The sequence below is a fragment of the Toxotes jaculatrix genome, chromosome 18 (assembly GCF_017976425.1).
Source record: "Toxotes jaculatrix isolate fToxJac2 chromosome 18, fToxJac2.pri, whole genome shotgun sequence".
Taxonomy (NCBI): domain Eukaryota; kingdom Metazoa; phylum Chordata; class Actinopteri; family Toxotidae; genus Toxotes; species Toxotes jaculatrix.
Window position 1 is genome coordinate 5158806 of NC_054411.1, and position 106238 is coordinate 5265043.

The 106238-nt window shown below is 42.5% G+C and overlaps 5 protein-coding genes across 7 annotated transcripts; all 5 read right to left on the bottom strand.

Moving 5' to 3' along the window:
* Positions 1-308: 308 nt before the first annotated feature.
* On the bottom strand, positions 309-6689 carry kat2a (K(lysine) acetyltransferase 2A). Its single transcript, XM_041062199.1, has 18 exons — positions 6465-6689; positions 6016-6139; positions 5715-5860; positions 5435-5524; positions 5048-5229; positions 4734-4925; positions 4212-4318; positions 3950-4054; positions 3529-3665; positions 3203-3411; positions 2998-3124; positions 2584-2694; positions 2355-2498; positions 2144-2258; positions 2025-2061; positions 1739-1802; positions 1561-1645; positions 309-1416 (listed from the first exon to the last, which is right to left on the bottom strand). The coding sequence occupies exons 1-18, from the start codon at positions 6687-6689 to the stop codon at positions 1223-1225; spliced, it is 2394 nt and encodes a 797-aa protein (XP_040918133.1). The 3' UTR covers positions 309-1222.
* A 2125-nt stretch (positions 6690-8814) lies between these two features.
* rab5c (RAB5C, member RAS oncogene family) lies at positions 8815-18373 on the bottom strand. The gene is made up of 6 exons (XM_041062278.1): positions 18261-18373; positions 12398-12743; positions 10112-10263; positions 9780-9902; positions 9581-9674; positions 8815-9395 (listed from the first exon to the last, which is right to left on the bottom strand). The coding sequence occupies exons 2-6, from the start codon at positions 12561-12563 to the stop codon at positions 9268-9270; spliced, it is 663 nt and encodes a 220-aa protein (XP_040918212.1). The 5' UTR covers positions 12564-12743; positions 18261-18373; the 3' UTR covers positions 8815-9267.
* Positions 18374-19618: 1245 nt separating this feature from the next.
* On the bottom strand, positions 19619-33799 carry kcnh4a (potassium voltage-gated channel, subfamily H (eag-related), member 4a). 2 transcript variants are annotated; one of them, XM_041063484.1, is made up of 16 exons: positions 33378-33799; positions 27937-28170; positions 27563-27694; positions 27281-27414; positions 26319-26571; positions 25331-25488; positions 24596-24803; positions 23991-24185; positions 23703-23902; positions 22732-22981; positions 22410-22624; positions 22180-22218; positions 21545-21912; positions 21380-21459; positions 21024-21079; positions 19619-20739 (listed from the first exon to the last, which is right to left on the bottom strand). In XM_041063484.1, the coding sequence occupies exons 1-16, from the start codon at positions 33451-33453 to the stop codon at positions 19738-19740; spliced, it is 3600 nt and encodes a 1199-aa protein (XP_040919418.1). In that variant the 5' UTR covers positions 33454-33799; the 3' UTR covers positions 19619-19737. The 2 variants fall into 2 exon arrangements, with proteins under 2 accessions (XP_040919418.1, XP_040919417.1); XM_041063483.1 differs by having other exon boundaries at positions 21003-21079.
* A 2887-nt stretch (positions 33800-36686) lies between these two features.
* hcrt (hypocretin (orexin) neuropeptide precursor) lies at positions 36687-37813 on the bottom strand. The gene is made up of 2 exons (XM_041063081.1): positions 37691-37813; positions 36687-37052 (listed from the first exon to the last, which is right to left on the bottom strand). Exons 1-2 carry the CDS (start codon positions 37772-37774, stop codon positions 36687-36689), a joined length of 450 nt encoding a protein of 149 aa, XP_040919015.1. The 5' UTR covers positions 37775-37813.
* A 1155-nt stretch (positions 37814-38968) lies between these two features.
* Positions 38969-100247, bottom strand: si:ch211-210g13.5 (inactive phospholipase C-like protein 2). 2 transcript variants are annotated; one of them, XR_005896328.1, is made up of 7 exons: positions 99453-100247; positions 60849-63335; positions 55331-55534; positions 51483-51558; positions 44676-44785; positions 40289-40897; positions 38969-39129 (listed from the first exon to the last, which is right to left on the bottom strand). XR_005896328.1 is itself a non-coding variant. In XM_041062131.1 (6 exons), exons 1-6 carry the CDS (start codon positions 99753-99755, stop codon positions 40442-40444), a joined length of 3636 nt encoding a protein of 1211 aa, XP_040918065.1. In that variant the 5' UTR covers positions 99756-100247; the 3' UTR covers positions 38969-40441. The 2 variants fall into 2 exon arrangements, 1 of the variants encoding a protein (XP_040918065.1); XM_041062131.1 differs by having other exon boundaries at positions 38969-40897.
* Positions 100248-106238: the final 5991 nt, after the last annotated feature.

Here is a 106238-nt window from a genome sequence, read left to right on the forward strand (position 1 = left end):
AAACGGACTACTTAGCATATGTGTGGAAGTGAGTGTACTACAGAACAATTCAGTGCCCACAGCTACAGTATCACCTGCAAGCATGGTGAAAGCTATACTAAAGTATGACCTCATCCTAAATGGTGTGGAATAAAACCCTGCCAGTGGAAAATGGTACATAATCCATATGTATTATATTTACTGTATAAATAAGTATCTGTTACGTTGTCGTCGACATGAAAACAGTGTTTTCCTGAAGGCAACAACTGGGGAAATTATTTTATTTAGCACACAAGTGCTGGCAGACTTACCAGTCTAACTATTCTCTAATTATTTTTATAATTTGTTAATCTGTGACAATATTTTCATTATCATTCATGTTTAGAGTATTGAGATTAATGTTGCTAGAGCCCAAATGACGAATAACTGCCTTTTTTTTTTTTTCTGACTATCAATCAAAACTGAAATCCAGATAATCAATGTACACTGGAATAAAAAGAGAAAAAACAATAAATCCTCACTTCTGAGGTGCTATAACAAGCAAATGTACGGTATTTACCTTTCATAAACAACTTCAACAACTGTAATTGATTCATTTCTCGCCAATCGACTATTTAAATCGTTCCTGCACTAAACAGTACTGCCCGTCTTTCATAATCAAGTGTTTCAAGGACTTCACCTCTGAGAGAACATTTGTCTTGAAACCCATGAAAATGGCTGGGATGTTCAAGTGTCTGTCAGTAACGGAAGGCAACGTGGCTTTAGGTCCCGAGGTCCAGTTTTCTGTGAAAGGACTCTACACTACATATACACCTGCTCAGATGACGAGTTTTAAGCAAACTGGAATGAACAAATGTCATTAAATGCGACAAAACCAGGTGAATCGTACTATAAATAATAGCAGAAAGAGTGGCATTATCATAACTTGGACCTATAACTTTGGTACACTTAATGAAGAATGTTTATTAAGATTATTAACCCACTGTGAGTACTGGAAAAGAACAAACTGAAAAAATAATGTTAAGGGGAAAGGTAATGCTCTACTGGCGCTGATATTTCCAAACAACCCTCATGTTTGTTCGAGTCCAATGATTCCCATGTAAAATTTGTCAGTCGTGTACATACCCTTTTATTAACTTAGATATGACAATAGCTAGCGATAGCTTCCTTGTGATCTGCTTCATCTCCGTATGTGGAAGCCGTGACGATCGCTCCTCGTCTGGAAATAATTCTGTGGCCGAGTTCATTTCTCGATCAGGCCGCCGTCTTTTAATTTGAAGTAGAAGAACTTCTCCAACGTGTTGGCACACTTGCAGTACTCGCTGTCGGGAAGGTTGTACTCGCGACAGTTGGTGATGATTCGCTGCAAGTCGGCAATAAAAAGCTTCTTGGTCACATAGTATCTGTTCTTCAGTCTCTCTGTCATGGTCTTCAGGTCTGTGGGGACAAAAAAAGAGAAAACAGTTAAGGTAAATTACTCATAATTTAACTAATGAATAACTTGTGTGACGTAAACAGGCAGTTCCAGTAACCAGGAGGAGGAGGAGGAGGAGTTGTATAATCAAAGAGATGCTCGCTCACCGATGGGAAAGCGGATGATTTCGTAGTAATCAGGAGCCTCTGACTTCTTCACTGGCTCCATGAAGGGCCAGGCATCAGGGTGAGTCTGTTGTGATACCAAAGCCCTGGTTAGCATCTGTTCCTGCTGCTCCTGTGGTGTGTGTCTGTGTTCCGTCTGGTGTCAGCAGGTGACTCTTACCTTTATTTGGGCCAGGAGGTTCTTCAGCATGTTGTATAACACGTCAGGGTCCTTCACCTCTTTCCTAAAAAAACAAAAAACACATAAATACATATCAGGTGTTGTTGTGTGTTGTTTTTATGACTATTATGAATTTTTCCATTTTTTTTGTGTAATTTCATATTTTCCAATCATGGTGCTTCTCGGTGAGACCCTATTATTGCACTGGCAAATACACAAGCATGTAAACACTACAACATTGATTAGAAAAAAAAAAAATATATATATATGTATGCAAAGAGTTTACCCTTTATCCTTGTTACTGGGTTTCCAGCCTGTCTCTCCTGGAAGAAAAACACTTTTAAGTAATGTGATAATGCTAGTTCTTCATATTTTTTCTAAGCTGTACACAAACCAAACACTTACTTATGCCTGGAATGCTTTCCACTGGAATCTGCCGTACTCCCTCTTTGAAGCAGGTGAGACCTGGGTAAACCTTTCTGATCTGGCTCTGTTTCCTCTCAATCAGCTTCTTAATGATCTGATATAACAGTTTCATTGGGTGACATTAAATCCACAGATTAGCAACAGGAAACAGGCCTTTGTGTTAATGAGAACATCTCACAGCCTCACATACCTCTTTCTGTCTTTTAATGATATGAGAGAGCTCGGTGTAGGGGATTCTCGGGTTCAGCTCACACTCCATGAGGGTCGCTCCCTCGTAGTCTTTGATGTATCCCAGGTATCGACTCTTCGGCACTTTGATGTCTTTGGAAAAGCCCTGCGAGGAAAAAAGAAATTACTGAATAGACAAGACAGAGAGAGAGGATGTGACAGAGCTGATGTACAGGTCATGCCTGCTCTACCTGCTTCTTGAAGTAGCCAATGGCGTACTCATCAGCGTAAGTGAGGAAATAGAGGATGTTGTGTTTGATGTGGTACTCCTTCAAGTGGTTCATCAGGTGGGTACCATAGCCCTGATATTCAAAAGACCAGAGAGGAGACAATTTGCATCTCAATATCACTGTAATCTTTCCAAATGCCAGTGCTTTTTATGTTACAAAGGTAAAGTGGAGCAGCTCAAAGACGAGTGGGAAAAAGACTGACCTGGAAAAAATGTTTCTTACAGAACTCATACTGAAAATACTTCAAGTACCAAATGAGAAGCTAGTAGCCTCTTTTTAAGAATGTTTTTACAACTACTTCAAATGAACACGTGTGGACAAGCACCTTATCAGCCTATTTGGACCACCACATGGATCGAGTAAATAGTTACGTACCTTGACTTGTTCATTGGATGTGACAGCACAGAAGACTATCTCTGTGAAGCCCTGAGTGGGAAACATCCTAAAACAGATGCCTCCGATGACGCGGCCATCTTTGATAAGGGCTAGGGTCTTGTGCTTCCTGTGAAAGTGCGAGATGTCAGGTCGGTGCAGAGGTATCCGGTGATGTCCGCCGAGCGGTATAATAATATCTACTTACGGGTCAAACACGAGTCGTGTGATGTACTCTTTGGGCATGCGAGGTAACTGATGAGAGAAGACGTTCTGCAGGCCGACCAGCCACATCAGGATCTTTTTGTTGGACTTCTGGGAAAGTGAGTTTCCAATGACGTGGAACTCTATAATGCCCCGCCTCTCCTCCAGCCTTGCAGTCTCATCACGGGCAGCGTTTGGCGTCAGCAGATTAGTCTAGCAACATAAACACAATCATGACATATACACTGTGAGTACAACAGTCTAAATTTAAACATGAACTGGTATATGTTGCTTTCACCTTAACAAATCACCTGAGCTGAACTGACTTACCTCTGGTCCAAGCATAGCAGCAGGGTCAGTGATTGTCATCATAACTTCATTGACCAGCTCCATAGGAATGTCTCCCATCACACGTATTCGCTTAGCATCCTCCAGGGTCAAGGCTTCGGGAAGTTTTCGTTTCTCTCCTGAACAGACAGCGACATTTCTGAATCTGACAAAACACCTTTGGGATGTGGTAGAGTGGGATTGAATGTGCAGCTGGCAGATCTGCAGATATTATGTGATGCAATCATGCCAACGTGGAGCTGGAATCCATTCCACAAAAAAGTGAGGCTGTTTTGAGAGCGGCTCTACCCTGTATTAGTGTGGTGCTCTTTCAACTGCATAAGCCATTTGTGAGTCCCACCGTAGCTATTGAGAATCTGGCAGAAAGGTAATCAAAAATCAGAGCAGAGCAGTGCTCACAGACCTGTGATGGGCTCTGCACCTCCGGTGTCCATGCTGCCCAGAGACGAGATGCTGCTCAGACCTTTAGACAGAGCAGGGGAGCCAGACACTGCAGCAGGACTGATCACTGCAACAGAGACACACCAAGATACAGGTAATTAATTACAAACTGTAAACTGTGACTGTAGCTGTGACAATAGCTAAAACCATTTATTTATACATGTATTGCATTTACTATTATACCCAGATATTAATATTTTATTTATGTTATATATGCTCCTCACCTGTCTGATGTCCCAGCTGTGTGCCATCAGAGGCGGGCATGGTGAAGTCAGCCTCCCAGATGGGTGAATTGTCGCCATAGATTTCCTCCTCCAGCATGGACAGAAACCTGATGACACACATGTACAAATGTAATAAACACGGACGAGTCTCCAACAGATCAATTTAAAGATTTTACACTGCTTAACCACTGCCCGTTATGCTCATGCACAAAGAAAGTCTACAATAATCTTGGATGAGCTTTTTAAAGCTGATACATATACCTGACCTTTTCCAGCACCAATCTGTCAAAGCAGATAAAGATTCTGATTTTGCACCAGCATTTCTACAAACGCAGGTGAAAGACCAGTGAAAACCGTAACACTTTCTGATACCATTTTCCTTCTTTTAAAGTACCACAGGCACCAAAGATTGGGATAAAAGATGAAAGGACATGATCCCTGGATCTAAATATTTTCAGCTGTTCTTTGCAGTAAAGGGTCAGAGTGAGACACAAATACACAATTTCAAGAGTTTTCCCTTACTTGGGGAAGTGTGTGAGGATGAGTGTGCGTTTCTCTGGCAGCAGTTTATCCTTCTCCACTCTGAACTTCTCAAGGAGCTGGCGTCGGGTGACGGTGAAGATGGACTTGAGCAGGCTGCGGCCGAACACCTGAGTGGTTTCATAGCGTGGCAAGCTGTCGTTACTCTGGGGGACATGGCAGTAGCACAGCCACCTGGGAATCATAAACAAAAACAATGTTATTCCGGAAACTGATAACTAACATAGAAATCAAACAAACAGAAGCATGTTTATCAGCCATCTACTGCTTTCTTAAATAACAACACACGCACACACCTGGTGTAGTCTACTTTGTATGCCGTCCCGTCATCTTTCTGTGTGCGCTGGCGATACTGTGTTGGTGTCTCCAGCTTCCAGTAATTTAGGCACAATAGGAACATCTTTGACAGTTCAAACATGGTCTGCCTTTCCTTTGGTGCTAGGTGGCTGAACTTATACTGAACGAAATTCAAAACCCCCTTTAAAATATAAGGAAACACAAGATAAAAAAAAAAAGATTAAGAGACAGACAAATGTGATGTGTGATTATGCTGCATCCTAGCAAACAATATTAAGAAACACAGCACAACCATTTTCAAAGAAGAACAGTATAATCCTGTTACTCTTTCAGATGCTGTTAAGTATCTAGACATGAACTAAAAATGCTTTTAGCTCCATGTTCACCTGCTCAATGTTGGGCTTTTCAAACGGTGGACTTCCAAGGGATCCCTCTACAACTGGTTGACTCATCTGCAGGATGCATTTCCTTAGCAACTAAGGGAAGGAGTAAAGAAATGAAGATCAATGTTGATTGCAGAACAATGACACTGACCTATGTTTTCATGGCTTAAAAAAACTGCACAGGTGGGCAGGTGTAAGTTCAGTATCTTGCAAATCTTGGACTGAATGTTACTGGTTGATCTGTTTTAATCGTTACACAGGTGAGAAACAAATGTTTGCTTACCTTGAAAAGGTAAAAGTAGACCTGTTTGGTATCTGCGTCCTCCTCTTTATGTACAGACATAAAAAGGTTCTCCACATCCACCACCATCCCCAACAGCCTGTTAATCTCATCCTCAGACACATTCTCCAAGTGGGACACATGATCAGCTGTAGACAAGACATAAAATAAAACACAAAAATGTGGCTAAATCAAAATGTAAACATGAAGTGCTAAACAAATAAACAGTCGCTGGTACATAGCATTGCTTGTTACTGGGAGAAAGGCAGGGGAGTGCTGGGGTGTGTGTGCAAGTTGTTTGTACCCAGAGCATGTCCACAGCTGCGGCACGGCTCGCTCAGGCTGGCTGCTTGCTGTTGCAGGTCCATACGTGTGGCTGATGGTGGATTTGGGTTTTTCCATCCATTGCACTTGCATGTGTCACTAGCCTGAGAAAAGGCAAAATATGCTGAACAACAAATAAAGCGACAGTAACTCACCTGCTGGTTTATAACGTCAATGAATGGCTACACAAGGGAACTAGCTAATAGTAAATGAATCTTCAGAGATTTAACGTGAATAATACAGGTATGAGGAGACTGTGGCTAGCTAGCTACAAAAGTTAACAATTACGTTAGCTCATTAAGCCATTTGTTTATGTTTTTCTTAGCTGTGTCTTGACTGTGCTGCCATTTACTACCCCACATTCACAAATGCTAATAGTACCCGGTGATTGCTTTGTTGTGGTGAACTTTGGCTAGCTAAGCTAGCTACCTTGCATGCGGAGAATACGCCAAGTTTCTCAAGCTTTTTCGCCCGTGGGAAAGCTCGGACTTGGGCTTTCTTCTGGCTAGCACGCTGTTGCTGGCTAAGTCCCGGTCTGGCTGGATCACTATTCCCCGGCCCGGAGCCTGTCGCTGCAGTACTGGACCCAGCGGACCCAGCAGACTGGGCTTGGAGAAGCCGGGGTTGAAGGGCCTGCGCCGCCGGATCCGACATATCCACGCTGCTAGACTAGTCCTCTTCTCCGGTTTAGCTCGTACGCTGCCTTCACGGGCTGTCGGAAAATAGGACATGAGAAGACCACAGCAGTGCTTTGGAAGTGGAAATGGCTCTTCTAGATTTTTCCATTATCACACAGAGAGTTCGTACTAGTGATTTTAGGCTTGAAGCAGATTGTCTGAAACAATAGAAACCTGTCAAACCAGAACCATAACGCCCAAATATATCGATTGCTTTCAGTACACCAAAATTATGTGCCGCCCTGAAAGCAGCCTCGTGCCATCTGCTTCGTGCGCTGTCACCTATAGAAAATGTGCCAAATGTCACGGTTTTATTTCGGATGGGTTTATTTTTCACGGTTTAATTTTTACCGGAAGTGCTAATTATGTCTGTCTTGATGCTTGATACCGGTGTAGATGATGATGATGATGATGACGGTTATCAGTGTTCAGTGTCGTCCAGTGGCCGTAGCGCATAACTACACGGCTAGTTATACTGGCTGTTTTGAAATTGCTCTGATTCATAAATAACAGGCAAGAGCAGGGCTGGCTGTCGCCATGACAGCGTTTATTGTCGTAAGTATACACTGTTCCTGACGGTGTTTATTTTTTTTTTTATGTTTTAAGCGAATTTATAACTTTTGTGCTTTTATGTCTGCCCTGATGTCTGTGGAGTTTAGTTGTAGTTACTCATTGTGACCACCAGAGTGCAGGAAGTCTTCTTGGGTAGACCCACTTGTAACATAGCCTAACCTGCAAAAAAGGTGTTGTACTTCCACCATACTGGGGACACTAACATACCAAGTGCACTTGAAAGCAACACGCCTTGCCTGTGGTGATAATCATGGGTAATGTAGTTACTGGACACAAGTGTGTAATCAGAAATGTTAGTTTTTCAAGATCAAACTGGTAATAAATATATTTAGAGTATTTGAGAAATCACCACATGACCTTCCAGTAAACTGAATCTAGATGATGTAGTTAATTTTAGCCAAGAAAATGCAGCCAGTTAGGTTTAAAGTCTCATTTTGAAGGACTCCTGGCAAACTTTTGTAAAATCTGCTGTAAATACTGAAGGATAATCGCTGGTGGTTGTCCCTAAATAGCTGAACCCGAGTGATTGTAAACATTTAGATGAAATAATTAAAACAGGCATACAAAAAAAGATACCTTCCCCTTGTTTATTCATAAAATTACACTTTTTTTTCCTTCTTTCTCTACCCATAACCCCACCCCTCCACCCCCCTCCCCCAACAGCACTGGCTGCTGTGCAGGTATTGTTGTGCTAGTTGCTGATGCCACAACAGGATGACAACACTGTTGAAAGCAATCCCTCCCTGATATGAAGAGTAAAAACAAAGAGAGAAAAGAAATAGGAAAGAGGATAACATCTCAATTCACAAAGATGATGAGACAGAACCAGTGCATTTAATACCATAGATCTTCCAAAAAAAAAAAAAAAAAAAATTTAAGACATAAAAAAAAAAAAAAAATCCACAAAATAATTAAGGTTGACGGAACACCATGTAGCAATTGGGAAGATATTGTTTTGACAATAACTACTGATTGATTATAAACTTGAAAAGTCTGATACAAATACAGCAGTATGTTCTCAATGTTTTCAACACAGTTGTGATTTTGGTCAAGAAAACAAATCTTGCTTTATGTATTTGCCTTTGTACACTGATGATTCAAAAACATTACATTAATGCTAAAATTACGTGTGGGTGACAATGTTAATAAAGTACTACTTACTGTATATGGTTTGATAACATAGATGGATGATTGTAAAACCCTCAAAGTCTAGGTTTTAAAATCATTCTGAACAGTCAAAAGAGGCTGAAGTAATAATAATAGTGATAACAATAACAACGTAATAATTCAATCTACACAGCTCTATCAAGAAGGAATTATCTGTCCATTCCCCGTCCCGAACCTTCTCTCTTCCTCTATTCCAGGAAGCTGACCAGGGACAAGACAGAAAAGTGAAGGACTGCGGCATGCACCTGGATTTGAGTTTTAGCAGTGTCATGAGACCATGATGGAAATACTTCAGAAATGTATGGTGCACGGGAAAAGCAGGGGGTAGAAGAGAAGGGACAGGGCCAATGAGCCTGTTTATATTCCTTCCTGTTGCGTTATTTTTTTTTCCTCTACACAAATACAGAAACAAAGGTGAGCAAGATGGCCCTATTAAGTGCAATTGGTAATGACTGACATTTTTTTTTTTCCTTCTTCCAAGGGTGGGATGTTTCTTTCCCCTAATGTGACGTCGAGTGTCCATCATCAATACAGAGGTCATGGATTGGCAAATCCTGGGGTTAAAACATGATTCTGTAAATAAGCCTGTGGGTCGATTTCTTGGTCTGTTGGTCGGTTCATCGGTCAGAAACCATCAGTGGGGTCTGGCATTTACTGGCCAGTGGATTCATTTGCCAAACAGTTGATTGGTGCTGATAGGGTAGTTGGTCGGACCATGGTTTGGTTTGACCAATGGGACATTGTTTGACAGCTGGCTAATATCTGGTCTGGTTGATCAAAGCTGTAGATTGGTTGGACCAGCTGACTCGTGTTGGTTAGTTCCCACCCCCACAGCACTGGCCACTTCTGCCATGTGGTGCAGCTTCCTGCAGGTCCACGCCGCCTCTGGCTCGTCCACTAGTGCCTGCTCCACCCTGAGGCTCATTCTTAGGCAGCTTCTTGGCTGTTGTGGGGCAGGAGTATATTGCATTATTTTCTGCACTATGGTCACGCGACAGCAGGGCTGCAACTAACAACTATTTCATTATCGACTCTGCCAATTATATTCTATTAACTGTTTTCTCAATCAATTGTTACAGCTGTACATGACAGTCAAATGTGTCTGTGGCTTTGCTGGAGATTACTTACCTATAGCCATAAAGATCTCATTGACATTCATCGCAGTCTTGGCTGAAGTCTCCATGAAGAGCAAACTGTTGTCATCTGCATATGCTTGTGCTTCCTAAAGAAATAAATATAACACAGATATATCCATTGGGAATTTGGGAGCTTATATTCATTAATTCGACAATTTAATTAACTACAAATTCCAAAAGTTCTTCTATACCTGGAAATCTACAGCTCTCTTGTTGGCCAGGTCTGCTTTGTTCCCTGCCAGTGCAATAACAATATTGGGGCTGGCTTGTCGCTGGAGCTCCTTCACCCAGTTCTTTGCACGTGTGAATGTATCCTTAAAAAAAAAAAAAAGAAAAAAGTACAACGTGTTTTAAACTTTAAATCACTGATGCACGATTCGAATGTTACTGACTCTAAGAGTTAAAAGGGCAAAGGTTTGCAGCTGTCTGCTGAGTTAAGCGATCATCAACCCAGGCTGGAAGACAAGGGTCAGCAAACAAATGACATAAGGCGTCTTGGTTGACGTCCTGCCAGGTTACTTACTGTGTTGGTGATATCGTAGACCACGATGGCGGCCTGGGCTCCCCTGTAGTACATAGGTGCCAAGCTGTGATACCGTTCCTGTCCTGCAGTGTCCCAGATCTCAAACTTGACTGTTGTGTCATCCAAACATACCGTCTGTGTGAGGAAGGCAGCTGGAAAAAGGCATCATAAAAAGTCAGCTTTTTTTTGACTGAGAGAAGGAATCAAGACAGCAGAAAATTCACAGGCTTGTTATCTACGGGGCCAAAGTTTAATATTCAAGCTTCAATTAATATTCAATCTTCAAAATGCAAAGGTTAAGGCTACTATGTCTTAATTTTTGTCTTGGAAAAAGAAAAAATTAAAATTAAATTTGGTGAGATGCAGTGCTATATTGACCACATTGAAAGGGGAGCTGGAAACAAGTTAACCCCTTTAGAACTGACAAAAACAGAGCAATGAAGACAACTCGTCAAAAGGAAAACTAATACAGTAAAAATACACACAAAGAAAGCAAAACGCACAGTGAATTCTGTATAATGTTTAATGTAGCTTAGGCACGAGGAGGCACAACTGCATACAACCCGCTTACTCAGCCGACTGTCACATGACAGAGGAAACGGAGCCCTCACAAGCATAGCACGTATTTAAAAGCTTGGTAATCTTTGACCAGGCGTGCAGCTGACCACCGCTTCAGTAGAAATAAGTGCTGACTCGTTTTGAGTCTGAACGGTGCATCCTGTCCCTACATCCTTAAGTCATCTTACTCATAAGCAATGAAATACAGCAAACCTGGGAAAAGAAGCCCATATTAATAATGAATAGTTTATTTAATGTTTCTTAGCGTTGTAGACTACACATTCTTATCAAGTAAAAATAAAAAAGTCGACTCTGGTCTCCTCACAACAGACTTAAGTCATACTGTGCTTTTTTTTTTTTTTTAACATAAAAATATGAGCCTATGTACATGATCAAAGGTGAATTGTGGGTACAACCCATTGGCTGTAAATCCTTCAGTTGGCGGTTGAGTTTATCAGAATGATGATGATGTAATGGAGCAGCTATAAAAGCAGCTGCGTCTACAGTGAACTGGTTAGTTTTTCTCAACTGTATGAAAATTCAACAGAAATATGGCTGAAAAGCACCTGCAAGGATGAAACACACAGAGCCACAAACATGTAGCACCTACTTTTCTTATTTCTGGTTAATACAAGTTTAAATTCATTTCAGTTTTTAACAGCAATTAATGATTTAGTCATCACTGACCAACAAAATCATAAATAGCTACTCGCCATTTGTGTATTTACTAACAAACCCCTGTTAAAACCAGCACGCTGTCAATAGGGGTGACCTGTAACTCGTAAATCCTTTTTCCAGCTGGAATGTGGATTTGCACCTGTAACATCCCTAAAAGTTTTACTTCTCAAGCCCTCATGTAGACAAACCAACACGCTTAAACCCACTGCTTGGCACAATTTCAGTCTCAGATTCATGTCATATTTTCATATTCTTGTCCTTTAAAACTTGAAACTCTTTGATCAGCTTCACTCATCTATAGAAGGTCCAGGAAATCCCCATTGTTGTCTCAATTCCTTCCTGATTCACTTAGCCTCACTCTGGTACTGCCAAAGAACTGGTATTTAAAGAAGACAGCCTAAAGTCATTTTCTTTGCATCTATCACCACAAGTAATTTGTTTCAACAGAATCAATATAAATGTCTGCCAAGTGTGAGGAGCTTGGTGGCTCATGGGAGTCAGACGATCAGCTGCAAAGGACTGTTTCTGCCACTCCTTGTCCTGGGTTCTCACAACAGAGAAGATTAAGCCATGCAGGAAAGCAGCTCCTCTGTACTGAGAAGGACATGTTTTCTTCTGCTCCAGCACTCATGTTTTGCCCAATGACTTGCTGAAATTTCTTTTGTAGATAAAGTACAAAACCACCATGCAGTCATGACAAATACAGTTCCTTAAAAAACAAAACAAAACACAGGATGAAATTTGTAGGGGGTTGTGTAAAAACTGTTTAGGTGTGAAACCTGTAGTCAACTGAAAGGCATAGAAGTTTTAAATGATTTCATTAATCATATCCTTTTAAATACCAGACATGATTTGTAAAGAATTACCCTTACATGATGTACACCTGCACAGTTTGACTGCACACACTGCACAGGTGGAGGGAACCAGACGTTCTTAACCTTGACTGACTGAGGTGACTTTCCTAAAGATATATGCAGCTATGATGCCATTAAACCATGACTCAGAGCAAATGCTATTCTTGGAATTAAAAAAAAAAAAAACAACTCTCACCGCCGATGGTGCTCTCCTGGTACTCATGGAACTGGCCTTTGACAAAGCGCAGTACCAAGCTGGACTTTCCCACTGCTGATTCCCCCAACAGCACTAGCTTAAACTGGCAGATCTTGTTGCTTGCTGCAGTGCCGTTGGTCCGCGCTGGTCCGCCTCGCCCTGCCATAACGCAGTGTTAAAAACCGGGAGAAAGAAGAAGAAGAAAAGCTGGGAGAAGTCTGGTTGACTTTAGGCTTGGGCTTGGTGCAGGGGCTGGTGAGGGCTGGGGGTTGAGGCTGAGCTAGACGGGGGCCAAGTTCAGGTCAGGTAGATGAGCCAGAGGAAGAAGAGACCTCACCAGTGGGAGCTGGAAAAGCAGAAGACACACAGTATGTCAAGCTCTACTTCAAACTGAAATCAGACTTTCCATAAAAACAACGATGTTATTAAATATTATAGTCAGACAAAACCCAGTGGGGTGTTTAATGGAAAAAAAAACAAAAAAAATAAAAACAAAACAGAGATTAATTCCTTGTTCCTGCTGGTAATTGATAATAAGAAGCCCAAATCATTGTCAGACAATTTAAAGCCTGAAACTGTTGGCAAAGAAACCTCTGGGCCCAGCCCCAGAGTGATGCAGAGTTTATAATTTAACCATGTTTAGTATAAACAAGCACTAGACAAAAATAATTAGTGCCAGAAACAGTGTAAACTGTCTTGCTCCCACAGGTTGTCCGTGTGTGATTTCAAGCTTTTTTCCCCCCACAAGTACATGGTGCAGAATAAAATTCCAAGTATGGATTTACTTTAGCTGAAATGCTAAAAGGAATACACAGAATAAACAAATAAAATGATGTGGATCTGGAGAATTGGTGGTGCACGTGTACAGAGCTGAATTCAAATTTAACAAATTCAGAAATAAAATTGAAGAAGTAACATATATATAAGACAGAAATTTGCATGAATTTCCCCCTTCCCCCCCAACTGAAGACGCAACACATCTGTTCCTGTCACAATTTGAAGTCGTTACCATAAAGCGTTAAGATCTTTGTGGCCGTTTCTAATGTAGCAAAACCAAATTCAGATAACAAACTCCATAATAAACATTAATCAACGGGTCAGAAATAAAACATTTCTAACCCTGCAACTTCCTGTAACAATATTTCGTCTTTCAAGGGCAAACATGTTTTCACTCAGTCTCACAATCAGTACTAAGAGGAACCTGAAACACAGAAGTTGACTCAGAAAATCAAAACTTTTTGAAAATTGTTTCACCCAACACAAACCGGCACAGACAAACTAAACCACTATTGGCTGCTAAACTGATATGAACATGATAAAAACAGACTTTACTTCAGCCCGTTTACCTTGCCTAATCTTTTTTTTTTTTTTTTTTTCTTCAGTTGGGTGACACACATGAGGTCAGCCAGCTTCTGCTTGGTCAAAGGACAGGAAACACAACTCAGCTCAAAGCAGGAAGTGAAGATTGCAGAAGACATTTTACTGCTGAGCACATTAAAACCTGGGATAGCCTCAGCTTTGTCACTGGGACAACTTAATGCAGAAACACAATACATGCTGAAGTCAGGCAGGAGATTAGACAATTCCTTAGAGGGAAGGAAAATGTCGAGAATGAGGAAAACCTAAGTAAAGATGTCACAACTGATATATAGAGTTTGGTTGTGCTGGGCTTTTTCTCAGCTGGTTGCTGAGCTGGGCTTAATCTTCAGCATGTGACAGGAGATCATGGCTCTGTCCATGAAATATTCAGAACTGGCATGTTTCATCTGTCTATGTACCAACCACGCGGCATACATTAATTACACCGACTACTTTCTGCCGTGCAGGTTTACCATTAAGTTTTACAGCATTAGTTTAATTTTAGTATTTACTGTCACAGAGCATCAGAAGCTATAAAAGCGCACCATCCTCTGCTGTTTCCCCCTTTTTACTCCAACTCTAAAAATAAGTTGGCTGTAACATGGGGGCACTGCATGTGTTAGGATTCAAGAAATAGTTTCTAACTTCAGCACACTACTAAATCCGCTTACTTTTGATATATATATATAGATTTTTACAGGTGTATGGACATACACCTGTACCCAGCTACAGCAAACATCCTCACCAGTGAACTAAAAGGTCTCACTGGACTCTTTAACTAGGAGACACAGTCCCACAAGGCCTGAAAGAGCAGAGGGAATCCTTCACAGCAGCAGCAGAGTTGGAGAAGGAATAAAGGAGGCACTCTGTTCACTGGGTCAGTCAGTCTGAACTCATTTGATTGCAAGCAGCGGAGCTGAGCTCTCACCTGTTCACATTCCTCACTAAAGGAAGCAAAGAGAAGAGTTTGTGGAAGAAGGCCCACAAAAGTTTTGCTGGCCCATGGAAATTCCTGACTTGGAAAGTTTGGATGAGACCGATGAGTAACGCAGACATTAGTGTGACAATTGTGCTGCAGCCATTCACACAGGAGGAATACAGTGAAGGAAGGTTTCAGGAAGGTTTCAGGAACATAAGGAGTAGCCTGCGGGAGGCAAAACAGATTGTATGTCCTAGGCTGAAGATTTGTTCTTTACCACCAACAGATACTGCAGAATACAACTATTAACTGGCAAATAATCAATTATTGCACAAAATTTTCCACACAGTCGGCTACTTACTGATTAACACTGATGCTCGTGCACAGCATACAGTGCAAAAGGTAGAAGTGGCCATCTAGCTTGCAATCAGAGGCTCTTTCTTACACTGAGACAGACCTCCACACATCTTAAGCATCCTGTGACGGATGCTTTGATGGCATCCCTAATGGGCTGCGAAGACCTCCACAGGGAATTGGGTCAGAGAGGAAGAGGGAGAGAAAGAGAGAGAGAGAGACAGTGGGACATGGGTCAGAGAAAAAGGGGAGGAGAAAAGGCAGGAAGAAGCAGCAGACCAGAGGGAGAGCCTGTGAAATATTCATTGTGGCCTCCTGTATGCTCTGCTGCCAGCTTGATATCCAAGCACTTAGCAGGCGTTGCAATGCACTGAACACCTAAGTAAGAGCGTGTGCACAAATTAAATACCCGTATAGATACACAGACCGCATTCACTGTAATGTTATTCAAACTATGAATAACCTCTTTTCACTCTATCAAAGCATATGCTTTGCTCTGTTTTTTTTTTTAAGGTAGTACAAGATCATTTCCTGAAGCAGCTATTTCCAACACAAAATAAACATATAAGCACGAACATGTAATGACTGTGCAAAAATCTGAACGCAGCCACACATTTCAGTAGTACTCCAACAACCTTTACGGCTGACTATACCAGTTACAAGACAACAAGCAGGGACATGTGCTGTTCACTTCATTCGAAGGGCGGGGTCCTGGAAGAACTGGTGGTGTCTGATATGAGGGGCTGCATCACCATACCAAATAGTCAGACTCTTGCCTGGAAGTAGCAAATTTCTATATAGATTGAAACCACGAGTTCAAGACCTTGATAATACTGGCAAAGAGCTTTCATAGGTAACAGTCTGCCCTATGACGACAACAAAGATACGAAAGCAGAACAATCCTTGAGATCCCAAATGAAACGGGAAATGCTCTTGATCCAAGGTAAGCCCTTTTACAGTTCAAGTTTCTAATTTAAAAAAAAAATGGCTTTAAAAACAGTGACAGTTTGGGTGGGAAAGTGGTGACATAACTCAGGAAAAGCAAACAGGATACTCATCACTAGCAGTTGGCAAGGCCAATAGGAAATCACAGGCACTTCCTTTTCTTGCAACTTCTGTGAGAAAGCTCAGTGACAAAACCGAAATCCGTGGTTATCCAGAGGCCCAAACAAAATCTGCAACAGTATGTGAATTTTTAATCAAAAATGTAAAACTAACCACTCAGTTTAACAACATTTACCAACAAAAACAGAAGATTAGTTAGATAACTGTTCATTATCTGAGATTAATACTACAGTTTAGGTTGAGTCTTGTGCTGCTTTTCCTATGTCTAAACATGGCATCTGAAATGACAAAATGAAGACTGCTCTTACAAAGTCTTCTTATTCGCATGAAAATCTGAGCACAAACACTGGCTTCAGTGCTAGCTGCATTGAACATAAAATTCTTTCTGCTCTTCACAGCCACATAAAAGACCCTTTGTCATTTTGCTAGCAGTTTTTGGTAAATGATCAAAACAAAATCGTCAAAATCTGCTCCCTTCAGCAGAGATAAGAAAGAAGATCATTTAAAATGTAAGCTATTGTGTAGCTGATTGGAAGTAAGCATCAGGAAAATAAAAGAACCTAATATGCTCAGTAGTCAGTTCAACAGGACTGACCTTCAAAGTGCTCAAACAGCCCAGGAAAGAAAAGTGAGGGGTGTCCTAAATGAACCCAAACACAAATAGTATGTAATCTATGTGGGGAATAAATTCCCAGGTCTTCTTTCATAGCTGGTTTGTCAAGATGTGTCACCACCTCAGGAGGACAAGGTCCAAACACCATAAACATAAGTTCAAGCATGTAACTTTAAGTTCCCAGTCTGTCTCAAAGGTCTATACTCTGCTGCACTTAAAAAGCCATAAACAGGAGCTATAAAGACACTTGCCTATTTGCTGTCAAAAGCAAAGAGAGACACATGCAGACGCACAAGAATCTCAAAATGCAAACTGGCAAAATTACAACACAAATGCTGTCAGCAGCAATGGCCTCCATTATGACACTTAAAAGCACAAGCATGTGGCATTTACTGGACTGTGAAGCTGTGAAACATATTAACTACCACAGATGAGTGCATGTGTCAAAGCGTTAAGGCAAACTTGCAAGTTGATGTAAGCTGGAAATGCACCTGACATCTGACAAAAGAGAAATAAAAGCTGTCAAACGACCCACATGGTATTTTAAAGTTTCAAAAGTATATCTGCTTACGGGAATCAAGTGGCTTAATTTATCTGTGACTTGACTGCAGACTTCAAGGTCTAAAATTTTAAACCGATCATTACCTGACCGGCGGCATAAACTGGAAACTGTAATATCCTCACAACGTAACGTCAGCGCATGCTACAAATATTATCAATTACAGTTAACTGTAAATTCCCTAATTAGAAAAGAAAAGTTCACCTCTGTCTGGCTCCAACGAGCTTTCAGGGCGATAAGCTAACTTGTAAACGAAACACAGTGGCTGCTTCATAATATGACAAAGATTGACCAAGCGCCGTAGCTAACCACAATGCAGCTGACTATATTAGCTAGTTATGGTAAGGTATAGTTAGCCACGATAGCCGGCCAAAATAAAACAACCGCCATGGTTAACTTAGATAGCACGCAACTGACTTGCAGTTGTACCCAGCAGTTGGCTAAGAAAATGAACCTCGACTACTCGGCATCAGCAGTAACTGACCTTATCGTTTACCTAGCACTAGCGCTAGCTTGCTAGCGTAAATTCACAACAAAAACGAATGCCAATCTCTGTAAAGGAAAACTTGAATTGCGATGACGTTAGCTGGGCTAGCAGCTACAGCCAAGTGTCGAAAACGTCATTAGACAACTTTCCTTTTCTCGGCCCCCACGTCGTCAGCTGTTTGACATTTGACAAACTATGGGGCACAGACTTGTTGTGGTGTCCGCTGCTGGCATAAAACGACGCCACACGATCTCCCAGCGATATTCGTCCCGAGGCTTTTGGGGACGTTTTCTGCGGAAATGTCCATCAGAGCTTCTAGCTCTGTGCCTCTCTCTCGATCCAGTCTGATGGACGTTTCGGTTGAACACGGACTTGGCAGATCAGTTGAGCAAAATTTGACACAGGGGATCTGAATACGGTTAACAGCTCGTCGACAAAAAAGACCAACATCCGTTCAGTGTTCCTCCTTACCCCCCGTCTTTCATAATTTCAACTTGTCTGACTTACAATACTTTTTCTTCTTTTGCTGGTCTCATCAGCGGCAGCTGTCTTCTTCTTCTTCTTCTTCTTCTTCTTGAGCTCTGGCCTTCCCTTCCGGTTAGCAATTTTTTCCGGGAACCTCCCACTTTTTGTCAGCAGCTGTCTGACCAATGACAGAGCTGTAGCCTGCATCAAACACCACTTTCTGCAGTTTAAGAGCTGTTTGCATGGTCTCACAGTTAATGTCTTACATTTAGATTTGCCACTGGTGGAAAAAAAAAATGTCCTCATGTCAGTGACAGGTTATTTTATGGGACATATTAAATCGCTGATATTGATGCATTAATTAAAAATGCAGCGTTTTTCTGTTGTAGCTGCTCGAGGTGGAGCTGGTTTTAACAATGTCCAGTGGTGTCCGACCTTGGGATTAGACCCTTTCAAAGGGTCACATGATAAATCCGAGGGGCCCTGATATGTTTAAGGAGGGCTGGAATGTCTTTTTTTCATTTTGTCTTTCTTTTTGTTTTAACGTTAACTTTTTTTGGTCATTATACCTAAGTGTATGCACTTGTGTTTGCACTCTTTTTGTTTGCTGCTGCTGCATGGCCTTGCTTGGGTTCTTTGTTGATATACTTGCTTTAAAAAACAAACACCCAGACAGCCATCCTAACCATCAGAATCAGAGTAACTTTATTGATCCCCGTAGGGAAATTCTTCTGTACATGCTTTGAGTCTGAAAATAGACACAATGAAGAATTCAGGCTCAAATAATTTAAATAACAGAGTAAACAGAGTCAGACTTTGTGTTTAAACCCTGAAGGTTTTCTGATTGTGTGGATGTCTTCAAATTATGTAAAAAAAAAGTTTGCTAAAAATGTTTTGCATACTGGCAAAAATAAATAGAGTAAAAAAAAGGATCAGTCACGTTACTTCCCTTTGAATTATGAGATCAACGTTAAAGAATACTGCGCTCAGTCCTTTGAATATATCATCCTTGCATTTTGCTGCCACCTGTCACCGTTGGGTGGCGCTGCATACCCATAGCTTGTAGCTTGCATGTCGAGCTCAGACACACACACCACTGGTATAATTATTGCGATCACAGAGGGGAAAATTTCAGCTGTGCAGCATCACTGTGCTAATGTCTTGCAGTGTACATGATAACAAAAAAAAAAAAAAAATAATAATAATAATACACAAATGCAACTGAATGCTAGAGAGAGGGAGTGTTGTTTGCATGCCCGAGGATAACCTCTGAGCTCATTGTTCCTATTATGATCCCTGCAGGCCAGTGAGTAATCTCAACCAAAATGGCAACTCATGTTATTATCATATAAAACCATGACTACAGTCTTTTACAAAAATGTTTAATTCAGTTAGGACAGTAGGGTTTCAACAGCTGTTCATGCATTTAGGAACAGATGATTTTATTAAATGGAAACTTTCCTTTAAATAGTACAATATGGTACAATACCATTATCATCACAATAAGATACTGATGTCATCAGAGGGGGTTTTGAATTCCCTCCATGTCCAAGAGAGTTGGTTGAATTTCTGTGGTTGGAATACTGCAGCTCGTGTCCTGTGATTCACTAATGTCTGTCCTCTCTTGATACAGTGAAGCTCTACAGTCTCTGTCTGTCACCTGGCCCAACAGAGAACATGCAGCTTCCTGCGTGTGGTGGTTAGAGCTGGATCCTACTGGGTCATTTTGTCTGGGACTATTGATAGAGCTCTGCTGGCTCGGGATGTGCCCTGTGCATATTGATGTGTGGACTCCTGAGGGGGAGAGAGAGCTGAAGGCAGTGTGATACTGTGGCTGGCCAGTGGGAGTGATGGAGGAATGGATGGGTGTTTGGGACCTGGCCTGATTATGTGTGGGATCGGAGGTGATTTGAACACTCAGAGAGGGATGGGTGTAGCCAGAATTTACTGGGGAACATAGGGAGTGAGAGTTGCTCATTGTGGGAATGGAGGCATTGTAGGCCCCCTGTGGAGCCTGACAAATCACAGGGAAGCTACTGAAGGCAGAACTGATGCTCAAGAGGGATGGACCTGCTTGGCCATGAGAGTGGGTCATATAAGGAGAGTTTGGCGTTGTTCTGGAGGTTTGGAAGGGGCCACACTGGCTCTGTAGTCTGTGAACTGCAGCCCCTTCTCTGTCAGAGCAGCACAAGTGTAAACAGGATGACATAGGGCTAGAAGAGTGCAGCAAGGTGGGACTTCTGCCTTGGGAGGGCATCCCAGTGCAGCCCCACACATTTCTGGCAGGGTGGCTAATTGCTTCATGGTGGAGGTGCAGCCCAGTGGCTATATTTAAAGGTACATGGGACTGGTTCCAGTCGCTGGAAGCAGTCACATTAGGATTGGGAACCATCTGCATGCCATAGGAATATGAGGAAACTGGAGAGGGATAATGGATCATGGCCATGTGAGACTGTAGGTAATGCATCATGTCATGGAGCTCCTTAGCGAGGTTGGATACTTCTTGGTTCAAGTTGTTCACCTGAAAAGAAAAAGAGAGAGTAGTTTTTAAAGTTGAGTTATTTAAAAGATACAGTTAAAATTGGAGCATGTTCACACACTTAATACTGTATGTGCAGCTGTTAAGGAGCAGCCAAGATACTGACATTGTGAGAGATCAATAAAAACTTGTATTGCTTTACCAAAATATATATAAACTTTGTCATCCATAAATGAATGTATTAGTGTATGTATAACAAGGTAATTTAAGTTTTCATGTCACTGTTTGTCTAGTGTTGACCATACCTCTTTGTTCAATTTGCTTACGTTTTGTCTCACTTCCTCCGTTTCCAAAAGCAGGTTGGCACTCAGTTGTAACCGATCTGAAAAAAGAATGAACAATAGAGAAATGCAGCTTATCTGAGATCAAACTCTTCACTACAGAATATTTACTATATAAGGTATCTAATCCCAAATTAATAGGATCATGGGTAATGTTGAACACAGAGAAACAAAACAAGTCACATAGTGCTCAAATCTGACGTTTGTCTAATTTTTATTCTACCTTGAATAACTCAGAGCAAAGCACTTGCTCCTAAAAAGTGTTTTTAATCAAGAGTGTTGCTGCCCCAAATCCAATCTAGTTCAGTTTTCATGCACTGTGCAGCCTTCAGAGACTTTACCTGTTGCATTAGTCTTTTCTTCACTCTGCTCTACATTAAACTGAAATGTGTGTCCATTGTCCTCAATTCCATCCACGACCCTAGCAGAGACACAAATCAGTGTTACGTATTTTTAAATAGATGCAAACTAATTCATATTTGGATAAAGCAGGATGAATAGGTTACCTGGGGCTAAGATTCAGTGGACTAACACAAGGCAAGGATGGCATGAGCAGCTTGGCAGGCCGATGATTCAAGCCCATGTCACTGCTAAGACTGGGTAAAGGAGACGGAGAGATCTCCTCATTGGTGAATGCCTGAGGAGAGAGGCTGCGGCCTCTACCACCTTGAACAGGCGACCGACAGAGGCGGAGCGCGTTGATGTGGCGGAGCTCCTCCCCTAACAGGGTGCTGAGGCAGGGCTGACGAACGGGGCTGCCCATTCTCTGCAGCAGAGGCACTCTCCTCTGCTGAGAGTGTCTCATGTCTTCTTCATTTTCTGCATCATCTGCCTCAATGATATAGGGTAGTTTATGGTCCATAGAAACTTGACCCTGAGGAGGAGATGGATGAAATGTCAGGCTTATTTCTTTGATTTGTGAAAATGATATTGAGTCGGCGTGTCAGTTTGTCCCTTAATTAGCATGTGTGCATACTTTATTCCAAATTTTAACCTCTTTCCTGTATAGTCCAAATTATGCTGTTTCCTTCACCACCCCTTTCTCTTTTGCTTAGCTGCATCTCATCCATATTTATCTCACCTATGTGTATGAATTCAGGCAGTTATTGTGCCATAGCCAAGGCTGAAATAATTACCCTACCTGAGACAACCTGGGAGTCCATGGGAACCTTGTTACTCCCTAGAGATATTGAAGGCAAGATTAACAAGGCACACATTCTATATTTGGTGGGAAAGTATAGGTATGTTTCAGTTAATGAGCTGGGGGAAAAATATAAATTAAATACTGGTACACTGAAATTTCTGTCTCTCTCCACCTTGTTTTCCACTGCCTATAAAGTAACAATAATAATAAAATAGAAAATGTCTTACGTCAGCTTCACTGCCCTCTCTCAAGTTGTAGGTGAGGTTGTGGTGGATGTCAGAGCTGAACCGACTGCCGTACTCTGGGTACAGCCCAAGGACATCCCTCAAAGCCCTAACACTGATGTACTGCAAATCACAGTAGGTCAGAGCCTTCACGTCTGCGTTGGTCTTGATCACCTGATCATGTTCCGGGAGATCAGCCCCAATGAGGTCTCCTTTGCCTGTAGGGATTGTGGGTTAAACAAAAAGGTTATAACAAGGCGCAAAATGGATAAAAGAAGCAAAAATGAGTAAGAGGGGAAATGTTTTACAGCCAGTGCACACTGACCTAGGATGGCTAGGACCATGCCATCTTTCAAAACTTCCAGGGAACCTGAACAGACAAAATAGTTGGCTTGTAGGGCATCTCCATGCCGGATAAGGTATTCTCCTGGCGCACAGAAGGAGGTCTTGATGTGCAGGGAGAGGGAGCGCAGACACCCTCTGCTTGCCCGTTCGAACACAGGAAGCTGTAGGATGTCTTTGTTCAGATGCATGGCAATGTCAGCTCGAAGTTCATCTGGGAAGTCGTGCAGCAACTAAAATAGAAGACAGGAGAGATTAAGTCTTTGTTGACCACTGCGATGCATTTGATTGTCCAACAGGTCTGCCGAATGCCTGATTACTTCCTCCACCACTGCTGAACACAAGAAAAAAAAGCACAGATTGTAGTTTTAAAGGTTGATGCTTTTCATATGATGTGTCAAGCTGCTAAGTAAAAACATACATGAGGTGTTAAAGCCAGCGTGTTCTGTGAAACCAGTGGCTGTTACCTTCAACAGTGAATTAATTATCTACAGATGGCGATGGTGAGGGTGTTAATGAGTATTCTCTCTATTTCAACTCCTACCCTTGTAATTACAGGGAACTTCTCCCAGATCGGCTCTGGCATTGTTACTGACGTTCTATTTGCAACAAAGTGCCATCTACTTAAGGAAATGGAATAAGACTCGAGAGAATTTGAGGTGACCCACATTTTAAGGTTGGCATTTCTGAATCTAGAAACTAGCACCCACACAAAATGTACTTCTTCTTCATGAAGAAAGAAAGACTTTACTGCAGCCTGCACAGGCAACTGTACATACACCGATCAGCCACAACGTTAAAACCACTGACAGGTGAGGTACCGATTCAAAAGTGACAAGCTTTACCTGAAAAACTTCCTGTTAGGGCCAAAAATATTTGAAGACAGGTAAGGCAAATGGTTACTTTAGCCAAATGAACCACATGAACACTGCCAATTTGTGATTGTTCACCCACCTCATTGGCGTTGATACCATTGTTGACTGACCAGGTGGCCTGAAAGTACTCCAGCATCCTCTGCTTCAGCTGTTGAGGTAGCCGATGCACACGGATGAAGTCCTTCAGATCCTTCATTCGGGTGTGATAGAGTGAGCGCCGTGAGTACATGCGCTGAATGATGGCTGTTACGTTGCCGAAGACCACTGCATGCATCAGGGCTGAAGGTGGGAGAAAGAGTAACATTACAGTATTCTCAGAACATTTGAGATAATTCTGTGAATTTTCTGTGATCCACAGTAAACTCACCACCCACGAGCATTATGCAGATGGAGAAGATTTTCTCGGCGTCTGTATTGGCACACACATTGCCAAAACCAACACTGGTAAGGCTACTGAGGGTGAAGTAGAGAGAGGCGATATAGGCGCTAGGCATGGTGGGACCACCCATGGTGCTGTTGATGTATGGCATCTCCAGACGCTTTCCCAACTCCTGAAGCCAGCCTGGAGGACAAGGTCAGAAGATGGGTGGATAAACCTCACGTGTTGACTAAACTAACTACTGCATGAAATGGGGGTCTTTTTTCATAGTCTACTTCAATAGATGGCCCTCTCTCCTTTGGTAGGTGATGTCATGGGTGGTAGGTGATAAAATGATATAATGCATTCCGGTGATATAATGGAATTACTCTGTGACCCACACTTCCTCTGGACTGAGAAGACAAGCAAGAAATTGAAATGATGCTGAGGCATTCATGCATTCAAGCATGACTGGAGATGTGCAGAGCTGACCCACTGGGGTAGCCAGGAGAGACACTAAAGTGGTTGAGCAAAGCTTAATAAGTAAGGAAAAACATTATAGTCTTGATTCAGTGCTGTGGGAGCTGTCACACACACGCATACAATGTGCTCACCTATGTCCCAGGTAACGGGGTCACTGCTCTCTATCTCCTTGCGTCCGATGACGTACCAGACACAAGCCATCCAGTGAGCCAGCAGAGCGAACACAGACATGAGCAGGGTCAGGACAACGGCGCTATACTGGGAGTAGCGGTCCAGTTTCTGTAACAGGCGCAGCAGACGCAGCAGACGAACTGTCTTCAACAAATGTACGAGGGAGGTCTAGACAAAGAGAAGGAGAGCAGAACAGACGAGTTGGATCATTTTTGTATCACTTCTTCGATAGCTATTTCTACACATATAGTTTTGTTCCACTCATGTTGTGTTAGATAGATTTATTGGTATAACCCGTGACCCATTCTCCTTTGTTATCTAACCTTGATTCGGTGTCTTTTAATAGTCTTTATTGTGAACCACTTACTTTGAATTTAATGTTACTGTACGGCAGGAAAGTTTTTTAACCAGAGTCAAAGAGATGTCTCTGTGTGTCTGAGGCCTGTGGTAAAGTAAGACTAATCCAAAAGAAGTACTAGTGTTTATCTTGAGTGTAATACTAAAGCGAGCAGACAAAGGAGAATGCTCAGTGAAGTGGGTGAATGTAAGAAGTATAATCATCTCCAGTCCAACGCTCTGAGGGAATGACTCTACTAAAACATTAGTGGCTAGTCCGAAAGTTTGTGCACTTGAAGAGACAGGAAAGTATAAAACCTGGGGGCATGCTGCTCTTCCAGATAAAATGATAATCTCACCACTGTGATGTTGAAAGCATAGAGAAGGTCGAAGGGCAAAGCTGCGATCAGATCCACAAAGAACCAGGTGGTGCAGTAATGGAGGTAGATGGATCGGGCGTCGTACACTACCTGACCCGACTGACTCACATAGGTGGTGCGGAAATTCAGAATAATATCTGAAAAGGAGCAGTGAAGACAAAAACACAAAATCACAACAGTACTTAGATTGTATAAGATGTATGGAACAGAATTTAAGTGATCCTAAAACAATAGTTGTGTAAATGGTAGTAGGGCGTAGTCAGAAAATTAAAACAGGGCTGAACGGAAGGAATTTAAAGATATTGGTTCAGAGACAAGCATTTGACTTTCAGTAGTACCCCTCACTAAACGTCTTAAACGAGAAAGGAAGAAGGAGGAAGACTGAGTGCCAGCATGCGATACCAGGTGAGCTAATTCTGAGCACAAATATCACTGTCTGTCCTGAGACAAACGTGTTGAGAGAGAGGAAGTCAGAGAGCGTCATGACAGATGTGCTATCACACTTCTTTTGGAGGAAAAGTGGGACGAAGTGAGAGAAATCTAATTATGATTCGTAACCTGGGGCAACAGAGGCACCCTGAGTGGGTGAGGAAAGGTAGGAGGTTTAGTCGTGTTAGTTATCGCCAGGGAAACCACTGCAGCTGCACCGGGAAATATAGTTGTTCTTAATTTAAACTGAACATTGTTGTCTATTCATAATGCTGCTCAAGATGCTTCAAGATAAAGGTCAGATGGTGCACAGCATGCAATCACTGTAGAAGATGTTACTGTAAAATTATAGTGGTTGAAGCTACCAATTATCTTACTGAAAGAAGTTAGACGTTCTGTCGCCTGTTATCAGGAGAAAGATGTTTGTTAGCTGAAGTTGCTCAGAAGAACTTTTTTTTTTTTTTTTTTTAAGGAAAAGGTCCTTAAATTACACCTACACAGCCATGATCACAATGGTTTAAACATTAATGCATCATACCAAGTATGAAGAGCATCTCCACTGCTATGTCACTGCCAATCGTGCTGTGACTGACGGGTGAGTGATGGTCACTGCCCTCGTCATGACTGACAAAGCAGACGTCATAAGGCACAGTGACAGCAACGTAGAAGGTCGCCAGCAGGATTAACCAGTCCCATAAGGCCTTGGAGATGCTGTAGTGCAGCAGGATGAAACGTGACTTCTTCACTGCTGCAACCTTGTACTCGGGTAGAGACGGTTTCTGGAACACACTCTGAAAGCATCACAAGAAAATGAACTCTGTGAAAGATGGAAGTCATGAGTTTTAAATCCACAGCCCTCTTATTGACGTGCTGGTGTTGTGGGAGAGGAGTTGACACAGCTGGAGACAGGAAGCTTGTTTGATGAACTTACTCAGGCTTAAGAAACTGAAGTGCTTGGATTGTATTTATGGCCAACCTAAACCCTGAGGAAAAGATGAATCCTTTTTGATAAATGAAGCCAAATTTGAAAATGACAAAAGACGGATAATTTTCATTTTCTTCGCTGCCTACTGAGAGGGCTTTTGCATACTGTAATGAGCTCAGCATGAAACACTGAAGGTAGCTAGTAAACCTGCCACTGATCATCCATCTTCATCATCATCATAATCATGATAACATTATGAATACATTTGGAATAGACTTGAGTAAACAATTTATCCCCACAGGCTTGTTGATTGGACAATAGTGTTCTGAAGATGTAGGCAAGGAGAAAGGTGTATTTTCTAATTCTTGGTGTCAATGAGAGGTTTTTGACTTTTTGAGCAAGCTCTGATTAAAATGCCATCAGTATTTACATGCTACATGACATGAAAGTTCAGCTATTCAGTGAGCAAATGCTTTTATTTAAAGAAAAGCAGCCATAAAAATTAATAACGAAATATTGAGAGTCTTATGTACACTGGAGGTTTAGTGATCTTTAAACCATGGGCTTGCACTCACATTGGTCAGTTTCCTCTTGCCCCTCTTGGTGAACAGGTTGGTCAGGTGGTGCAGAATAGTCCTCCCCCTCTCTCGAGCTTGGGAAAAGTGTGAGTGGTTGCTTTTCCTGCTCTGGTGAGCAGCGTCTGACATACCTGTGGGCAAAATCATGATACCCACTGAATGAATGTAAATGGTGCCATATTCCATTTAGCTTTTGAAATATATAAACAAATGATGCAACATGATATTCCTAAACTGAAAACTGCTAACAGCTAGGAAATGCATGTAGCCAGGCCTCACCATCTCCTTGGGCGTAGTGATGGCTTTTCCCATAGGATTCACTGATGTCTTTGAAGGATAACAGGAACAGCACCACCTCACCTTTCTCATTTTTAATTGGCACGATATCCAGGAGGCACCAAAATGCATTTCCTGAGGATATTAAAAAAGCTATTACACTGAAATTACCCAACAATACTGCTAGATGGTTTCTACCCCAAAATGATGATTGGATTTCTATTAACGCCAAGAAAGACCAGGAAAATGGTTTAAACTGAAAACATCATAACCAATTCTTACTTTTTAGGTTAGGTATGAGACATAGATTTAAATGCAGCTTTAAAAAGACTGTATTACAGAGTGCATGGCCAACTCAACATCACAGAAATCCTCACCAGTTTTCTTATAGAAGCAAACTTCTCCCTGGTACTCCTGCTGTCCCTCCAGAGCTTTGTCTACCTGTTGGATCACACTTTCATTGGTTTCGGCCCCGTGGAGAAAGCTGCAGGTGCACATTTTCTGCATCACCTCAGTCCGAACAAAGCCGGTCAGCTCGCAAAAGCCATCAGAGCAGTACACGATGGGGTAGCCATAGCGACCCTGAGCGTTTCCCAGTAGGAAGTTACTGTCTGTGAGGAAAATAAAAGAGGACCAAGATTGGAGGTAAAGCTACTGTGTGACTTTGAAGAATAGAAAAGACTGAACACCAGGCAATATTTTCTGAATTTACAGCTATGATGCACACTGAGACAGTTGCAGCTCTGAAATGATCTCGTTCATGACATGGCAACCAGCGTATTTGCCTCTTTTCTTTCCCCATCCAGAACTGCACTTCAGACTTGATTTGTTTGTTTATGCACCAACAAAAAACAACTTTTCTTTATTCGAGTTATTCTGTCTGTCTTCAGCTCAGATCTCTGTGATGGTCGAGTGTACATCAGAAGGGTCTTTGAAGTAGCTGGTGGTGTGTATGAGGTCCAAGATATATGCAGGGCCCCAGCTGCCTCCACGGGGGACCAGTGCCTCAGTGAGGCTTTAGCCCATAATTAGCATGAGGAGTATGTTTTCATCCTGCCACCAGTTGCGCAATGGATTTCACTATTTACACAACTAGAAGCAGGCACACACACAATTTATTTCTTGTTGCATTAAATGGAGGTGGTGAATGTCTTTTAAATATGTTGTTTTGTGAACCAATCTCTGAAATTATTTTAGCCAAACTGTGACCAGAAAACTGAATTAATGTTTTGTAATTAAAACTAATGCAGTCAAAATCCTACCTCCATGAAGGTTATTATGTTCAGTTTTTGAGAGGTGTCGCTTCAACTTTCTGATCGTTTGTGCCGTTGAATTATGTAACAAATTTATTTAGTTGTGCTACCTTCGTTTTGGAATTTGTTTTGTACAGTTTTGATTTGGGAATTTAAAAGGCTTTTACTTAGACAGAAGATTGATTGATTTCACAACACCTACACAGTACCAGAAAACATTTTTTTCTTTGTAACAAAGTTTACAAGCATATTTTAACTAAAACTTTAATACTTTCTAATTATATAACAGTACATGCTCGCAAGATGGAAAATACATCTGTGACTAAAGAATGCTTTTATGCCTGAGAAAAAATAGTGAAGATGTATTTCTTTGTGAAATCATTTCAGACAGATGCTTGAAAATAAAAACCTCTTTTGGAGAAAAAAAAAAGAACAACATTGAGCACTGTTGCTAACTGCTGGAATAATGAAGAGTCGTTTTAGGGCAAGAAGTGTAGGTGGTGAAGCAGAAGGAAATAATCATAAAACACAGCATTCACACAAAGCACTAAATTAAATCTGTGATGTATGTTTCTCACTCAGTAAAACACTGAGTAGTCAAATAGCAAATACTTTCTTCACTTTAGGAGGGCTCTGACAGACTGCCATGTGGACAGGGGGTCAAACATGACACCATAGTACCGTAGTATGAGAACTATGAATATACAACGGATTCATGCACGTTTTCTGTACATAGAAACTATAGAAACTGTCTTTTGTTTATCTTAAGCCATGAATGTGAGCAGATTATATTTCATAGCTGAGAGGACAATGTTGAACACCTGTGCTGCGCCGAGTTTTCATGAGTGATGTTTTGTTTTCTCTCCAATGCTAGGAAAGCAAACACAGACTGATAATGCCACAGTTTGTTACGATGCATGCAGCCATACATTCACCTGATGTATTCAATCAAAAAAATAAAAATGAAAAAAAAAAAACATTTTTTTTTTTTCATTTTTTGCACACACACACATATATATATGTATATGTATATGCTGCACATAGGTAGTGTTAACAAAGTGTTTGTTCCAGAGGTAAGGAGATGCAACTTGCGATGTGTGGATATATTCTTCTTCCTGAGATGTGTGCACTTAATCTCACAAGAAACTAAATAACTAAAGATCTTTCCATGCTCCTGTTGCCATAGAGATTTGTGCAGAAGAAACTAAAACATATGGAAATGCTGCGGTTTGCATCTCCGAGGTTACCGAGACACTGTGCCCCCTGAAACACAGATGCAGCCAATAAAGGACTGTCGATATTAACCTCAGTGTTATTCATTCTTAGCTAATTTAACAGATTTAACAAACTTGCTAACGTACCCACAACATGAATGAGTGAGGGTTTAGTGAAGATGAAATGACTCTGATTTCTTGATTTTTTTAATTGGCTGGATCACCTGTAATTTTCAGGAGTAAAGTTAAATCTTGGTTGAATCCCTTGCCACCAGTTGTCAGGTCCTGTCTCTAAAGTCAAAATGTGCGACTCTACTCTTTGTCTTCTCCCTCCCCAAGCCTGTTTCTGTGGCTTCATTTCATTCAAGAGAACAATGTGGTTCACACTGACAGCCATCAAAGTCTGACTGGCTGTGAAACTTTCTCACAGAAATCTCTTGTCAGTAAATACAGTATATTATGAATGATTACAAAAAAAAACTTCTGGTGGGCATTCACCTAATGCATTTGCTGCCTTTCAGTTAAATTGCAATCACTCAAAAGCAATGATTGTTATCGCTAATCATCGATGACAGCACTTGTGAGGAGGAGAAAGATGCAATTCAAACACCTACTCAGGCAATTAGCAGAAGAGACTGTCGACAATGAGGGACAACAAAAAGCTGCAGCTTTCTATGCCTGGTATGATGTAATTATATCAATGAAGCAATTTAGTATCTAGATCTATGACACTTTTGACCCCACAGTCCACAAAGTACAAATATTATATAAGATATAATGTATATATATATATGGTTTCTCTAAACCATCAAATTAATTCTTTGATCTTTAGCTGTCATTAATTACCTATATTTGGAAGCGGTGGTTGATTAGATGAATAATTGAAGTCATTTTCTTAGCTTTCAAAGAGGACGACTGAGCAAGACCTCCAATGACATTTGATTGGCTCTTGCCCTCTGCATAATTTATTTCAATTAATTTTCCTGCTCACATATCAGGGTCATGTGAATACTGCCTCCATTCCCATTCCCCTGAGCCCGGCCTCAGTTCACATTCACAGCGGGGATTTTTCTATTATTTATTATTTCTTCTGCATAGAGACATGAGTTGAAAAAGACTGCGCTGCAGTTATTCCCCTGCCTTCAAAGGGACATCTTCACACAAAAAATCTTTCAATGACACTGACACAGATTCAAGGCTTTGACTGGATTGTCCCCTGGATTGTCTTCGTCAGTTATCCCCTTCACCTCCCGCTCAATTACTTGGCCAATTTTCCCACTTGCACATCCGATACAGAGGTATTGTGGCGGCTATCACTATCTCCTGCACTGATGTGTGTACGTGCAAGCCTAAGTGTGTGTGAACACCAGGGCAGGACGAAGTGAAGAAGGGCTGCAGGATTTGTGTGTTCACGTGTGGGAGATACAGACGGAGACAGTGTTATCACACTGAATTCGTGAATTTGTGAAGTTGTGATGGACAGTCTGACCCATACACACTCTCTCACACTATTTATGACATCCGGGAAAGAGCTATCCAGTGCCTGCTCATGACTCTCTCCTGTGTATGGATTTTGAGGCATGGGGTAGTAGGGCAGCAACAAAGCATAAACCAACAAAACAAGAGCCCATATAGAAGAACAGTGGATGAACAAAATTGACCAGGCATGAAAATAAACACCCACAGTCTAACTGTTGGGACTCTGTTTTAACAATGCAAAAGCAAAGATGAGCAAATTTCATATGCGCAAGGTCTGTGACAGTGTATCCAAGTGTATCTGCTATATTTCATTCAGTCACTCCAGGTGCAGTGTGCTTTGTGCAGAAAGGGTTGTGTCGAGTGTGCATACTGTATAAAACAGCCTTAGCTTGTCACATAACTGGTCTCATTGTTCCAACTACTGCGGCGAAAGATAAAAATAGCTCACAAGGAGATCAGCATCTCCAAACAGGAAAATAATGCTGCTGTCTGGGAGTTTCAGAGTGGTAAACATTACAAATATGCAAATGATGTGGCTTTTTAAAGTTGAATTTTACATTTGTAGAGGTGTTCAAAGTCTCATTTCTGATGCGTAATTTAACATTTCATTTTGAACTCAATAACTGTAAAAATAAAATGAATAAAATTTAGAATAAAAGATTTCAAAAAATGTGATATTCCATCAGTACAGTGATACTTCTTCAGCAGTCTCTACTGATTGCAGTGTTTAATCACAAGCTTTTTTGATAATTGTTAAATTTATGGTAATTAGCACGATTCTGTAGCTGCTGCACATTTCCATAAAGTATTTTTTAAATGAAATTGTTGGTAGATAATTATTTAGTGAAAGACATTGTGTGGAAACAGATCTGGTCCAGGCTGAGACATCTACTTTCAGCAGCATCAAATAGCTTAATTTCACCAAAAATATTAACACCTCTGTTGGCTCATTTGCATGTAACACCCATTTTGTTGCACCTTTCCTGCCACCTGCACTCCATGTGCCCTTTTGTGTGTGGCACAAAAGAACAAAAAGGATGTGCAAAGCAAACATTATGGTTAGGAAAATACCAATATATCTCTGAAAATGAAAATATAGCCCTGAATGTTTCAAAGCCTCATGTTGAAAAGAATATGTGAGAAACTTGCAGATGTGCCGCGGAAAGCGTGTGGTTACAGTATCATCTGTCTGGCAGATTTCCAATTAGAGGAACGACGACGAGCATCGGTTATGCAGCCTTCAGATAACCATCAGATATTACTTTCATTTAGCAGGTTTTTGTTTGTTTATTTTAAAGAAGCACTGACTGAATATTGCATGAATCTCAACAGTGAACTATTCTCACAAGCAACACTACACCTCAACAAGTGGCTCTTCAGTTCCAATATATCATCCTAGACGCAACTGTGCATCTCCATTACTAGTTCTGGTTTACTGACATAACTTGCAGTCTTATAATTGGATCTCACCACTGTTGGACACATTTGTCGACAGCAGTGTTTTTTAGTGCCAGTCACAGTCCTAAACTGGGTTACAAAAATGCCACAGGCTAAAATCCTAAAAGCTAGGCGAAGCTGGTAGAGTTGTATCCTTAGAACTGAGACAAAACCTTTTGCAGGCAACACAAATTTGATTTTATAATGTTTGTCCTTTGAGAAAAGTTTGATACAATCTAATTGCAGCACAACGAAGATACAGTGTGCCACAAGCACCAGCGTTCTTGTAGCAGTAGAAAGTGGATTACAACGGGTTAGGCAATGAACAAAAAGCATTCTTAGAGAGCATATTCAAATCATGTTTTGGATTTTTTTTTTTGTTACAAACATCAACTATAGAATAAAATAGGAATCTGTTCTCCAAAGTTCACTTACGAGTTCCATCAAAGTGGTTTGCAATGGTATCCAGGAAGGTGTTTTGTGGAGCAAGGAGGCCCTTCATCACAGGCATCTTGTACTAAGAGAAGGCTGCAGACTCTCAGACGGCGGCTTCCAGCAGTTCGTCACCATTCCCAGAAGAGGACCTGAAAGAGAACCACGGTGCCTCTCTTTGGGCTCTAGCTTCCATCGGAGTGCATGAGTGCACTGTGTAGTTTCTATTCTGTCTTGTTGAGAGGAAACCACTGACTTGTATCTAACAGAAATCTCTCTCTCTTTTTGTGTTTTTCTTCAGAAGACGGCTCGGAGGTGTTGTAGTTCTCTAAAGCTTCTCTCTCAGTACTGAGTCAGGAGCTTTCAGGTTCAGTTGCGCATCCCTCTGCTCTCAGCACTGCTCCAGCATCACAGCGAAAGGCTCAGCTTCTCTTCAGTCAGTCTAACTCCACTCGTTCCTGCCATCTCTGAGTCCCCTGCCTCTCCCTCTCTCTCCCTCCCTCTGTCTCTCGTACAAAAGCCTGAACCATCCCCCTTTCCACACACTGTCAGTTTATTAGTTATCTCTCTTGCTTTCTCGCTCTTTCTCATCCAAAGCCTGCATCCTCTTACTTCTCTCTCCCAAGAGAAGTTATTAGAAATCACTTTCTCTCTCTATTTGCTCTCTCTTTCTCTACCTCTGCGCCTTTTCTTCTGATTTGCTCAGGTTGCTTGCTTCAAATTATTGATCACCAGTGGTCACACACTGTTGTATAGGAGGATGTACGTATATTCATATCTATAAATACATATACACATACATGTACATGATACTGTGAAATGCAAAAACACAAAAAGAGAACCTCAGCCTCAGCAAAAAGAGCCTCAGCACACGTTGGTTGCTGTGGATACTTGTGGAGGAAACAACAATGGTTAGACTTCTTCGGTGGAGATATTGTTTTTTCCTCAGCCCTTTTATGGACATATGGAGGTCAGAGGTCAGGCTGAATAAAGCACACCAACGCATGAGCTGATGTTGGTCAGCTGCCTGAAGGATCTATGAGCCCAGTGTCTGAATCACCATATCTGTACCACATTTTCTCTGCTACCAATACATGCACATAAACAAACACCCCCACAGACATAGCTGCTGTTGAACGTAAAGAAAAAGCCTACATGGACACTAACACACTGATGGCATTTCTGAATAACAACATGCACTGTTTTTTTTTTGTGTGTGTGTGTGTGTAGCATCCTTCTTGTCACCACTTTTCTTCTAGGTTCCATACAGGAGCGTAAAGCTGATCTGCACAGTCACACATCCACTGAGGCCTGACATTTCATTCACGCATACGTGATTAAAGTCTGCTCTTATCCAGAGAAAGGTCAAATACACAGCCTCTCAAAATTAACATTAGCTTTCACATCAAATGTATTTTTATGTGGTCAGTTTACAAACAGTGTTTTCTGTAATGTATTTATCTATGCAAGCATCAATTATGTCAGATTTAAAACACTACATAAGCAGCAGCCTAATGGGCTGTGGGAGAATGACAGCCTCAGCTTGGGTGAGGTGTATGTACCACGTTGCCGAGCAGCAGTTGCTCTTGAATGTGTCCCTCAATTTTTGTGTGTGTTGTGGCTCTGCAATGTGTCAAATTAGCAGACTAGTTTCAGGTGCCAACTGACTACCCCATCAGACAGCTGTCGAAAACAATCTGCTTTCCCTTAATTGGTATCCACTGCAATTACAAACAGCGCTGTGACAGATAAAGTGCAGAACAAATTTGTGAAGTTGCAGGAAAGGCAAATCAATGAAGTGTCCCAAAAGTACCAAACTAATAAACTGCATCTGTGTGTGTGTGTGTGTACCCTGTAGCTTATATGTGTTAGCTAAGTTTAAGTGGGCCAAGTCATAGTCTGTCTCTGTCTGCACATTGAGCTACTCAGTTCAAGAATATGTCCTCTACAACAGCAACAGCAGTCCCACTTCTCTCAAGAATTTTCTACAGTTCTTCTAAGTCAAAGCGGGTGTAGTTGTTGAATGCTGATAAGAATGATCAGAAAATTTCGTGTTTACCTTAGAATGAGGTCAGAAAACCCAGGTATCATTAGGCATCATGAAGCACCCTCGAAACAAAAGAACACTGTGCACCGGGGGAGGCCAATGGAACAGAAACCGGTGTCAAAGAGGGGGCGGGACTTTGAGCCTATTCAATTGCCCTGCAAATACTGAGTGATAAAATGAAAACATCCGAAAACATCCAACATTTTCATACATAAAAGGCTTAAAATACACTGGAGTGATTTTAGATGTCTTAGAGGAACTTTTTGAACAGTAATGCAACTTTTTTTTTTAATGAATATATAGCTTGAGTAAAAATAAAAAAGAATAAATAAAAAGTTGCAGTGTTGAATTTGGAAGTTCAGTGTATTGAACCGCCTAAATTATCCATTTAATAAAAATCATTCTTTGTTAATTATCTTGGTCAGAAAGTGAAAATACATTAAACTGTGCTGACAGATTTGTGCCACACAGATGCCACACTGTCTGTATTACTTTTTCATTCATGCTGTATCAAAGCCAAACATGCTGTGGCACAAATAATTAAGGCAAAGAGAAATTATGGTAGAAACCATTTTCTATACATTAGTAATCAGGAAATCATCTGGATCACTCCTTCTATCTTCATTCACTTTGCACAACATCAGCACCATCTTGTGGCCTGATGTATTCCCATGCTGTGGTGGTCTCCTGGGTGCATGTCAAAATAGAAGCCATTAACCAAGTCACTGGACGTTTTCTTCAGCATGTTGCTGTTTGAATAAAGAAAATAAAATAGAAGAAAATCTGTATTTTCCTCCCTCATGCAGTAATTCCTAATTTTGTAACTTTTTGTTAGTTTTTCTGTTTTGGTTTGACTCAATCCAATTGAAAATAATGCTCTGAATCACAGCTGTTTTAGATTGTATGTAGGACAGAATCATAAATAAAATTAGAAAAACTAAAATCTCTATACATACATAAGAAATCTTTAGTTCTGGTCCAAGAAACCTGTCCAAGAATGACTGAAGACATGTTGTCAATTGTGAATTTTATGTTTTTTTTTTATTGTACATATCTTTCTAAAATTCTCTCACAGGCAAATTCAAATCACATCACATTAAAAAAGGCACAGTTAAAAGAAAAATTACAAGAATGTTTCCGCATGAGCAAAAAAATATACATTTTACATGATACCACTCACAAAATAAGTGCAATTTTTCTACCTACTTTTTAACAGAGTCCCAGTGTACTCATACCACAAGGTAAAATGAGGTATAAGAAACCCTTCAAACAGGAAGGGATGTTGTGATGGTAGTTCCTGACTGAGCCATCCAGTCCATGTACTGCTCTCCAGCCCTCTCCTCAGTCCTCTTCCCCATTGTCAGGATCCCCGCTGCTTGGTTCCTGGAGCCTTGAAGGAGCTGATGGAGTCGGCTGTGCAAGCGATGCTCCTCCTCTGTCCGTTTGCCCAGAGTGAGGATGCCGGCGGCAGCATCTCCTGTGAGAGGTCCCCCCAAGGCCTTACTGCCAGAGCGGCACAGCAACACATAGAGGCGACAGGAGCGAGATGGTTGTCTGCAGCACTCAGAAATGCTGTGAGCATCACAGGTCAGTTGAGACAGCAGCAGCACCAAGACTAGAACGAGGACTTTCTGCTGGGTGAAAGAAATCAGTTTACACGCATATGAACCAATGCAATGATCAGAATTCAATCTTAGTTTTGGCAGAACAGTGACATTTTTGATTATAACTTTTTCTGTGTGCCTTTGAAATTTATCTTTTATTGAGAAATTTGGTGGAATTTGAAGTGTATAGCTGTCGAGCATCCTAATCTAACAGGTTGCATTTGTAAAGTTCTTATCATTGAAAATGTGCAGCCTTTGGTGATTATGATCAGCCCTCAGGAAGTGTCTCAGCTATTTAAAATGCCCCAGTTATGATCCATATTGATCCCCTGAACAAAGAACGCCATATGTCCAAAACAGGTTTTGATGAAAGGAGCCCTACAGTTCTGCGTAGGTGAAACCCAAGTACCGTGGTTTCACCATTTGAATGAGCAACTTATCTTAGTGACGTGGTGAAACAATGTCAGGTATAAAATGCGCAGTTGTTAATATTCATTAGCCCATAAAGGATATGAAAATGGAAAAAAGAAACCTCACTTATATAGTAGGAAGACATGGCCTTCATAAACTCCCATTACTCCCATCAACATTAACTACCTTGATGACCACGCACACAAATCATTCTTTTTAATGTCAAATAAAAGATCTAATTTCAGCTGCCTTACCCTGTTAGACGTGTCCATCCCAGCAGCTTTCTGGAGGTTGGTGGGGAACCACGTCATCTTCTGGTTTGTGTGAACGGGATTCATCTGATCTTCTCATCTCACCAGGGAAAGAACAGGTGTCTTTTATATTGTTCTGTGTTGTCGCCACACCGTCAACCTCATGTGGACGTCACTCGGGCCAAACACAAACGTGACACCATCTCTCACTCTCTTCTTCATTTCAGGGTTTGCCATCAAGCTCGCTGCCATTAATTAGTCTCCTGTGGCAGATCATCTCCAAGGCACTTCTCTGGACCTTTGATGAACAACAGGCATGTCTTTGTGGCTGCATGCCAAAGGTTTATTAAGACATACCATTTCAATGAGTGATGAGGGACAGAAGTCAATTAGCTAATGTGTCCAGTGTGTTCCAAAATATCACACAAATATAGAAAAAGCCCTGATGCCCTTTCTCAGTTCTAATGACAAGCTCATTCAAAAGTCATGCTAATGAGGTTGTATGGGCTTTTATTCTCTCATACAAAAGGTGCCATACTGACACATCGAGAGCAGTTTTGTGCATTTTCTTGCTCCCACACAGAGTAGTGACTGGTGTTGATGAATATATGAGCCCACAGCTGAAAAGGACCACAAAACTTTAAGTAGTATTATTTCAACTGAAAAGATAGAGGCTCTTATTTGTATTCTATCAGGGGGCAAGTAACTCTCAGCCATACCCCTGCTCCCACATGATCTGCTTTATAAAATAGAAAATAGTGTGACAAAAATAACTTGAAAACAGTTATTGACTTTCAGATTTCTGTATTCATCTTTCCATCCTCACAGCCATTTACTTAATATTTGTTGCCACAACGGGAAGCGCTGCTTTAAATAGACAAACTAATTCATGATAAAGTCCTACATCTTGTTTATTGATACCAAAAAGAATGTTATATCAAGAGAATTAACAGTGAATCACAGTGCATCAAAAGCAATCAATAAAGCTTTCCAAAAGCTTTATTGATTACTTTACATTCACTGTGAAAGCGGCTTTCAAAATGCTCTAAAGAGCTACTGATGTCTGGTTGAACGCAATCAGAAAGGCAGCTTCACTCACAGTAATTCTCGCTGCGCAGCTAAAACATTTTCAGCAAATATCAGAGCATGGAATTGATTGATGCATTTCTCAAATTTAAGTCAAATTGCAGAGAACAGGAACATTTAGCGTCCCCATATAAAACATTTGAATGTATCCCCATTTGAAAGTTAGTGAGGAGCAATGAACTAGAGGAGACAGGATAAACAACAAAGCCAGTTTTAATGGGCCACTTTAAAGGAGCTCTTACAGAATCCACACTCACTTTGCAGTGAAACACATGTCAGGTTATTGTTTGACCCTTGTGTTGTGGCGCTAACCCGTAATCCTTCGTTCCAGTCCCACATGCACTGGTCGTCCTGATCTGCACCACAGAACAACAGGTGTCAAATCACTGTATATGTGGAAGTAATGTTAAAAAAGAATCAAGAATATCAATAGAACTAACAACAGTTATTATAATATCAATCATTAATGTCTGTGTCTGCAAGAATTATTATAGCAATATATTTTCCCTTCATACACTTTACATACAGTTTACATCTATATTTACTTTATTTTGTGTTTTTATTTTCAGCAGTACCATGTTCCTGTTGACCTTTGACCCCTAACAGGCAGGGTCATATATTCCAGTTGTGATTGGCTGGTGAGCTCTGCCACTCAAAGATGTGGGCTAGCTCCACCCTGGGGACCAAAACACCAACTCACATAACGTCACACACACAGCCCCTGGGGAGGAGACAAGGAGACCCTGTGGGGTGAGTCTGGGAATGCTGAAGACCTTAAATCCTAAGGAGTGACACTGCAGATGTGTGGGGCTTCATGGAGGTTGACACCCCAGCAAGGGTCACGCAAGTGGAGCGTCGGTGTGACTGCACACCTCAACAGCTGCATTTTGTTTTTCTATTTTAGCTCTACAGCTCCCTGGTTTGTGCTGAAATGGTCGTGCGTGACTCCTACAGAGCTCAGCTCAGACAAGCCGCTCTACTTTGTGCACTTAAAATGAAAATGGCATCCTCTTCATTGAAAGGAGCGAGAGGTCGCTCTCTGCTTTATGTCTAAAATGGAGGAGTAAGAGTGTGAGCATGAAAAAAAAAGAAAAAAGCTCAAAGACATGCCGAGGAGTCTCTAGAAATGAAAAGGCAAAATTTGTGGCATTAAACGCCAATGTGAGGTAAAGCCTGTACCCACAGAGATAGAGTACATCGTGGAGGGGCATGTAACTAGCACTGCCCAGAGAGAGACAGGGATGTCCAACTTACTCATCCAACTACTGAACGTATTCCTATGCAAAGACACATAATAGAAGCTTCTTCCTAGCTGTTACCCTTTTGCTTTTCACAAGAGAAAAAACAGAAGAGACCAAAACCTTCTGGCTCAGATGGAAGAGAAAAATAAACATTGTCTTTCTAGTTTTCCATCCTGTTCAGAAATGTGTGAGTGAAGTGTGAGGTCTCTCCTTCTTTTCTCCTTAAGCCCTCCTTTCAGACTTGCGTCTCACTTCTAACACGAGTCTTCCTCACCATCATCATATCTTTAACTCTTCCCGTCACTTCTTCCATCACCCTTTCATTACTGGCCTCCTGCTTCTCTTGTACATCCTGCTGCTTCTCCATCTCCACCTCGCTCTCTCTGTCTCTCTTTGGGTAGGATTCTCTGTGGGCACAGGCTGCGGGTCAGCAGGATCCCGCGGGATCATCACTGACCATCTCTTTCTCAGGGATGGCTTCGAGAGGTCCTGCTGCCCTCTGCTGCTGGCTCTGGAACTGAAATTGAACCTGGGGTAGTGGTGGGGGTTGAGGATAAGCTGGCGGTTTAGACACAGTTTGGACAGCTGGTGGCTGGGGATGTAGCTGAGGATGTGGCTGGGGAAGAGGATGGAGATAAGCCTGAGGTGTGATTTGGGATTGCGGCTGAGTTTGGGACTGGTGCAGTGGTGGAGGCTGTGGGTGGGGCTTGGTCTGAGGCTGCTGCTGTATCTGGACCTGCTGTGGTGGGTAGTGAGGATGGTGCTGGAGCTGGGGAGAAGCTGCTCCGTTTTTACTGAGGCCACAGGACTGAGCTGCACAGTGGATCTGACGCAGAGTGTCCAGTGCCTCGCTCTTAGCATGCTTCAGCAGGTCTGCCTGGCCCTGAGATTGAGGAAGAGAGGAAGAGAGACAACACAAAACCATCAGAGTTTAAGGCAACAAAATCAGCCGGAAACGTCTTTGGGCAGTTTGACCTGACAGTTATATAACATCATCTAGTCCTATACTACCTTTTTAGACTTTGGCTTTTTTGAGAAAGCGACTTTACCTGGTTAAATAAAGATTAAATAAAGGACAGTATTCTGGTAAAATTACTGCAGGAGTATTTTTCATTAGTGCAATAACTAATAAGTTGCAGAAGGGGGCAGTATAAAGCCACTGAATGAAGGCCTTTGGTTGTTTGCCAGCCCTTCCAACTGCTCCTCTCAGCTGGCCAATAGTTCTGTCATATGGTGATAATGTTATACTACATTTCTGCTCTTTATTTGGGAGCACTCAGAGATGAATCCCTGCCATATGTGGAGGAAGTGGTCAGGGCAGGCATCCTGCTATACAGCACTGTCAAGTCAGTCTGGGCCACTGCCATGGCTGCCTGCCTCCTTAAACTAGCTGTCTCTGCCATGTGGAAATGTGGCGGAGTCGTCTCCGCAGGCGGTTATTTCTGTGTGTGAGAGGTGCTTATATTATTAGAACTGGCCAAAAGGAAGAAGAGAAATCTGACCACATGCTTTTATAAAGTCTCTCCACTTACACAGTCTTTAAATCCTTGACTCCTTCTTCAGGCCTCTGACACAACACTTGCTTTATGCCACCACTCCTCACCAACACAAGTTCACGAGCAAGCTGACAGCAGCTGCCTTCACATCTGTGAATCTGCATATTTTCCCTCCCTCCCACTGAACTTCACTCTGGACTCCATCTGACCCGCTGTGACAGCTCACTGGGCTAACGTCCACAGATTGACCTGCTCCGCACCAGATTGAAGTGTAAACGGTGCGAGGGTCACAAGGCAGGCACAGCAGTCTGACATACTGCGGGATGAGTGAAGGTGCTGCCCTGCACACAACGCCGGGTGTTCTACTCCCAGGTGACGTTAATGTGCTGCAAGTAGCCTTTTACCTGAGCCACTCCAGTATGCAAACCGCGAGCATGAATAAGTCATATGTTTAAAAAACAGAAATTATGTAAGTCATGACTCACCAAGCATAAAATAAGACAGCGAGAAGATTGCTCTTTGCTGCCAGAGCCAAATCACAACAGCATTTTGTATTAGGATACATTTACCCTCATGGCTGGCCTAAGGCTATTCACAGGGGGCTAAGCCCAACCAAATCCCTCTACACTATCCTCATTAAATTCTTGTCTATAATCTCCTCCTTGTTTATCAGAATCAGGTAAAAATGGAGCGGTGAATAGCCTGTCTTGTGTAGATTATTTTAAGGTTATAGACAGAGACAGAGAGGGGCATGTGACAGTGGCCCATGATCAAATGGGCAATCATTTATGGATTCAGGTGGTGCCTATTTGATCCATCAACTGTACAACACAAAAAAGCTCACTGGGAGCTCTCTGCATCACACAGCTACAGCGCCTATGACCAAAATCGGAGCTATTTTAGCAAGAGCTTAATTAATTACGTGATAAAATGCCTTAAAGGAAAGTTAATCACAGTAGAAACCACAATGGTGATTGATTTAGGAGAAACCAAGAGCCAAAATGTTTTTGGTGCCTGTTATTGTTCTTAAAGAGGCTACTGCTTTATGCTTCTAAGCCACTCTTTCTGTCTCATTTTCTTTTATCTCTTGAGAGGAAGGTACAATGAGTGACAGGGTGGCATCGACGGAAAAATGGGCAAATACTCTCCTTCACCATGACAGCTCCGATCTGACTGTAACTGTCAGAGTGAGAGCAGAGAGAGAGTTTGGGAGACAGAGAGAAGACAAGATTCCTTCTCTCTCTTCCTCTCAGCTCCCCACTATGTGAATCCCAGCCAGATGAGGATCTGGAGAGGTTAACAGGTGAAATAACTGGGCATGGCTGCAAGCCTTGGCAAACAGGCTCCAAGCTCTCACCAAATGTTCAGTATGAGACACTGAATACAAGCGAAGAATGGGAGGAGGAGGAGGAGGAGGAGGATGTCTTCATGTTGAGAATGTGGCTCGTCAAAAAAATTAGAGGACCAGGAAAGGATGAAAGAGCGAAGTGTGTGTTTGGAGAAACAAGGCAGGGATGGGTGGAGTTGGATGGGTTTAGGAGTGATGGGCATAGAGGGAGTAGGGGGGAGACAGGGATTAGGTTTGGATGTCCACCTGTTAGGCTACTTAGGCACAAGCATTTCCTGATTCTAGACAGAGCAGTGAAGCTTAATTAAGATAAATCTGGCTGTTGGACACAGTGCTGCTCTCACAGTGCAAGAAAAACAAGAAGTCAAGAACTTTTAACACTGATCTACGAAAGTAGTACGAAAGCCAGGGTTTATTAATCAATTAGTTAATTTTTATCTGAAACAGTTTTCCTGATCAATTAAGCATTTTAATTCATTTATAAGCCCATAATACCAGGCATTAGCCATTTCCAGCTTCTCAAAGTTGAGGATTTGCTGGAGGATTTACAAAAGATTTTAGACAGTTAGACCAAAGAAGCAATGCAATGATATCACTCTTATCTCTATTGATCCCCTGTTCTCTGACATTACTGTTAATCAGTTAATCAAAATAAGAGAGAATAGTAACAGAATAATTGTTATTGACAGTAAATGCAAGTTGCACTGTTAATCTTCACTACTTTTACATGTTTCTATCTGATTGGGCAGGCATGAAAAGGCAAAGAAGGATCAAGCAATCAGCAAAAAGCTCAGACAAGGAAGCTTCTTCACTCAATACTAAATGATTCCAGGGGGATGATTTGATTCTATTTGATTTTTTATCAGGATCTCTTTTAGTCCAACTGTGCTATTCTTTCAAGAGTCCTCAAGGATAAAAACAGCACTTTAATAAGTACAAAGAGAAACAAACACTTTAAACCCACAGCCAACCCCACACATGATATAATATGATACATAATATAGTACAACAACTAAAATCCTGCATCCAGCAGAAGACCCACCTTATATACAATGAAATATATCATCATTAACCACATACTTCTATTGTTTCACATGCATTAACTTAAGATGATTAGATAACTATACCTAGCCATTTCCCTAGTGGTATCGGGTAATTTATTCCACCTTTTAAAAAGCCTGAAAAGAGAATGTTCTTTTACCACGCTCTAATTTTGGCTTTAGCAAGATATCATTTGTGCCTATAGTTGTTCTCGTATTGTGAGATGAGATAAAAATATCCTGGCTGCTCTGTCCTTACTTAGCCAAACAGACCCACACTGTGCAGTGCACAGCCTGAGCAGCATGTGGTGTTTCATCAGTGCTGGTATTACTACCAGTGCTCATAGAAGCAATGAGACGAGGGCATTAGGCGACCTTATCTCCCGTGTCATGGGGCAGGTGGAGACAAGAATGAATCTTGCTGAGCATCATCTCCAAGGCATGTCCAAAGGGCCCATTATGTCCTTATGAGGAATAATGAAACAGCCTGTGTGCGTCTACAAACAAGTGTGAACAATCCTATCACATCTTGTCAAGATAGTTGCACGAGCACATAAATAACAGAGCACTTGGAATCAACAGTAATTAATTAAGAGATTTAGGGATTAGAGAGCAGGCAAATACAATTAGCTCAGGGAGCTTTCTTAAGACACCATGTAGTTTAATCTCAGCAACCAGGTCTGGGTTTGCTTATTCAGCTGGTTATAGTCTCCCATATAATCTTAAATGTTGACATCAAATTAAATTATTGTGGTTGCGTGGTTCAGTTCATCTCACCTTGAGCACAGTGATGTTCCACGCGTAGCTCTCCATGGCTTTCTGAAGCTTGCGGCCTTTGAGACCCTCCTTTGCTCCAATGCGATGCAGGTCCTCATGAAAGTCCAGACCTGGACAGAGACAGACATGGCATGTAAATTATAAGCAAAATACACAATATTGAGCATATACTACTAAAGCCAAAAACAGAACTGTAATGAATGATAAACAAACGGTCACAATAGCAACTCGCTATTCAATGTGCCTCATTACTAATAGGGGTTAAACTGAGGTAGTGCGATGCAGGCTAACCTCTAATTAGTCTATCAGTAGGTCCGGCTTCATTTATCCGAGGCGGACCATTACTAATCCTCTGGGCTTTAAGAACAAACTCTCTGCCTGCTTGTCAGTCTGTCCCTTGACAACTGACCTCTTGCCACTCCAGCTTTGATTTGCTGCAAAGACACCGATGAAACGTAATACACTATAATTCACAAGAAGCCCATCATTACAAGTCATTCATTCTTTAGCCCTCAGCTCTTTTCTGTAACTAGCAGGCAGATACTCTCAGTTGGCAGTTTATTAGGTACACCTGAAACTAATGCAGTATAATACGTTTCTGTGGCAAAGATAGATTTCACGGGGTGCGGTCGCTAGCATTGCACCAAGCCCGTCTCCTTTCTCACCTGGGATTGGGACCGGCCATGGCGGAGAGTCTAACACAGCAGTCCTGCTTCATGATGGTGCAAATTGTTTTAGAGAGATGCTGATTCAACTTTATGGTCATTTCGGAGGCTACAGTTTGTGCTGCTGTTGAACTGTGTTGCGTTAAATCAATGAGGGTGGGATACACAACAGAAACACTACTCGGTGTAATGAAGTACAGTTCAACAATATCATAAACTGTAGTCTCCAGAATGATCACGCAGTTGAATCAACACCTCTTCAAAATAATTTCAATAAAAGCTGAACATTATAACCTTCATGGAGGTAGCACTTACTGCTGTATTAGACTGCATTAGTTTCGGTTTATGCCTCAGTACACCTCAATCGAGTTTTCTTTAAACCAGAGGAGCTGCTGATGTGTACAAATCTCATTCCAGGAACTTGACTTGACCATAACTGTATGTTTGACATTCACTACATATTTCTGTAGAACACTCAAAACAGATCAATGGGTCAAGCAGTACAGAAAATAGCATCTCTGGCCTTCAGTGCACATCAGTGCCAGGGCCTCTGTTGTTCTGTAATTTCCATATAAATGATGATGTAGGGCCATAGCAGAATATCCGTTTCTGAGCCCGAAAGTTGTGTTAACAGGGTTTAGTGCTGATTTGATCTTGTAATCTGGTGTAGTTAATGGGCTGCTGCTGGTGCAGAGCTGAGCCAAGGCGGTTTGTGATCGCAGGGCTTGGGGAGTAAGACAGGCACAGAGCTGAATAAGAGATGAAATTAGCTGGAGGGGGCTTGTCGCAATCCAGCCTCTTCAAGCATTTAATTTCCCAATTATTAAGCATTTCCTTCCCCCAACAGTCACACGGTTGCTGTTCCTTACTGTCACTTAAACTCTTACTGTCACTTAAACTGTTTGAGCTAATAAACAGAATGTGGCCCCCATAGCGCACTGTGATGAGTCAGGGTCTTATGCTTTGCTCATCTGGTGGAAACAGAAAGAGTAAAGTGAGAGAGAGAGAAGTTAGTGCTTAGACTGACAGGATGACTGAGGGGACAACAACATGTCTCTTCTGAGTAGACACACGTATGCAGACAAAAGTCTCAGTAAAGGCTTACAGTCTCTGCATGGAGTGGAGAGGGCTTTTGCCTTTGTAATGAGTACTGCAGCAGCACCAAATACACATGCACAGAAAAAGACAGTTACAGACCGAGAGAGAGAGAGAGAGAGAGACAGAGAGAGAGAGAGAGAGAGAGAGAGAGAGAGAGAGAGAGAGAGAGAGAGAGAGAGAGAGAGAGAGAGAGAGAGAGAGAGGAAGTAAATAATAAAATCAAACAGAATCTCCAAACAGGAACTGATGAAAAGAAATGATGAAAACAAAGTCGGGAAAAAGGGGGTGCGAGGGATCAGTGTTTCATTAATATATTTCAAGCCATACACACAGCAAAGCCCAAGCACAATATCATCACTGCAAACAAAGAATGGGATTTTCCAGCTGCTGATGAGCTGGGATAAACAATGACTACACAAAACTATGGAAGACAAAGGAAGGGAGATGTCATGGCCGCCCTGGGGGCGGGGGCGGCCGTGGTGCAGCAAGGTAAGAGTGAGGCTTTGCGCCTTACTAGGCAGCCCTCTGTTTCCAGTGCATGTGAATGCTTGTGTGTGTTTCGTTCACTTGGTGTGGGTAAAACGCAGAGAATAAATTTCTCCAGCTCCAGCTTGAGGGATCAATAAAGTAGTAAACTTAACTTATCCCTTGGATTTCCATGGAAATGGAATGGAGTGGCCTCATATCATACCAACACAGTGGTCAGGCAGAAAGTGATAGTCTTTCCATGGAAGGACACATGGAGGCTTGCAGGGAGACAGCAGCTCCTAAACCCATGCAGTGGGCTTGCACCTGTTCCTGGGTCCGTTTTAACATGGCTGGGTGCAGGGCTATTTTCAAACCAGAGACCTGAACGCCTCACAACCTAGATGCTGAACACACAGCGATGGTGGGAGATGCACAGAAGCACAGTTATTGTATAAATGCTGTATAAACGGCTTTATTAAGTAAAACCTCTATTTTACTAGCATCTAAACTCTGTGTTTCTGTGAAGCTTTCTGATGACAGACACCCTTCTTTCTGGGTATTAGAAGCCAGTGCAGCAGAGGCTAGTCAGGAGATGGAGTGGGAGTTGTGCTCTCCATGCACAAACAGATTAGATATGCGTGCAGACACATACAGCAGTGTGCAGTGTGTACACACACACACAAACACACAGTGGTAGCATCTGGAGGTGCCAGAGTGTTCATCCCAGCTGTCTATCTGGTCCCCCATTAGCAATGTGTGTGATGCTGAGCCATCAATAGTGCCCAGGGGGGATCATCTAGCACCTCTCCATCCTCATCAACACGTCAGCTTCACTGCCCAAATTAAACTGATTAGCTGCAATAATGACTGGGCATAAACTGAACACAGGAAGGAAAGAGGAAACAGAGGTGGGGCCGCTGGGAAGTCAGAGCCACAGCAGCCCAAAACTGTCTGTCGCCGTTTCTAGTATCCTACTGTACGAGTGACAAATCTTCCAACGTGCCAGTAATTTCATGTTTCTCAGATTTAAAATGAAAGGCAAGTTGGGATGGAAGAGGTTAGTTCGAATCCGTCGTTTCAGATCGCAGCCTGCGCATCATTGTGATTATGGCTTTGTCACAACAGCATTTAGCTGATGAGCAGAGTGCACTTTTAATGGCTAAGGCAAAAGTATCAGGTTCAATCAAAGGCCTTAAATTAAGCTTAGATTCACTGCACACACACACACATCCCACCACATCCCATATTCTCTCTCCAGTGCTGACAGCCTGTCCTCTAATAGCACCTTTTTCCGCCTCTCACAAAGCCATTACACCAAAATTATAACTTTGGCTTCCAGATCGATCACAGGGACAAAACCTTCAATTCCATGCAAATCCACCATCTCGCTCTTCTTATGCCTCCACACTCTGATTCTCTGTCTGTGCTCAGGCTGTTGCCATTGTCGTCGTCAGTTTGCACATAATCATATGGCGTACGAGACGGCTTCTGAAGGGTGCATTCAGTGCTTGTCAGTCTATCAAAAGAGGTAAATTCATGCCTTCCAAACCAAAAGAAAGCCAGAGAGATGCAACGCTTTGTTAGGGAGCCATGAGTTCAAGCAAATGTCCTCTGTGGGATTTCTCTTCTCTATAGGATAAGAAATGCTCATAATGAACTGAGATTCAGGATAAACAGATGACAGAAAAAGGGAGAAAAGCCTTTTAGAGAGAATGGCTCGTGCTGCAGCATTTGTGCAGGGAGACGGGAGAATCTGTGTATCGTTTTATTAGATCCACTGACTTTGACTGTAAAATTAGATTGAAGTGGCTTTCCTGAACCCTCTGAACTATTTTTTTTTCACATACTCAGTATTAAGAAGGTCAAGTTCAAGCACATTTTAGAGCACTTTCACAATTAACAGTTCCAAGTTCTCCTGCAGCTCTGCAATTTTTAAGATATACACAACAAATATAATGCTATAATTACACTGCTTTTTAGATGTGTTCAATTTTCCATTTGCACTAAACCATATGATTAAAGCTACACTAAAAACTTAATGGAGAAAGAATCCAGCATATATGCAAGCAAAAGCAGCCACAGATATACAGACAACAGGGACCTGGTGAGACACGAAGCAGATGGAGAGGACAAAGAGCATGCTGAGTGGAGGCACAGGACAGAAGTGCCTGCATTAATATTGGAAAATAATTAGTTTAAAGCGGGGGGAGATTATTATTACAGATCTAAAAATGTTGACTTATGGAAGGATGTATCAGACTTCATAATTTCCCATCAATCACTTTTCTTATCTTGAAATTCTATACAGTGTAATTCATGCACTGCAAGCACAGATGCAGATTTGATTCTGCATTCATAAATGGACAATGCAATTGTGCTTGCATGTGCTGATGTGGATCTGGAGCTGTTATATATTAGTAAGGCAATACTGCTGTTAGACTTCACTCTGTTCTGTATTGTGGGCTAATATTAATTCAGCCTTTATATTCCCTGAGGTCTACAAGGTTAAATTTAATTTAAAGTTTAGAATTGTTATTTCCCAATTTTGATTTGAGGCAATAGTTCACATTACATAGCTCTTTTACACATAAAAAGCTTAGAAATTGGAATTTGGTAAACAGCGATGGGGAGTCTGCTTCTCTGGCAGTCTGCTGTAATACCACATTATGTCAGAGGAAAAGCTGCCATTTGTACATCATATTTTTCCTTTCTTTTTTTTCTGCCTCTCTTATCACTTTCAAAATTACAGCGAATGTCTGGGAGCATGAATGAACAGACACGGAAGTTATGTATATTTGAGAATGGCGGCGGTTTGGATTGAGGCGTGTGTGTTAGTGCCAGGGGCGGGGGAGTAGAAGTGGGCGATGGGGAAAGTGCTATGTTTGGCATGCAGCTGAGGCCCCTCAGGGCTGTCGCCCCAGCCCCCTGCCTCATTGTATCGTTCTTACATAATGCTGCTCGTATGTGAAAAACTGGTAACTCCATATTTAGGAATTTCCATGTTTTCACTTCAATAGGATTGGAGGGATTACATTCTGCTTCAGAAAATGCTTCACCCCTTGGGCTTCTTAAGCCCTTACAAAATGAATTTAATTACTTTAAACAAGCAAGAGCCACAAAACAAGGCAGGTTTTCTTAGGGCAGTTCCTAAAATTCTGACATTTTGGAAGTATAAGGTTTTCACCTGACAGCAGCAGTAAGCTAGGCATCAGCTTCCGCTATCCAGCTACTGACACTGCTGTGAGTGTGGCTGTGGCTGTGTGGGGTTTAAGCTCTGCTTAACTCTGCAGTCATCGCCTTTGAAGATGCCTCCAGCTCTGGGCTGGGGAACTTTGGAGCCAGGGGACAGCTCTACGATTGAAGGCCCAGTGTTCAACCTACATCCCTGGGTAAGTGTACAGCCATGAATATCAGCTTGGCTTGTTGTGGTGGGTGGGGGTAGGGGAGTGGAGCATATGCCTGCCTCCATGTGAAACCAGGGAGTAAAGCTGGGCATGGCAGGCTTAAATTGGCTTATCTTCCTCAGGATATGGGGTTGGCATGTGCCAGAGAGCGAGCCTTCTTTGGGCTTTGGGTTCATCACAAACCACACAAACTACAAATGGCTTTCCAGGTTTACAGCAGCTATCATGAGGCTTTGGATCAGGCCTGATTCTGTAGGTTTCACATTTTTTTCAGTTATGCTTCCAGTTGCCTACAACATTAGCGTGAGGCATAAATGTGCCAAATGAAGATGTCAGTATTTGAGGAGCTCTTCAGCAGAGGCACTGCTGCGTGGTAGAGAAGCAAAGCAAATGAACAATTAGTGCTGAATGTAAAAGAGGCTGGAGAAGATTTGAGCCATTTCTCTCCTAATGATCTTATTACGGTCAATTTTGTCTTCTTTCCTAAAAGGCCGGACCTTTTACACCCAACACTCTTTTTTAAAAACCCTGTACTCACAACGTGCTTCTTTATTTCTATCCCTTTCTCTCTGTTTTGCCATCCCTCCCCCTCTCACTCCACACTCGGTCAAACCATTTCATTTCCCTCCTCCTCTCAAAGGATGTTTATGCTCTCTGTCCTCTTTCTCCTGCAGCCCTTTGTCAGTGTGGCTGGCTGATTGTTTTCACCTGCCCACTGACATGATAACTACTCGGTGCTGACTCACTGATGACGGCCTTTTCTATCAACAGCAGCCACTGTTGTTGATGTTGATGGGGATGCTGTAGGAGTAGATGCACTACGCTCATTCTATTGGGCAAGAGCACATGACACATTATGCGTTTACAAGGCTGAAGATGCACGTTCTTATAGCACGATTCTTGTGGGAAGAGCTAAAAATATTCACCTCCCCAACTGAATTTATGTTTCTTTGTATATTACGATCTTATTTTTCTTAAACGAATGAAAGAAATATTCCAGTAAGTGAGGTAATTTCATTTGCGTCTAACACAAATATTGAAACTGAATTGTGAGTCAGCTTCCTCGCAGTAGCAAACAGATCTACCTTATCCTGCCTTGTTATTTTTTGAAATTTCATAAAATGAGTATCAGCTTGGATTACACATCCAGTAGTGAACAACATGTAGCGTACCTGCCCGTTGTGCTTGTGTGAGCTTGGAGTAGACCACGTCAGCCGACTCGATCAGCGTTCTGCTGGTTTGGATCATCTAGAAGACAGAGAGGGTGTGAAATTAGCTCGCATCTCAGCATCGTGCCAGTTTTCAGTCATACCTGAAAAACCAGGGGACCGTCAAGGTACAGTTAAAATAAGAAGCAAGGAAAAATACGAGGAGGGAAACAATTTGTATAAATTAATGAGAGGTGTCTCTCCTGCCGCATTGACTATAACCAGGCAACAGATTTGACCCCCTCAACAGACAGGGCTCATTTTGTAGTATTTGGCTTAGCTCTTAGCTCCTATGTTTACCAGCATAACTAACAATTCACCCTCGACCCAATTAAGGCAATATAGCTGTCATGTAAATGTCTTTATCTGATTACTTTAATTGGGGTAAGATCATAATCAGAGGAAGTGGATTCTTTCCAATTAACTGGGCGTGTAAACAACATAGTTGAGATTTCTTTTGCCTCGTATGTAAACACAAGAGAAATGGAGATCACGCTCATGAGAAAAGCTACATTATAAGCAGCCTATTTAGCACTACAGTGTTTAATTTCTGTGCTTGCAAAGAGGAAATTAGGCCTTAAATTTTGTTTTTGTAATGATCTGGCTTGGGTTGGGACTGTTTTTCCCTCTCTGCTCTGGCCTGTCACCTACTAGACTGTACATAACAATAACATCATACACTCTCAGGATATGCTCAGAAAACCACCTCTGAATTTAGAGTAACTTATTATTCACACAATGTTTATTCCAGCGCCCTCACAATTTGCAGTAACAATCTGACCTGTGTATAGATTGTTTTCCAGCTCTTGCCTGGATAGAAAGGCTGTATGTTTGAGTTTGTTTATATATCTGCGTATCTGCGTCTGTATCCTCCTGCAAATTTGTTAATTGCACACTTGTAGGTACACTGAGAGCTGCTGAGAATAGTGAAATCAACATACTTGGCATTTATATTTCATTCTGGATACCATTCATGTGTATTGGTATCACAAGGGCACAAAAACATGGGAGAGATGCAGCTTTGAATTTTCACCTCTACTTTTGTATCCGACCATCACAGCATGGTGTAGTTTGAGCCCTAAACATCATCCCACAGGCTGAGGAGAAGCAGCTGGACGAGCCCTGCAGCACTGAGGAACAAGCTAATGAAGTTTCACACTCCTGTTAGCAGGGAGACAGGAAGTGGACTCTTATACTGTGTGTATGTGTGTGCTCATGCACATGCATTACCTTTCTTAATTTGCTTTTCTAATGAGAGCTGATTTCAGTGCAGACTGTTTTGTAAAGTGAGCTCATTTTGGACGGTCCCTTCGTCGAGGGGAAGTTTTGAACCCGAAGTAAAATCAAAAACATGCAGATCTTTTCATGTTTAATGAATCAAGTACCTGGTGAACCTACATTTCCAAGAATTTCTCCTCCAACCCCCAGAAAGTGGACGTGAGCACTGTGAGTTGAATGCGTAGGTGAGAGTAAAAGTACGATGAACAGCAAATATTTCCAGCAACTTGTCTTGAAACTGCACTGCACTGCACACTTTCAAAATTCTCGAAAGTAGCATGTCTGCCACTGCTGCAGAGGATTTCTTCCTGTGTGACTGCTGAGAGTTAAAAAGAAAGCCAAGCTTTGAACCTCAATAACCTGACATTAGCTGTTCAATTAGAAAACTATTTCTTTTCTTCCACTGTAAATATAAAGATTTAGCTCAATGCATTCTTCACATTTGTCCAATTATCCGTGAGAAGAATAATAATTCATGGACAAAGTGCACACAGTATTTTAATGTACACAAACAATGGCTGTTTTATGTTCAAGCATTTTGGGTCCATTTTTCTTTAATGGTTATGGAATGACTGTAATCAATAAAAAGCCGTCACAAGTAGAGTATCTACTAAGTAAGTGTCTGCGTGCATTTCTGTATAAATGTACAGGTACACGTGAACATGAGACTGACTGGCCTGATCTTTGGAAACAGAGCAGCACTGTGCTGAAGCTTTGTTCAGCTCAGGGTTACAACACTACAGCCTACATGGGCGGGGGGTGGTGGGGTGGACTGAGGACACACACACATTGATAGTCTACAGTAAATGGCCTGGTGTTGGCAGCCATGCTCCCATGTAGTCACAAGCATTTACACACACGTGGCCATAGACACACACTGGGTCCTCTTCTTGAGTGGAGAGTGTGTAACAAGTCAGTCTTTGGGAAGCAAACACAAACACGGAGCTGACCATGCCCAAGCCTCAGGACAAGACCATCTGTTAATGCACATATCATTTTATTAACTCCATTGACGAAAATATCTACCCATTAAAACTACAAACCTCTGACATAATATAACATACAGGAATATTTGTGTTCCTCTGCGAAATAAACAGGTTGGGGAAAGTGAGCGGACCTGCCATCACATAGTGCTGCAAAATCATTTAGTGAAAAGAATAAATATTTTAGTAGAAATTTACTTGCATGTTTGTGATTTTTGTGATGCCCTTTTTAAATATCTTACCAAAAAACATACAACATTAATTATCCTTATTAATAAAGTAACAATTATCTAATAGGGTAAAATGCATGACAAGTGTGTTTGGGTGTTATATTGGTTGGTATGTAGGTAGGGAATATGAGATTTTTGGCAGCTGCCTTTCAGCTTGTCTCCAGAAAAACTGTTTTGTGGACTGGAGCGTGAGAGTTGCTCTGACAGTGCCAGGAAGCCTCCTGCTTGGTGCGACGCCTCATAAAAGACAAAGCAAACTCTATCTGGACCTGCACACTGCGTCGCTCCTGATGTCAGTGCACTCCTGTAGGTGTCAGCAGAAGGAGCGCCGATGACCGGAGCTGCGTGGACGCAACAACCTTGTTCTGCGTTATGACCCATTTCTCCAGCTCCACGGGGAGGAGGAGGGGAGTAGAAACAGCGGGTGATAACTAATTACAGACAGAGTCCTCCAACCCCCTTTTGGGCCGTTCCAATGTCAAGTGGTGAAAAATGCAGTGCTCTTGTAAGAGAGGAGGCAGGGTGGAGAAGGACATGTGAAATTATACAATGAGTAGCTGCCGCTTGACAGTCTGACTGGTCAAATACGTGGTTTGAGTCATGTGTAAATGCCTTATAAAATACATCCAGCTGTGTGAATGCTTGAACCAAATGCTAAAAAATCTAGCATTAAGGCAGAGAGCAAGCAAACTGTGCCCTTTGTGGGTTTTTTTTCTACATTATTTTTGTAAGCGCAGCACCTATGAATATCTGCACAGAGCAGGAAGTGCTTACCACAGCATCACAAGCTAGTCTCTGATATCATATCTGAATTCCTGCATGCTTTGACATTTTGTCTTTAGCGGAAGTAGATATTTATTATTGTCTCAAAGGAACTGAGTATAACATTCATTTAAAACGTGCGTATGTATGCATCATGATTCCTGTCACAGCTCCATGCACGTTGACCTTGCGTCTCCTGCCATGCTCCCACCAGATGTCCCAGGACTTTCTCCCTGTTCCCAGGTCCACCTGCTCACCTGTTTCTCATTCCCAGTCACTGGGACCTACGAGTCTTCCTCCACACCTGTTTCTCATTTCCCTCATTTGCTCCCATGTATTTATAAAAGCCCTTTTCCCCTGTTAGTTGCCACATTGTTTACTAATGTGTTACCCTTTGTCCTGTTCATACTGTGGAGTCTTAGTCCTTTTACCTTGCTGGCTACTTGTATTTATTTACCTGTTGTCTGTTACCTGTCTGGTTGTTAGCCTGCTCTTTATTTGCTTGAATACATCACATGGTGGTACATCCTGTGTGTTCCTGTGTGTACAGGTTACTTACCATGTCATAGGCGTTGAGCACTTTGCGCAGCAGCTCAGGCACAGGACCCTGAGCCTCCATGGTGGGGTAGGTTTCGCTGAGGTCCACTGTTACCCTCAATGACCGTTCGCTGTTCATCAGCCAGGTAGACACTGTCAAGATACACTGCTTCATGTTGGCCGCGGGGGTCAGGCCGCACAGCTCCTTGAAAGACACCATGGCATTCTGGGGAGAAAACACCCAAAATGAAGGATAGAAATTTGGGTATAAACAAGTAAAAAAAAAAAAAAAAAACGGTCTCTACCCACTACATTATGAGACTGTTTCAGTGAAATCAACCAAAGCAACTATCAACTTCCGACATGACCAACTATGGAAAGTTCCTGTAGATTTATTATACTTGGCAAATGAAGTGATTGTGGTCCTGATGGAATGGCAAATATTGCAACCATTTTTTTTTTTTTTACGGGACCTTGAATAAGGAGATTTAATGAGAGGAATCATGATACTCCCTGCAGACCAGCAACAAGATAAGATAGCAACCGGTGTTTGTCTTGGTGACAGTAGAAGTGGGAAAAAAAACAAAAAAAAAATCAGTTTCCCATAATGTCTGTCTGCTCATTCAACAGCCGAGACGCTCCGGAGCCAAACTTTTGACCACATCCTGGAGGTGCTAAACACATTCAGTCAATACTCTTTCCTACTTTCTCCTTCTCTTTTCTCACCCTTTCTTTAATGCCTTTCCTTCCCAAATCTCTGTGTACCTTTTTTGTGCTTGCGGCAAATACTCACCTTAAAAATGATTGAATAGCAAGTAAATACAAATCATTCTTCTTCTTATGTTCCTGTTTCTATGGCCCACAGAACACTTTAGCTCTGTGCTGCTGGATAAATAAGAAAACCTCAATCTCAAAGGGTCCTGTTTATTTAATCTAGTACTGACGGCAAATCTCATTTCTCATCAGGGGGCAGCTGTAGCTCAGTTGTTATGGCAAGTCGGCCATCAGTCACAGGGTTAGTGATTCAAACCTCAAGCTCCTCCTCTCCACACGTTGAAGTGTCCTTGAGAAAGACAGTGAACCTCAAATCGCTCCTATTGTAGAGCACGTATCACTTTGGACAAAAGCAAAATCAGTGTAACAGCAAAGAAATCTGGCAGAATCGAGATGCCACTTGTATCCAGTCAAATTTGTGAGAAGAATGAGTTTGTAATTTTGTTTGTAACACCTCCTTTGTACTCCACATAAAAATCTAATTTGGCATGTTTTGGCTGGTAAGATTTGGAAAATTTAAACACAGAATGATGCTTTTAATTTGCTGCCCAGTCAGATTTCTGCACCACTGTCATCACTGCCATATAACATGCTGAAATTGTCTTTTTTCCAAATCATTTCTTCTGCATCTACTCCTCACAAATCCTAGATCTACCTGGCATGGCCATTTGAACAACACACCTCAAGTCATGAGTATAGTGCCATTTGTTGGCAGCAGCACGTTCAACAGACGTTTGCCAGCTTAAACTCAATTTAATTTGGAGTATGCTGCCAGACTCGCTTTCCCTCTCTTTCGCTCACTCTTCACCTCTCCTGAGCCAGTCTGCTTTCCAGTCCAAGTTTGTGCACGTCAGGGTTCAAAGTCTCCGCAGCTCCAGAAACTAGGCAACAGGATCTCAGAGCATGTCATTCTTCTGCCAACGTGGGACTTTAAGCAACCAAACCAGGCCCACTGTTTTTCACACAGTACCCCATCAGTTAGCTTGGTTGAGTGACAGCAAGAAAAGCGAGCCTGACAGAGCGAGGTGCAACAAGAGAAAGGGTCAGTGAAAGAGAAGCACTGCAAAAGAGCAATCTGGGCTGAGGCATGAAGAGCCAGAACTGCAAAGACATAGGAAGAGTGGGGGCAATGATGAGAAGCGGCGGAGGAACATAAGTTGGGTAAGAGAGTAGGAAAGAGAATGGGAGGTGAAGGGAAAACTGGGGAAAGAACAGGAGTAGGAAAAAAAGAAAACAATTTAGAGGGAACGAGCCAGAGCTGGTATTTGGGAACCGGTCCAAACGCTCTGTAGTGTGGGAACCAGCTGTCTCCCTGGGCTAGACCTCCAGGTCTGCAAAAAAATCCACCCCACCACCCTCTACCCGAGAGGATGTGCTGTCGCTTTGGGGCCCGACCTTCCCGTAGACCGAGAGGGTGGCCATGGGACACAGTCGGCATCTGTATTCTGAACCTCAGCCACAGTTAACACCTCTTGGGCCATTGAGCTCTGCCACTGAGAAACACAGTGGTGGAAGCAGGAAGCAGCTCTGGGGTTTTGGATTAAAACCCAGTGTGTGAACTACGAGCATGTATGTGTTTACGTCTCGTTGTCTGAGCTGAAGTTATGAGTATTCATTATGCTGTGCTCATGTGTGTATGGGACCACGTGCGTAAAATGTTTTTTGATAATTGCTGTGCAGTAAAAGCCACACTGTTTCCAAGTCGTGGTGTTACAAAAGCCAATGAGAAGCTTGTGTTTTTAATTACTCCCTTCCCCCACTTTACTCCCCTTCCAACATTCCCAAATGAGAGCTCTGTGTCCAGTTACAACACTGCTTTTGTTTCTGTTAGCCCCGCTCGCTCTCTCCCTTTCTGCCTCTATCTGTGTATCTCTCTCTAGCCTACACACACACACACACACACACACACACACACACACACACACACAGACACACACACACACACACACACACACACATTTCAGCAAACAAAAAAGAAACTCCAGGCTGGCAGCTCTCCTCCAGCTCCATCAACACTTTATAAGGTTCATGGGTAGCAGCACTCGGGGAAAAGACTTAATTCGAGTCTCCTGCAGAAATAATTGATTCGCTGCCTAGATTCCACATATGAAACATGGCAACCTATCATGTCTGCCCACTGGTCAATGTTCATGGATTTCCTCAGTCTTTTTAACAGTCAAATGCACTTCTGCTTCTGTTATCATTCAAAGCAGGCCACCTGGAAGCTTTGCTGTTTGAGGATGAAAGGAATCTTGAAAGAGGTTGGTGAGGTGAAATAGCGCTTTTGACAGCGACATCTAAAGTATGTGTGTGTACACTGCTTTTAATGGCTGAGGTCGTGTGACAAGATATCAGGGATTTTAGAGAGTAAGAGTGCGAAAGATGTTTCTCTCTCACATTAACGTCTAATCTTGGCTTCTAGTCAGGGCAGCAAAGCTTCCAGCGCTGGCCTGGTTGCTGCCTTGTGGGTTGTTGGCCACAGGCCATCTGAATCCATGGCACCAGCCTTCACACAACTGGCCTCTACAAAGCTTTCAGTTTTTACATTTAAAAGCCAAAGGGCTTATTCCTCTTTTATTTATCCTTTTTCAAGGCTTCCTCTCAACTTGCCCTCTTCCATTTATTTCATCAACTTTTATCTTTTAATTTCAAAAAGAAAAATTTACATTTCAAACCTGCGGGTGGAGCGGTTTGGTTGTTTGATCAGGTTAAAAACACTGATTCACATTCAATGAAATTTTTTTCATGTAGGCCTATAAATTAGATTCCAAAGCCATTTGTTATGGGAGATGATCCAAAGCCACAGAACATAATTACAGTGTCAGCTGTGACACATGGCATGCCTGTGATTGTTTCCATATCAAGTGAGAGTTAGTTGACTTGAGTTTGACAAAACTTAGGATGTATTTGATTAGTCTGTGTCGTATTTACAGGGCTGACTTCACAGTGAGCCATATTTCATGTCTTACTCATGAAATGTTCCCATGCTGACTCACACCCGAGCAAAGATTAGGACCTAATAGCAAACTTATGGCGTCCATTTGTCACAAATTCAGATTATTCCAACTAGGAACGCTTTGATGATGCCATGAAATATCATATCATAATCTTTTGAGGAAATGCTGTTTTGTCATTTATTCATTAGTTGCTTGTATTCACACTTTTATTTCCAGTGTTTTTTCTTTTCCTGAAATGGCCTTCCTCTTATCCCATTCAGGCTGTGATTTTATAGTGTTACTATCTATAAAATTACAGGATGAATTTCATCTTCAGAGTACAAACATATTTCACTCTGTATTGGGGTCCTGCTCTACTTTCAGTGCAAGTCTATTTCCACAACTGAAAAATGCATGACAACATGCCACAGGATCTCTAATCACATCTCTGCGTATTTAGTTTGGTCTGGTCTTTTGTTTGCTGAGCCATTAGAATGAAGTTACTGCTCACTGAAGACAGACGGGCAGACCTTGGTATTTATGACCTGGATACATAAAAAGGCGAGTGTTACACAATTAAACATAAATTATATTCATTCATTTTATCCTTTTTGGCACTTATCACAATTTTAGTAGCATGATTTTTTAGGTAGACAGAGTATCGTTGATCCTCCATGTTAACAGTTCAAAGTGCACAGCACTATTGTGAAAACTGTCAGAGAAAACTCTAAACTCATAACCAAACAACACAGCACGTGGCTTGTAAATGGCTCGCTGGCGCTGGAGTTGTAATCTGCAGAGTGAGCAAATGAGACAAGCTTTTTATCACACCCTTCAGGCATCACAAACAAAATAATAAACTGCACTGAGAGGCTTCTGCCACTGGTCACCAGCCAAATTAAGACTGAGGTTACTAATCTTCATTTGCTCATCAAGAGGAGTTATAAAGTAGTGCAGTAAGTGCCTAGCAACCCAGTCCTCTCCCCTGAGCAGTAATTCCCTCATTAATGATTACACTATTCATAAACCTTATAATTGTACAGCAATGTCACTTTATTACCATCCTCTTCTACAACATTAATAGAGCACAATTAGCGACGAGCCTCTATTCACAACAGCAAGTGAAATGAATTCAATCAGGAACACTCATGTCAGTTTGGACTTACTGAAGGATTAAAGCATCATGCAGTTTTAGGAACAGGCATGTCTGCTTTTTCACATCTTAACTTAAAACCAAATACACAAAAAGTTTGTGAATACACCCTTGTTCTCCAGGAGATGTCAATTCTCTTTTTATATGATTTGTATCTACTTTAACATTATGTACTATATATAATGTTAAGAAAGCCATGCAAGTTGCTAAGCATATTCATTTTCCATGGAGGATGAAAATTAATATGCTTTTGATGCCTGCTTTCTTTATCCTAGCAATAAATTTACATCATAACCAAACGCACTGTATATTGCATTGAACAATGCAGTGAGTTTCATTCTTATATTAAATTACCAAAGAAAAGCATTTGAATTTGGTGCTTCAATATTCTGTGTTGTACTGTAGCATCAGTTGTTCTTGTTAGTGCCTAGTATACAGTAAGAGTTTTGTTCTGTGTAGGGAATATAATTAGAGTGTAGGGAAAAGGTGTCACTCTATAACGGCTTAACAGAGCAGGCTAGTTATCTCAGCACAAAGCCCAACATCACAAAGCAGTTTAAGGCAATCAAGAGGCAAGACATTCAAACAAAATTCTCTTCTTCTCTACATAATCCATTCTGACACACAAAATATTGGTAATGGTTTGGTGTTTCATAACTAAGTCTGTAGTTCCTTACCTGCACATTTTCTCTCAAGTCTGTGGCCTCCCTGAGGGGCTGGGTGGATGCTCTGAAGAGCTCGTCCACTACTTTGATCCCTGTGGTCTTGGTGGTGGTGTACTCCCGGGCCTTCCTCCCCTTCCTGACAGACAGACCCCTCTTATGTGCCCTTCCTCCACCCCGCCTGTTGGTGATGGCTACATGGACAAACAGGGTGGTATTGGGTAAGAATTCTCCCGTAAGAGACTGCAGAGGGACATGTCTATAGCCTGGTTGTAGGCACTCAAATGGGATGGTGTACTGGCCAATGAACTCGTCTCCAATGTAGTCGTCATCCAGCACCACAAAGCGCAGTACTGCAAGTTCGGGCAAATTGATCTGGAATTCGAAACTCTCATCAAAAATGGGATTGTCACCATTCTGGGACACAGTCTTGGTTCTTTGCTCTGCACAGTCAGCTGGGATGCCATGGATCTCCACATATATGTAGGGCTCAACCACATCGCCCTTAGCAGCAGAGCCGCGTGGCTTGGGCAGATTCTGCCCACTGATGACCTTAATGTGAAGAAGCTGGGCAGACACCCCTGGCAGGGAGTCCCGAGCGTTGGCACTGAAATAGGACACCTCTTCTCTCATGATGGCTGGCCGCAAAACATACCCGCAGTTGCCGTTCTGCCTGAACCAGCCAAGGTTGAGGTCCATCATTAAGCCTGGGGTCTGGTAATTCATGGCCACAATCTGGCAGCCACACTTCCAGAAATCCTGGGGGTTCATGTTGCTGGCATCGATTCTCATAGGTGTGGGATATACCCTGGAGATAAACCGCTTGTTATAACAGACAAATTCCTCTGGGAACTCATTGGCAAACCTGTTAGCATCTACCTCATTGAAGGAGCAAATCTCCCAGTATTTTTGGTCCCTCTTAGAGATCTCAAAGTCCCTGAACTGGACCGACTTGCAGAGAGATACAAGGTCAGAGAGTTCCCTGCACAGTCTGAGTCTCTTGCAGCCTAAGCCATTTAGCTGGTCCTTCTCATCAGCTCCCACTCTTCGGGACATTTCCAGACCCTCCTCCTCGTCCGTCACATCCCCCTCAGCATCAGTGCAGTTGGGTGGCAGTCTCTTACCCTTGAGGAGGATTTTACCTTTGAGTTTCTCAGGGGATGGTAGGTAGTTTTCCTCCTTGTTGGGGGGTTCAGTGTACAGCTTGTCACCAAGAATCTTCTTCATGTGCTGTGCCATGACCCTCTGCTGGGGGATGCAGCAGTGGGTCACCAAGCAGAGAATCAGCGGATACTCAGAGCTCTCAAAAGCATATTGGTTTATAATGTCCAGGACTTTAGAGAAAGCTAGCTGCGAGGCTACCGAACTACCAACATACACCACTGGTTCATTATCAGGGCCATCCCACACAATGACCTCAATGCTGCGACAGCCCATCCTTAGAGCTCGGATGTAGCTGCTGATGTCTGACGAACCCCAGAAATGGTCTTCCAGGAGGGAGGCATTGTGTGAGGAGTTGATGTAGTAGTGGGACAGAGGCTGGGTCATATCCTGGCACACACGTTTGTGCTGGGGGTCGAAGATGTGGCATTCAGAGGAGAGGAGGTAGTGTGTAAAGCCATCAATGGAGAGGTAGCTCCTCTCCCTGCCTTCGGCGGATGGCTCAAATTTCTGAACAATTTCCCTGCACATGTCCTCCGTTACACCTTCCACACCTTGCTCCACCTCTACAAATAGCATCAGATCTTTACTGTCCAGATACTCCTTGTTACTGGAGAACTGCACCAGTAGGAAGAAAATCTCTGGTCGTGTGCAGAGCTCACAGTAGGCCTCCACAAAGGTGTCCATGTTAATTGCCTCTCCGTATTGGTCTTTAGCTTTCTGGAGTTCCTTGAACTTCAGCTCTATCCTAGATTCCTTCATTCCAGGGTTGAGCCCCTTGATTATCTGGGTGGCCCTGAACAGGTCTATGTGACCTTCCTTTTCCATGTCTGCTAGCTCAAAAACAGAGCCAATCCACGATGTTCGCAGACTTGGTTGGCTGGGCTCCACCATGTCCACTGTGTGCCGGCCATAAGACACCAGATACCTGAGGCCCATCACCCAGGTGCTGACAACATCTGCTGTACTGGCTACCAAATCTAAGGACTCATAGTTATCTCCATAGATGATTGAGAAGGCGCATTCATCAGGGAACTGATCTGAGAGACCATTGCTGCGCAGAACAGGAGTTTTCTTTCCCAGACGGACCTCTTTAATGCTCTTAATCTCCAGTTTGGCCTTCTCTGAATCCTTCTTGGAAGGCTCCCAGCGTAGCCAGTGCATGTCTGGATCCAGCAGGAAGTATCGGTTGTACATGCGTGAGTTGGAGCGTACCTTCTTCATCTCACAACCCTCCATCATGAAGGCCATGCAAGCAGCTGTGCTGTTGATCTTGCGGTCACTTGGCATTGAGCTGAAGGATACTGTTTTCTTCCTCACCTGTCTCTGTTTGGAACCATCCTGAAAACAAAATGGGATGGGGGAGGGTTGGAGTGGAGAAAGATTTCTTGGTTAGACTTTGTATCTGAATTCAGGAAACAGCAGAAAATACTACAGTGAGATTATAAAATATAAAAGACGCGATTATAAAGTATAGAAGAGGAAAAAGGTCCTTTCATTACAGAGCAGCTTTACACCAAGGCAGATACGGAAATGCACGTTGAATCCTAAAAGAAAAAAACCTAAAGCTAAATACGAGCTGTTATCATGTTAAAAGATTGCAATTCACTATATTCAGGTTTAACTCAAACCACAGCTGGTACAAACAGCTAGTACAGTTAGTACAAAACACAGCTGCTCTTCAAAGAGACAAGATCATATCGCTCCAGTTTTAGGCTCTCTTCGCTGGTTTCCTGCTAAACCACAAAATGCTTTAGCTCCAAATTATACTGCATTGCTGAATTGCTGCTCCCCTTCGAGCCAAAGAGCAGCCTCAGGTGACTTCAAGACTAAAAGTGAAAGGGCTTTAGCACTCAGGGCCCCTCAGCTCTGGAGCGCTCTGCCTGAGGATGTGAGGGTTGCAGAATCAGTAATCACTTCTTTGTTTTTATTTTTGTTTTGCCTTTGTTAAGCACATGGTTACAATGTTTTGAAAGGTGCAATATGATTAAAGTTTCTTCTTATTATTATTAGTAGTAGTAGTAGTATAAATGATAAAGATGTAGCTGATACACCATTTCTATTGGTAAAGTGTGCTCAGCTGCTGAATGCACAAATAAGACAGGCTACAGTAATTGTTTGCTGAGCCATTAGACTAAGCAGTTGATAACTGGGTTATCAACTGCTTGGTGGGAGTCTTTCTTCTCTTTCTTTTCTCCTGTGCAGTTTTCTTCTCATCTCCCATCTTTATGCAGATAAGACACGGCGGTGGACGGGCACTATGTGGAGACTTCTTTAACACTTGACTATTAAAATGGCAAAAATCTTCTATATATATATATATTTATGACAAGCCAATAGCCTTAGAGATAATTGCATGCTTATTTAAAATGCACATCTCCTTTTCTAATTATTCTGCTCATATTTTCAATTACATAACTTCATGTGAAGGCAGAATAACCTCTGGGGTTTTCTCTTGGGACAAATCAGAGTAGACTGTATGAGGTCTGTTTCTTTTTAAAACACGACTGCTTGCTGTAATGATAGGGTACAAAACTGGAGATACAGTCTCGGCTTGGCTGAAGTCACAATGGTTTCATCTCTCAAACAAAGTTGAGAACTTTAAAATCGGTTTCATGTTACCTTGTAACTGCAAATGAGATTTGCTGGTTAAATATTCATCCTGTGGGCAACCTCACAAGGGAAACATTTTTTTGCCAGCCAATTACAAAGTCATTGCAATGTTTGCTGAAGCTCTGAGAAGACTGTCTTTCTACAACAACCCAGGCAAAAGCCAAACTTGTGAAAGCAGTAAAACAGATGCTCCAAACGCCACCTGCCATGACATGGCTGAACTTTTGCTGCTTTTAGGTCTGCGAGCCTAGCTGGCAGAAAGCAGACAGTGCTGCCCTATTTCCACACAGGACTGTGGTTAGCTAGATAGCATGAATGCAGATGGCCTGGTTTAGGGCTTGGAAAATGGGCTTGTTGAATAATGCATACCACAGAGTGCAGTACATTAAAATCAAACCTAAACCAATCCACAAATTATTGTTACACATAAAAGATTGTAGACACAAAGCCTTTGAGACTTCCAGCGGTGAAACTCGGACAGAAGACAAATTCTTTTTCAAAAGAATTTTGTGAAACCATGTATTACCGCACTGACATGTCAGTAGCAATGCTTGATTACATGCGACATCTTTAATATGAAATAAATGTAGTCCATGCTGCCTAATCTGTTTTCTTTTTTGTTGCAGGTCTCTTGATTTTTTTTTTTTAGTTTGAAGAAAGAAAGCTAGAAAGCGCAGAGGGCCTCAGGGAGGAGCGAGTTTGTCATCCCCCCCAAGACAGTGACTGCCTATACAGGTCTGATGGATCTCCCCAGAGCATGGTTCAACACTAGCCACAGTGAAACACCTCAGGGCCATCCATCTTCCACCTGACGTCAGAGGCAGATGATGCCTGGCACCTCATCACGATTAATGAGCACCACTTGACACAAAGCTGAAGAAATGACATGATCATCGCTCTCTGGTTTTGCCCTTGTTTTACGACCTCTATCTCTTTTCCCTACACGCAAGTACTCAGTATCATAATTTCCACATCTGCAATTCTTCACAGATGGGAAAAAAAAACTTTAAATAGAGATACAGATCATCCCTTAGTGTGGATGAAAATACCTTCTGGAAATTTTAGACAGTGCCCTCACTGATCTTACACCAGATGGTGTACTAAGGCCCAATGACGCTGGGACCACCTAGGTCAAAAGGGTTGCTCTCTATTAGCATTATTCAAGCATTTATTTCTCTCCCCCTTGAGAAATACTTGCATGCAATTGTTGTGAGAGCTAGTGCCAAGAGCCACAGGCACATGGTGATGCATGTAGCCTTGCCAAGACTGTGAGGGAAAGGAGAGTGCTGTTGGTTCAGCTGGGGGGTTATACAAGTCCGAGTCGTTTGCAGAGGTAATCTAAGAGTGAAAAGAACTTGCCAAGCACTGCACCTAAGATGTGGACGGACCACAGCGCTGATATCTTCATCTCTCTTTGTCCTTGTCTCTCATTTACTCCAACAGATCATCTGCCTTCCACACATCACAGTGCTTGCAGTGGAGGATAAATCTGGAGGCCATAAGCGAGAGATTGCATTTCAACCCAAATGTCGTGCCCTTTAATGTCACTAGCGTCATGTAACAGAAATCTACAGCTAACAGCTCTAGCCTATTTTTTAATAACAGGCCGAAAAGACAGTTGGTCTCTCCTCTGATTTACTCCTCTAAAGCTGTTTGCAAAATCATCCAGATGGACATTTACTTTGATTCGGGTATTGGGGACATGTGAAGAAAGCTCAGTGAGATGAAAAAGTAGACTTTTTCAAGCAAGGGGAAAGAGCGGGGGAATCTGTTCAGGTCTGATTGTTTTCAGGCCTCCTTTAGGGAAGTAGAAGCAACAGAGGGTCAAAGGGTGTGAGGGTAATCTTGTGTCTCATTAACATGCTGTTACAATTAGTTGGACAGCCAGGCAGGACAACATGCTGCTACCCTCAGCCTCTCAATCAAAACCAAGGAGGCAAACTGGGGGTTTGCTCGGGCTCATTTCACACACTGTTGTAATTTAAATGCAAAACCATAAGGCTGGTCACCTAGAGGTAAAGGATTAATTACCCGGCTGGTCAGGGATATCTCTCCTGCAGCTTTATGGATAAATAACAACAACAACAAAAAAACCCAGTATCAATCATAATTTCATGAAAATGTCCATTTCCTTTTTTTCAAAAAATTGCCTCTGTATTTTCAGTCATTTTTCCCCTGATCGAACACACTCTCTTACCATCTTTTCACAGCCCCTGAGGTTTTCTTGGTAGAGATGTCAGTATTTCTGTTTGTGTGTGTATGTGTGTGTGTGTGCATGTTTGTGCTTGAGTGCCTCTGGCTTGACTGCCTGTTGCTGCTGTTGCCGCGGTGACGTGAGGGTATTTTGGTAATCCTCCACACCTCCCCCATCCCTTCTCTCGTGTGGTGATGCTGGTCGCTCCGGGCTGGGTCAAACACTCCCTGATGGAAGGGTGAAGCTGCTGGGGGACGGGGCAGGCTGCACCACAAGTCCCCCAACATCCTCTGAAGAGCAGCGCAATGTCGCACACCCTCTCTCTCTCTCTCTCTCTCTCGTCACTGTTGTCACACCCCGATGCTGGGCACCATGAGAGGTGGAGAACTTAACTCGAGGGAGGCAATTAATGCGACATGCAGCTCTCAGGTTGCCTGTTTCACTACAGTGCCCCACTGCGTGGAATAAACCAAAACAATAACGCTTCAAAAATGGTAGGTCACAGAGGACAAGCTACTTTTATGGACTTCCTATCTTTGTATATATCTGTAGTCACTATATTTCCTATTATATGGTTTTATCAGATCTAAAAGATATACACATACACCTGCTTTGTTTTCCTCTGCTTCCCAGGTCTGTTGTGTGTCCTAGAATACATCACTTTCAGAAAGACTAATGCTTGCTTCATCTCTGTAGAGTGTTTGTGTGTGTGGGGTGCAACCCAAGCCCCCCGACCCCCCCCCCCCCCCCCCCCCCCCCCCCCAAGAGCTTCCTCAGCAGCCAGATATCTTATGTCATGAAGCACAAACAAAACAAGTCCTCCGTCTCCCACTCACTGTTGACTTGACTGTTTCAACGCACCCGGACAAATACAACATCATGGCGTAGCTCAGCATTTGAGGGCCGAGTGCCGAGCCCCTCAAGCTGATTTTGAACACATGGAGGATGAATCTCTCCCCTGAAGGTCTTCCTGTGGGACCCTGGACACACTGCCTCTTTCACTACCATGGCCCACTTCCTCCCCATCCCACCAAACCTCCAACCACCTCCTCATCACGGCTGTGTTGGCCGCCTGCCACTCGCTACTCTGTGCTCCCATCATATCTCAACTCTAAAACGGGTCTGCAGAAAGTAGTCAGGCACGGCTCAGTTGCTCTCGCCCACAGAGCTACTGTGCCATTTGTGTGTGTGCAATCGGTGAATAAGGCAACAGGGGAGCGTGGGTAATGGGGAGCGAAGACAGAACAGAGCAGAGCAGAGCCCTCTTGATGACGTGCACTCCAAAATGTGAGTCATAGTGTGTGTGTTGTGTTGTGTTTTGCGTGTGTGCTGGAGCATCATAGGATCAATGTCTACACACATGCAGAACATCCTGACAGAAAGCTAGTCACAGCTAAGCCACATTACACATCAAATGCACATATAGACAGTTCAAATACGGAGAAATCAAACACACAGAGATGCTACAAACACACATCCCTACTGTGTTTTGACTGTAAAGCGCTATCATCAGAGTGCCCAGTGCCTAATTACTTTTTCTATCTCAGTGATAACATTACAGTTAATACAACAATATCTTCCCCTCCAATAATCAGATTAATGATTTTTAACATAGTAGCTGGCATCCTTGTATTAAAAACGCTGCCTGGATGAAAAATGGCGCAAGAATTATCTGTGGCCAGATGAATTATAGCCACTATTTTAATTTATTATTTTAATTTATTATATTATTAATATACATCAGTGTGATTTGTTTTACTTGAATCTTCACAAAGGAAGATGAGCAAGATTTTCTCCAATTTTGCATGAAACAAAAGAATCAAAAATAATAATAATATGCAAGTAGTGGAATCAGTGAATGCAAAAATAAATTGTGGAGATGATATGAAAATTTTATTTTATCTATTTTTGGGAGGAAGCCCAAACACTGTTCCCGGCAGAAGCACTAGACATGAAGAAATCTGGCTTTTGCCTTGAAGCACCTCAGAGCTCAGTGAGCCCCAGTCTGAGGTAGGTGGGAGGTCATCATCAGAACCCCCCCCCCCCCTCCCTTCCTCCTCCTCAAGTCTAGGCTGCCCACCACCACCCCAAGGCACTACAGTGCCTCATCCTTCCCACATCCAGGATGGTTACACAAACTGACATCCGAATCCTGCCACACACAGCTTAAGGCACACATCATTCAGTCTCTAACAGACTCCACTCTGAAAAACTGCATGGCAATAGGTGTCTGTAGAGAAAGAGAGAAAGGGAGAGAGAAAGCAAGAGAGGAAAAGTGGATCTATGTTAAGACTGTGCACATGCTAGACAGAAAGATAGACGGAGCGACTGACAGAAAGGGCAAGTTTAATGAGCTTAATGTTAACCTAATTTATTTAGATGTTTTGGCAACGCTGTGCAACCTCAATGCCAATAAAGCAAATCAAATCAAACTGAAAAACGAAATTCTCTTATGGGAAAGAGAGCACGATGGAGAGATAAATACAATGTCAGTAACATTTCACCTTGGCAACATGGCATTGCTATCTGTCATGCCAGCAAAACATCTTCGAAGTGAATACAGATTTTGGAAATAGGAGCGAGGGAGGGATGGAGAGAATAAAGAGAGACAGACAAGGGAAAGAGAGTCAGAGGGAGAGAGAAGTCGGGCCTGTCATCGTTTGTCACAGTAATCTCTAATGTGGGCGACTGCTTAAATTCTCACAGCAGTAGTCTCAGCCGAATATCATGCAACCCATCGCACCATCTTGGTGCGAGTTTTGCAGAACACGAACATAATGTGTGAACAGGCGAGAAAATCGAAGGTCTGAGAAGGAATGTGAGATGCGTGAACTGCGTGTGTGCAGACACGCTCGTGTTTGTCCCAGCGCGCAAACGGATTTACATTTTCATCCAGGTGGTACACTGTGCACGACGCTCGCTGTGCCTCGAATGTAAAGCCCCAGCTCTGCTGTTAATGCTCTTTTCCGTGCTCAGATAATAAGTGGAAATCCCTCAGAGAACTCCGAACAAGCCAAAGAACACCAAACGGTCTCACTAATTACTGGCCCACAGAGAGAGGGGAGGTCAATGCTATCGAGCTGTGGAACCGCAGGAAAAAGCACCAAGTGCTGCCGTCCGGCTTAGATACTTTAGTCACAAAGTATTTATGCTTAAGAGTCCATTTATTTTCAACAACAGTCATGACACCAATCAACACATTCAGTATGGCATGTCTACATATCACACCCACCTGAGTTCACCGCACATTTGAATGCACACATGCACACCAATGTCAGGCTCTCCTGTGGCTTCTCTATCACACCAGCCTCATTCTCCCCAGCTGCTTTCCTCATGCTTTCCATCTCCCCGAGTCACCAATGGGGCCAATTATTTCTTGCAGAAACCTATTTCATAAACTCTGTACAGGTGAGTTTGTGTGTGTTCATATGTTCATGCGTGCGTGCTTGTTGCTAAGCATGAGAGACAGAGACAGACAGAGAGAGAGAGAGAGAGAGAGAGAGAGAGAGAGAGAGAGAGAGAGAGTCAGAGGGAGTCTCTTTTCCATCCAGATTTCCTCACGGTCAGCTTCCTGTCTTGTCAGTCTGTGGTCGTTCTCTTCCGTAGACAAAGTGTCTGCTGTCAATCTCAGCACCCACTCACTCTGAGTGATTGTGTGGCTGTCAGGTCATGTTGGTAATTCTGTAGAAGCTGCGTTAAATAATAACAAAATAATCCTTGTATATGGTGGTGGTGGTGGTGGTAGGAAAGGATTGTCTGTCCCTGAATTCCCTTAAAATCTCACTTTGATGGTGCTCTCCTCTGTTTCCCCTGGTTTGACGGAGGACGTTTGAAGGTTGTTTTTATCAGCTCATATTCAGGATTTCTATCTCACGCCTCCTCCATTGACTATTCCAACTCTGTACAGGCTCCGTGCCCCCATTCAGCTAATGTGTCTGAGCATCCCAGAGCACAGTATGCAGAGATGGCAGGGTTCATTTCTCACCGGGGCCACCCATACACCTAAAACAGCATGAACCCACGGCACTGTCGGGCACGTTGGATAAGACCGTTCATAAAACATCATATGGGCTACTGCCGTTGAATAAAAGTCTTTATATCCTAAATCATTCCAAGGTTTTTACAACTTAAAGCCGCACTTAAAAGAACTTTTGAAAGAACATGAACTCCCCGAAAACCCCATATTTAACAGATTAGCAGTTCCTTGATCACTTTATGCTGAAGGCACCAAAAGGACAAGAGAGGTCAGGTGATTATTTGCTTAGCTTCTGTGTAGGAAATAGTTTATTTTTTGGGTTTTCAGGCCTGGATTAGTTACTTCCTGTGCATGGAAAAACTATGAGAACAACTTAATTTTGTCAGGGCAAACAAGCTGAGACTTCAGTCAGTGTTGGAGTATCCATGGAGTAGGATGCTCTTAACTCTTGCAGGACTTCTTTGGATAAGTGGGACCAGTGTTATGTTATCTTGAGCACCCTGCATTTTGAACATCATACATGAGGCTTTGGTCATGTTTTTCCCAGAGCCAAAGACTGATTGGATTTCACGGCACATGGGCAGCTTAAAATAAAATCACAGAAGTCAGTGAAATTTGAGTTGCAGGTTTGTTTTTTTTTTCTTTTTTAATCTGACAACAGGCTTGTGATAAGAAACTGATAGCTGTGCACCAAACCCCTCACAGCTATCACTGCTGGCGGCACTCGTTGAGTCCTATCAGATATAACTATGTTTAATACTCCCCCATGGTCTGCATTGCTTTAATTAAACAGTGTTGTCTCATTTCAAAGCATTCCTCTCATTACATTCATTACCACAGTGTTTTCTCATTTCCCCAAATGGTTTTCAGCCACAGGCACCGGATCTTGACTGTGTTTGCAAAAGCTGTTGAGGATGTGTGTGTGTGTGTGGCTGTGACATGAAAGCGTGTTTGCACAGCTCCCAGTGATGACCACTGCAAGGACAATAGTTGACAGTGGTGCATTGACACCTGGGTCTTGTCATCAGTCCCCTCCTCTTTGTCTATTGTTTGTCCTTTCATTCTCTCACTGTTGTTTGTTCTCCCACTTTGTCTTTCTCGCTGTCACTCAAGCTTTGCATCTCTCCGTTCGTGAAATCATTTCTTTCTTTCTTTTTTTTTTCCTGTCTTACTCTCTCTGTCTCTTTCCCTCGACATATACCTTCATACAACACTAATAAAGAGATGAGATTGATACTGGGAAACAATTAAGGCCAGGCTAGCGGCGTGCTGAACGTTTCCACCCTGTGGGAAATGATCTATCACTTCCTCAATAACATCTGACAGAGGCAGCTGTTTTGAACCTGGTCACAATGAATCGTCTGCCCGAGCCTCAGGCACAACAAAAGGGGAAGCCAGAGGAATTCTCTTGGATTCTCTCTCTCTCTCACACACACACACACACACACACGAAGAGTCATACACAGGATACAGGATCTTCTGTTTCTTCTCAGTGTGTCTCTGTGAGACAACAGCTCACTTTTAACAGGAAGTGAGAATGTTGCAGTGGCTCTTGTGCGCGACGCTACCAGATGTGGCCTCTCTCTGATCCACTTCCAATGAAACTTTGCACAGGACCTCTCTGAGGCACTGACCACATACAGCCTGCGACCATCAGTGTAGCAGTGCAGCTCAGACTGACATGTTTATCGCAGCCAGACAGAGGAATCCGAGGATGAGCGGGAGGCTGATTAACAACAAATGTCACCGTGCTAGTCCTGTGTCACACATCTCCACGGCATTTAGCCTTCACCTCAGACACAATGCTTGTATGAAATGAAGGCCTGCCAAAAGATTACAGGTAACTCAGTAACAAAGAGGAAAATAAGACAGATGTTATCTGTGCAGTGTAGGAGACTCACAATGCAGTCTTTTAAGCCCCAGAGACATGAGGTACTATTAAAGGACTTGGTATGGGATTTGCAAGTCTGAGCATGAAGGTTCTTTGGCTATAAATAACATCATTACAGGACAAAGAGGCCATGAGTTTCCCTAAGCTTAATCACTGTCTCTGGGACTGCCAGCACAGGCATCCTCAGTACTCCAGCCTGTCAATGTGGCCACACAGGCATAACCTTGACTGCCGTCTGCAATGCAGCGAATGGCGGGGAGAGAGAAGTGCCCCCGCCTGCCACCAGAGAGCTGTGCTGCTGCTGCTGCTGCTGCTGCTGCAGTACAGGACACCTCTGCTACACTCCTCTCCCCTCCTCCACCCTGCCACCTCGCCTCGCTTTTTTTTTTTTTTTGCCTTTTCTCTACTCCCAAAATGGACCAGGGAGAGGGGGAGATAAAGGGGGAGCAGCATCCTGCACTGTCCTCTGACAGATGTGCCTTCCAGACCCCCACACAAACACAAAAACACACACGCAACCACAGCCTGTCCTTGATAGTGATTCTGTGTTTTTCACTCTCTTCACAGATGCACATTGGGGAGAAACTCACAAGGGGCCAAACCGTGAGGTCTATAATGGATGCCTGCAATTCTTGTGTCACAATTCCATAGAGGTTCTGTTTTCCCTTCTATGCCTCCTCATGCACACCTACACACACGCACACTGCTTCCCTGTAAAACCCACACATTTTTGTGGAGGTACACACCTGCCTCCGTGTGCGGCATACTCACTGTTCAAACACCCACCATGTATGTATTTTAAACGTCCAGAACTGTGAAGCTATTTAGATGCTGGAGTAGAGAAAGAGGAGAAGGAGGCTAAAATTGGCAAGTGTTCAGTGCAGTCCAGTCACCTGTGTAGGTGCAGAGGACTGTGTGTGGGTAGGAGAGCAGGCAAGCTTACTATAGCACAGCACACATGGAGCCTTTGGTAAAGGCTATTGTTTTCTTCCAAACCCCCGTCTCTGCTCAGCGTTTGGCAAAAATAAGACTACGTCTCTGAGCAGGCTTTGATCAATGATGCATTTTCTCCCTGACACATTCCACGCCTGTGTCCGTGAAGCCCACTCAACTCTATAAATAATCCCCGTGAGCATGATCCTTGGCTGGGCTCCTTCTGTCTCGTCAAGCGGCTGGCAGACCGACTCAACGGACTGTTCCAGTGCCAGTGGAAAAAAAGAAAACAAAACTCTGGCGTGGTATCTGCACCCGCTTATCTTTGATCTGCAGGATGATGAGCTTTCTTATACAGCTCCTTCCTTCTCCTTTTCTATTACATAACCATTCACCATTTTACTTAATTGATTACATATATCTAGATCAGGCCTTGAATGTTTTCCATTACCTCTAAAATTTCATTAAATTGCCAGCTAGTGGAGAGTAACCGAGTAGATTTACTCTGGTTCTGCACTCAAGTTCAGCTCTGAGGTGTATGCTACCCAACTGAATTTCAGAGGAAAATATATTTTTTATTGCATAATAATTTTCTATTGCATAATAATGATACGATACAAATTAATATAAAAAAAATAATGAGCCTGTAAAGTCCCCAACACTATATCAAGTAATAAAAATTAGCTCCAACTCCACTGGCTACAAAAAACTGAAATGCTGCTTACTCATTTATGCATCAGTAACAGTAATCCAATTACGTAATATATATTAACACAGTTAACACTGACAAGGGCCATTTTGCACAATGAGTACTTTGAATGCAGGATTTTGATCATGTATTTTGTGATGTGTAATTGCTACACCGGAGGATTTGAATACTTCTTCCAGCACTGGTTAAGGCTGACTAGCGATAACTAGTAGGAGCTGAGAGCAGAGTTTGGGTGAACTGCTGCTGAGATGAATAACAGTTTCATTAGTTTTTTTTTTTTTTCTCCCAGTGGTGGAGACAAATGTAGGACATGGGAGGAAGTGGGTGTGTTTGTGTAAATGCACAGTGAAGGGAGGGTGGAGGACACAGGAGCAGAGTGGTTCAATGTGCCCACTTAGCAGAAGAGCTCTGGGTGAAGGTGACCTTTGTGTTTGCCCGGAAAGCCTGACTGGCAGGACTGCAGTGAGGATAATCGGGTCCATCCTGCACTGGCGTGGTGGACTGATACTAATGATGGATTGGCAGAGGAATAAAATGGGTGAGAAACCAGGGGTCTCCTGCATCAGGAAGAAAGGAGGCAGTTGGCATGCAGGGGAAGAACAGGGAGAACAACGGTTCCTATTTTTAGGTCTGGCCTCACTCCTTTACTGAGAAGAGGGAGAGTCAGGATTCCCTGAGAGAGAACTGAACAGCAGGAGGGGAGGTGAATCTGATGAGGATGCATAAGAAAGTTTGATACAAGCTGACCCAGTTTCACCGAAAAGCCATGGGCACCATCTTCAACATGAATTCATCTCCCCCAGCAAGGATGTGTTCCTGTTGCTAAAGATCATGTGAAGGTGACAAAGAGAAGGAGATCAAGGACCAGTGGAAGGATCAAGTCCTAAATCTCCTATGGTTTTCTTCACAAAGTTAACTGTTCTCCTTTCTTAATCCAAAGAAAGTTCTGTACAGCGTCACCTGTGACCAGCATCATTACTCATGCTTTCCCTCTTCCTCGGGCCAGATTGTTATTCTCAGCACAGTGGGGAAGCAGCAGGCACAAAACAATCAACACATTATATATAATCTTATGCACCGTAATCCTCTGGAGTTTTTTTTTTTTTGGTAGAAAAACTGCTGTTTAAGGGGGATGTGGAATTCAATCTGCTGAGTGTCTCAGCCTCAATCCTCTCTGGACTGGGCTCCATCGGGACCACCATCTTAATGTGTTTTTCAAAGAGTCAGAAAAGTTTTTTTTTAGCTGGCTCAAATAGAGTCAACTTCACACTGGGTTGTAAAACAGTCTTAAAAGCGATCATCTCAACACGACTGCACTACCCTATGTAGATCTAGATCCAACTCCACAGAGCTTCAGTGAGAAACTGAATTCTCTGTCAAAGGGAGGAAGCATCTATAATGAGTTTGATAAGTGAGTGAAGCACCGTTGGGCTATTTTGGTCCTGTGTTGTGTTATCTCTTCATGTGGTTGGCTTTACTGCTCCCTGTGGAGCACAAAAAACCTTGCAAGCCTTCTGGCAGCAGCTACAGAAGCAGTAGTTCCGGCGGCAGAACCACATCAGTGTTTAGGGGAGGACCTGGCAGGGCTGGGCCTTGAACCCCCATCATTACCATTCTCTGAGGGAAGCTACAGTATAAGACCTGTATCCTGAAGACTGCCTGGAGGACAACTTTTTCCCCAACCAGCATCACTGCAGTGAACGCTTCCCAGCGTCCCTGCTCCCTTCTCCCATTCTCAAACAACACACATTTGTGCTGTGTCTCTTCAGAGATGGAATGTGAAATCCAGAGCAGCACATAAACGTAGATGGAAGGCCTTATTTCAAAGGTAGAAACTATGCCCAAAGGCATCGCAACATTACTCGCATCTCTCCAAGGACAACAAAGGCTTTTGTTGGGCATTTGCTTAATTATGGAGAGAGAGAAAAAAAAAGTGCAGAAAATGGTACTCGATGCCCTTCAAAAAGAAAATATAAAAATCCCACTGCGGAACGGCTGCTTTCACATACCAGGCTGGAGTGTGTGGGTGTTACAAGGGCATAGAGGGGAGAACCAGGGTCAGAACAGCTGTTGAGGGCTTGGGGGGGGGGGGGGGGGGGGGGTTCAGCAGCAGTACAGGGAAACACATCACAAAGCTCCATTAATTTAAATAAACAATTTCCCCCTGTAGTGACAAATCCTGCTCAACTATGGCTTAGAATAACATTCTTATATTTAACAGCGGAAGACCTGATAATTATTCTGCCCTTAAAAAAAAAAAAAGATCGGTGTGCTGTATGCTTACACAAGCAGTGAGCAAAACTCCTATGTGAGCTTGAAAAATCAATACTCTTACAGTGCGGAGGGTTCTTGGGGTTGACGGTTGCTTGCGTAAATAAAAAAATTCTCACTGAACCCAGCAGCCTTTGAGGCCAGTCCACTGGACAGTCACATGCAGTAGGGATCCTACAGAGAACTCCTCTCTTCATCCATCTGCTACTCACCCACGACCCCTCCCTCGATCCCTTCCTTCCTTCCAATTGGCAAATGGACTCATCTGAAGGGCGTTCATCCTCACCAGAGCTGAATATGACCATCATCTGTCTTGTGTTTTTGCTATTTCTCTCCGCCCGAGCTGTTTACTAGAAGTTGTTCAATTACCGGGCTGTGCAAGTGGAAGCTCCTTTGTCACTTCCTGTACAAAGGTATTATTGTGATTTAACATACTGCATCTGTGAGCATCCTGGCTGATTTACTACTCTCATTAAGGACTACAGCAACGCCAGCTCTGCACTGCTCCACTGTACAGGCTTTGAGTGCAGGAAGGATTTAACAGTATTGTAACACTGCAGCAAGGTGATAATAACATCACTGAAGTTTTACAACACGGCTGCAGTGAATGTTAGGAAGAGGTATGTAAGGCCTTCTTCCATTGCTTCTGTCTCTGTATTCTCCTCATCCCTCAAGGTTTCTGTTTGCGTTGCGAGGGCACCTGAAGGACAAGAAGTGTCTCACACCTTCACACACACTTTTACACACATGCACACGCAACATAATGCAAATGCTCAGCAGTTTATCTGATCAAACATAAGGAAAATAGAAAAGAAACGTCTACATAATCCTATAAGATTGTCATCTGTGAGCAAACATTAGGTTAAAGCAGAGGTATGGGAACATGAGACAAGGGATTTCTCACTTTCAAGAAAAACAGGAAGCAAAAAACCGCATACATATACATTAATTCTATACAGATCTTCACACCACAGAGAAGCAGAGGGTATCTACTCACAAAACACTTTTCGTTATAGATTTGTGCACTATTGATTTCAGAAACGCCTCCTGAGCAGTGCCCACACCCTAACCAGCTCCATCTGCATCCTGTCCTTCACCCACATTTTTTTTCTCTCTCATGAGTTATGAGTGTGCAATGTTGTCAATCAAAATGCAGTTGACTACGTTTGAACTCAGATTACGATCAACTGCCAAATTCCTGGTGTACGAGTAATTGAAATTCATCAGCGGTGACCTTTCTTCAGGGAAGCAGGGCATAGCTGCATCCAGCATTTTATTTTATTCAAAAACCTGTCTGTGACAGATAACAGGGGAATTATGAGCAGGAAAAGGAAACGAGACCCACCTAATACAGAGAGTTCTCTCTCTTTTTGCATATTGTCAACACATTAATTAAATGATAATGTCACACAACATAGACAGAGATTCTGACATGATTTGCTGGGCTAATGGAGTTCAGAAGAGGCACGGCAGATAGCAGAATTCATCAGGTGATGAATGAAAAAGCTTTGTTGCATATGATAGTGTAGGTATGTGTAATATGAAAGTGAAAATTTTCAGGCAAGAGCATTTTAAAGCACATTTTGCAAAAGAGAAAAACTGGGTCAGCTTTGTCGAATGTGCTGTACACGGGTGTTTCTTCTCTGGCTTTAGCTGCTGCTGTTCCAGTCCTCCACAGACTACAAGGTCATACAAAACTGCAGGGAACCACGATTTGGGGAATCCCTGCATCTTGATTCAAGCCTGTATTCAGACATCACAAGGGCCAATCTAAAAACACAAGCTAACTTGTCATGAACCTTTTGGAAACAGGTGACGAATTAAACAAAGGGGTGAAAAAAAGCACTGACGTGGCCTGATCTGCTTCCCTCTGTCACCAGAAGAGAGAAGCCTTTCCAGATAAAGCTGTTGCTGTTTCCTCCTAGAAGAAGACTGACGTTCAAACAACTATTCATTGTAAGATCTTAAGAGCTGACATGTTCTGTGCACACTAAAAAGACTGCACACCCACGTCCATTCTTCCGAAATAATTTCACCTATATTCTGCTTTTCTTTTCAGAGCCTTTAATAACATACACAACGTGCTACAATGATGGATTGTTAACAAATTAAAATCAGTTTGTCTTTAAAAGAAAAAAATCCATTTCACAGTTTAAGAGTAAGAGCACACACTTAATTATTTTACACAAAAATAAGAAACTGTTCAGTCTGTGTGGTAATACATTGTGGATTAGTTGTTTTCCCATACAGAAAAAAACAACAGAAGCAGTGTTAAGATAAAGTGGCTCAGCACTGGTTCTCTGAGTTTTAGTCAGAAAGGCAAAATAAATTTTACGTGGGAACAGACTTTGCTATAAATTATATTCTACATAACAAGCTAACAGTCCTACATTTGACTATCCCACAATGTTAATCACACAGCACATTGAGATGAGCGATAAGAGTTGAGGCATGAACTTTGACGCCGGCAGAGCCTGCAATTTACATACAGTACAGCTGATGCACAATTTCATAGGCCATATCTCAAGTTGTGGGAGCAGCTAATTCGATTAATACTCGAGGACTGTGGGGGTGCTAACACCTGAAAGTATTGGTTTCTGCAGCAGTCACAACATTTACATTAACTGCAGCACATGGCAAACGCAGAGCTACAGTAGGTGGTATCTGAACAAGACATGAAAAGAGCAACTTATCTGAAAACACTGTTGTCACAGATGAGCCGAAGGTTTTAATTAAATACGCTTGTTGTCCAAACTGATTGCTTTTGTGCTGAGGGAAAAATAAAAATTGATTGAGCAGCGCTGTAGAGGCTGTCCACTAAATCTGAGCACACGGGAAGTGGCCTCTCCCCGAGACACAATTAAAAACGGATCTAATAAAAATAATCATATCACACGGTTAGTGAGAGGAACCCATTATTGTCACTTTCCAGCCAAACCAGTGTTTTCTGAGAGACTGATAATCCTTTGTATGAAATTAATCATATTTGGTTTAAACTTTAACAAACTGAGGACATCAGCCTACAACTTTACAAGTTTTTTATTTATTATTTTACATATATCCTGTACATACACTATACATGGACTCAGTCTCGACCTCTTTAAATGCATGCATTTAACCCGTGTTTTAATGTTCAGTTAAGATGGTGCACCGATTTTTCTGTTCGTCATTTAACTTGAGTGTCTGAATTCTGAGGCTGTATCTGAAATCGCCCCTTTGTTCACTTGTTCACTGCCTCCCTCACTAATTCACACAATCACACACTCAAACATTTTACAGATGAGAAAATGACTGTTGAGCGACTGCAGCTGCCAGTGATGACGCGAAATGACAATGTTTAGCAAGCGTCTGAAATTGTAATTTACCTCTCACTATTGAGCAAACCATTGATTGTCTATTATATGGGGCGTAGTGAACGAGGGAGTGATGAGTCGAACGAACATCCTGTTTCAAACTGACACAGGTCCGTTAACTGACACTGTTCCATGTTTTGTCAGATCTGTGAGCAAGAAAAATATTGACAAGCATCTTTTATGTACTGTGCACTTACAAGCAATAGTGAATTCAGTTATATTGCATGACAATGAGAGATGTTTCTATTATTTAGTCCACCCTCATTCATATAAATGAAGGTACACTACATATCGTCTTTTAGCTACATAACAAATTGGCTCCAGAATGTAAACATCAGCACTCTATTCATAGGTTACTAAATCGAGCACTATACTATTGCATATACAGAAGTATGTTTATGAGCTCATCCAGCATTCCTACTGTAATTCATTAATTTGGGCTGCAGAGAGAAATGTACGAAGAGGTTAATAGAGTGGCCTGGCTGCCTAGCAACTCAGAGATGCCTTTCATTTGTTAATTTACACTTAAAGAAGGTCAGCGACTCAAGGGCCAACAGAAGAAGGAGCGACTCCGATCTGACACAAAAAGGACGAAGACAGGCTCGAAATCTGGAGTTAGCAAGAAAGATAATTCTTGGAATTACTCACCACCTCAACCTGCTGTGAACTCCTTATATTTTAGCTTAATAATGTCACCACTGTATATTTAGAGTATATTTGGTATTTAACCTTTATTTAATTAGGTTAAAGTCTCACTGAGGTTAAAATCTCATTACAATATATAACAGACCATAAACAGATCATTCATTCTGTTATTTACAACACAAGAGTCTATAAACGGTATTTACAGTTTTGAAATGTCATATTTATAAGACAAATTAACAGCCTTCAACCTTTTATTAGGTTGTTAAGTAACATTTTGGCACATTCAGCATTTAATATTTGCCCCACACTCTGTATGAGCATTATTGAATTTATCACCTGAAGTAAGGGAAGTAAATTTGATTCTGTGGGTGATGAGCACCAGCAAGGAAAAAGATGTAGGTGAGACAGAAGCCCGGCTCACTAATAGTGAGGAAGACAGCTGAACACCGCTGTGCACTGAATCTAGTACATCCAGTTCCTGAGCTGTGCAGAGGTGGTCTGAAGGACACCAATCTCAGTGTATGCCAGCGATGCGTGAGGAAAACAATGGACACGGCGAAATGAGTCATCCTGCTTTAACTCTGCCCAAACAGTGTGAAAATGCAGAGAGGAATCAATACACAGGTTGATGGGAGTGTGAGAGAAGGTAGGTGAAGCTGTGGGTGTTTGCCTGTGCGTTTTTAGCACAGCGGCTAATTCAGACAGTGTGAAAGGGCAGATAATGAAAGTGCATGGAGCTCCTCCTCCTCCTTGGAGGCAGAGTTACGAAAAAATAAAATAAAAATTAACAAAAAAATAAAAAAATTTCCTCACTCACTTGATGTTCCTGTCAGTCTGTCAAGATGAATTTCAGTTTGCACACGTACATTTCTATCACATCATGTTACATCAGTGAGGATGTAGGGAGGAAGGAGCTGCCATTAGTGCACTTACAGACTCTGTCTCTGTTTCTCTCCCTCTCTCTGTCTCTGAGTGCTGAGTCAGCATGATGCGAGCATGCAAAGTAAAAATATTCACCAAAGTCTGCACAATATCACGTCATCTGTTCAAAAGACATCCACCACCAGTCCCTGTTTAGCCCCAGAGCATGCACATTTTTCACCTTCCTTTCCTTTGGGTCACTGTTTGTCCTTTCAACCCAGGTCCACATGTGTGTTAGTTTCCCCCTCTCCCACCAGCGTCCCCCTCATCCCTCCTGAACAAACCCAGATGCACGGAGGAAACCTTATGGGGCATCACCCCTCTCTCTCTCTCTGTCTCAGAGTAAAAAGGCACACACAAATACGGCTGACTCGCCACTTTTTCCGGCTGATTGTTCAGCTTTCAGCTTCTGCTTTTTAAAGTGAAGAGAAAATAATTTCCAGCTGCACATCCTCTTTCACTTTCTGTCATGCTCCTACACCAGACAAAGCCATGATTCTGTAACTACATGACTAACCAGCCCATAATACGTCTGATAGGAAAAGACAGAGCTCACATGATGATTCCACTGTCATCACAGTTTTGTGATTGTTTACTTTTAAAGCTGACCCCAGGTTCTCAGGTGATTTTCACACTTTTAAAAACATATCACATATATTACAATACATTACACTCTTAGTTTCAATAGTGCCTTAAACTGCAGTGCTATTTTTAATTCAATGCCCTGCTCCCTGTTATAAAGAGCATGTAGGAGTCATTCTGCCCATATAACAGGCTGAGGCTTGACAAAGCTTATGCATATCTTTATGGTTTAATTTTTCACCACAGATATGGTTGATGATACAATAGCACACACTACAGCCTGCCTGATGCAGATGAGCTTTAATCAGCAGAAGAATGAATTTTGATGGATGACTAAAGTGGAAAATCACTGGGTGAGCCAGTCAGGTGCTGCTGCCAGTCTCACTTCAAGGAATGAATCAAACTTTCGGGGGGAACTAATGAGACTACTGACACACAGTAGATGTTTGACTAGAGGCATGAAATTATGTGTCTCCTCTATCAAACATCTTGCAAACGTGAGGAAATTAAGGAGAGATACTTCTCATTGATATGCAAGCAGCGCTGCTGCCAGGGAGCAGACGCAGGAGCTGTGATGTGAATGGTTTTGGAAATTTACCTGTGGTTGTCACTTAGACTTGCACGTACAGTACGTCCAGCTGCTTTCACATCACTATTATACAGTATCAGGTACTTTTTCAGGATATGCCCTTTAAGACAAGTCAGTTGTAAACATTAACAGGCAAGGCCAGATTAATAAGAAAGCAACTAAAATCTGCCACCAACAGTTGTCATTTCAGCCGGCGAGCAGTTGTCGCAGAAATGAGAAGTATGCTTTTGCCTGCCACTTTCTGAAATCAAGGACCCGCTGCTTCAAGAATTTCTAAGGCTTTTGTGGTAAATCTGCCACTGTTCTCACTGTAGACTGCATTATGTGCCGTGTAAGAACAGAGAGCTTGACAGGTGTGGCATCGGCAAGGGGAGCAGGTCTTAGAGAACGGTAAATTTCAAGCTGACGGAGAGCCATGTGGAGACCCACTCTCTCCTGCAGGAGCTCAGAACATGTGACTGAAATTGTTTTGGAGGTTTCCTGGTCGCAATAAAACTACGATGCACCGACAACTTTCCTGATCCAAAATGATATTATCTTCAGCTGTCAGTGGGCTATTAAGCTAATAGTCACCTGCTATCTGTGATGGGCTGCAATTTCCACAGCTGTCAGGACCTGCCATTCCACACACTGATGTTATTTTAGGAGATCTGGCAGTAAATTCTGCTGTTTCCTGTTTATTCCATCAGTTCTGGGCAGTACTCTAGTATTTTCTTTTCATCTTGCTTGTCTCTGTACTGGTATCTTTTGCTCACATACACTACATTATAAATTTGGACAGAAAGACTAAGGTGCACAACAAAGATTTTAAACTTAATATAATGTATATATTCGGCATATATTTGCACCTTAAAATACATTAAATATCATGAAGTGTACCCTTCTTAACTTTAATATTATTCCGACAGGGCCTATGGTCCTTTTATTTTGCATTGCTGAGAGCTGGGTCCCCGTGGGCGTGCATGGCCCCTCCACCTTGCGGGGGCTGCAGGGATGTACTTAACTTTACGGCTCCAGCTAAGTCAATAACATTTCCACAGTGCAGGCCCCTGTTTCAATTTATTTCCAGTCAAGAGCTCCATCAATAAGGGATGTAGTAATTGACCTGATGGCACAAGCATGCTAATGGCCCTACATACATGACAGCCATAACATACAGAAGGTATAACACAAGGCAGGGTAGGCAAACACACCTCTACATCTCTGCTGGCGATCAGTCAGTCTAAAATCAATACTTGAAGTAGGGGAGGAGATTGTGGAGGTGCTTGGCATGGCCCAGGCTGGAAGATGCTTATGACTGATAGCTGGCTGTCAGGTTCCTTTATCACCTATGCAGCGTTGACTCTGGGAAATGTGATCCTCTTTTCTCTCCTCCTCCTCCTCCTGCTCTGCCTCGTCTGACCATGAGTTGGGATATGGGTGGGAGGGGCCGAGCAGGAGAAGAGGGAGGAGTAGCACATCCTGTTACAAGGACAAACTCCTGTGCAGACAGGAAAGCATTTAACAACATTAGCAAACAGTGCACGTGCAGGTGTGTGTGGCTGAGTATATGCTTGTGCTTGTAGTCTGAAATTGCCCTGGGATGCGCAGGTTTGGCCTCCACCTGTGTTCCACTCCAGTGCTCCCAGCATCACTGTTTGATAAACTATCCTCTAATCGGATTGCTGTGCAGTTATCTGCTAATCTAATGGCACCTGGCCAGCCTCAAGATTTAGCTGACCATCAGATCAATCCTCCTACTCCACCCCACGTCCTTCTCCTCCTCCTTCGCATTTATCTTCCTCCACCATCCAAGTGTGTAGCTCTCCATCCTGTAAACACCCCTCACTCCCTCCAGCTTTCACCTTGACCTCTCCAGGCTGATGTCAGCTATCTCGATGCCTGCGCTTCTCTATCTCTGCCACTACCTGCACCTGCCCCTTGCCTTCCCTGCATCCATAGCCAGACCCCCTTTTCTCATCTCCACTCTTTTCCTCCCCTCCATCCACTCTGTCTGTGACAGCAGGCGGCTCCATGAAGCAACGCACGCACACATTACGGGTCCATGGGTCTCTGCGAGTCTGGAGTGTAAGTGGCAGGTAGGAGAGAGGCTGCACCACAGGGGCTGGCATTGTCACCAAGAACGCTTCTTCCCACAGTATAAACAATAACAGACACACACACAGACACACACACACGCAGTACCCTCCTCACAGCCACAAGCAATGTAAACAAAGACGGCCAAATGGGGAAATGCGCACCTGTTTCCCACACTCTAACACACACACACACACACACACACACACACATATGCAAGGCCTGAGGGAGTTTTATCAGTCTCAGCATGAGATGTCTGTGAATACAGTGTGAATACTAATTACCCGAGGTGATGGGGATGACTGACATGCATTAGATGTGTCGGCTCTGTTTCTCTCATTTACTAGGTTCAGCAGCACCTTTTCTCTCAATAATAAATTCATAGAAATCGGCTGATTTAGAGGGATGAAGGTGCTGTTTGCCTTCAGTAGGCAGTCATGTCCTACTTTACTAACTCCCTCCAGTTCTCTGCCTGTAATGTTCTCAGTGAGTCAGTCGAGGTTCAAAGATTCAAAGCTTTATTGTGATATGGAGAACAAGTTGCCCATTTAAATTCTTAATTTGCGGTGCCTTTTGTTGCAGTCCATCGGAAAAATACTCAGAATTTTATAAAAGTGGAAGCTATAACATAAAACTGTTTAATGAGATTATGATATAACTACCCCAATCATGAAGACAAACACTTATTCTAGCAGTTATATTTGCATGAGAATTTATAGCGTCTGCTGAGAGAAGGGGACTTCTGCTGATTTGGCTTCTAATTGGTTGTGGATATTCACTCTGCATGTTGGGTAAACAATGAGGGTAAAAACGTGTGACTTGAATGAAACTGAAAATAAAATGAGGAAAAAGAGAGAAGTGAGATTTGGCACCGACGTAGAATTCCTGAAGGCACCATCAGACAGTCAATCTCTACCCGATTTCTTCATCAGCGAGTCCTTCATATACGAAACTAAGAAAAACAAAAAAGAAACAGAAGAGAAACTACTACTGCGCTGCCACTTTGACATCAAATACCTAAGATTTAGTTTCTCGCTTGCTATTTCAAACTTAATAAGAGCTGAAACGTTTCGTCAAATATTTAGCTGCTCCACAGAAAATGAATCAGCAACTATTTAGATAATTAATCGTTTTAAGTCCCAGGGACTCAGAACTGAGAATCACAATCTGACGGACATGCACTTACACGGTTTTGTTTTGTCTAACAAACCAGTCGTTACACTTCATTTCAAGATGGCACACGACAACTGCCAAAAAAAACCACACACATTTGTGAGAGTGTCGCAAGGCAAACGGGATCCGCCCAGTCCTCACACAAGTCGCATTTCTCAGTTTGAAACTTCTGGTGACTAAGCTGCCTTTGTCATTTCAAGCCTCTCATGGACCGAGAGACGAGGCCTACGCCGTACTCAGGTTAAATGAGGACAGGAAGACAGGCACCCTCGTGGCCTCACTGAAGCATGTGCATGCAAAAGATCTGGCTTTGCATCTTCACTCTCTCCCTTCATCTGTGTCTCACTTCCCCATCTCTCTCTGCATCCTCCTGCTTCGTGACTAGGCTGTCGGGAGAAGACTGTTCAGGATTACTGCCAACTGAAGGTGCTAATGGCCTATAGCTGTAGAACAGACAGTGCCCTCTCGGTTCTTCTATTTCTCCATCTTCCTCCCTCTGCCTTTTCATACCTCTCACCATCTCTCTCTGACTCTCTCCTCCTTCTCCTCTTCTCTTGCTTTTCTTATCTTTCCACTGGTGAGCAGCATTCAAGAGAGCAGTCCGGACGTTGATTTGTATGTTATTCTCTCGTTGCTGGTCCAGCAAGGGGAAATTAACATCCAGGCCAGGGCCAATAAGCTGTATTTAGTAAGAAGTATGTCTAAGCACTGAAAGGACCTCACCCTGCATTCCCCACGGGGCCTAAACAATCAACAAGTCACTTCTCTGTCCATTTGGCAGCTATAGATGTGAATTATGATGAAACGTTGACTCACGTGTTAACTGTGCAAAACATAAGTGTTACCTTCGGACACACCCAGGCTAGTTGTTTCCTACTGTTTCCAGTTTATGTGCTAAGCTAACTGGCTGCGGGCTGTAGCTTCATGTTTAGCATACAGACATGAGTGGTATCAATCTTCTCATCTAATTTTCAGCTAGAAAGCGAATTGGAACGCTTCCCAAAAAATATCAAGATGTCCCTTTAAAGGGCCTCAGCTGTGAGGATCTCTGTTACGATCTAAGAATGAGTTTAATTGAGATTCTTAAGTTTATTTGTGGCCCATGCTGGGAGCCACCCACACCTCTCGGCACCTGCCAGCCCACTGACAATCACAGATACACACACTGACCTTAATTCTCCTGATTACCAAACCGACTTCCCTGCTGCATGAGTGTGTGACCTTTTCACACAACCATGCACTCAGAATTACACTCACTCGTGGGCATACATTCACTCCCCCAAGACTGTCATGTGCACACACACATACACACACACACACACACAGACACACACAAAATAAAATTGGATCCCGGATACAGACCAGTGGACAGTCTCTTTCCTCCTCTGCACCTCAGCTTCCATCTAAAAAATGCTCATGACAACGAGTGCTCCTCTCACACACCTTGTCAAGGCTGTTGACAACTGGGTCACCCTGTGCTGAGAATTTGTGCCCACTTACACAGACTGACCTGTTCTGTTCAGGCTAATTGGAGTATGACTTATTCAGTGGCATTAATAGGAACGCCTCGACTCTAGGAACTTATTAAAAATGGCCATACAACTAATTTTGCATGTTTTTTTTTTTGCCCATGAACTACAAATTGCATGTGCTTTATTTTTTTTTAATATATATAAAAGGTACATTATTAGTGGTAGATTAGATACATTCAAGTACCTGAGGAAAAAAATCCTACATTTCAAGACTTGCAAAACCAGCCACAGTTTGTTAGTTCCTGCTTGTCTTGTACACAACACCTGTTTGTTTGTTTGTTGACTTTCTGGGGGTGATGTTCAGACAACATAGCTCATGAATGAATTTTATTTCCAGGAATGTCAGAGGTGCCAGGGTACCAGGGTACCCTTTAACGGACCGCCCTGGAGAGTTTTCAAACATCTCCTCCTCACAACTGTATTACCTCAGAATGACAACTGAACTTTGACAAAACCATGGAGTCAGCATATTCCCGGGCTGTCCGGAGGGTAGGACATCCATCTTACTGTACGCTATCAAAACTGGTTGGGGGTAAACTTTAGTTAGGGCTAAAATATAGAAAACTGATGGTTGTTTATTTTTTTCGGTGGAAATGGTGGGGTGAAAAACACGGATTCTGCAGTTCTGAAAGGATGTAGGTTTTTCACCACTTGTTTCGTCACTGCTCTGTGACTTTTATAGACCCTTTCCTGATTCATTTTTCCTCTTGCTGCGAGAGGGAAACGGGTGTTTGCTCCTCGCTGAGAGGCTCAGCTGGAGCTGCAGCAGCCGCAGAGGCAGAAATAAACATGAGGTGGTGGAAATAATACTCACTTTAGTCCAGCATTTTGCCGGCATCAACTGTCACTCCGGGTTACACGTATACAAAGATGTGGTTGACTGGTTGTCCTAATTTTAATTTTTTTTTTTCATTTATGTATTTATGTTGACTTGATGTGCAGTTTTCTGTATTGAAGAGTACCCACATTTTGAGATGTGGGTACTCACTAAGAGCAGATGCAGTGATATGGAGGGCAATATTTTCTATCTTGTTTTTATTTCTATCTTGGTATTTTATTCCAAATTTGCAGTTTAGCTAAATCCTGAATCCCTTTTAATGTTGCTCTTTATAAAGATAAGGTGGAAATCTGATGAAGGATTAACTTGGATTAACCCGGATGTTTTCAAACTTGGAATGGATCTAAAATGTTAATTTGAACCTTCTTTTAACTATACTTCATTCATTTTTATCAAGAAAACCAACATCAATGAACTCCCTCTCTGTCATCATGGCCTCTTAACTTTCTCCCTCTTTTATTTTCCTAGCTCCGGGGCAGCGCTGACAGCACAGTATCACATTCCACAGTGTAAAGTCTGGATCTGTCTCTCTCAAGACCCCTACACATGCACTGCAAAGAGCACACATAAAATCCCTCATTTCAAAGTCACAGCAAAGCCCAGCCTGCTCCCCCATCACACACAAGCTGTATATATCCAGAGAAAACATAAATATACAAACTGATACACAGTACATTCACAAGCCGAGGTCTGGCAGGCCAGAGGCCCAGTGCAGATAGAAAGCTGGGATCGCATGAGCCCCCGGAACATAATCCTCCAATCCCCAAACTCACATCTTATATATGCTCAAAGCTGAGTGAAGTCTTTCTCTGTCAGTAACTACACACATGCATCACTGTACAGCAAACATACATAGACCATCCAGACACATGTGCTGTACACAACAGAAGAACACACACACAGACATAGAGCTTTCCCTCTCTAAGCTGAAAACACACTTGTAGAATGTAAAGGAGTGATTTGTGAAGCCCTGAAGATGAAAATGTCAATAATGTATTCTGTTTAAGCTGCAGACACAAATTGAAGCTGCATAGGAGTGTGTGCGTGTGCGTGTGTGCGTGCGTGTGTGTTCAGAGCATCAGTGGAATGTTTGAGTGACATGCCCGCGCTTGCACTGTAACCTGCAGAAAGACACCCTGGGGCGATGCACACTCTGTCACAGGCAGCATGAATGAGGACATGGTGGCACCGCAAACAAGCAAGGCAGATGGCCTCAGCAACATCTGTGCAAGATCTGGGGTGAACAGTTACTGCTACTAAGTTTAATATTACAAGCAATGTCTCCTGTGGAAGAGGAAAGTGTCATTCAGGTTGTGTAGGTGTTGAAGTCTAAGAATGGCTCATCAATAAAGGCACATGATATTTCTTTTAAATGCACAGGTAGCCACAACAACTCAGTCAGTCAGTACATTATAAAAACATTTAAAAAACTGAAAACTGAAAAAACTTTGCGTAGGCAAATTCTGACACCATGATGAGGTTGGTTTTGAACAACAGAAAATGCCAAAAAGGGTCAATCGCTGAATCAAACGAGATAATTTAACTGCACATCACATCTAATTTCAGCCACAGACGTACTCAGCTCATGTGCTTAAAGCACAAAATTTCCTCATCTTCTGCCATCTGTGCCAGGCCAAAAAGAAAAATGGCACCATCTGTGAATCCCTGGCAAGGTCTGCGTACCACTGGCTACAATCAACCATCGTGGCAAAAAAGATGTGCAGCATAGCTCAGCAGACAACAAGCCTCTTGTTGTATCGGTATGACCTGTCCATGATGCATCATGCACTTTACATCAAGTTCTTGCAACGCATTGAGTTTCACAGTTAAACAAGACGAAGCCAAGCTAATGGTTTTCACCAGCTTAGTTTATATTAGCATTCTAACTTTCCACAACCACAGTCAAAAAACAATAATTCCTTCTGCAGGTTATCATCTGAAACGTTTATATTTAACTAAGTGAATTTCCCCTAGGGGATGAATAAAGTATCTATCTATGAATCTTAACTACCAAAATGATGCATGTTTTGGTTTTCGGTACCAAAACCAAAACAAATAATCACATCTAAGGTTGTAAAATGTTAATTTAAACTTATAACAGTCTGATGAAATGATAAGAAAAACAAAACCACAGATAAAACCATACATTCAATTCCTGTTTGTCGTATACTTTTGACTGTTTTTGATACTCTGAGCTACAGGTATAAAACACTGAGGTTTGACATCCAGCCCTGCTATTTACATGACATAAAGCTGCAACTTTATCACAAGATAATCTCCTTGTGATATCTATCGACAACAACCTGAAAATGCAGCAGGCTGCTCTGCTTTGTAGACCTCAAAAGCAAAAACACCGCTTTGTGTTGTTCATCTTTCAAAAAGGCCGACTGCAAGATCGAGCCCACGATTATAAAAATCTATTAATAGGCATAGGGCTTTAGCTGAATGGATCTTGACATGGTGCGAGGTTAGACAGAACGCAAGGGTCGAAGAACGCAATGAAAAAAATGAAGGCAAATATTGCAGTGCGGAGTAGACAGAGGCCTGGAACAACACTGGCATCCACACTGGCAAGGCAGAAAAAATACAGACACGAAGCAGCAGAAGAAAACCAGAGGGTTTTTTCTTTTTTTTTTCAGTAGCTCCAGAAAAAAAAAGTCTCTGCTCGTATCTACGGGTATTCAAACCTCCAAACACAACCTTACACTTTTCCACAACCACTGTATTTGACCTGTGGTGAAAGACTACTAAAAAGCAATGCAGTATGTGTTCAGTTAAAGTAGAGCAAATCTTGGCTGATGATCAGTATTTTTAATTTCTTTTTTTTTTCTTTTTTGTGTCTCATAGTGAAGTGTGAAATACCGAGCAGTCCACGCACTGATGATGGCCTCTTTATCTACAGATAAATGCATGTGTGAGACTGAACAAGTCAAAACAGCCTGGCTTGTGCACAGTCTTTGCACACACACAAATACAGTGTAGGAAAAACTCTCCCTGTGGGATTAATCTCACCGTTTCATCTTATCTTACCGTACGCCTAATAATACCTATGATGTCCTGACATCTCACTGGCTCTGGCATGCCTTGATGCAGATCCACCCACAAGGTCAGACGTCGCATCACTTCCTTCCTGCTGCAATTCTCCGGTCTTATCTTCCATTATTAGTTTTCTCTCATCATATTGTGTTCTCTCAGAATGCAGTGGTCAAGGTTTCGGTCTTTTGTCATGTTCAACCTTGCGACAGAAATTTCTGTTGGTTCCGATGAGAAAAGCTGTTGTAGTACTTTTTTAGCTTGGAACGCTGCTAAATTCAGCATTAACATTCACTACTGTCACTTTCTATACCAGAGCGCCTGTGACTGAAAATGACCACACACATGCGCAAAAAGACACGTATACACCTCACGTCCGAATTCATCCATCACGCTGTTCCCTCCTCTAATCGTTCTCTCCCTGTTCTCCACCTTGGGTAGCAGGAGGAGGGACAGAAGAATGAAATGGTGCGGACGTGAAGGCAGTGTGCTCCCTCCGGCAGCCCAAACCTAACAGATTGACTGTCTAAGGAAATAAAGCGAGGCCGTAGAGGACTTGGCACTGGTCTTACCTGTCACCATCCTTTTCTGCTCTTTTTAATCAAGATGAATTATGAAAGAAAATGGAACAAACAGAGCTAGCTGCATCTTCTATGTTTCCTTCCCATCAGTGGGATTACTTGGGGAAAACCCGGGATTCACACTTAACATCTGTCGTATGGAACGACACGAAACTCAAGACACGACTGCTGCACATCGTCGCAGAGAAAGATGGAGAGTGAGAGCAGCACCAAATTAAACCTGACTCTGCTGAATAGCTTCGCATGTTGAAATTGTTCCCAAACATCGCTTATACTGAAACAATGCATTACTGAGCTTTTACACAGAATTCAAATTGCTTTCAAATGGCAATGCAAAATTAACGTGCAACGTTTTATGTTTGGTGGACTGGATTTTTATTTTTGAGGATTGCAAACTGTTTCATCATCCTTAGTCACACAGTACTCGTCTGAGTGTACCGTTACATCCTTTTCCTGTCTTACTGCACATTAAGAAGAAAATAAAGAAAAAGAAGAAGATGAAGAAGAAAATAAAATGTGATTGAGAGGAAGTGCCGTGTGTTCTACAGGCAGTAAAAGACATGTCAGAGCAAAGCCAGGTGGAGCACCTCTCACAGACACATTTCCTATTCATCCATCAGACCTCTGTTCCCCTGAGCTGAGATGGACCTGGGAAACATCCCGCTTGACAAACCTCAATATTACTCATCTTTACTTATGTCCTCAAAATGACAATAGCTCTTCTGGGAGAGTCAAGCTCATTCTATAAGACTCTAAATACTCTCTTGGTCAAATCAGTGTCCTGCCTCACTTATTTTGCCCAAAGCATTTTCCCTGCCATGAAGACCACACACAGTAAAACGCCAGAGCACTGTCGCTGCCTCTGCCGTGGTATCATCACCGCTGCACGTCTCCTGCAAGGATCATCAAGATAAGGCATTCTGTGGTGTCCAATCGAATCAGCTGTTCTTGTTTGAAAGAACTCTCTTCATCTGGGGCTCAACTTGACACATGGGTAACTGAGGTTCCAGCTCAAGTCATTATCCTTTAAGGGAATAAAGGAGGGCGAAGGGCTAGGAGGCAGCTTTGGACCACCCCACCCCTGAAACATGAGACAGATGGCCATACGAACAAGAGAAACTCTGTTGCTCTGTGGGGAAAGTCAAATACAGAAAATCAGAGTTGTAACAGTAGTTACTTTAGTATAGTGTTTGCTAATTAGCATCAGCGATTTCAAACTGTAACTACTAGTAAATATGGGACTGACTGACAATGATCGCCCAAGAGAGTAATTTCTATTCGTCTGCTGTAGCAGAATGTGTTTGAAACCAAGCCTCATGAACTCAGATATGGACTCTCCATATTGCCAATAAACACTCAAACTGTGTCTCCCGACTTTTTAACTTTTCCCTCTCCCCGCACTCTTTGTCTTTTCTATACTTTGATTTCAGTTAAATGACAGCAATGCAGCTTCAAGCAGTAACACATTATGGAGAGTCTATCGAATAACCTTGCAATAAAAAGCTAAATAAAAACCTAAAACCTTCATAAATCACAGTTCTTCTTTGTTTAGATTAACTCCACGGAGATGTTAATCACTCTTGTTCTGGGAATGCATTTTGGGGCTCTCGAGCTCGGTGTTTGTCTGTGGGTGAGTGACCTTTATAAAACTGTTTATGCTTTTGCTCTCTGTTCGACGCTAAGCTGTGGACTCAAACACAAAGAGTCCTATTTGAGATGTTTGTATTTGGAAGATTGCTGCTTTGAGAGAACCAGTCAAGAGAGCAAGCGATGATTCAGCAGCTCCAGACGCCTGTAATCACCACTTCACATCTTCCGCTGCCTCCTTTTCAACACACTGCAGATCTATGTTTTCCAAAAATATCTAAGCGTTCAGTACAGGGCGCTGCTGCGGGAGACATGGGAATAACTTGTGCTCTTTAAAATCCTTAAAAGAGACATGCCTGTTACCCTAACTTCTGCGATGTCTACTCATATTCCATAACTTTAAATTAAATTTCTGGAGGCAACTCTTATTTTACACAAAGCCTGTGATAAAAGCAGTGAGGCGTGGATAGGCTCTTATTCCAATTCTCATCACCATCATCATCATCTCAGATGATCCCACTACATGTAATCAGTGTTATTTGTTCAGGCTTGCACTGAGGTGTCCTCAGTCCTCAAGCGGATCAGAGAAATCTCACATTAGGGAAACAATAGCCACAAGCAGAGGCAGGCTGACAGTGGAATCCATCAGGGGGTAGAAATTTAAGACACTGCACTGCTGTCTGACAAATCCCCTACAGCTACGTTTCCATCCGGGTGTCAGACAGGTTTTAAGTAAAGTTTTGAAATGCCACAAAGAAAACAGTGAAAACGCTGTTGTTGTTGTTTTTCCAACAGGAGGAAATAAACCTACATATAAACCAACATATGTATGAGGAAAAAAACTTACTGTTGTGCATTATTTTTCACAGCAAGACAAACCACGTATACTAATAATTCTGATATTCAGCCGTTTGTTGCTGCTGAATTTCTTGTGGCCTGAAGATGAAAACAGACACGTACTTGGCACAGTTTTAATGTACCAGTTAGTAAATAATGGCCTAACAATCTAGAGCTATGCAATGATTAGCTGAGTATTTCATAAAAATAAATAAATAAAATAACTGGCAACAGTTTTGATAACTGATTAATCATTTGAGTCATTTTCAAGCAAAAATGCCAATTTGAGGGCTCTCCGCTTCTCAAATGCGACAATTGTCTGCTTTTAATTGTTAGCTGCAGCCCTAATACAATCACAAAAGCTGCCTTAACCATGCAGAGCAACTATATGTAGGACAGCACCTAGAGGCTGTAATTAATGGATGTGTCAGAACATCTGAGGTCACTCTTTAACCAGTGAAGAACTCATCATGCCAAGCAAACTTCATTAAATCACTGACAAATATGTTCATCATTGACAAAATAATTTCCCCATCAAGTGAGATTAACCACTTTTGGGGATACGGAGGAAGTAACATCATCATTTGGTTACAAATACTCAGTTTATGAGAAGTCTAAGCAAACCCAAGGTGGCACTGGGGAGGTGATGTATGAGAGCTAGAATCTGCGGTACATTCCTAGGCAAACAACTGGCCATGCAGAGGAAGTGGGCTCTCCCTTTCTATTTGCATAAGTCTGTATCTGAGGACACAGGTATATGCAACAGCAATTAACAACATCTTTCCACACTACTTTTGCATATGAAGGAGCATAAATTAACAGAAAATATGTATAACTGCCATGACTGTTAAGATCACACTACAGATTTGTGTCACAGTGACCAAATCCAAATCTGATGCCAGAGTGCACCTTCTCATCATAACAGGTTCCACCATTCACTGTCACACCGAACCCCCACAGGGACAGATATTTTCAGAAAGATCATCTACTTGTCATAATGCAAGAATCGCCCAGAAATGATCCAAGGAACATTCAGATAAAATGGCATTAATGACCTGGTGACCATCCCTGATATCAATCTCGCTGAACCCTTGTGGGGTGAACATGAATGCACCATAAAAAGGACTATCCACCCATCAACCTCGGGCAGTTATCAAAGGCACTTATGTGTGCATGACCAGCTTTTACACTGGGACACCACAGGTCCTCTGTTGAGTCGCTAGCATGATGCACGGCAGCTGTTATCAAGGCCAGAGGTGGTCAAACACAGTACTGAACTGCTTTTTCTTTTTTCTATTTATATACTCAGAGCGTGGCGGAAGATGACTTTGAGATTGGAAGGTGCATTTCAGTGCCTGTGCTTATCTGTCATCACTTTTTGTGCCTTATTTGTATGTGGCAGAATGCTTCACTTTTACCAGAGGCAGGTTTGGATACTTAAGTGCACCAAAATTACATCTGAAGTTTCCTGTTTTTAACCCAGAGGATTTTCTGTCCTTCAGGAAACAGGAAGACGGTTTCACAAACTACAGATACCAGATTTAGATGACCTACATATAAGAGCAAAACTTCCAAGAGTGAAACTGGAATCTTTCATCATTTAAAACTCTTGAAAATCAAAGCATCACCTACCCACTTTCTCCTCTAGGATGTTCTCTTTTTCATTTGCTCAGGGAAGCTTTCGCTTCTCGGTGGAAAGAACTGACTCCTCTATAAGCCAATCTTATGTGTCTGTCTCATATTAAGCATCTCAGTACGCTCTTGAGCTGATGAGGGGTCAAGCTAGGTCAGTTTTGCTCAAATCTATTACATGAGGTTGTGAATGAGAGGGTGAATTGATATCCTGATACTCACGAAGGCACAGTGCGGAGGTGGTTGGAGGAGAGGACCTTATGCAAGACAGACTGATTACCATGTGATCTTTATTGATCTTCATTCCCTATGGACATTAACAGTGTTACATCACTGATATAACATTGTTGAGGATGACTTCTTGGATTACCTTTAACCCAACCATGAACTGTGTTTTTTTTTTTTTTGGCAGATCTCTGAAAATAAAAGCTTGACCTTTTATCTGCTGTTAAGGTTACGGACTACAAAGCACAAAGAAGAGAGCAGAAAAAGCAGAAATGAAAGAAAGTGCGGATGCTCGGGAGCTTCTGTTTAGACGCAACAGTTCTGTCTTTAAATTCTTGGTAAAATCCGGTTTGCGCCTTCCCTAGTTGTGCCGGTTGTCAGTTCCCTCCACCCAGCAGCCAGGCTGGAGCCGGCCTTGCAGCTGTCCACAGTCCAGCATTACATAACAAGGCTGCATCACAAACCCCCCCCTCTAGCCACTCGGCAGGCTCTCCACCACGACACTGTCACCCCGCTGAGGAAATGACAAGAGGACAAAGTTGGATGCCCGCTTAAGGGACGGACACACAAATCCCTCTCTTGTAAGATTTGCTTGTTGAGGGCCAAGTTAATGAGGTAATGCAACGCTGTAATTGCTCATTTGCTTCCTGATTCCCACGGACCCACAGACCCTTCACCTTTTAAAGCTCCACTCAAACACGCACGCAGCAAAGTGCCACTCAAGTGCAGGTGGGTGTGCTGAAGTCATACATGAACCAAGTCTACAGAATGGCTGACCCAGTTTCCTACAATTTTCTGCTCGAACAGTGCGTACCGTGTCGTGACTGTAATATGCGATGCACCTTTTTAGAGGTGCTCACACAAATTAAAGCTCATTTGGACACACCTGCTGAACATGAGCAAGTATCAGAGTTACAAAGCATAATTCAGAGAGGAATGGTTCACCTCTGTGCTTTGAATATCTTTATGTTAAATGCTCAAACCTGTTCCACAAGGCTGTCAGGTGATTAACATGAAACCGTAACGATATTTGCTAAGTGGTACATAGCTGAAGGACTTTACTTACAGTGGAATGGTGATGTGTGGAAAACTGCACTCTATTGAAATTCAAACAAAAGCTAGCAGTTAAATAATAGTTAATAGACTGCAGGGTTATTTTCTATAGCATTGAATGCTATCTGAAGCACAGCTGAAACATAAAAGAAGGGAATTCCACAAGCCGTGCACAGCTCAGCAATGTGCAGTGTCCCTGTGCTTTATTAGTTTAGTCACTGCTGTCTTTCAAATTACTGAGCTTTCACTTTATTTCACCAAACACATGTGCGACTGAAGCTGAAGCTGAGTGCACAAGGTCACAAGTGTAAAAAGCCACGCGCTCAAGTGACACGAGGTGTGAAGACACTCGAATTTCCACAGAATGCTGATTTGTCTGAATTCAAAATACATCACACAGATGATTTCCTTCGAGTGTGGTGAGATCACGGGTCAGCTATGGGAACCATATAGCCTCGGGTGCAATACAGACATTTGTGCTTCAACACTGATGAGTTCTTTTTAAGGCCCTCCCCTTTTAAGGAGACAAGACATGAGAATTTGCAGACACAATGCAGCACAGCTCAGGTGGATCACTTTCTAACACCATATGAACATGGTATTCGGATGACTAGCCTTTGAAGATTTGCTATCAGTCGTATTTAGACAGCACAGTCCCCTCTAGCTTTCCTGTCATGTTTTGCTCATGAGACTCACAGAGGTAGACTGATTGTTTTGTGGGAAGAGCATGGATTTAGGGCTTTCAAGGCATATGTTATGATATTTCAAAGGTTTTTTTTTTTTTTTTTTACGATGAGCAAATGTTAGGAGTAGTAGTAGTAAATTGTATTGCACTGAGCTGACAACACTGAACCAGCAGACTGTGCATCTGAACTCTATATCCATACATGTATAAATGTTGTTTGGGAGAGTGCACTGCATTTGCCCATACCCACAGGGAATCCAATAATGGGGGTAACAAAGAATTAGCCAGTGTTTTGTGTCAGTTGCTAAGCAAACTAGGTCTGATATGACAGAATGCAACTCTCCAGTGTGTCCCACCTACGCAATCCTTCAATCTCCACCAAGGACCCCATGATGCAGTCTGTCATGCTAACAGATTGCACACTGTGTTGTAGAAACAAAGCATTCTTGTGTGCTAAAAGCATAACAAGGGGTAACATTATATAAATCTTACAAGGAAACTTGCCATCTTGCCCATGTGGAAGACCAGTTAATTAACCTCCAGTAATGGGAGCCCTAATTTGGGCTGGGCAGCCATCAGAAATATTAAAATCACACTATCCATTAGTGAAAGAGCTATATGGAGAAAGGCGGCCTGCCCCTGGCCCACAAATCAAGTTTATATTAGGCTAAGGTTTCAAAGCACACCAAGCTCTGTGCACCTTCTGTTTCACCAAGACCTGATTCTACCTCTACATTGTTAACTGTTAAAAATTTAATCCAGGGTGTAGTGCAACTCATCCAATAGAAACTTCATTATTCTTGCAGTAAATTTTAAATCATACCACAGCAGAATTCTAGCAATGTTTCTAACAGTAAACACACACAAACACACTCGGTTATTCTGAGTATTTTACTATATACTCTTTTTTTTTTTTTGTAGGAGTTGAAGGTTAAGTGCAAGAATGGCAAATGGCTCCAAAGAATGCAAAAACTGTCAGGCTCCTTTTAAACATGCTGCTGTTAGAACTGACATTAACGGTGCCACCTGCATGTCTGAAAAGTTTTAGGAACTTTTATAATAATAGTTTTTAAGATGATTATTGCAGAACATCTATAGATCACCTCGCGTCAAAGTGTCTGACACACACACGTGACACAAGGACATCCACATGTGAAGTCAAAATACAGCAATGTGCTGGCACTTTTGCATTCGTTGTTATTTTATTTTTTTTAGAATACTGAATTATAGAGTATTTCTGTTTTTACCATAAGTAGGGAAATTAAATCAAATTCTGGGAAATTCCCTTCTAACTTCTACGGAGAGCTGCTAAGATAAAAGCACATTAATTCTCATTTGTATGGGGTACCCAGTGGAACTCTAAGGACCCCTGAAAGTCTATGGACCATGGTTTGGGTAACTGGGCTTACCACGCATTTGTATAGCTTCTTCTGGCTTTGTTAGGCTTTGGGCACAGTCACTTAGCAAATTCCTCTTGTGTCACCTTGAGAATCATTGACAAGGAGAATTAAGTGTTTCGATCAACCAACCTTCATGATGCCGCAAGGTGTGTTTCCAGCTCCCTGACTTCTCTCGGCAGAATTGTCACGGCTGCCACTCCCGATCCTTGGACTGCTGTGCTCCCTGTACCGTCCATTGGTGTAAACTCCTTCGGCCCCGTAGCCCTGGGCAGCGGCCGACACCTCCAAGTACGCCCGGTTACCGGTCGGAGGAAGTGCAGCCGCATCGCCGGTGACTCCCGCTGCGTTGGTCGCGCCCTGGGCTGGCGGGGCGCCGATGGCAGGATCCAAAAAATGTCCCGACACTGCATCTGAAGTGTGTACCCCTGCCATGATCCGCCGGTGTTACAGCAAAGCCCTCCCCTCCACTATGTAAAAACAGCCCATTTTCTCACAGCACGGCGGACTTGTTGACGTCCAGGGCGGCTCGTCTTCTTCTCCCGATCACCACTGCGTGCCCATCGCCGGAGCGCACGGTAGCGTCTGAAGCCGGGCAGCGGATGTCAGACCGAAGCGTCCGGGAGAAATAACGAGCAGACGTTGTGTAGACCACACGCGACCTTCTCCGATTAGCCTTCTGGAGGCGTGTGCTTCAGAGGAAAGGAGAAAAAAAAAAAACACTGGAGACGCTGAGTTAAGATGAGGGTTTGCTGCTGCCGTTTCTCTTTACAGCTTGCACTGTCGTCTGCTCGTCCTAAAAAAAATCAGTTTCCCTCACCACGTCCGCTTCTGTAGACTCTCCGCCGTGCGCATCGCCCTCGCGTCCTGTACACTTTTGCAGCGCTTGCAAACGGGAGAGCTTCCCCCCTCCTCTCACATGCATCCGCGGGACAAATTCAAGACTGAGAGGGCGCAATCGCAATAAGCCAGCGAACGCGGCCGCACGCCGGCGCGTGCGCGTACCATCAAACCCATTATCCGGCGCGCGCAATCACAGTTCGATTCTTCAGACGTGCGCGCGCACACCGATCTCTCCCCCAGACCGACCACAGCAGCCTATGGTGTAAGTTTCAGAGAGTTTGGGCCAAACATTTCGCTTTCCTTCACTCTGTAGGTTCTGCAGCTTTATTACAGAAAATATCAACATCATCTTCCGTGTTCCAAGGGAATCTGTTTAAAATTTAGTGAAAATTGTTAAAAACTGAGAATCGGATTACAAAAAAAGGATAAAATTCAATTCAAATGATAAAATTTAAGTTTCAAGTAATAAGAGAGCAGTAGTTCGATCCTGCTGCCACCTACAGGCAAGTAAAGTGACTGCTGCTGTGTGTTACTGCTGCATCTTTTCAAAGATGTGTAAATTGATTTAGCCCTTGTTTCACCTTCTAAACACTTGGCCTGTGTTCATCACCACCCTGCTACAAAGTTATGAGCAGACAGTGACAGAGGACATTTAAGCTGTAGGTTACCATGGTGAACATGGTATGCTACCATGGTGAACCCCACAAACACAAATGAACTGGAAGAAAAAAAAAATCTGAGCTGTAAAAGTCATTGGCTGCAAGTGGCGCAAGTGTCAAACTCGCTGCAGCTGTTACTGTCCTTTCCCATAGGTCAGTGGTGTCCAAACTGCTCCACAAAAGGCCCTGTGGCTGCAGGTTTTTGTTCCAACCAATGAAGAGCACACAGTTTGACCAATCAACTGTCAGAAGACTGAGATCAGTTGATTAAATGAGTCAAGTCTGCTATATCTGCCTCTGCTAGAGGTGGTGCAGGCTGGACTGAAATGCTCAAATCCATAATTGCAAGTCTGAAACTAAAGAGGCTGCAGCTGTGCAACTGCATGATACTGATTAATTGTAGCTTCAGGTGCTTTGCAACAGTCACAGTGTGTCCTTGTTTCCTCCAGGTGATTTGGTGCTATGTAGGACAGCACAGAGAAAAGACTCACCAGATATTTTTTTTTAACATTTAACTGCTCTTTTAGCTTGAATTTTGGGAATCCTACATGCTCAATACCTTTATCCTTGAGATGTGAGGGAGCATAATTCTTTTGTAATTGTAACTTTAGTTTAATCTAGTTGTACATCTGATCTAAATGAGCACAGAGGAGAAAAATAATAATAGTTATGATTTTTCATTTATCTGTCTCTGAACCACCTTTTTAGAACACTGAAAAGCTTTTTAAACTGTTTTCACCTACCCAACATGCTAAGAAGAATAGTACCAACTAAAAGACAACACATGAACTGGCACTTTACAGCCTCACTCTTCATCAAAGATGCAAGGATGCTCTTACTTCAACCACCTACCCTGTGCTTAGGTATTGATTTGAAGACAATCAGCAGGAAAGAACAGAGAGGAGTCTGCGAATAGTAGTCCTTTTCATTTACAATCACATTCAGAGTAAATTGGAAAGACTGCAGTTGTGTAACATCACTGCATGCTATATAACCTCAGCATCCCTGTTTCACATGCCATAAAGCTAAGTATATGCGTATGCCTGTGAGGCCAGGCTCAAGTAAACTACAACTATGGATGTAACGTTCAAAGTCACTCACATCATCAGATGAGACATGGCCAATAAGCTGGGATAATGTAACCCCATTTATAACCCAATGAGGAGGCAAATCGAATCACAGACAATTTGTATGAAAGGAGTCATGTGCAGCAGAGAGCGTGAGCTCAGCGTCTGTTCATAATTGTCAAGTATGGCCAGACTAATCAGAGCCAAAGCAATGTCTTGACATCACGGACTTGATTCTATATTTGGATTGTTATCCTTCGTGTGAAGTCTGCAAACAGTGAGGAAATTCTTTCTGGCAAATACCAACACCCACATAAAACACACAGCGGTTTACTGGATACTGCATGTCATCGCTGATTGCATTTTGTCAGAATGTGGGGCAGTTTGTAGAAGCTAATTGTCTCATTCAAGGCTGCAAGTGTTTCTTTGTGGACGTTTTCACAGACCTTGGTGGTGATAAGTGGCTTAATCTGCAGCCAAAACACGGCCTCTCTAATCGCATTCAATCTTATGAATGAGAATGACTTAGACATGTGAGCATTGTAGAAGCCAAGCTACTTTTCAAGGATGGGAAGAATAGTGAGAGGCGCAAGTGAATGGGATCTGTGAATGTATACTGTGGCAGAGGAAAAGAGTGAAGGAATGGATGCTGCTAAACGGAGACAGTAAATGTCCAGGAAGAGGAGGCAGGAGAGACTACATGGCCCCTTCTTTTCCTCACTCACTCTCACTGCCCCCTCCCGCCCTCCTTTCCCTCGTGATCTCTCGGGGTCATGTATTATGCATTCTCAGAAATAATTCAGCAAAAGTTCTGCTTTTAAAAGCCTCCCCGTCTGGCCCAGCTGTCTCACTTTATTGTGAAAAGGCCTCTGACAACCAGTCTCAAAACTCAAACATCAGCTCCACGTGGACTTAAACCAAAGGAGGTGAGTGGGGGTCAGTGTAGTTCACATTAGTGACCTCAGTCAGGGGCCTCTCAATGATCCACCTACAAATACTGCAATGTAAAGCATTTCTTTACTGATAGAAGAGATTAGGGCGTGACGAATGACTGGATCAGGAATGAAGTAAAGAGAAAAACATAACTTTTGCTTGACCCGAGAGTAAAAAGAGCTAAAACCCCAAGTGAGAGAGAAAGTGGAATAAAGAGTAAGCTGCATCAGCACTCTTGAACACTGAAATGGCAAAGTCACTCGAAAATAACAACCTTGTTGTTTTTCAGTGAGGTTTGTTATAGTTTCCTGTGGCAGGATGTCAGCCATGGCTACGTACAGTAAGATACTGCTCCATCCTGCTATAGTAGCTGTCAGGCTCAGACCAATGGATCTCCATCGCCATACTTTCAGGCCTCTAATGTTTCCCTCCACCCACCAGGGCTCATCAACAGAAGCCAGGCCATCGCACTGATGACAGCTGGCTATTGATCAAGTCTCCTAATCCCAGTTGGCTACGGGGGAAAAGAAGAGAGAGTCGTTCAGGATTTATAATCACACAAGATTTTTGTAGAAAGCTGTGCGTTTGTCAAGTTGTTCTTTTGCACCTTTACTTCTCACTCACTGTGTGTGCAGAATCAGTTACAGTCACCCCTGTCCTTCTTCAAAGGAAGATCCTGAGATAAAAATGAAACCACAATAATAAAAAACCTACTTCTTCTTCTACAGATGCATGTATAGTATTTGAATGGTGATATCTACGGAGGAAGTTCCTGCCGCTCACAGCTGGGGAACAGAGGGTGTGTCTTCCTGAGCTTTGCCACCGCACTTCCTGTGCCGGCCCATGTGATCATCAGTCCAACAGGAACAGAAACTGTGTATAAAATCCTTCCCATGAACGCTTTACATGTTGTGTAGCTTTTACATTCTAATTCTGCATTTACTGTTGCTCTCTGACGTCACAATCCATGATCTAAGCAAAGGGACAACTTGGCAGAAACAGGATCTGATTAATGTTTAATGACGCTGTAGAAGATTTGTTTACATCTGCATCGGGAGTAAACAGGTTCACATTTTCAATTCTGATTAACAAAGTGCCAATTTTCTATCCATAACTCAATCTCTTCCATTATATAGCCAATGTGACTGGACCCCAAATTACAACTTGGTCAAACCGTTACTGATTGTGCCTTTAACTCCACTTAAGCTTGTTTAACTGAAATGTTGAGTTCTTGTTGATGTTGTTGGGGGACTCACTAGAAACAGCAGGCCAGCTGTTTCGATTTTAAGAGGAGAGGGGATGAACTTATAGAGTGAGAAAGGATCTGGAGGGCTGAAATTTGTCAGAATATGCCTGTGCCTCCGGTTAAAATATGGTTGCACCTGTTGATTTTTACAACAATCAAGATGCGGCTGTTGAACATTTTGATCAGTTTCATGGTTTATATGAGGTGCGTGGTAAGGCTTCTGTTTTTTCACTTATGAAATGACACACACATGATTTTTCCTCATGTCTTAGTGTCGAGCTGTGTGTCTGATTCATTGGACTTTACTGACCCCTGGTGGTGACATAGCTTAGATGAACCAGAATAAAGAAACTGGAGGCATGTGTCTCTGTTTAAAAAATATTGCTCGAAAGTTGATCTCATCTGATTAATATCAGTTGACTGTGAGTTTGTTATTGTACTGTCTCAAAATTTTGCGAATAGCAGAAACATCAAATGATGGATTACATGTTTTTCATACCAGCCATACCTGTTAGTGTTACTCTATGGCTTGGTGGGAATTCTAATACAGTGTGTATTTGTTAGCTCTACAAAACAGTTCAAGATATTCTTGATTGTTGATACTGCCCATCATTACTATAACGCTATGACTGAAATAAACCTACAAACTGTACAATGTACGCTACCTTAACTTCTATAGAACAGAGCCCTACAGGCTTAGTTTGATCAAAATAGAACACTTGTATTTACCACTAGTGAGTCAAATACTTTTTATATAGACATCTTTATATCTTCGGATAAAAACCTAATGTGATGTCTCTGTTTTAAAGCCCTTGTAATAAGTGAAGGCTCAGTATCCAAACAACAACCCACCTCTGACCAGGAGGAACCCTGTTCCGCTCAATTACAATCACTGACCTGCACAAGGTTTTCGACCGCTTACACAGTAGCCTGTGAATAAAGGTAATTAAAATCCGACCGCTGACTGATGCAGCACGTTCTAATCAACCACAATAATTTGTTTTTCTCTTAAGAAAACAGCCAATCTATTTCTTGGGGTACAATCTGATAATGAAAATAATTTAAGCAATAACCGCACAGGTTTTATTGAATTCCATGCAAATTAGATTTTCTTATCACCTTCCCCAGGCATGACACCAGGCAGATAATTGGCATTTAAACTACAGCTCATACAAAAACACACAAGAAAAACAGTTATGCTTGTTACCTCCACCAGATGGCAGAAATGAGCTTCTTAAGACAATTTGTGAGACAGGAGCTTCTACTGAGGGTTGTGAAAAACTATTGCTGCCCAAGGGAATAGCAGCTGGATAATGTGGTAAAACACAGGTATGTATATAGACCAAACGGTATCATTATTCTTCCAGTTAGCTTCCCATACTTACCATGTCTCATGGTCAGATATTACAGTTGCCACATTTTAAGAAATATTCAAGTTTGAATGTTGAGCTTTAACCATTCACTGCACATCTGGTTTAAAACTGTTTCCATTCAGTTGCATCAAATATACTATGCTATTTTTTCCCTTTTAACGCAAATGTTTAGCACCCTTTAGCACCACCCTTGCATAACCATTAATTTATTTTAATGCAGTTTGAAAAGCAACTTGAATCTTCCATCCTCCAGTCTGTGAAAGCTACAATGGCTTTGTGTGTAAATGTAGCTGAAAGCACAGGTTACTCTCATTAAAGGGATTCAGAGATAGAAGGGTCATATTTGTGTGCAATAGTACAGACTCTAAAACAACCACACCGATTTTAACAAGTGTGAAGTCTCAAATGTCAGCTCAACTACGTTTTTATAACTGCAATACCAGGAAATAATTAAGTAACCTTGACAAATATACAACTTTGCTTGATGTTCATTTACAAGAATCAATTATTTCCTACCTGTCACATGTCGTAAACAAACATGTTGATCTTCATATTGATCAGAAATGGTAGGAAACAAGGGACCAACAGCAATGGAAATATTGGCATAAAATAATGGCAAGCTTTAAAAAAAAATAGTCTGCGGTCATGAAAAGACCAGTGGTAACCCTATTAACTCCTGCACTATATTGGAACATATAAATTCCATGTCAAGTAGTACTGGGGGTGCCTTAAAGGGATGGTATGAAGGGTTTCTCTGCAAAATGAGGGACTTTCTAATCTAAAACACCTGTAAAATA

Coding starts and splice junctions, on each gene's coding strand:
- kat2a (XM_041062199.1), bottom strand. CDS start 6,689: ATGTCGGATCCGGCGGCGCAGGCCCTTCAACCCCGGCTTCTCCAAGCC. Junction 6,140..6,464: donor GCGTATTCTCCGCATGCAAG/GTAGCTAGCTTA, acceptor GCCTTTTCTCAG/GCTAGTGACACATGCAAGTG. Junction 1,803..2,024: donor CCCAGTAACAAGGATAAAGG/GTAAACTCTTTG, acceptor TTGTTTTTTTAG/GAAAGAGGTGAAGGACCCTG.
- rab5c (XM_041062278.1), bottom strand. CDS start 12,563: ATGGCAGGGCGAGGCGGACCAGCGCGGACCAACGGCACTGCAGCAAGC. Junction 9,675..9,779: donor AGAGAGCTGTAGATTTCCAG/GTATAGAAGAAC, acceptor TTATTTCTTTAG/GAAGCACAAGCATATGCAGA. Junction 9,396..9,580: donor TGAGATCTTTATGGCTATAG/GTAAGTAATCTC, acceptor GCCCCACAACAG/CCAAGAAGCTGCCTAAGAAT.
- kcnh4a (XM_041063483.1), bottom strand. CDS start 33,453: ATGCCTGTGATGAAGGGCCTCCTTGCTCCACAAAACACCTTCCTGGAT. Junction 27,695..27,936: donor TTGCTTCTATAAGAAAACTG/GTGAGGATTTCT, acceptor TAATATCCTCAG/GAAATGCATTTTGGTGCCTC. Junction 27,415..27,562: donor TCACTACGCCCAAGGAGATG/GTGAGGCCTGGC, acceptor TTTTGCCCACAG/GTATGTCAGACGCTGCTCAC.
- hcrt (XM_041063081.1), bottom strand. CDS start 37,774: ATGAATCCCGTTCACACAAACCAGAAGATGACGTGGTTCCCCACCAAC. Junction 37,053..37,690: donor GGATGGACACGTCTAACAGG/GTAAGGCAGCTG, acceptor TTCACCCAGCAG/AAAGTCCTCGTTCTAGTCTT.
- si:ch211-210g13.5 (XM_041062131.1), bottom strand. CDS start 99,755: ATGGCAGGGGTACACACTTCAGATGCAGTGTCGGGACATTTTTTGGAT. Junction 55,535..60,848: donor ACTTGAGAGAAAATGTGCAG/GTAAGGAACTAC, acceptor TTTTCTCCCCAG/AATGCCATGGTGTCTTTCAA. Junction 44,786..51,482: donor CACACAAGCACAACGGGCAG/GTACGCTACATG, acceptor GTCTCTGTCCAG/GTCTGGACTTTCATGAGGAC.